This window comes from Panthera pardus, unplaced genomic scaffold, assembly GCF_024362965.1.
Source record: "Panthera pardus isolate Hobbes unplaced genomic scaffold, ASM2436296v1 HiC_scaffold_15, whole genome shotgun sequence".
NCBI lineage: Eukaryota > Metazoa > Chordata > Mammalia > Carnivora > Felidae > Panthera > Panthera pardus.
The window spans coordinates 12,537,611-12,679,999 of record NW_026526710.1 but is presented as its reverse complement, the minus strand read 5'-3'; the positions used below and the strand labels follow the sequence as shown (position 1 = coordinate 12,679,999).

At 47.0% G+C, this 142,389-nt stretch overlaps 2 protein-coding genes and 2 long non-coding RNA genes across 5 annotated transcripts in view; 3 read left to right on the top strand and 1 right to left on the bottom strand.

The window, feature by feature from the left end:
• SSH1 (slingshot protein phosphatase 1) overlaps window positions 1-39,137 on the top strand; it is a 62,213-nt gene extending 23,076 nt beyond the window's left edge. Inside the window, 14 exon segments of the mRNA XM_053902115.1 lie at window positions 6,133-6,236; window positions 10,607-10,671; window positions 11,119-11,240; window positions 15,825-15,893; window positions 16,992-17,057; window positions 19,858-20,052; window positions 21,326-21,419; window positions 22,583-22,711; window positions 25,694-25,740; window positions 27,144-27,290; window positions 28,861-29,061; window positions 31,289-31,856; window positions 34,634-35,350; window positions 35,352-39,137. Of these exon segments, the coding sequence (XP_053758090.1) occupies window positions 6,133-6,236; window positions 10,607-10,671; window positions 11,119-11,240; window positions 15,825-15,893; window positions 16,992-17,057; window positions 19,858-20,052; window positions 21,326-21,419; window positions 22,583-22,711; window positions 25,694-25,740; window positions 27,144-27,290; window positions 28,861-29,061; window positions 31,289-31,856; window positions 34,634-35,350; window positions 35,352-35,873 (3,046 nt within the window). The 3' untranslated portion in view covers window positions 35,874-39,137.
• On the bottom strand, window positions 32,237-34,724 carry LOC109277491 (uncharacterized). Its single transcript, XR_002085169.2, has 2 exons — window positions 34,613-34,724; window positions 32,237-33,326 (listed from the first exon to the last, which is right to left on the bottom strand). It is a non-coding gene; the product is annotated as an uncharacterized LOC109277491 (long non-coding RNA).
• A 1,033-nt stretch (window positions 39,138-40,170) lies between the features above and the next one.
• Window positions 40,171-43,428, top strand: LOC109277492 (uncharacterized). Its single transcript, XR_008422154.1, has 2 exons — window positions 40,171-42,479; window positions 42,598-43,428. It is a non-coding gene; the product is annotated as an uncharacterized LOC109277492 (long non-coding RNA).
• A 23,843-nt stretch (window positions 43,429-67,271) lies between these two features.
• On the top strand, window positions 67,272-141,682 carry CORO1C (coronin 1C). Of its 2 annotated transcripts, XM_019467218.2 has the most exons (11): window positions 67,407-67,537; window positions 94,538-94,737; window positions 114,698-114,820; window positions 129,061-129,190; window positions 132,180-132,361; window positions 133,541-133,660; window positions 134,718-134,822; window positions 136,768-136,913; window positions 139,115-139,172; window positions 139,275-139,520; window positions 140,701-141,682. In XM_019467218.2, exons 2-11 carry the CDS (start codon window positions 94,543-94,545, stop codon window positions 140,818-140,820), a joined length of 1,425 nt encoding a protein of 474 aa, XP_019322763.1. In that variant the 5' UTR covers window positions 67,407-67,537; window positions 94,538-94,542; the 3' UTR covers window positions 140,821-141,682. The 2 variants fall into 2 exon arrangements, with proteins under 2 accessions (XP_053758089.1, XP_019322763.1); XM_053902114.1 differs by lacking the exon at window positions 94,538-94,737 and having other exon boundaries at window positions 67,272-67,537.
• The last annotated feature ends 707 nt before the right edge of the window (window positions 141,683-142,389 follow it).

The following is a 142,389-nucleotide window of genomic DNA, read 5'->3' as shown; positions in this document are numbered from 1 at the left end:
TGGCTTTACGTCGTACTCCTCAGTCTGCGAATATTTGGCCATTTGAATGAATGAACAGAGCCCTGTAAGTGACCAGCAGAACAAACATACAGTAGAACAGGAATTAGAACCCTGAAATATGGATCGCCAGACCAGTGCATTTTCTGTTCTTTAACCCCCACGTGCCCCAGCATCACTAAGGGGGTTGGTTAAAAATGAGATTGTCCCCGGAGGCTGTACTTGAGGAGTTTGTCTGGCTACCTTCACTCGTCGTTTGAAAAAGGTGACGCGTGCCCTGCAGAGCTCTGGGAGCCACGCACACGTGGTGGCGCTCAGCCAATGACAGTACTATTGATAAGAAGCCTGCGCTGAAAGCCGCTTCTCGACCGGCGGGGCTGTGCTGCCCGCAGAGCTCCTTGTCCGGATTCCCATTCAGCCCACAAGGACCGGGCACTGTGTCCCACCCCACAGCCGGGCGATGGTGGGTGGCAGCAGGCAGGGTGATTGCAGTGGCCCCCCTTGGCCTTCTGCTTGCCCCCAGGCCCGGTAGGAGAGCTCTGGCCCTGAGTCTCCTCCTGGACCCCATTTCCCTGAATTATACCTTCTGTCCGTTTCCTTCGCACAAAGCTTTCACCTGCTGGGAAGAATTGCTACGGACCAGATCTTGACCTCTGTGATGTGTGCTTTAGCGGAACCAAAGCCGCCAGGGCAGAGGTGATATCAGGGTAATGGCTCTGATTCTCACTCAGAACTGGCGGGCGACCACGGGCACCACAGGACTTACGACTGTGGGCTTGGGGTCTAGTCCCAACTCGTAAAGATGTCATGCCCCTGGGCAGGCCGTAGTTTCCTCCACTGCAGCATAATTGTGTGTGTCCCACTTAATTCTCTCATGACGATTAATTTATCCTCTGGGAGCCAGGGGAAGCTTCCAGACAAGGCCTCCCCAGGAGTGTTCCAAAGCACCAGTTAGGGGCTCCCCTCTCCCCTCTTCGAACACCAGCAGGACCCCTGTCTTTGGGCGCTTATCCCCTTCTGCCCTGCAGTGTGGCTATTCGTGTCCTTAATTTATTTCACGGGCCAAAAGAAGTGCTAAACACACAGAGCCCGCTGGCTCCTGCGGGCGGGTTTCGGGTTTCGGGGTCCCGTGCCAGGCCCTTGGAGACCTGGACCTGCTTTACCTCTGCAGCCCTGCCCTGGGCACCGGGCCTGCGGTTCTCTGAGCAACGCCCGTGTGTGCACACGGGGTTCCCTCTACCTGGATGCTCCCCCCTCAGCCCTCTGTTTGCCTCCTCAGGCAGCAGTTAGCGTGACTGAAGAATTTTCAGAATGTAAGACGCCGTGACCACACGGACTGACTGTGGCGGCTGCCCACGGGTCACCGTTGGGTGAATGGGTGGCGATGTGACAGAAACAGGAGTCCCTCAGCCTGTCGATTTCAAGCAGAGGGGGGTCCTCACTGCTCTGGATTTGTTACTTGGCGGCCAGCTGTTTCCCCTCACAATTCCCAACACACACCCTGCGGCTTGTTCCTAAGGCCTACAAAAGCCGTAGGAGGAAAGTGATTACAGGAACTTCAGCTGTTTTGCGCTCTCTGAATGGCCCTCTTTCATCAGGATATGCAGGGACAAGGGCCTTTTTAAACCCAAATATCAGGGGAAGACAAGAGTCCCACAAGAGCCATCTGCCCCCTGGGTGGGAACATCATCCGGACGAGAACTCCTGCCCAAGGACTCCTGGCCCCTTCCTTCCCTCTCTCCTTTCTCTGGAGGGAGTGCGAGGCAGGAGCTGGAGGCAGTCGAAGATGTGAACCAGGCTATCATGAACCTTTTTTATTTCACTGACTTCTGCGTCTCCCTTCAGCGGGCTCACACCCTCCGCTCTTCAGAGGCTTCCAGCCCAAATTAGTACGTATCACCACCTGATCTCTTCCTACCACGTATCAGTTTCGGGGTGACACTGGCTGTTCATGCTGTGAGGGTTGGGGTTTTTCGAGGAGCATTGTTTGAGGCTTTTGTCTGTCCTTAGTGCCTTGGAGAAAACTAATCCTGCGTGTCCTTAGTGCCTTGGAGAAAACTAATCCTGCATCGTCTCCTGAAACAGGCAGTTAACCAGTGTTTGAGAACATATTTATTTGTACTCTGGGAGATAAAAGCATCGGGGTGGGGGGGTGGGCAGGGAGAGCCAGGGCTGAACTTGCTTTTAATCTCCCATCAGGATTTGTCTTAAAGTGATGGAGAACACTTCAGTTTTATTTGTCGCCGTCTGACCTCTCTGGAACTTCACTTATACTTTCTAGGACACTGGCATTTTGGGGGAGAGGATTGGTTTTTCTGTAGCTGTGATGGTGTTTTGTGGGTCTGCACTTACTCCGAGAACCCACTAAAGTAGGTGTGCCATCCCCCAAATGAAATTCTGTTCACTTTTTTTTTTTTTGAGAGAGAGGGGGCGGGGGAGGGACAGAAAGAGGGGGACAGAGGATCGGAAGCGGACCCTGTGCCGACAGCAGCGAGCCAGATGTGGGGCTCAAACTCGCAAGCTGTGAGATCATGACCCGAGCTGAAGTCAGACACTCAACCGACTGAGCCACCCAGGCGCCCCTCCAAAATGAATTTCTTTTTTTTCCTTGTTTTTTAAGTTTTTATTATTATTATTATTATTATTTATTTTTGAGAAAGAGAGAGCAAGCGAGGGAGGGGCAGAGAGAGGGAGACAGAATCCCAAGCAGGCTCTGCACGGTCAGTGCACAGCCCGATGTGGGGCTCGAACTCACGAACCGGGAAATCATGACCTGAGCTAGAACCCAGAGCCACCCAGGTCCCCCTCCAAAATGAGTTTCTTAAAGGACACCCCCAGTGCTGTGCCTTTAGGCTCACAAATCACTTCTGGGTATTAGAAGCCTGGCACAGAGAACCTGACATAGCCCTGGCAGTGGGAAATAGTGTTCTCATCAGCCACCCAGAGGGCACGTGAGGCTCAGGGCCTGGAGTGAGCTCAGAGCAAAAGACAGGAAACAGAGTCGCAGAGAATATCTGCATTTTGTTTCCATAAATCCTGTGACTGCCCATGCTCCACAGCCTCTCGGCCCCAGAAGTCATCTTCTGCGGTTACCCTCCTGCCGCCTCTGTCTACTGTCTCCCCAGTCGTCTCACAGGCCTGGGATAGATAATGTGCTTTGTGGACTTCCCCGCCGCTTTAAATCTTGCTCTTTACGGTAAATGCCTGCGCCTGATTGCCCTGAGGATGGAGGCAGTGTTCCAAGGGCCCCCATCCACACAGGCCCCTGACTTCATTCGGAGATGGGAGGCTGATTCTTTATCTGTCCCAGGTACACTGAAGAACCACCGGCCTTGTAAGCAATCACAATCACGGGATAAAACCAGCCTGTTCTTTTGCATTGTTCCCTTTTTTTTCCCCCAAAGGAAATGTAAGGGAATCCCAGGGGAATTTTTGCCCATGATTTCCAAGGCAAAGGTCACTGTTAATGGCTGGCTGTTTCCAGAGTGTTAAGGCTTATGGTCAGTATGGATATTTTTTTTCTTTTCCTTTTTTTTTTTTTTTTTAATTGATGAACAAAAAATGGTTGATGTTGCTTTGCTTTGTGAAGATTTTCCCTGGCTCCTTCCGTGAACCGATGGTTGTTTTGTAAGTTTCGTGGGCAGCCCTTTCAAGTTTTGATGAGAATAAGTAGTAAGTGATCTGTGTTGAAACAGATCTGTCTGAATAGTTCTGAAAATAAGGTTGGAAAATTTTCAAGGAGAGGGTGACAAGTTTTAGGAGTAGGGGAGTGTTGGGCCATTCCACAACCAGCCGAAGTAAGAGCTTGGGTTTGAAATTGGCCAGATAGGCACTGAAGAGCTTTTTGCCTCCCTTGGTGAGACTGAACTAAGGAAAGGATGCTCCTCGTTTCTTTCAGTATTTTTTTTTTTTAAGATTTTATTTTTAAATAATCTCTTTGCCTAGGGGTGCCTGGGTGGCTCGGTCTGTTAAGCGTCCGACTTCGGCTCAGGTCATGATCTCACGGTCTGTGAGTTTGAGCCCCGTGTCGGGCTCTGTGCTTACAGCTCAGAGCCTGGAGCCTGTTTCAGATTCTGTGTCTCCCTCTCTCTCTGCCCCTCCCCTGTTCACACACTGTCTCCCTCTGTCTCAAAAATAAATAAGCGTTAAAAAAATTTTTTTTAATTAAAAAAAATAATAATAATCTCTTTGCCTAACCTGGGGTTTGAACTTACAACCCCGAGATCAAGAGTCCCGTGCTCTACCTACTGAGTCAGCCAGGCATCCCCTTCTTTCAGTGTTTATAATCCTGGGCTCCCCAGCTCTTTTTTTTTTTTTTTTTTTTTTTTTTGGGACAGAGAGAGACAGAGCATGAACGGGGGAGGGGCAGAGAGAGAGGGAGACACAGAATCGGAAACAGGCTCCAGGCTCCGAGCCATCAGCCCAGAGCCTGACGCGGGGCTCAAACTCACGGACCGCGAGATCGTGACCTGGCTGAAGTCGGACGCTTAACCGACTGCGCCACCCAGGCGCCCCCTGGGCTCCCCAGCTCTTGAAACTGGCAGCACAGATATACAGCTGATAGAGTGGAAAGGGTAGCTTGGCAACACTCTTGAGGACAGTAAGTGGAGAGAAGTTACTCGGATGTAAAGGAACGGTATTATGAAATCTGCAAAACCGGTTGTCAGTTACTCCACGGCCCCACTCAGCCTTATCACTTGGTATTTGAGCAGTCGCTATTTTTAGCGTGAGAATTCAACCAGCAAAAGTCACAGATTTTATTGTGGACTTCATATTATGGAAGATCACTGTCTTCCTGATTCCAGGAGCCGCTGAGTTCCATGTGGTGAGTTTTCTTAGCACCTAGTATATTAGACCTAGTCGAATTTTTTATTCCAGGGTTTAGAACATTTAACTACTTCCATGAGACATCTGGGGTGAAGGTGATCTTGTTGTTTTTTTTCCTGTTTAGGAAAACGTTCCTAGATTTCTGTCAGGAATCGATCAGCTTTCTGTTAAGACACACACACACACACACACACACACACACACACACACAGTGCTGCTTTTTCTTAGAGTTTCCTTTTAAGTCATTTATATGTTAATTGTTGCTCAAGAGAGAATTAATGATTTTTACAGTTCCCTAAACTGAAATGTGATCTTTCACAAAATTAACAGAAATAAAGTGCTTTTCCATTGTAATGTGTGGTACGTGTCTTCTATTACTCTGAAAATCAAATAAAAAATAATCATTCAAAAACATTAATATTTGCTCATTACAGAAAATTCAGAGGATACTAAGAAATAAAAAGAAGGTAATCGTAGGTGATCCACCCTCCACCCCCCTCCCCACAAAAAAAACAGTTAATAATTTTGGTGTATTTTATGGGTAATTTTTAGCATTAATGGTATTTTTTAACAATTGGTAGTAACTAGTAGTTCATACAGTCTAAAGGTTTTTTTCTGATAGCCGCCAAATCGCAAAGATGAAATTTTAAAAATTCAAATTGTAACTTTTTGAGTTGTATGTTGAATGTAAGTGTTAGTGCTGGTTAAAATAGCAAAGACCAAGGATTCACTGCTGAGAGATTCATGGTGTGAATTGGAGGTTTTCTACAGCAGTAGGGACACAGTCACCCTGACTAAGTTAAATCACAGGTCACTAGGCACCCACTTGCAAACAAATGGTGAAAGTATAATTTCCTCTTCTTTATATTCAGTCAAGGGAGGGCACCAAGACCAGTGAAGTTGCCTTAAGTCAGGGAGTCACAAACAAAGATTGCACAGCAAGACCGGGAAAAATTCACAGAGGGAACTGCCCCCTCTCAATCAGAGTTGGTCTCTGTTTTTAGAAGATTTTGTGTTACGGGGAGCTGGTTCGCCGTATCCTGCAGGAAGGGGGCGCTCCGCCGTGCAAGAGCCCAAAGAACCTTGGGCCTTTTAGCAGAAGCATGATTTCATCACATAGACTCTCAGCAGCAGGCTTGTAGCCAAGGTTGGAAAGAGCGCCGTGTGAAATGGTCATAAAAGTGGTTTCGTCCCCTGTGCATCGTACACGCCGTTCGTCCACACGACAGCTTTTCCTCCGCTGCATGTCTTTGCCCATTTTCCTCTCTGAACTCTAGCCTGACTGTGCTCTGCTTTTATTCTTCCCAGCTTAAGTGAGAGCTTTTTCATGGTGAAAGGAGCGGCCCTCTTCTTACAACAGGGAAACAGCCCTCAAAGCCAGCGAAGTCTTCAGCATCCCCACAAGCATGCAGGTAAATTGAGGTTCTTACATTGGAACTTACTTTCTGTGCAATGGAGGAACCTTCCATCACGGTGGTGAGCCCTTGGCTGGCTTTCAAGGCCAGAGAAATAGCGGAACGCAGGCTTATGACGCCTGCTGCATGGGAGAAGCTCTTTTCTTGAGCGGGCAGGCCAGGCATGTTTTCCAGGTGGCTCTGGGAGCCAGTGACCCTTTGACCGTGCATTTCTACGGAAGCAGTAAGGCAGTCGTCAGCGTTCCATCTGGATGCAAAGATTTCCCACTCCCAGTTTATCAGTTAACTGCAGATTTCAAGTTGCAGTAGGACTTTTTAACAAGGGCACCAGTGCGTGTGATAGCCAGATGTTGTCCCCTTGGAAATAACCGCCTTGGGATGCTGTGTACCTACTTGAAGGACTCTGGTCATTTCCCCGAGCATTTGGAAAGCTTTCATTTGGAGGATTTCTTTATGAGTCTTTGGAAGGCACTGGGGGGTGAGAAGACTTTATTACTGAACAGTGGATTTGGTTTTTGAAAGTAGACAGGAAGTGATAAAGTGGGGATCAAACCCAGTATTCATTTAGGTGCAACAGCATACGAAAAAGAAACGCTTATATGGCAATAAGACCGGTTTTCTTAGGTGACTTAACTCTGAAACCGAAGGCGGTTTGAAAGAGGAATCAGAAACCTCCGCATACAAGTGAATCTTTGTGACGGGTCCACGGCCTCTTTGGGCGCTTCTCGGACGGGCAGCGCACGCCTCAATGCCATCTGCAAAGGCCTCGAAAGCAGCCAGCAGCTGCAGCCAGTTTTCTTGTCTCTGTGATCCTTTTGTCTCCGACCTCGAGTCCTCCAGCCTCATTTTGGATCCAAGTGCTTCAGTTCGAATTTCGTGTCTTACGGTTGACAGAAACAGCAAGGCCCAGTCAGTACTTTCCCCGAACGGATATGCGGAATCAAGATTTGAGTCTGTTTCAAGCTCAGAAAATAGTCGTCCTGCACAAGGAGGCAGAATGGTTTGGGGCAAGAATACGTGTCTTGGAGCCAGATAGACCTGGCTTCTGATCCCAGTTGTACAACTTACTGAGCAGTCACGGTCGACTCCTGACCCTCAGTTGCCTGATCTTTACAACGGGCCTCAAATACCGGTAACTCACACAGGATGGAATGTGAAATGTATGCGTGTAACATACTTCCCTCCCTGTGGGTGCTCTGTGTCTGGTAGCTGTGATTGTCACGACCGCGGTAGCAAGGACAGTCACCCTGCAAACAGAACCCTCTTTCTTGAACCTGCTCACGGTTCTGCCCTGTCGGGAATTTAACCGTTGTTCGTGTCTTAACACCTACAACAGAGCGAATGCTCCCGCTTTGTTCACTCTTCATATAAAATGTCTCCATCCTCTGATTCAAACAGTGTTTCCGTACTGTGTGCAAGCTTGGGGAAGGAGGTGCAAAGCCACATAAAAACCCCAAGTCCGGCTGGTTCCTGCATCTCTGGAGCGTACAGGAGAGTAGAAAGAAAGCCACAGGCTTGGTGGCTCTTCGCCCCCGAGGTCTGGAATGACCGATGTGCTCAGGAAGGCAGAGGGACCATGACTGTCTCAGTAAACGACCCTGGGGCAGGCACAGACTGGACTTGACGTTGATTCCTGTTTTTCTAGAATTACTGTCAAGTGCCCTGGAAGACCCACAATCCCATCAGCAATCACGCAGAGCGGAGTACAAATGATGGTTCATTTTGCCCGTGCAAAGGTCATTCCGGTCGTGTCAGCCGGTCCCCAGTCTGAGGCACTTGCGAGGGGCCTATACTTGAGGCTTATGTTCTCTGATCTTTTTGCAAGTGCTGAGTGAACACTTCAGCGTATAGAGACAGTGTGTGGAAGGCAGACCACGGCTGGGAGTTCTGTCGGTCAGCAAGTCCACATCTCCACAGGCAGGTCCCGCTGAAAGGAGCCTATCTATGTGGAAAATGCCCCTTTCATTTAGGCACACGTCAGACAAAGGGGCTTGTTTTTGCTTTCCTCTGTGTGCTGTGACTCAGAGCGGGTGGTGCTGGGGTGCAGGCGAGCCCAGAACCAGCTGAGGTGGTTGCGTGCCGTTGGGGCGCAGGGGCCACGCCAGGCAGGGGTGCTGTTGTAGAGGGAGGGGGATGAGGAGCACGTTGTCCTCTTGTAATGTGACCTGTCACCTGCCAGTCAACCCTTAGGAAAGCAGTGCCTGTGTGGGGTGTTTGACACAGTGCAGTCCTGTAACAGGGAGAGCAGACGAAGGGGGCAAGCTTCTAACGACCTGAGTCCTCCCTGAGGAAGGAAGTACGATTCGGACATCATATGTTTCAACCTGCCCTACAATGTGAAAGATGCTTCTGCCAAAGAAACGGATCCAGTGGGGGCGCCTGGGTGGCTCAGTTTGTTGAGCGTCCGGCTTCGGCTCAGGTCACGATCTCACCGTTTGTGAGTTCGAGCCCCGCGTCGGGCTCTGTGCTGACAGCTCAGAGCCTGGAGCCTGTTTCAGATTCTGTGTCTCCCTCTCTCTCTGCTCCTCCCCTGCTCATGCTCTGTCTCTCTCAAAAATAAAATAAAACGTTAAAAAAAAAATTAAAAAAAAAAAAAAAAAGAAACAAATCCAGTGTATTGATCCTTCTCGGATTCTGGTTGTGCCCTACAGGTTAATTTCTTTTTAAAGGTAACTCTGTTTCTCAGGATGTTGCACAAATCAGAATTAATACAGATCTGTGAGTTACTCGTCCTTTCTGGTAGATCAGCATCTTTGCAGATGAGCCTTTCCTTCAGAAAGAAACATTAACAGAAATGTACCAGCTGGGGAGAGAGCTGTGTCAGCGTCCCACTTACTACTCACTGATTATGAACCTCAGTTAGGGGCCCTGGGCCTGGAACACACGGCTTGTTTTCAGCTGTGTTGATCCTCTGTGTCTGTGGAGACTCTGCGGAGACTCCCCGGCTCTGAGGGTCTTCGCTGCCTCCGCTCCAGCCCGGAGGCACCACCTGGGCCCTGGGCTGCTCGGAGAAGCTGGAAACTCTGGATCACTGCCTTTATGAAGTAATAACGCTTTATTGGATTCAGTTGTAGAGTGAGTGATGCGTATACAAACTGCTGCGAAAACGGGTGCCAGCCTCAGGCCACAGGCAGCCGCTAGTAGCCTCCATAACCTTTAATAATGATCGCTGAAATCGCCTGGGTGATCATCACTGAGCCAGGGGGCGAAAACAACATTGAGTGTAATGATCAGAAGGAGGCCCAAGACCAGAGCCCAGATGTGCAAGCACTTGGCAGTGGAGACGAAGGCCTGGGCCCCCCACTCACTCACCTGCCATCCTCTGGTCCCCAGACTTCAGGGAGTAGGAGAATGACACAAAAGCCAGACGGCACAGGGACCAGACGGTGTGGTCGGGCACGGAGGTCTTGCTGTGGATGTTGATCATTGTGGTCGTCACGGGGGCGTAGCTCTGGGGCGCCCCGCGGACAGCCACCTCGTGCTCCTCCTTGAGCATCTCATAGGTTGGGGGGATGCCAGTGTGGGCACCAGGGAAGAAGGGCTGGGAACAGCTGTCAAGGACAGAACTTTTAGCAAGAGAAGAGACAGTGACAGTGCTCGTTGTCAATTCACGTTGTCTTTCTGGACACCCCACAAGTACCTGCTGTCTGTAGTCACCTGACTTGCTTCCTCTCCAGGTTGTAGAAGCAGTCTCTGTCTTATGGAAAACGCAGGAGAGTATTAAACAGGAAAAATGACCTCCAGACCTTTCTCTTTCACACCAACTCTTAGCAAATCCCCTGCCCCAGCCCTGTCTGTAGTTCCTGCTCCCTCATCCTGCACGGGAGCGTTTGTTTGAACTTGCTGACATCTTTCTTTCTTTCTCTTTCTCTCTTTATTTCAAGAGTAGGGGAGGGGCAGAGAGAAAGGGAGAGAGAATCCCAAGCAGACTCTGCACGGTCGGTGCTGAGCCCAAGTCGGGGCTCAAACCCACGAACCCTGAGATCATAACCTGAGCCAAAGTCAGACGCTTAACCGACTGAGCCACCCAGTCGCCCCTGAACTTGATAACATTTCCCCTCTAGGCTTGTCGGTATCTTTTTACATTTTGTATTTAAAAAGCCCATATTGCAAGCATTTTAGAATATAAAAGCAACTTCTAAAAACATGGCAGTCGGCTAGATCTCCCCACCCTCATCGAGCAACATTCGGGAATGGAGTAAGAGAAATTGAGCCTCTTAGTCTTTGGGACGGTTCCGTGTGGTGTAGGTGGAGGGATTTTGACTTCTCCGTCTTCTCCCAGGCCCTTAACATCATCAGCGTCTTGCAGGTTTCTGCCTAGAAGGTGGGCGGGCGGCCTTTTACAACTTTCTTTGTTGGGCCAACAGGTGACCTGCCCCAACATCTGCAAATAATGATCAACCTCCTGCGTTGTGAAGATCGGATCAAGCTGGTAAGAAGAGACGAGAGTGGCAAGTTTTAATTTTTAATCGTGCGATTTGGTAGGGAATTACTCACGAGCAGTGGGAGGCGGGGCATTTCTGTGTTGCAGCAAATTCTTCCCCCCATATTTCGCAAAAGCCCAAGCCAGGTTTGCTCACCATCACCCACACCGTCCAGCGAAAGGTTGTACCTTCGGGGTCAGTCTGTGCTGGGTTGAGATTTTCAGCCTCTGGACTTTATCTGTTCACCCATTTGAGCGACTTTGAGGGATTTCCTCCGAGCCAAGCACTGTCCCTCATGCATGGGTATGAACAAGACGTGAGGATTAAGAATCTCATCTCGATTCCTGAACTCACAGGGGGAAAGGTAGAACACAAAAGTCCTTGGTGTTGATTTGGTGACGGAAGGGGCCACCATCCGGAAAGGCAGGCCAGTGAGAGCATCTTTGCCTGTCTAGGCCGTGCGCTTGGAGAGCGCCTGGGCGGAGCGGGTCCGGTACATGGTGGTGGTAGACAGCAGCGGGCGCCAGGACACGGAGGAGAGCATCTTGCTGGGAGTCGACTTTTCCAGTAAGGAGAGGTGAGTCTGGTGGGTGCTGCTTCCCTCCTGCGGTGGGGGGACAAGGGCTGCTGCCGGAGAAAGGCGTCCGTGGTCCTGTATCCATGGAGATGATGGTGGGGTGTGTGATGGGCAGTGGGCGGTGGGGGTGACCAGGCACGTGGAACCGTAGACCACACCATTCAGCTCTTGTGTGCCGGGCACTGTGCTAGATCCAGCCTCCGCTCTCAGCTCTGGGTCTAAGGAACATTACACTGGGCTTAGAGGTTTACCACCGGCTACTATCCGGGTACTGTAGGAGAGAGCACCTTAGCCAGGAAGGCTTTCTGAAGGAGGTGGCAGCTGTGGTGAACACCCAGGGACAAGCAGGAGCCAGCCCAGTGAGGCAGGGAGGGTGCCCTCCAGAGGGTCCCATGTTGAAGTGCGGGAGTGAAAGGCGGCATATCGAGCACCTCACCCTGTATCACTATCCCGAGAGGAATCCCAAGTCCTTGTTGACGGGTCCTTGGTCAGAAGCTTGTAGAGAGGTTTGGAGTCTCCCAATACCCGGAGGCCAGGTTAGTCGTATCATCAGAGACCCTGTTATGCGTGTGTGATGAGTGTCAACGGCTCTTCTCGCATCTAGGATAAATGAGTATGTGTGAGATCGTTGTAGAACCTGGGTTTGTGAGAACTGGACTAAGATGGGTTCCCGCTATTCATTTTCAATCTTCTCACCCACCAAGGAAAGTGCTTGCGTTCTCCTGTGTATGAGGCAGTGGGCCAGATGCGTGAAGAAACAGCCGTACACAGTTCCCCACCCCAGCGAGTCGAGAAGTTTAGCGAGGAAGGAGCCATAACCAGAAAGCAGGGTGGTGGGCTCAGTGACAGAGCGATGCTTCGGGTGGGGGGGGCTGTGGAAACACAGGAGAGGGGTGGGGTCGGAGGGGGCAAGCCAGAGGCCTTCCGCGGCCTCCGATGGCGAACCAGGTCTTCAAGGGCAGGCGGGCAGCAGGGCCAGTTCAGGGGTCGGGGCGAAGCAGGGGCGCGTTTGAAGCGCGTTGAAGGCAGATTCGATGGGAGGAAGGGAAAAGCCACAGAAGCAGTGAACGGTGTGGCAGCTGTGCGGTCACATCTTGTTCCCTGAGAGAGCTGCCGTTAGAGTGACCAGGACCCTGTCGCTTGTTAATAAGTACACGAATGGAGACGGAGGGCGTTTTCTTCTATGACCTTCTTCCCGGTACGTGATAGCACTAGGAGAAAGTTCTGTGTGGCACACTTTGGGAGAGAAGTGTGAGCTGGCGTCTGTGGCCTTGGGCTGGTTGGGAAGTCTGGATCTGGAAGCAGGTGTAGCCTGATGGGTCTTAGGAGCTGAGCTGGGAGGAGCCCCCTTGAAGACCAGACGGCCCGGTACTTCTGAGCCCCAGACAGGTGCTCTCGGAAGCAGGCTGCGCTCTGTGTTGTGGGCCATTGTTGGCAAGGTGGTGAAGCAAAGAGACGTTTCGTGTCCAATGGTATTGTGGTTATTATTATTAGAGAGAGAGAGAGAGAGAGAGAGAGATGGGGAGAGAGGCAGAGAGAGAGGGAGACACAGCATCCAAAGCAGGCTCCAGGCTCTGAGCTGTCAGTGCAGAGCCCGACATGGGGCTCGAACTCACAACCTGTGAGATCGTGACCTGAGCCGAAGTCGGGCACTTAACCGACTGAGCCCCCCCGGCGCCCCGGTGTTGCAGTTACATTTACTCCTCCAGCGATGATAATGCCCGCCTTTCCGAGTTCCTTCCGGGGCTTCCCTCACCATGTGTCATCCATTCCAGTAACGCTCTCCGGCCCTGAGCCGGAACCTGCCTCCCTGTGTAATGTGCCCGTCATCCCTGCCCAGACCTCTGGAGTTGCCAGGTCTGCCCCTCCTGCCAGCCAGCTCTGTTGCTTCCGTGGGGGAGCACAGTGCAGTTGCCACAACACGTCCTCAGCGTCTCCTCGAACCGTTAAACTGCCCCGTGGGGTAGGTCGCCCCGATTCCTGTTTTACAAGTGAGGAATCCAGCTCATGAGGTTGGCGTGGTTACCCCAAGGCCATCCTCCTGGCGGGAGCAGGGCCTCAGAATTGGGACTTTTGCTGCAGACCTGCAGTGTAGACCCCACACTTCGATAGGCCGCAGCCCTCCTCCACACCCTGTTGTTGGTGAGTCGTTCATAGACTCAACCGCATCTGTATTTGTTAGCACTTGGCGTGTGCACAGCGCCCTGCCGGGTGCCGGAGCCACATCAGTGAGAGAGCCCCGGCCTCTGCTCTCCGACCACGCAGCCTGGAGGCCGTGACCGTAGCATTGGACACGTACGCACGCCCTTCCACGTCATCCTTGGCGGCTGGAGTAGACAGGCCTGCCCGAGGCCGGTGCGGGGGCCTCGCGGCCGGGGAGGTGGGTCGGGTGGCTGCAGAGGGTGAGCAGGCTGTCAGAGGGGGACGGGCACTGAGTGGGCCTTCCTGTGGTCGGGCCTGAGCAGCCGCCCCGCGCACGCCCAGGTGTGTGGAGGCGGGGCCTGGAAACTGGGCGTTTTTCTGCAGCTTCCACGCTGACAGAGCACCAGGCACTTTTACTCGATCCTGGCTTGAAAGCAAAGCCCTGGTCCTTACCGGAGCTTTTGGCCCTGCCGAAAGCATGATACGCCTGTTTTTTTTTTTAAATCCCTGACTTGAGATTATGCTTCCTTATTGTTTTAAAAAAACAAAAAAAGAGCGAGAGATGGGTGTTGCCCACAAGGGGCACCTACAGGGGGTTCCCGGGGGGTTGGTGCGGGTGCAGTGTTAGAGGGGAGAACACGTGGTAGTGACCGGCCCTGCCAGCTCCCGAGTGCTCTTTCAGAGCCATCCATGTGCCCCCTCGGGAGAGCGGAGCGGCCACCCGCAGGTTCCGTCATGCACGATGTTTTGTCTGGGACCCGGGGCACTTGGAGTGCCGTGGGGGCACCCGGCCATGCTGCCCTTGTTGGTCTCACGCAGTTCGTGAAGAACTTCCACGGTTCCCTTGAGTTCCTCCCGCACTGGCCCAGCTGGCTCCTCTGTTCCTGCTATGCCGGGCCCCGGGGACTTGACACCGCCTTCTCGGGCAGCTGCCCCCGCCCACTCTATCCTTCAAGGTCATTCTTCCTCTAAGACCCCACTTCCCGTGTATGCAAGTGCACAGGCCCTCCTTTGCTATAGAAATTTGACTGTCCGTCCCTGTAAGACTGGGAACTCACAGAATAGCAGATCGGGGCATGTTAAGGAATTTGCAGAGTTTTTACGGTCGTGTCACGGTCCCTGCTCGTGCTCTTGACTGTAGGGCAAGAGCCTGAGTGCAAGTGCTCCATGGACCTGGCCCCGCACACACAGCACTCACTAGGCTCTTCCCCGTCTCTGTGATTTGGAGAGGCCAGCTTAGATGCTGCCCTTGCTTCGACTCCAGGCCTGGCCACGTGCTCCCAGGGCCCCCTCTACCCTGGGCTTTCCGCATATCGGTTTGGGACTGCGAGGGGCCAGTCTGCACCAATACAGCCAAGTAGCTCCTGGGCTATCCGGGACTGGGCGTAAATTGTATTTTGCAGCTCTACAAAGGAAATATAATTAGCCGATCAAGTACAGGTAGGAGTGCAGGGCTGGGGCCTGAGAATTTGCCTAACACAAAAGGCTTAGTCTAATTTGACACGAAGGGCTGGAAACTGCCTTCCCCGAAGACAGAGAAGTAAAGGGTGGAAAAGGGGCCCACACGGTCCCCAGTGCTCCAGGGAAGAGGGGTCTCAGGGAGCTCAGAGCTCCCCGTCTGCAGTCACATGAGCATCATGTCACTCCCAGGCGGTGACTAAGTGGAGGCAGAGGCGAGCATTCTAGATCCCTGGAGGTCGTCGGAGTTGGCCTTGGCAGCAACGGCGGTCTGTCACGAGCAGACTCTTTTGTAAACGCCTGAAGAATTTTCATAATAATCCAAGGGGACCCTCTGATAAAGCCCTTTCTTTCCCTCTGTGTTTTTCAGTGGCGCCTGTCTCCAAAGTCATTAAGTGTCATTTCACTGGTAGGGTGAGCAAAACAAAAGCAGATTAAGCTAGGTTTTAAAGCGCAGCTGTACAAAGGTACAGAAACAGAGGCCCGGAAATGAGCTCCAGTAATGGTGTTGGCACCCTCCCCACCCCCGCCACCCTCGGACAGGAGGCCCGGCTGGCTGCCACCACTCGCCTGCGTCCCCTGGAGTGCGTGTGGCCTTGTGCCAGGAGTGTGCCAGCCACTGGCGGCCTCACCCCTGCGGCAGCATGGGCGTGAGGTCAACTGCTTGCTCTCTGTCTCCCTGAGAGCCACAGCTGAGACCTGGTGTTTGGTCAGAGTCCCCTGTGACCATCTCCAAGTAGAGGTCACTGGTGACCCCCTCTGGTGAGGGCCCGTCCCAGGCCCCGTCTTCTAGAATCCAGTGGCAAGCGGTCCGTACGCGGACGGCCCGAGAGCTTCTCCCAGATACACATACGGTAGCCAGACCCAGGTCAGGTGGTGGTTTCCCCCTGCCAGCTGGCCAGGCGGGGTGAAGACAGAGAGGGAAGACCATGCTTGGGCAGGTGGATCCTAACTCCAAGGCATCTGCTCTTTCCTCTCGAGTAGTAAAAGCTGTACCATCGGGATGGTTCTCCGGCTGTGGAGCGACACGAAAATCCACCTCGACGGAGATGGGTAAGGAGATCTCTTTAATTCTTCCACTGTGGACTTTGAAACACCAAGCTACTTTGGGCGTTGTTGGGTGATCATCCACAGGGTCACATGTGTGATGTGCTCATTACATCGGGAGAAACAGCATGCCCCTTAGTGAACCACACAAGGAAGGGGACGTTTTGGCGTTGCATAAGGGCATTTGGGTCACAAAGTAGCAACGGAAGGATATTTACAGGAGGTCCGCTGCGTGTGAAGTTCAAGAGCAGCAGGAAGCTGATATTCATACGTTTACCTTGATGTGTTAGATGAATACTCAGTACGTGCCCTCCAGGTGGAGCTGGTCTCTGTACGTTCGTAGTTGGAAAGGACACAGCAGGAACCTGTGGTCTGTGGGGGTGCCGGGAAAGACAGACAGACAGCTGGCAGGCGGAGCAGCATTTCAGGTGCCTCTCTGGGGGGCTGCAGAGGAGGAACCCTTCCATTTGGCCTGGGCAGGTAAACAAGAGACGAAGAGCCATCCGGGTCCCACATACATTTGCTTCCAAGGGAAATACGCGGGTTCTGCCGTGAGTGGAAAGGAGCGGAGTAGAAGTTTATCCCTCCACTGAGATTCCAACGGTAAAAGTTACCTTGCCTCATAGTTAGCATTCGGGGAGAAAAAGTAAAATGTGACTTTTTGGGGGGGGGCGGGGCAAAAGGTAGGATTATGGTTCTACTTTTTTTCCTTCTTAACATTTTGCCTTCCGTGAAGATATTTCCCATGCAATTGCAAAAGTAACGGACGGCACATGTGGGGCGGGAAGTAGCCGCGGTGGGCTGCTGGGATGGTGGCAGGAACGTGAACGAGGTGGCGTCAGATGGCATCGTTGCCCTTGCCAGGGTTTGTGTTTTTGACAGACCTCACGTAGCTGGGTTGGAAGCAAACGTTCGTCTTGTTTTTCTTTTTCTTCTTCTTTGTTCCTACTGTTGCCCTCATTGGATGCAGTGGGCTGGTAGTCCCTTATCAGGAAGCACAAGACGCACTTGTCCTCAGGGTGTCCGTACGAGCTGCCATCTCGCTGTGGGTGCAGGGTCCAGTATCTCACCACGGTTCCGTTCTTTTCTGTTTGTCTTTCTCAGTGGGTTCAGCGTCAGCACAGCGGGACGGATGCACGTCTTCAAGCCCGTGTCTGTCCAGGCCATGTGGTAAGTGTGGTTTTAGAGAATTACATCGCCTTTGAAATTTTTTTTCTTTTTTTTTAGCTGCCAGCATGAATCGAAAGACCCCCTTCGATTTTAAGGCTCATTTAGGTGTGTGCGTGCGTGTGTGTGTGTGTGGCACAAAATGTGCATAACATAAAATGCACCATTTTAAGCATGCAATTCAATGTACATCCATGATGTGCAAACATAACCATCCATTTCTGGAGCTTTTCCTTCATCCCAAACAGAAAGTCTGTGCCCATTAAACACTCATGCCCTCTCTCCCCAGGCCCTAGTACCCTCTATTCTACGTCCTGTCTCTATGACTCTGCCTATCCCAGGTCCCTCCTACAAGTGGAATCATACACTCTTTGTCCTTTTGTCTCTGGTTTATTTCACTTAAAATGTTGACAAGGTTCGTCCATACTGTAGAAAAAAAAAAAAAAAATTTTTTTTAAGGTCATTTATTTTAAGAGAGCAGGCACACGAGCAGGGAGGGCCAGAGAGAGAGGGAATCCTGAGCGGGCTCTGCGATGTCACCTCAGATCCCAACATCAGGGCTCGAACCCACGAACAGTGAGATGATGGCCTGAGCTGAAATCAAGAGTCAGATGCTCAACCAACTGAGCCACCCAGGTGCCCCCGTGTCCGAATCCTTTTTAAGGCTGAATATTATTCCCGTCTGTGGTTAGACACAATTTTTCTGTTTATCCTTTCATCTATTGATGGGCATTTGGGTTATTTCCACCTTTTGGCTACTGGCGAAGTATCTGTTTGAGTCCCTGCTTTCATTTCTTTTGAGTATGTGCCTAGAAGTGGGATTTCTAGATCACGTTAATGCTGTGTTTAACTTTTTAAGGAACCAAAACCGTTTTCCACAGCGACTGCACCATTTTGCATCCCCCCTGAGCCGTGCACGAGGGTCCCAGTTCCTCCACGTCCTCTCCAGTGCCCCGTTATTTTATTTTATTTTTTCATGATGGCCCGCTCAAGGGGTGTGAAGTGGTATCTCATTATGGCTCTGATTTATATTTGCCTAATTAATTACTACTGAGCATCTTTTCGTAGGCTTATTGGCCATTTGGGCATTCTTTGGAGAAATGTCTATTCAGGCCCTTTAGCCGGTTAGGAATGGGGTTGTCTTTTTGCCGTTCTGGCTGTCCAAATGTCATTCCAGCACAGATTAGCTTGTCCTTCGGGCCTGGCACACACTCGGTTTGTGCCATCCAGGGAACGGCACTCTGCCAGGCAGCGGGCATCTGGGAGGGCATACAACAGAACATAATTCCTGTCCTCGTGGGGTTTAAAGTCTATTGAGGGAGGTGGCCGTAGCACAGACAGAGTCCCGTGTTGTGCCAGGGAGTGCTGGGAGCGTTTTCTCACAGGGGCCTCTTCTGCCCTGGGACGCAGGGTGCAGGGCCTCGCGCACGCTCAGCCTGGAGCATGACGTAGCCGTGGGTAAAGTCTGCACCGGGTGAAACGGGTCGTGTCCAGCGCTTCTCCCAGCCCAGCACAGGCATCTGAGAGCCTTCCTCATGGGCGGGGGGGGGGGGGGGGGGGGGGGGGGCGGTTGTTGCACAAACCACTTGTGCAGCAGACTCAACAAACACACAGTGCCTGTCTCCAGTAATCTGGAAAAGACTCAGGAGAAAGCCGGTGGGGCCTGAGGAGAAGGGTTCTGCCCCAGTGTTTCAGGGTCATTACTTTTTTCCTCTGGGCCAGCAAGAGTTACCCAGAATTCTCCCATGGGCCACAAATCGATATGGTGCTTCGTTTTTACCTCGTCCCTTACTCTACGCCACCCCCGATTCAGGATCATTCTGGGGAAAATCACAAAATCCTAATTTTCTCCATGTCCTGGATATTCCTGGTGCCCCTGGATCGTTTCTTGTCTCTTTCTCTACAGGCAAGTACAAAATAGGCCCCCATGTTTTTCCAGAACTTAAGGAACAAAACTAAATGTAGCAAATGTGCGGCTCCAGCCCGTCTCCTCAGGCAGCCTGGAGACGGCACGGGCGTGTCTGGGAAGCGTGCCCCAGACGGCGGTGGCTTCTGTGCCATCTCCGAGGACTCTCGCTCCCCTCCGGGGCTTCCCGCTTCCACTCTTCGTCAATGCCCAACTCACCCCATCCACTGAGAAAGTTTCAGCCTCGATTTTCGTAAAAAGAGTTTTAGAAAAGGGACCAAGCTGACCGTTATTGTGTACGTTTTCCGTGTTGTTCCTTCCACCCCACTCCTTCCCGAACCCCATCTTCATTTCGTTCCTGTATTAACCTGAGTTTCCAGAACCTCATTCCCCCGAGAGACCTAAGCCTTGAAGCGATTATAACACTGATGGGAAAGGGTTCCACAGTACGTCGTTCGGAACGCGGTAAAAGGTCTCCGCTGTTAGCTAAAGACTCCTTCCTGCTCGGAGCCTCCTAGGCTTCGAGGTGGCTCCTAAATTCACGGTATCCCCACAGCCTCAGAAATAAATCTTCATTCTTGGGAGTTAATGGAGTGTGAAGGGCTCCGTGAGCCAGCCTGGGCGGGCGATAACAACATCTGTACTGTTGCCCTGCTGGGCACGATAAAGGATGTCCCATCCACTCTTGGGTTCAAAGCTTGTGTCACGGAGACGGGGCGTGTTAATCTGGAGGTTTCGGGCTGCCTTGTGTCCCCCCGGGAACCCGGTACACGGCAGGGTTGACTCCAGTAGGAAGTCTTTTAGGGATCGGCCCCTATCTCGGCCCCCAGTCAAGGGGAAGGCCCAGCACTCCTGTGCCTCCCCGGGGCCTGACCCTGTCCCCCCTCCTCACCCCAGGTCTGCCCTGCAGGTCCTTCACAAGGCCTGCGAAGTGGCACGGAGACACAACTACTTCCCCGGCGGCGTGGCTCTCATCTGGGCCACCTACTATGAGAGCTGCATCAGCTCCGATCAGAGCTGCATCAACGAGTGGAACGCCATGCAGGACCTGGAGTCCACGCGGCCCGACTCCCCGGCCCTGTTTGTGGACAAGTAAGTGCGGCGCTGCCTTGCCCACGCCGGCCGACCCGGAGTCTGCACGAGGTGACACCTGCCCTGCAGTCCGGCGACCGAGGGCCACCTCTCCCAGGACCAGCGTTCCGAGCGGGGGTCCCTAACCTGCTGCCCGTGGGTGGTCTTTGGCTCCGCGATGGTGTGACCACCCTCCCCCCCCTCCCCATTCAAATCAGAGACGGGTTCCAGCGTGAATGCATTTCTGGGGCACAGCTCCCTAACTCCTGTCAGCTTCTCAGAGGAACTTGCGGCCCACGTGCGTCACTGGCTCTTGGGCGGTGCCCTGGGGTCTGGCCTTTCCTCTTCAGGTGGCTCAAGACTCAATTTCCAAAGCCTTTCCCTGTGCTCCTAGGAGTATTATAGATCCATTGTCCTGGGATCCTAAAATACAACTGCACCATCACTGGCCAAGTGCAGTCTGCCTTAGAGGCCACGATCGAGTGGCCTATGTCACGTGGCCTCCAACAGAGCTCAGGTGGCCTGAGGCCACATACACTAAATGAGAAGTCTGGGTCCAGAAGGAAGTGGCCCTTCTGTCTTGGTTAGGACTGTCCTCCCCCTGAGTTGTATGTCCCTCTGGGACTGCATTAAGAGGGCCATGGACAGAGAGGTCAGCCTGAGTGAGGAGAGGACCGGAAGCCACATTCCATGAGGCCTCAGATTATGAGAGGTTTGGGGAGAACGTTAGTTGCCTTTGAATACATAAAGGGGCATCCTGTGGAAGAATTATCCTGGTCTGTGTAGAACCGGGGCTGATGGGTAGAAGTTACCGGGAAACGTGTAGACTCTCCACGTTAGAAGGCCATCACGGGAGCTGGACACAAGGGGAACTCTGGACTGTCTCTGGACACAGTGCTGTCGTCACGCCCAGATACATTCAAGCAGAGACAAAAGGGTCTGGTTGTTGGGGAGCGGGGTGGCGGGAGAGGGGGGCAGGACGCTACACTGGGGCTTCCAGCATCTGGCCTTGAGAGTGATTCTCTGCAGCCCTGAGCGAGGATCTGCTTTCCAGCCGTCGTTTGTGCCCTCCATCTGCTCACCGCTCTGTGGACTCCCACGGGAGTTCTAGACCCAGAGCCGGACTTCTCTGTCCCTTCCCCCCTCCCCCAAAACATGCACGGCGAGACGGTAGTTCTCTGAGTCCAGGCCATGTTCATGTTCTCGTTAGGCCCAGGAGCATCTGGGGTTCCTGTAAACGCTGACCTCAGGCCCCCTCTCGTTGTGCGTGTTACCGAATGTCCTTCCTTTCCAGGCCAACTGAAGGGGAGAGGACCGAGCGCCTCATCAAAGCCAAGCTCCGGAGCATCATGATGAGCCAGGATCTGGAAAACGTGACCTCAAAAGAAGTAAGAGAGCTCTTCCCTTTGCAGGCCAGAGCTCACGCAGTGTTCGTTTGTCCTGTTGCCCGAACCACAGCGGAGGCGGGTCCGGCACCTGCTCACTGGCTCTCAGAGGCTTTTCCCACGGAGCTTAGCGGAAAGAGCGCAGGCCTTCAAGTCCCATTCTAGTTTGAGTCCAGCCACGCTGCATACATACCAATTTCCTGGCCTCTCTGAACCTATAAGACCTTTGATGGTAATTCTATGAGACCCATAGGTTGCACTGAGAAAACATTTCCCTCTTAAGGCCTTCTCCTCTGCCTTGTGTTTTATTGAGATACAGCAGACTCTTGTTTCTTATCTCAGGATTACCAGTTACCAGCAAGTTACGAACCCTGGACTGCCTCCCATCTGCCTTTGAGTGTTTTCTTGGATCACTTTTTTCTTTTTCTCGGGTTGCTTTTTGTTCAAGGAATGCAATGAATTATAATAGTAGGTTAGGGGCACCTGGGTGGCTCAGTCAGTTAAGCGTCTGGCTTCAGCTCAGGTCATGATCCCCCAGTTCATGAGTTCGAGCCCCACATCGGGCTCTGCGCTGACAGTGCAGAGCCTGCTTCGGATCTTCTGTTCCTCTCTTTGCCCCTCCCTCGCTCTCTCCCTCAAAAATAAACATTAAAAAAATAATAATAATTGCTTAAACCAGGCAGATGGAAAGGGTTGAAGTGGCCATTTTTAAAAGGCACGCATCATCGTTTTATTAGTTAAGACACATAAAAAGTCACATCGTGATGCCTTCCGGAGCAAGATGAAACTGACTTTATGGGTTGACTGTGATATAGTTGATACTTAATTGTAAAAATGTGCCTTAAACTCAAAAAGAAGAGATCCCAGGGGAATCTGCTTCTTCGTATAAAATAATCAACTCTTCGCAGTCCGACTGACTTTGAGGCTGAGTAGCCTGCGTTCCCACCACCTGCCCGTGTGTGTGTGTGTGTGTGTGTGTGTGTGTGTGTGTGTGTGTGTGTGCTTACTCTGGGATCAAAACAAAACAACTCGCCAACAACCAAAGATCATTTCTGAAACCAAGCACAGTGTAAGTTGTGACTTTACTGCTTTGGAGGTGGACAACTGTGGTTTTGTTTTATTTTGTTTTCTAACAACACACTTTCCTACTCTTTTCCACTCCACAGATCCGTAATGAATTAGAGACGCAGATGAACTGTAACTTGAAAGAATTCAAGGAATTCATAGACAATGAGATGCTCCTTATCTTGGGACAGATGGACAAACCCTCCCTCATCTTCGACCATCTTTATCTCGTAAGAGGCACAGCACCCGGCAGGGTCTGGTTGGGGGAACATAAATCAACAAGACCTTGATTGTTTGGAGTTTGCAGCAAGGTCAGAGAAGGGGAGCAAACTTGAGTTACTGGCACCTCGGTTCTGACTCTTCTGGAAACTCCTGTCTCAGACCCCGTCACTCTGGCCTCCATGAGTTTGCACTCGAGCCAGATGTCCGAGGGGTGGTTCCCAGCTGAGCCATGGAGAGTTGTTTGAAGGCTCTCTGGCATAGTCCACTGACAGCAGTTTTCAGACTCTCTCCATCCTTGGTCTTCAGTCACTAACACAGAGGCCCCACCCAGTTCCCTCCAAACGGTGTGCGGGCTCAGAACCCCCAGTTACTAGAGGGAGCATGCTCGCCAAACCCCAGGATTATGCCTCGGCATCCTGAGACGTGAGAAACAGTAGGGAAAACAGACCAGACACCCAAAACCCAGCTTCCCCTCTCTGTCCGGAAGCCTGCTCCGTGCACCGCTCCCAGGCCCACCGAAGGAATGGGCGCGGGCGGGGTGGAATCTCCCTACCTCCGTCTCTTGCTCAGATTTTCTTAATGCCGTAAATCTCCATAGAAGGCAACTGGCGAGTTCCCAGAGCCTCTCAGAGAGACTATAGAGGAAGGCATGTTGCTAAAATTAGAGAAGCAATGCAGTGTGATGAAAATCAGACCACCAGGGCCAAGTTCCCACTCCCCAGCCTGAGTGGCTGTGTGACCGAGACCGAGTCTCTCTGGCTTCTCCCCTTCGTTCTGTACCAGGCGGGATCATTATGAGGATGAAGTAAAAGACGCATATAAAGCACCGAGTGCGGTTTCTGTAGGCGCTAAGAAATGGCACCCGTTGTCAGAGCAGAAGTCACTTCCTGGGAAAGTGGAGGTAGTTCATTGGCTGCTGAAGACATGACCGACTTTGCTTTCTGCCCACAAGAAGTTCTTAATAGTTCCCCAGACGCATGTGTCGTGATATATACTTAATATGTTAAGTACGGATGTATTTAGTGAATTCGTTTATATCAGTCGCTACGTATGTATATGTTTAACGTTCGTATTAAAACGTATGTGAATATGTGGATTTGAAGCCTGTATCTTGAAAGCTGTCAGGCAGCGCTGGGCTCTAATCTTCTCCCTGGGAAGCTGGTAGTTCTTCCTGGTGGAAAACAACAGAAGGCAGGCTGTCCCTCCACTAGGTGGTGATCACAACAAGAGGGTGCTCACACATTTAGTGGAGCTCTCTTTATTTTTTCGGTGCGGTTTGATGCTTTATGTCACTTTTTCCATGAGAGATACTAAAGGAATTTTTATATTTGAGCCTCTCCCTGCAGCACAGAAATCCAGCTAGCACCCACATGATGCCAGCTTCACTGGTCCCCCCGCAGCCCCTGCGTTCTGAGGGGCCTGCCTTCCTGGGAGAAGAAGCTTCTAGGGAGACTTGGGAGGGGGGGAGTGTCTTTTGCTATTTTGACTCCATGTTGTTTGCATTTCCTAAGAACGAAGTGATAGTTTCTTCTTTTGCTTTTCTTCCCTTTCTATGTTCCTCATACTCTCAGAAATGGAGGGTTTGTGTTTTAGTCTGCTCTACAAGGTATTAAATCAAAACATGTTATGGAAGGTAAGGAAATAAGAGAAACTCTGAAGAAGAAAATGAAAAGCATTCCCAATTTTACAAACCTGGATGTAGTCGCTATGAATGTTCCGGTATATTTATTTTCCCATTTGTGGTTTTTTTTTTTCTTTTTATGTCTATAGAACTTCTTAAAAGAGAGAAAAGGAAAGAATCATACTATTTGTATAGTTCCGTATCCTGTTTCTTGTTTTAAATTGTTGTCGTTCTGTGGCGTTTCCCTGTGTCACTGACTAACCACCATAAACTCTGATTTTTTTCAAGTGCCCTATCATATGGGTTCATCATCGTTTATTTTACTGATTTCTTCTTGTCAGACCTCTGAGTTGTTTTCCAGTGTTTGTCATTATAAATAACCATAACTATCCTTGTACGTAAATCTCTGTGCACATTCTGGGTGTTTCTGCAGGACAGCTTTTTATATGTGGAACTATGGGACCTTTTAAAAATACTTCCCAGGGGGGCGCCTGGGTGGCGCAGTCGGTTAAGCGTCCGACTTCAGCCAGGTCACGATCTCGCACTCCGTGAGTTCGAGCCCCGCGTCAGGCTCTGGGCTGATGGCTCAGAGTCTGGAGCCTGTTTCCGATTCTGTGTCTCCCTCTCTCTCTGCCCCTCCCCCGTTCATGCTCTGTCTCTCTCTGTCCCAAAAATAAATAAATGTTGAAAAAAAAAAATAAATTAAAAAAAATAAATAAATAAATAAAAAATAAAAATAAAAATACTTCCCAGGAAAGGTAGACCTACTCCTGCTTTCTTTTTTTTTGTTGTCGTTATTATTTTTTTAACGTTTCTTTATTTTTGAGAGAGAGCAAGAACGAGAACGAGCAGGGGAAGGGCAGAGAGAGAGGGAGACACAGAATCCGAAGCGGGCCCTGCATTGGCAGCCCAGAGCCCGATGCGGGGCTCGAACTCACGAGCCGTGAGATCATGACCTGAGCTGAAGTCGGGCGCTTAACCAGCTGAGCCACCCAGGTGCCCCAAACGACTCTTGCTTTCAATTAGCAGTGTGTGCAAGTGCCCTCTCCTGAGTGGGAGGTCGGAGGTCACTGCCTCTGGTGACAGGACCCTGCTGGGGACTTAGGAAAGGAAGTGGCAAGAGGGGGTGCAGGTGTTTCTGAACTTGCTCTTTCCCGAAGGCCAGAGGGCGTCACACTCAGGCTGATGACGCTGTGACTGCCTCGGGAAGCTGCTTCAATACCGGCCTGTTTCGGTTCTATCCGTTGTCGAAGGCCAGGGGCCCGCGCAAGGACCATCCCTGTCAGGGCTAGCCCACGCCGTGCATCCCATAAGCAGCTCTGAGGCTGACATGTGACACTCACGGGGGTTTGTGTGATCTGTCCCCCAGGGCTCTGAATGGAATGCGTCCAATCTGGAGGAGCTGCAGGGCTCAGGGTGAGTCTGCTCCCCTCGTCTTCCCTTGTCCTTCCAGGCAGCCTAGAAACCCTCAAGGTCGAGCCCTTATAACTGCAGGCACCCGTCTCCGAGCCACCTGCCATGGCTGGGCAGCTTTGCACGGCTAAACGGATGTGCTTCTGAATGCCACCTCCTGAATAATTCACGGGTTTTAGACTTTAACGGGGTTCCGTGTGATTGTGTGTGTCAGCAAGAGCGGTCCGCAGTCACACTCCAGTGGCATAGGACGGCGTGGGTGCTGACAAGGCCACGAGCCCCCTCACGTGCACCACTGCCCGCACGCCTGCTGGCGGTCCTGGTGGGGACCGCGCAGCAACCCTGATCCCAGGACCACTCCTGCTTCTACCGGACGTTCCACTCTGGGTCCTGGTGGGAATCTTGTGGCTAAAATGCTCAGTGTTGGCCAGAAACATACGCCTGTCTCAGTCTGAGAAATGCCCAACGGCAGGAATTTAAAAAAAAAAAAAAAATGTTTAAATCTAGATCTTCAAGAACAGATGTCTGGACATTTTTTTTTAAACAACACAGCCACAAAATCACCATTCTGTGGGTCTGACATGATGGCATTCTTGAATTACTGCATTTAAAAATGAAGACTAAACAAATCTTAAAATATATCTTTAGAACTACTGGTTAAGATGTGTTCTTGCGACAAAAAAATATTCTTCAAATGTACAGCAATACTATCTGTGCCTTCTCTTGCTGGGAACACATAAATGATTTTTAAAGGTATTTTCTTACAGCATTTATAAGTATTCTCTTACAAACCTATTGGAGGTATTTTCTAACTCCTGAAATTATTTTGGTCTTCCGGGAATAGAAGTATCACATTTAAAGAACTACAGAACCAGCATTTGAGGACCTTCTCAACAATTTATTTGTTTCTAGTCTGCCTTGTTTCAAGAAGGATTTAAGGCAGTTCTTAGGTACATGAATAATGGATGGATAGAGTCTGGTTTTTTTTTTTAGCTCTTTAAAAGTGGAGACTTTGTTTTTTTTAAAGCCTCAGTATATTCATAACAGTTAATGAATTTTGAAACTTCAAGAGCGTTTGAAAATGTATTTAAGTAATACACATGTCTGCTTTCCAGAATTCATATTGCTTAGCAATGCTTTGAACTTTCTTTTTCCTGAGTTTTTTATAAAGGAATATGGTTTTTTTTATTTTAAATATAATATGTTCTCATCACACAGAGGGCATTTAGAAAGCACACCAATGTGTGTTAATGACTATTAAGGAAAAACAAAAACCCCACCGTAAACACATATCCTTTATGCGCATGTATTTAATTTTTTCTTTGCTCAGTTTTTCTGCTACTTTGTTCTTTGTAGTTCCTCATTCTGATTCTCCAAATTTGTCCTTTATTTTTTTCTCATTACAGTGTTGACTACATTTTAAATGTCACTAGAGAAATAGATAATTTTTTCCCTGGCTTATTTGCATATCATAACATCCGAGTCTACGACGAGGAAACAACAGACCTTCTTGCCCACTGGAACGAGGCGTACCATTTTATAAACAAAGCGAAGTAAGTGGGTGGAGAAGCGAAAGAAGCTGGTCTGAGGAGGAAACTGGCAGACGCTGGGTGGGCACAAATTAATGGCAATCCCAGACACACCGCCGTCTCCCGGTTTGTGGAGCCTTTGATGTCTGGTGGACCTCTGGTTTTAAACCACAGGACCCGTAGCACCAAAGGGACACGGTCACTGATCTCAAGGTGGGGACCCCAGGGAGCCTTCGTTTCCCCCATCCTTGACCGTGACATGGGACCCCACTTTTGTCGTTGGTGTCAAAAGTAGTATCAGAAAAGGATCTGACACCAAGTGGACATTCTTGGGAGCTCTGCCTTTGGGGAGTCGCTCAGCCAAAGGAGGGAGGGGGGTGGGCCAGGTCATATGTGGACTCTGGGCACTTTTGGGGCTGCGTCTGCCAAGAAAGCTGCTCAGGCAGGTGCCCCAAGGTATGGCCCAGCTTGTGCACCTGTGTTCATGCAACTTTCCTATTCATGGAAAGGAGCAGACCATCAGAGGTCCCCATTGCCCCGTGCCTGTCACTGGTGTCCCCCATCTTTAGTCCTCCCCTTATTCTCTTATGGAACAACTCTGCCTCACTGAGAGAAAACCCTCTGTGATGCTATCGAGAGAAACCCTGTCTTCTGCTTTGCACCCCATCAGGGGCAAAGCTATGTAACACGTCCTTACCAAATCTCAGTTTGTTTGCATTTTTTGGTGGGGGTTAGATTTCAGACCAGCAGTGAAACAAAAAAAAAAAAAAAAAATGCACATAACGGGGATGAATTTGAAGCCCGGGGTCTAGGAAGCGAGCCTGGACCCACCGGACCGGCCAGCTGCTTCCAGTGTAAACAGGCAGGCTGGTGGGTCTACGTGCTGTGCAAATAAAGCTTCCAGGTGCCACCCTGCCAGCCCTTTCCATTCTCGAGGAGGTGAGGTGTCGAGAGACCCCATCCTCGGCTTTGCCATATCCATGAAATCAGCCCCGACCGGGCCAGTACGGCCTCCCTGCAAACCACCAGTCCGCCTGGGTTCTTCCCCCCCCCTTCTGAGTCCAGGGTGCTGCTGCCCTCGCTCTGGCTCCTGGACCCTCCCGTCTGATGCACATCTTGCTCTCCTGAGGGCCTTGCAGCCTTCAGTGCGCTGACCCCGTTTGTCTGCAGTCACCCGCTCCCTGTCTCCATCTGCTGTCACAGCTGTGTGGCTTTTGCAGATGTCCCTTCAGCTGCCCCTTGGCTTCCTGCAAAAGAGCCTCTGATCTCCTGGCCCATCCCAGCGATCCCACTTTGTCCCTGAAGGCGGCCCGGTTTGGGAGCTCTCCCTGCACAGCTTGGCAAGACAGGGACAGATTTATCTCGATTTCCCATTGTGTGCTAATTGATTTTGCAGCGAAGCTATTTCCTTTAGAGGGTGTGTGGCCATCTGCTGCACAAATATCAGGACATAAGGGGGGGGTCTGGGCACGGAGATAACTTCAGGGTTTATAAAACTCCACTGGGGAACACCTGAGAGAAGGAAATTGTTGAAATTTCTGGACTCTCTCCTCCACCCACCCCCACCCCCACCCCCGCCGCCCCACCCCTGCAGGAGGAACCATTCCAAGTGCCTGGTGCATTGCAAGATGGGTGTCAGCCGATCCGCTTCCACGGTCATAGCCTACGCGATGAAGGAGTTTGGCTGGCCTCTGGAAAAAGCGTACAACTACGTGAAGCAGAAGCGCAGCATTACACGCCCCAACGCGGGCTTTATGAGGCAGCTGTCTGAGTATGAAGGCATCTTGGACGCGAGGTGGGTGACCGCCTGCTGAGAAGGATCGAGGGGACGGAGCGGGCTCCGCAGCTAAAACCCTGCTTCTGGGGGGAGGGGGGGGGCGGTGCGGTGCCGGTCTGAGAAAACAACCATTGTTTGGGGTTTGATTAGTGGTTTCCAGGAGGGATCTGTTTGATTTTGTTGGCACACACAGAAAGCTGTTTTGCTGCCGGAGGGAACGGTGCACAGCTTCTAATCCAAGGCATGACGTCATGTGCAGCACAGGCACGTGGACGTCCCCGTTTCCTGAGCATCTGCTTCGCGCCGAGCCGCGTGCCAGGCTTCGCCACGGGGCGGTTCCCAGGGCTGCAGAGCAGATACTCCCGGTGCTGACCAGCTGGGCCCCTCAGGGCGAGCTCGCCCATCTCCCCAAGCCTCGAGCCGAGCCTCCTCGGTGTCCTCTTCTGAGTTTGGGATTAAAGCCTCCCTGATAGGGTTGTTCTGAGATTTGTGTGAACGGTGCACAGGTTCGCCCTTGCAGGTGCTTTGCCATAGCTGGCCCACGGTGACATTTGAAATCTCTAACCCCCGTCCAGAAAAGGTCTGCAGAGTACAGGTTACCCCCCATGTTGGGGGGGAGGGGGGGAGGGAGGAGGAACAGGTGCGTGAGGTTAGCTTGTCCCACGCGGGCGGGTGCGCGCAGAGGGGAGGGAGCACTCCCCAGGTCTGTGGGCTCCCGAGGCTCCTGTGTGGGGAGGCCCCATGAAGGCGGATCCCCGCTGGACTCTGGGACTCCCTTCTGTTCTGGCGGTTTGGAGCCTCCCTGGATTATTTCTGACTGGTATTGTGAGGAGGCCACAAGCTGAGTCCACTGGCTTCTTGGCCACGTGTGAGAAGGCAGGAGTGCTCCGGCAGGGTCGAACGGGGTCTGAGGACAGCCCTCGACGTCTCTGGAGTCCCTTTGCTGCCAACCAGGGAGCAGCTGGACAGATCCCCGGGCGGGGCCCAGGGACGACGAGGAGGGGTTTGGGGGGAGGAGGGGGAGGAGGCGAGGGAGGGAGAGAGGTGGGTGGTCCTGCTCTCTCCCTTGGCCCTTCAGTCGCTTGCTGCACCATCAGGAGTTTGCAGCCTCACCAGGGGTCTTCAGGCTGAGTTCACAGCCACAAGGCGTGCACTGCCGGACAGCAGGGCCTTAGTTCACGCTGTCCTCTTACGTTTGCTTCTCTCGCCGTAACCCGCATACCCGCATGCTGTTGGCTACTGTGGCCCTAAGGTGCGTGGAGGTGACTGACTTACCTTATTTCACATTAAACTTTTGTCTTCTCTTTTTGTTTTTCATCCTTACATTAAAAATGTGTTATAACGGGGGCACCTGGGTGGCTCTGTCAGTTAAGTGTCCAGCTCTTGATTTCGGCTCACGTCATGATCTCATGGGTTGTGAGCTCGAGTCCCACGTCGGGCTCTGCTTGGGATTTCTCTCTCCCTCCAGTGTCTCTGCCCCTCCCCTGCACTCACACATTCTCTCTCTCTCTCTCTCTCAAAGTAAACATTTAAAAAAAATGTGTTATAACAATACTACTACAGTTTTAGAAGACCTAGTTTTAAATGTTTATTTTTGAGAGAGAGAACGCACACACGCGAGTGGGGAAGGGGCGGAGGGCGGGGTCCAGAGGATCTGAGGCAGGCTCCACACTGTCAGCCGAGAGCCCAGTGCGGAGCTTGAACTCTTAAACCGCGAGATCGAGACCTGAGCCGAAACCAAGAGTCAGACGCTTAACCGACTGAGCCGCCCAGGGGCCCACATTTCTGACCTAAATGCATGTTTCCAGTTTTTTTCAGACGTGGCCCCAAGTTAGTGCACATTCCGTGTTTACACAGTCAGGTCAGCGTGAGATCTGTATGTGCTGTCTGTTGCTGTCCTCACTGCCTCCCTACGGTGTGGGGAGGAGAGGATTCCCATCCTCGTTGACAGATGGCGAGACGGAGATGAAACACGCAGTGGAGTGGCTGAGTTCACAGAATGACACGGGACCCCAAGACCGTGTTGACCCTCGGGGTCTACACTGCTTTCACGTTACCCCGCCGCAGAGTCCCCGTGTGACAACGCCAATTAAGGCTCCCGACGTGCGCCCCAGTGGCCGAGGGTCCTAGTGATACCTCTGTCGGCCTCGGGCTGTCCCTCACCGGCTCCCCCCGCAACCCCTCTTCCGGGGACCCTCCGGGCACTGGCCCCCTCTGACTTTCCTCTGCCCTTCCTCCCCCGCAGCAAACAACGACACAACAAGCTGTGGCGCCAGCAGGGCGACACCTGCCTCCAGCCGCCCACGGAGGACCCCACAGGGTCTGGGGACTTCTTGCCGGAGACCCTGGACGGCACCCCAGAGGCCCAGCTGCCCTGCCTGGACGACGCTGCCCAGCCTGGGTTCCCAGACAGCAGGGCCCCAGGAGGAGCCGCCCTCCCCTGCTGCTTCCGGCGACTCTCAGACCCCCTCCTGCATCCCCCCGGCAGCGAGACCCGCAGCGTGGTCCACCTGGAGGACCTGGAGAGGGACGCCCTCCTGGAGGAAGCAGCCGAGGCAACCGAGGCACACAGGCCGGCCGCACATCCCCAGGAAGCTTCCGGACCCTGCGAGAAGGAGGTGAAGAAGAAGCTGGAGTTCGGGAGCCCCAAGGCCCGGAGTGGCTGGTCGCCCCAGGTGGAGGAGATGGAAGGGGAGGAGGCCCCGGGAGCAGGGCGGTGGGGGCGGCCCCCGCCCCAGCTGGACCAAAGCCTGCTCAACCGGGAAAACCTGAACAACAACAACAGCAAGAGGAGCTGTCCGGAGGACTTCGAGGTGGGCGCTGGGCTGGCCCGTCCTGCCCCCCTGCCAGCGGGCGCTATCGGAGGGGAGGGGCAGGTGTGCCCAGGTCAGGGGTCTGCGGGGCGCTCAGTCACGGCTCGGCTCGGGCTGCGCCTCCGGCTCGACTTCCTTCTTTCCTTTCTTTTTTATTTACTTTGAGAGAGGTGCAGAGAGCAAGTCAGGGAAGAGTAGAGAGAGGATCTCAAACAGGCTCTGTGCTGTCATCGTGGGGCCCAGCACGGGGCTCCAGCTCACAAACTGTGAGGTCATGATCTGAGCGGAGATCGGGAGTCAGACGCTCAACTGACTAAGCCACCCAGACGCCCCTCGATTTCTTCCTTACATAAAGTGGAAAGCAAGACTTAGCACCCAGCTTCACGTTGATCAACACAAGACCATTCTTATTTCATACCCTCCCTCACTTCCCCACACTCTGAATTGTCTTGAAACAAATCCCAGATGTGTCGCTTCAGTGGAGACACGACCACAATATCACCTCTAAGAAACCGGTGGGAACTGTTCCATATCATCAAGGGTCTGGTCTTCCGACTACTGTTCGGATGCTCGACTCCAGCAGTCCCCTGTGGCTCTCCTGTGTGGTGGGTTTCTGCAGCAAGGTCTTGGCAAGCTGGCGCTCGCTCAGAAAATCATTAATTCCACCAGGCTTTTCCTTCCTCCGAGCGGCCCAGGGGCGGAGGATGGGTTGGTGGGGGGTGTCCCGTGCCGCCCACTCTCGGCGTCCCCCCTCACTCTGCGCTGGCTCGCCACGGCGAGAGCACTCGGGAAGCCGGCAGGTGCCAGCATCCCCCGTACAGAGGGTTTGCCTTGGCCACCTTTTAATACGAATGAAGTGGGGCCGACCCACCACCGACCTCCAAACGATAAAACATTCCAGACGCCATGTTCCTGACTCAGGAATTTCTCCCGCCACTCCCCCTTCCCTCAAAGAGCAAATACCCATAAAGAGAGAGGACATAAGACCTCTGCCCAGGACAGTAGTGCCTCCATCAGTCTCAGAGGGCATGGGGTGAGTCGCAGAATGGAGGAGACGAGCAGCTTGGGTAAGAAGGTACGTGAAGGACACGGCCTGCCTTCCCTGGCCAGAATTTGATTGAACGGGTGACGTGATCAAGGGAATAGGACCAAGACACAAGCATTCATTCATTTGTTCAACTCTTGTTTGTGAGCTATGGCTCCAGGTTGGTGAGGGTTCATCTGTAAGACTATGCCTTCACTCAGCGTCCTGGTCCGTTTTCACTAGAAGACAGTAGACCCTCTGAGGGCGGGGACCATGTCTTGTTTGCAGCCCCTGCGCCTGATACAGCTCATGATGTGTGACAGGTGCTCCCTAAGTAGGAGTTGGACGAGTGACTTCTCTCCCAGCCGGTTGCTCCTCGGGCTCCGAAAGGTGGTCTTAAATCTCCCACCATGGGATCATTTCACCACGTGTTAGAACGTTAGGTCCTGAAGGTTTTAGAAGAAAACTTTGGTCAGAGTTCCGGGTTGCGAGTTCAGGCTGTAGGTCGGGAGTGATCTGGTCTCACCGGTTGACCTGGAAGCCGGCCCCAGGAGTCCTGAGTAGGCTAGGATTCTGCGGGAGACCAGGCCCCCCTGCCTCCCCCACCGCACGCTCTCCATATGCTCCCCTGCAGCCTCGAGGAATCATGGCTGGGTTTCCTTAGGATTCCTCCAGGACTGGACTACCCCGTGACTTCTTAGCTTGGGGGACCTACGTCTGTGACACCGGATGGGATTAACCCTTGACGGTCAGGGCCAGTGGCAGGCCACAGGGAGAAACGTACAATATCAGCCCTTCGCCAAAAAGCCTTTGTTTCAGACCAGCTTGGGAATCTCACAGCTAAACCACTGTCGGGGTGAGGGTCGGCCTCCCCCACCGCAGCCCATAGGAGCAGCCCTATGGGCACATGAGGGAGGTGAGCAGGTGCCCCGCCCATCAGAAGGGCACACTGTGGAGGCACAGGTCACACTGACCTAGAGGCAGGTGGTTTTCCTTGGAAAACATCACAAATGTGTGCTCCCTTGGTACATAAAACCCACCTTAGGGGCGCCTGGGTGGCTCAGTCCCTTAAGCGTCTGACCTCGGCTCAGGTCCTGATCTCGTGGTTCGTGAGTTCGAGCCCCGTGTCAGGCTCTGCTCACAGTGCAGAGCCTGCTTCCGGTCCTCTGTCTCCCTCGCTCTCTGCCCCTCCCCCCAAATAAATAAACAAAAGAACCACCTCAGCCTGGCTCCCTCATCCGAGACTATGGGCACCCGTATTTGGGTGGGTAAGATTAAGAGGGTCTTTCCAAAGCCATTTTTGCCCTTTGCCACCTCACTGTGAAGACCACAGTCCACAGCTACATGGTGGTTCTTTGGAGCCGTGCTGTATTCATGCTAGAAGGGCAGAGCCCCGTTTGCAGGCCACATACTCCCCAAGCACAGATTTGTTCCTAGAGGGAAAGGACGGGGGAGGCATCCACGTGAGATGGCAGAGGTGGGGTTGAGCAGGCCTTGCTCCTGACCACCCTGCTGGCTGTGTGGCCGGAGATTTCCCCGGGATCGTGGGCACATAGCTTCTGGAAAGTTTGGTTCGGCATCCCTAACCGCCACTGTTCGTGGCCCAGGGGGTTCAGAGAGGCCTCTGTTCCTGCACTGACTGAAGTGGGGGCTCCCTCTCCAGTGCCTGCCCCAGCCCCACCCCACGCCTTCCTCGTGTTCTGTGGCCACTGGCCCGTTACCGTATACTCACCACATTCTCGTCTCCTTTCAGCACGATGCTATATTCGGGATCCTTAACAAGGTGAAGCCTTCCTACAAATCCTGTGCCGACTGTATGTACCCTACAGCCAGCGGGGCTCCTGAGGCCTTCAGGGAGCGGGGCGAGAACCCCGGTGCCCCCGCCATCTGCACCCAGCCGACCTTCCTGCCCCACCTCACATCTTCCCCTGTGGCCTACACGTCCAGCAGGGCCCGAGCTTTAGAGAGACTGGCCTCTGGCCCAAGCGAAAGTCCCCCTTTCCTACCACCAGCAGGCTCGAGGAGGTCAGACGGTGGTGGCTTTGGGGCCGAAGCTGCCCCAGAGCCACCAGCTAGCCTTTCGGAACCTTCCAGAGAAACCCAAAGAGCCCTGCCAAAGTCCCTCCTTTTGAAGAACTCTCACTGTGATAAGAACCCTCCAAGCATGGAAGTGGCGAAGGATGAATCCCCACCCAAGAAAGATCCGAAGCCAGCCAAGGACCTGCGGCTTCTGTTCAGCAAAGAAGCTGAGAAACCAACCACCAACAGCTACTTGATGCAGCACCAGGAATCCATCATTCAGCTGCAGAAGGCGGGCTTGGTCCGGAAGCACACCAAAGAACTGGAGAGGTTAAAGGGCACGCCCGCAGACCCGGCTTCTCCCTCCAGGGACGGCACGACCAGCAGGCTGGAGGCCAGCATCCCCGAGGAGAACCCCGCTCCGCCGGGGCCCCTGCCGCTGCCCTCGCCTCTCTGGGAGTGACGAGAAGTCAGAGGCCCTCCCCGCTCCACTCGAAGGAGCCCCACTCAAGAGTCCCACCCCCTTCCTCTGCCGCCTGGATCACACCAGTCATTTCTCGAAAGACTTCCTGAAGACGATCTGCTACACCCCCACCTCCTCCTCCATGAGCTCCAACCTGACCCGGAGCTCCAGCAGCGACAGCATCCACAGCGTCCGAGGCAAGCCCGGGCTCGTGAAGCAGCGGACGCAGGAGATCGAGACCCGTCTCCGGCTGGCGGGCCTCACTGTCTCGTCCCCGCTGAAACGCTCACACTCTCTGGCCAAGCTCGGAAGTCTCAACTTCTCGACGGAGGACCTGTCCGGTGAGGCGGACGCGTCCACCCTCGCCGATTCCCGGGACGCTAAGTTGGGCGAGCCTTCCTTCTTGTGTGAGCCCCGGGCAAACCCAAGGAACCCAGCTGCAACCTCTCTGCCATCAGGGAAACCCGCTTCAGAAAACTTGAGAAGCCCCTTGTGGATGAGCAGGAGCTGACCCGCCTCTCGCTGCATTTGGACGGACACCATCACGTGATCCCTCCGTGCGTTTCACCGGGGGTTTTGGTCAGCCCCTTGTATCTTGATTTCTCCTAAACAGTGGACGCTCGGACTTTCCCCCTCTTGCCACAGAGAGGAGGGGAAGAGACAAAAAATAACGTAGCACAAGAAGAAAGGGGGAAGAAGCCAGCTGTGTGGCCCTGGAGAGCCAGAAGCCGTCGGCCAGTAGATACAAAACCCTGATCCCCAAGTCCTGTGGTTTCAGGAAGAATCCGGTTTTAAAAAAGCATATACGGATGTGCAGACACATCGCAAGTACTCCCTTGGCACCGTGCGAAAGAACGGGAGCCGAGATGGCTCCGTCGCCACGCGCACGTCCCTAGCTCATTCAGGCCCTCGCGGGGAAACCCTTGGATGGCAATATTAAGTCCTACCTCTGTTCTTGCTGTGCTTTTTGTTTTTAAGATACAATAGTGACCCAGGCTCGTTCCAGGGAATGATGCTGTGTCAGAAAAGGTTTTTTCCAAAAGAGAATTTTTTTCTTTGGTCCCCACCAAAAAAAAAAAAAACACCCCAAAAAGCGTTAAGACTTTTAAGTCGACCGCACCAAGCGCCGCTAGGTAAAGTTAACAGGAAGTCGTCCAGTGCCGTTGTTGAACCAACTCTATGGCGCGTGGAGATCATCCGTACGGTTGACTTCTGTGTCCTGGTTGTGTTGTTACCGCTGAGTGATGCGCGTCTGGCCAGCGCCGGGGCGAGGGGCGGGGGGGCGGGAACGTACGTGACGTCCTTGGTCGTTGCCAATGGCAAAGTTTAAAGTGCCCCCAACCTGGGGAGGAGGACCCACGACGCACTGCGGGTCCCTCATCCGCTGCTGGACCCGGTGCGGTTGTGTTGAGGCTTTGGAAGTGATTGAGCGTCTGGTGGGGACGGTGGTGCCGCCACTTGGATCGATTGTCCTGCTTGGATCGATCGAACCTGCCCTCGGGTTCCTTGGGTCACAGGAGCGTGTTTGGGGAGGCAGAGGGGGTCTCCCTCCTGGGGAACGACTCTGCAGCAGCTCCTCAGAGAAACGAGATGATGGAAAAGCTTCCCAGATGTTTACAGCTGCCCCTTCCTTAGGTGAGGACACTGCTTCCTGTTTCTCTCTGGCTCTTCCTCGCGGTGAGGCCAGAGCGGAGGAGAGGTCTGTCGTCCCGGCCTGGGCTCCAGGTAGCCCCCTTTCAGAATCCAGTGAGCTGCACACGTCATGCTGTCACTGGCTCCGGGCTGGGGGGGAGGGGGGGGTGGCGGTGGGGGAGGGGCTCCGCAGGTGTTGTGCGGAGCCCCTGTTAAAATATTTTGGAGAGTGAGAAAAGAGGCTCGGTGGGTAAGGCAGAAAGGTTTCATCCAAGGAGGCAGAAAACTGGTGTACGGACCCATGGGCCAAGAACATTTTTAAGAGGTCACAAAAAAATAACAATACGCAACAGGTGCCAGGTAGCCAGCGAAGCTTAAGATACTCACCCTCGAGCCCTTTATAAAGTTTGCGGACCCTGGGCTTTATTCGACACCTCGGGGCTCCAGAACAAAACTGGCGAATCTGAAGGCCCTCCCTGCCTCTTGGACACCTCAGGCCAAACACTTGCCTTCTCCCGACCCAGACCTTGCCAGCCCCCCCCCCCCCCGCCCCGCGCGGCTCTCACGCAGGGTAGGGTCGCTGTGTAGGTGCGAGGGCACTGCTGGCCGAAGCTTTCCCGGAGTATAGCTGGCTCTCCGCTGGCGGCCAGATTGGTTCAGTGAAACTACAAGCCTCCCAGGCCCAGCCAAGCTCCGAAAGTGGGCGAAGGAGTCGCCCTCTTACGTTTTACATTGGTCAGACCTGGGCCCCCCGAGAGCACTCCGGGAAGGATCTTCAGGAACAAGGGTGATCCACATTCCAACTAGTGGGTAGAGTCTGTGCAAAAATGCTCTCTCCAGGAACTTTTCCTCTCTGGCATTCTTTTTTATTTTTATTTTTTATTATTTTTTTTCTAACATTACGTTACTTTATAGGAATTTATTTTCCCACCTGTCAATCCAAACCACCTTAAAAGGTGATTATCTGCTTCTTCCTGAAAACCCTTTTGGGTACCCTGCCCCCCCCCCCCACTCCCGCCACCGCCCTGGCCAAAAGAAACATATTCTCAAAAAACATACCAAGTTCAGTACGTTTTGCCAAATTAAATTTCATGTGGTGGCTCAATTTTTGTGTCAAAATAATCCTTTAGATTTGACGCTGACAGGCTTGGGTTGCTCTTTTAAGACCAGGTCTGTGTGTGAGAACCGGATGTTTTTAATTTTCAAAGTGTAGGAGGAGGATTAGGAATTTGAATGAGTCTTTGGCTTCCGGTTGCCCATTTGTCTTCAGAAGCATGGCTCGCCTTTCAGCGTCTACACAGACCAGGGCCCAGGTCCCCATTATCAGAGCAAAATGAAGCCCTCTTGATTTAATGGCTACCACTCTGGCCTGGAGGAAAGGATCAAAGCTTTTCTCCCAGACCCAGAGGAGCAAGAATACCCCGCCAGGCTTGGGGGCACCCTGGCAAAGACAGGCTCACGCTGGCCCCCGGAAGAGGAATTTAGTGCCACACGACATTCCATGTCTTGACAGATGCCCCGTCTCGTCTTCCTTGCTGATGGCGAGAATTCTGAACATGGGTGGCACAAGTTAGAGGCAGGGTCTTTGCTGTGAAAGTCGTTGGTTTTGGTGACCACCCTCTTCGGAGAACGCCCTTGCTGAAACAGAAAGCAGAAGTTTTCTAAGTCAGCTTGATAATCTCCCTGAGCCTTGACCCGCTTTTCACGTACTGTCTCGCCTCTCTCTCTTTTGCTTTAATTCCTGTGGCATGCCAGAAGTTAGACTCAGCTTCCCCAGATGTTCATCTTGCATTGATTCGGGGCAGGGAGGGTCTTCTTGTGAAGCTTTAAGTATTCGGGGGAAACTGGTCACGGAGAGAGAAACCACAGGACCCCCTGGTCATGATCTGACAATGCCGATTTCAGTTTCTTGGCCGGGTAGCTACTGCAGGGCCTTGGAGCGATGTCCATCACCGCGTGAACTTGAGAACAAAGTTGCCCGCTCTTGGCATTCCCTGCTGCTTTGATCTCACAGTGTGGGGACCCATGCCGAGCTCTGGGTGCCCAACAGCACGCTCCTGGGTAGTGGGTAGCGGTACCCTGTCCGTCATGCATGAGATCGCTCACTAGCTGCTCACAGATGGCTGCACTGTGCCAGCCTCTTCTGTTCCACCCCACACCTCTCGCCAAAAACCATTCCAGCCCCTTCTAGAGCCTTTTCCCTCCCGGATAAGCCCAGAGGATGCCACAGAATTAACCTCCTCAGGACAGCCCTGGACTTAGGCACCCCTGTCTCTCCACACCGGCCAGATCCCAGAAGGTTCATGACTCGCCCTGCTCCCCTGGGACCATTTCTCCCCAGTGAGAAGAAATGCTACATCGTCAAGGTCATAGAAGTAACCTTACCCAAGGTGTCCGAAGAGAGACGTGCCCTCCGTTGACAGGAAATGCCCGGTGCTGGCATACATTTCACCCAGCGCTCCTCCGGCTTGCCACCTGGCGGGGCTTCCCGCAGACACAGCGAGGACAGGAGCACTAGGCAGGCTAAGGAGTTTGTGACACAGCATGGTGCAGGTTCACCTGCTCTGCTCCCACCCCGCAGGTTCTTGCCGATGCTGCATGCCAAACCCAGGTAGTTGATCGACCCCCACGCTCAGCTACTTGGTCTTACTGTGTGCGTTCCGTCACCGAATCCCCGTGTGTAGGAGTTCACGCCGCATCGACAGATCTACAGCTTGAATCACATCATCCTGTGGGCCACTTCTGTCCCACCCACATCCATGCCGTGTCCCCCGAGTCCGAAGCGGACCACCTTGACCCATCGGGAGTGGGGCTGTGCAGCGGTCCCCACAGCAGACCTGGACGTGACCACCTTTTGTCTTGCAGCCGGTGCCCTGGCCTCAGTCAGTCTCTTAAATAGGAGTCTTTATAACCAGCCCTCCAGCCCTCCGCGGTCCTTTGTGTTGGCCATGCCACACAAGAAGGTGGCTGCTTCCTCCCCCCTCTTCCGACACTGTAATTGTTGTTTTACAATTGAGTGCCTTAATAATAGTTTACGAATACTGTGTATTTATGGGAAACTGTTAAGCTCTCACCTGTGACTGGACCTTCGCCTTGTCGGTGGTGGTTGGCGTGCGGGCCGGAGCTCGCCCTGCCCCACGCATGTGCTCATCTGCTGCGCGGTCGTGCGTGGGGGTGGGGGGACTTACAGGTGTCCAAGAGCATCAGGGGTTCCTGCAGGCAAGGCAGGCGCTGGCTCACGCCGCGCCCCACAGTTGCAAGGAAAGCACGGAATTTGGCTTGCTAGCCAGCTGGGGGGTGGCATCCCGCCCCGTCACACGATTGTACTGTCTCATAGAGATCTCTTACCACCGAGGCCACCCTGTCTCCCCCCGTGCCGGTGTCCTGAGCTCTCTGCAACAAAACGCAGGTGCAGGCACCACCCCCTGCAAAATCAGGAACTCTACAAGATAAGTTCTTTGGTTTTCAGAAGCTGCCAGTGGGTTCCAGCGTGTTGCGTTACGGTATCGATGATTTTTTTTTTATTATATTGTTTTTCTTCTTGTTTTTTTACATATATATTTAAAAGGCAGTATCTTTTGTACTGTGAATTTGCAGTAGAAGATGCATAACGCACTTTTTCTTCTGTTGGTGCGTACTGTAATAGTTCGTGTGCTTCTCGTGATGAGAATAAACTTTTTCTTTATACGTGTTTGATGACCTATGAACTTGTGCAGAAGGAAACTGCTTCTTCAATCCTTGCCTAGACAGTCAGACATAGCTGCGTCATCCCGACAGCCGGTCTTTACTGAGCACCTACTGTGCGCTAAGCCCTGTACGAAAAACCCAGACACGTTAGACCGAAGAAAGAACCAAGGGCAGAAATGTGAGCTCCTCCAGGAATTGTCTGGTTTTCCTTCTGGTTTTGTCAGTGAGGAAGAACAGGCCCACTTGCGGGTGGTCATGGGACTTGTTCGCTGGCTGGTGTCTCTTCTTGCACAAGCAGAAGACAGCTAACTGGCGTGTGCTCCTCAGACCCACCTAAGCTATGCCAGCCACACGTCACGGGGGAGGGGACTGTGGAGGCTAATTATCGCTAGTGACCGAGGCAGGAATCCCAGGGAACTTCAGTTGCTACACACAACAGAGGCTTATCTCACGCCCAGGTCACAATCCATGGCAGGTCAGGACCTTTGGGTGGCTCTCCAGCCTTGGTGACTCACGAAGCTGAGCTACTTGGCATTTTAAACCCTGTGCTATCTCGGTGTTCTTTGCTTCTGGCTGTGCAGTCGGGGGAAAGAGCATGGGGACGCTCATTCTTCACGGCCTTTGGACGCAATACATCACACGTCCAGACCGCCGGGAGGTGTGCGGGCACACGTGCTTGGTGGGCAGCACCGTCTGCCACAGGGACCTTGGCGCGACCACTGAATTCCAGTGCCTGTGGATCCACGAAATACTTTGTTGAGTTCACCCCGGCTTGCTGGGTCTGTCACCTGGACTCCCAGAAGACAGATGGATAAACCGGAATGCAAGCTGATTACTTTAGAACAAGAATTATTAGCCGTCAAGCAGGTCAGATTACTCTCCCTTGCCAATTAGCACATTGAGTCCTCTAGGCGAATCTACATTTGAAGCCAAACTATGGTCAGGAATTGCTTCTTGAGTAGGAAATCAAAGCAGAAGGTCTGGGGAGGTGGTTCTCAGGGGCCACGCCAGGAAGCTGCGGGGCAGTCCTTTCTGTAAGATGTTTTTGAAATCAAACCACCAAGGGTCATGGTTCAGGACAGTCTTCGTTGGCAAGGCTGGAGACACCTCATAAATTCTCTTCAGGCTCCAAATATGAATCAGAGCCCAGGGATCGGGCCCAGCACTCTGTATGTTCCCGATGGATTCCCTGGGAATTCTAAAGACCAAGTTCAAACACCATCAAAATAAGAATGTGACACAGTGGAGCAGGCTTCCACTTAGCTGGTTACAATCACATTCCATGCATGCTTTCTAGAGACAACACCCACATCCCTCTAACAGAATGCGGGGGTGTTGCCAAAACCCACCAGATACTCATTTACCCAGGGCCCTGGCAGAATGTTCCTACAATTGGCTGACTTTACCCCGATTTCACCCCCAAGAGTAACAGTCCTGAGGTGGAGTGAGAGCCCAGATCACGCCTCCAGCCGGGGGGGTAGTTTTGCACACGAGGACGCTCCTGCCTGTTTGTGTTTACGCCCAGAGAAGCCCCTCTTGGCGAGATGCTTGGAGGGGGCTCCAGAAGGCAGAGCTTGGAGAACGGCATTTCGGAAGGCAGTGGGAGGGGAAGCCCTTCCTAAAGACGTCTCCTGCCCAGGAAAGACCAGCCACGCACCCTGCGCCCCAGCGGTAGGGAGCAGATTCTACTGGTCCTTCTGTGTACCCAGCACTTCACGGAAGGAGTCCCACTGAGTCCTTCAGACAGCCCTGTTGATGTTACCCACAGTTTACGCGTGAAGAGACGGGCCTGCAGAGTGTAAGTGATTTGCCCGTGGCCACATGTGGAAAGCGGTGAAGCCAGTCAGTACTGCTTCTTCCCCACCTAAAACCTTGCCAAGAAGCAAGCTGAAGCTGCATTCTTCATCTCCCTATAGGTGTCAGCAAGAAAGCACAGGAGTCAGAAATGAAGCCTCCCTCCCGCCCCTGGGAAATCTGACCTACGTCCAGCTCCAAAGGCTATTTGGACAACATAAGGTGTGTGTCTCTTGCCCAAGTCGTAGCCACCATTTTTGGGTTTTTTTTTTTTTTTTTTTTTTTTTTGCCTTTAAAGGGAAACTGCTCGTGCATCCTGAAGTATATCTATAAAGGGTCCCATTTCAGCTTGAAAGTCCTCTTGTTGTACACGGTTCCAGCAGATAAAATGTTGGTGTTGGCACAAGCAGCCTCCCGGCACAGAAAAGGATGCAGGGGACCCCGGTGCTAAGAGACACGTTCTCCTGCAGGTGGTATGTTGGAGGTGGTGAGCTCCCTCTAGTTTTGAAATCGGATATCAATGGGTTAAGAACAATGTTACCTACCTCACGGAGCCGGTGATTTGAGAATTAGCCGATAATGTACGGAACCCCCTTTTGCCTGGCACGCCATCCACGCCGAATCGACGGTGGCCGTTATTGTTGGTACTGGGCAGGAGGGACGGAGGGGAGGGAGGCAGGAAGGAAGTAACGTACACCGGGCACCTACTACTGACAAGCGGTGGTCCGCACAGCAGACATGAGCCCGTTTTACAAATGAGGGTTGGAAGCTCAGAGGGTTAGGGAGTATGGGTCAGAGCCCCACAGCCAGAAAGGGACAGAGGTCCAGGGTGTCTGACTCCAAATTCATCTACTTTCTACCCCACCACCCTCTCCCCAAAGATAATAGCCCACCATGTACTTAGTGCAATGCTCAGCATAGCAGGTGCTCAATAAATACCTCATGATTGTGAACGAGTGAGCAAATGAATGAAACACGCTGTGACAGTGAACCCTAGTTTCATTCACCAAGGCCTAGAAAGTTTGGGGACACCCATGCCTGCCTAAACCAAGTTCCTCCGGGGCAAGGGCAGTGTCTGTCACCTCCTGGACCCCAGCAAGGGCTTGGCACATTTGACTGAAACTTAGGTCAATACGGGGCATTAGCTGTGACTCTAAGAATCCTGAGTTGTTCAGAGTCCAAAAGAATCTGAAAGGTCACCCAAGCCGGGTCCCTTTATCACATCCATCCATTCTTGCATTCTTCCCCCATTCTCAGCTCCCCTGCCATGTGTCATGCCCTGGGGACAAAGAGGAGGCCATCTGTTTCATCCCTGGGGGGTCCTGACAGAAAACCCTCTTGCAAAAGACAAGAAGGAAATATACCACCTGCTAACGGAAATGGAGTTGGACAGGTAGGATTCAAGGTTTATGTTTTTTCCTCCTTTTACCTATTTTCCAACATCTGTGCAGCAAGCAGGGTTGTGTTACTTTTATTAAAAAAAGGGGGGGGGGGGCGCCTGGCTGGCTCAGTCAGAAAGCATGTGACTCTTGATCTCAGGGTTGCGAATTGGAGCCCCATGTGGGGGTACAGAGATTACTTAAATAAAAACTTTTACAAAAATAAATAAAATTAAAAAGGGAAACATAAAGAGCTAATGAAAGGATGCTTTTGTGTTGAGCTACGATTCGCAGGACAAGCTCCCAGGCTCCTGGTTCCAGGGGACTGGGCTAGGCATTTTGCAGGGGAAGGTCTTTGGGCCCCTCTGATGAGGTAGCACGGCCGGGAAGGGACAGGGAGATCCCGGATGGCAGTGCCTCACTACCCTGGTCTGTGAGCTTCTCCAGGCTGCTCAGGCCCACCCTCTGAGCATCTGGCGTGGCAGGGCAGCGTCCAGGGCTGGCTTCGTGGTCGGCGGCACAGGACTCTGCAAGTAACCAGGGCATCGCGATTGGCCTAAGTCTCCGCTATCACTCTTCTGAAATCCCCGTAATTCCTCGACAAAGGCCAGGCCTTTCCATTTTGCGTTGGGCCCTGCAAATCATGTAGCCAGCCCCGGCAGGATCCCCCTTCCAACCAAGGGCTTCGGAACAAGGCAGGCCGGGGTCCCAGTACGAGCTCCCTGACTCACCTATTCTGTGACCTGGAGCAAGTGACTTCACCTCCCTGGGACTCAAGTTCTTAAGACGAAGAACAAAAATAACCTCATAGTGATGTGATAAAAGGTGAGCACAAAGTACGTGCCCCCGAATCGTACTGTTACTTGTTACATAAAGTACTTACCACGGGCCCCGACACAGAGTAATCCTCCAGCGGGGAGGACGCTGGTCTCCGGCCAGACGCCCACAGATCAGACGCCGCTGATGGACGGCTCTCCTCCCCACCCTGCCTCCTGTGCACGGCTCTGGAGGGCAGAGCGGGTAGGTACTCGGCTGGGATGCGCGCACATACGCTCCCCCTCCCCCGCCCTGACCCCTCGGAGGACCCTGCCTCTGCCTCTCTCCAGATACGAACACCGTCCGTCCCCCCACCCCGACCCGGACCCGCGTGGTTCTTCACAACAAGCCTCCGGGGAAGGGAACGGCGTGGGCGGCCCGTGAGCGTGGGCTGGTCCCTGCCGCGATCCAGAGGTACATCCTGTTCTGGCGTTGCCATGGCACAGCCGAACATCTGCCACAACAAACGGCTGTGGCCGGCGGCTGGCAGTGGGGCCGGGGCCGGGCAAGGGAGGCTGGGGCTGAGAGCGCGCGAGACCGAGCAGGACTCGAGCCGGACAGCGATCTGGGAAACCTCCCCGGCACCCCCGCCACCTCCCCGCGACACGTGCACGCGCACGCGCACGCATGCGCACACTGTGTCTAGGAGGCTTCCAGGGACTCGGCCCCGTAGGGAAGAAGAATTCCCGATTCCCAATTTTTCTCCTGGAGATCCTGGGAGAAGATCGCCGGCCAGCGCGAAGCCTTAGCAGGGCTTCCCTTCCTCTCCTCACCCCCCCGCCCCCCCCCCCCCCCCGACTGCCCCGAATTCTCATCCTGGTCTAGCTCGCTCACAGCCGGGCTCCCAGATCTGCCCTAGGCCCCATCCCGCTCCTAAAATGGAATTTGCTTTCCTGGTTGTTATTGTTGTTTTTCCTGATTAGAAAGTAAAACACAGTCATTGTATCAAAATCACATGATGTCCACAGCGACAATAGCTGCGCTCCTGGTGCATGAGCCAGCGGCTGAGCCACATACCTCTCATTAAAAATACGCATGCATAAAAGGCCCGTGGTACTTGCTATACATGCATTTGTCAAAAAAACACAAAACAACAACAACAACAAAAACCTGTTAAAATCTGATCCCGTACGTCCAGCTGGGAATGCAGGTATTAACACATTTTCTACAGGAAGAAAACAGAGGCTCAGGTAGGTGACCTGCCTGAGGTCACTAGTGAGTGTCTGATCTGGATTTGAATCCAGGTTATACCAACATTAGAGAGCTTTAAGCCCAGAATCTTCCACTACCCCCCACCACCCCCACCCTTTGCTGCTTCTCTTAGTTTCTTGAACACCTCGTCAGGTCCACTCCTTTTTTCAGGCCACACGCCCCCAGTGCTGACCTCATTCCTGCTGGAAGCCCCAGAGGTCCAGCTGAGGTCATGGTTCTGGCCCTAGACTTATGAAGGCCACACCCTGTCTGAGGCCTTTGGGCCCTCCCCCCTCCTCGTTTGCCTGTGTTCCTGCCCTCCAAGAGTTTTAGCACTCTCCCTGGGCCTGCCCAGGGCCCAGACTTCAGTGGTACCACACCTCTTCCCTCTGCCCACTTTCTCTGCCCTGCAGTGGCAGCTAAGTTGAGATCATAATGTTAGTTATAACAGGTGACAAGTCTCGAGCCATACCAGACAAGGTGACTTTGTCATCACCATTGTTCAGGTGAAGAGACTCAGAAGTTGAATGATTTACCCGGGTAGCCCAGCCAGAAGGGAGACAGACTTCCAGAACCACCTCTTCCAGGAAGCCATCCCTAACAGCAGCCGGCCCTCCACTCCCCACCCCCCACTCCCTACCCCCACCCAAATCTGGAAGAGAGAAGTATTTAGTCGGAGTACCCCACTGGCCTGTACAAGACTGTGAGCCCCTTAGGTTGGGTGCTGAGTCAGGTTTATTGTGGCTCACCCTGGGCCTGACATAATAGGCACTCAATAACTATTTGTTCGATGAACGGATAAATAAATAAATGACGAATGATGGGGCTGATCTCTTCCCCTCTGGGGCCATTAGAGGTTTGGGGGAGGCAGGTAGATCTCGTTGAATCTTTCCTCTGCTGCTTCCTGGCCGTGTGACGTTGGCCCAATTACCTAACCTCTCTGAGCCTCCATTTTCCTCTCTGTAAAATAGGGTGACAGTCTGCGGGGAGGGGTGGAGATGACCTACAACTGACTGCACGTGGTAGGTGTTCAGTAAACAACACTGCAGAGAGATAATTCAGGTTCAAAGTCAGGCAGTGAGGGTTCCAAATCTGAGATCCAATACCAACTGGCCGTGTGGCCTCGGGCAACTCACTGTCCTTCTCAGGCCTCGTTTTCCAGATCTGTCACTCGGGGATAATAACAGCACCAATCAGTTGGTGTGGTTGGGATTCAATGAGCGTCCACATAGTAAGTCCCCCATAAACATGGGCTTCCGTGATTTGGGGTGAGTTCTCCCACTTTTTCTACTCTACCCCAGGGCCTTGCTCCATACCAGGCACATGGTGGGCGCTGAGATTGCTGAAGGAACTGAATCTCATTTCTGTGGCTGTTTGGCTGTGGGCCCAGAGAGCCGAAGCGGTTCCCAGAACGCCCTCCCCACCCGGAGCCGGCTCTCGGGTGTTTTTCCACTTCACTTCCCGACTAAATGGGGACGGAGCCAAGGCCCTGTCTCAGCCTTTGTGCTGAGCCCAGTGGAGGTGGGATGGCAGCTCCTCCCGGCTAGCCTCTCCCTGCAGAGGCTGGAAAGGAGGTAGGGAAGGTTGGAGTGGCAGTGGAAGCCCCTCCAGAGTTAGGCCTGCACCCCAAGAGGTCGAAGCTAGTCAAACAGGAGAGCAGGGTTCAAGCCGAGCACCACTACTCCTAGCTGTGTGCCTGTGGACATGTCACCCCACCTCTCTGAGACTCACTTCCTGGACACTGGACTGTCAGTAACACTAGTGCCCTCAAAGGATTGTTGGGAAGCAGGTGAAGGGTGAAGCATACAGTAAGTGCTCTATAAATGTACCTGTGGAGCATTCAGTAAGTTCTCTATAAAGGCACTCGCAGATGGGACCACAGTTTTTACAGGATAGCTCCTGTCTCCAAAGACGGGGAAACTGAGGCCCAGAGAGGGCCAGTGACTTGTCCAAGGTCACAGAGCGTGTATCTTGCTGGGTCCAGCTGTAGCCTTAGCCATTCTCCCTGCTCAGCCCCAAAACAATCAGCAGGGCCTGGCTTCTGGGTAGACAAGGCAGGGGTCTCCCTAAGGCTGAGAGAGTGGGTGGGAGGGGTTGGAAGAGAGCAGTACAAAGAGCCCCTTTGCTGAGGTCCTTGTTTTCTCATAGGGAGGTGAAGGGGAAGCACAAGGTCAGCAGCCTCTGGGCTTGGGGTGTTGTTAGAAGCTCCCAAAGTGCAAAAAGGAAGGGTCCCTGTCACTCATGTCCCCACCCCGTGGGTCCAGAAGCCTCCCAGGGGTGGCAACAGGGTGTCCGGATGGTTTCTGCAGCCCCAGGAGGCAGGGAGGGGGGTCTCTCTGGGCCAGGTGGGGGACTATGGGCGGCGCTGCCTTCTACAGCCCCGCCCACAGGATGCTCCCCTGCCCGCCTGCCCGGTCCCCTCCCAGGGACCCCAGGGACCACTCTCTTCCTCCTTCTACCTGGCCCACAATACACAGTCTGGAGGAGACCACGCGTGGTCTGGAGCCTCCTGAGTCCTCCCGCCTCCAGTGCAAGCATCCCAGCTGCGGGCCCTGCGTGCCTGCGGGCCTCCGGGTGCACCGTGTCTAGTGGGGTGAGGGGCGTGGCTGAAGGCCAAGGCAAAGAGCGGGTGCACTGAATACAATCAGGTCCCACAGGCAGGGTTGAGACAGGCTTGGCGGTCTACACCAGATCACCCAGCTCACCTCAGCATCCCTGTGGGCCTGGCTGTGTCTTGTTTATCCCCGCTGGAGAGACAAGGAATTGAAATGGTAGTGATTCAGCCTCTCCTAATCTCACAAAGGCTCCCTCCGGGCCAGCAGGACCTGGTCTCACCTGCAGGCATCCAATTCCTCTCGGCTCTGACTCCGAGGCTCCATTCTTCACACTTCTCCTCCTTTGGGGATTAAAAAAAAAAAAAAAAAAAAAAAGACAAAACAAACGAAGGAACAAAAACCAACCATGAAGTGATTTTAAAAAAAAGAAAACAAAACCCCCACAGTTCTCAAGTGTAAGTAATTTAGGCAGAGAAAAGGCGCAAGGGGCGCTGGTCACGTTCCCCGCTGGTCTTTCCAAATTTACAGCCCAAGTATCTTGCCGTCATCCCATTCCCAAATGCGGTACCTTGTGAATCTGCGGTAGTGTGATCCTGACAGCCATTTACTATGCTTTTCTCGTGTGCCGTATACCTTGCTAAGCGTTTAAATGGGATCTCATGGGGCACCTGGGTGGCTCAGTCGGTTCAGCGTCCGACTTCAGCTCAGGTCACGATCTCGCGGTCCGTGAGTTCGAGCCCCGTGAGTTCGAGCCCCGCGTCAGGCTCTGGGCTGACGGCTCAGAGCCTGGAGCCAGCTTCCCATTCTGTGTCTCCCTCTCTCTCTGCCCCTCCCCCGTTCATGCTCTGTCTCTCTCTGTCTCAAAAATAAATAAACGTTAAGAAAATAAAAAATTTAAATAAATAAATGGGATCTCGTTCAACCTCGCGGCAACCCTGAGAAGTAGGCCCCACAATGCTCTCCTTTTTGCGGTGAGGAAACGGAGGCACAGAGAGGCAGGGGGACCTGCCCGAGGCCACACAGCGTGTCCTCGGCAGAGATGGAAACCAAAAAGGGGTCTGCTCACTGCCAAAGCCTCATCTGCCAAACTGCTTCGATGGCGCTAACATGATAACAGGAAGCCTTGCTCGTTTTCTCCATCTCCTCTGGCTTGCCGACTGAGGCGGTGGAAGGGTTAGCATCCAAGTCTCTCACCCCATCGGCGTCTTCTCCCTGAGGGATGTGACTGTCCCAGGCCCTGGGAAAGGACTTGGTTTCAGCTGCAGGGGGCCGCCGCAATCTGGCAACAAGAAAAAACTCTTTGCATCTTTTAAAAGCTTGAGTCCTGGGAGCCTCAGGGAAAGAGGGACAGATGGGGCCATAGATTTCTTCCAGAAATGGTCTCATTTTCTTTGCAGTCCCTGGATGGCTAATGTATTGAGGGTCAAGAAGAATGACTGGTCATCTCTCACTGAGCTGGTGGAGGGCAAGGGGGCAGGGGACAAACGTCTGTTTCTAATTAGCAAGAAATGGTAATATCTCTGCGGCCCTTCCTTATCCTGGGTGCTCCAGAAGATTCTCAGTGTCCCAATCAGTGTAGGTGGATGAGAACCAGTCCCTGACGCCTAGCTGGACCATTTACTACCCAGAATCAAACCCTGTAGGCAGCCGCTAAACCTCCGGTTTGAAACTAGCCTGGTGAAAGGCGTATCTCAGCCACGCGGGCACTCAGTCACCAAAATGCTCAGCGTCAATTTTCTGGGAGTGTCTGTGGAGAGAGCAGCCCAGCAGGAAGGATTTATACGTGAAGAGCCAGCTCCCTTCCCTCGTCGGTTCCACATTTGGGCGCCCTGAGCCACAATCTGCTACGTATCCTACGCAATCCGACGCCCACCCACAGAAACAACCAGGGCTCAGAGCCTGATGGTGTCCTGATGATGTCTTCCCGGTTCTTTCTCTCGGCACGTGCACACAGATCATCGTGACTCCATTGTGTGGCTTCTCAGAAGAAGGACGCATAGGTCGTTTCCAATTTCTTACCGTTGAACGACGTTGTGGTGAACACCTTTATGCCTAATGCATTTGTAGCACCTGCCTTCCCTCCTTAGACCCGATTCTCAGAAACGGTAGCCTATCTCCAACGGGGGCCCCAGCAATCCACGCTTGCTCATGGTCACGTCTTTAGGAAGCCGACTTCCATATCGAATCAGGGCTGGCCTGCATAGGCATAAATGACAGTGTGTGACTTTCAAAGCTCAGTCATAAACGGCATTGCAGCCTCTGCCGTGGGCTCTTGAATCTCTCAGTCTGGGGAAGCCGGCCGCCATGTCATGAGGACCCTCAAACAGCCAGGGAAGATGCCCACCTGACGAGAAACTGAGGCCTCCCGCCAACGGCCGCACCAGCTTGTTAGCCATGTGGGCGAACCAACTTGGAAGCAGGGGTGGGGTCTCAGTGAAGACTTCCACGGACCGCGGTCCCGACTTTCATCTGCCTGCAACCTTCTAAGGAGCCCTCCCCCAGAGCCACACCGCGAGGCGGCTCCCAAGCTGTCAACCCGCAAGAGATGATAAATGATTTTGTGTTGAGCTAATACATTTTGGGTGATTTGTGTGACAGCTGCGGATAATTCATAGACGGGGCTGAAGACCAGACCACTTTCGAGACTCCTCATGGAGTCGGGAGTCGTTCTTTCTTTCCTTTTCATTCTGCCAGATTGTCAGCTCTTACCCTGACTTGCAGCTAACTGGTCGGATGATCTCAAGCGGCTTCCTGATAGGACTTCCCATCGGTTCTGGGGATGCAGAGCTTTGGAAAGCCCCATATGTGAGCAACAGCCCTCCGCGCGCTGTTCCCACCTGAAGATTGATTTTGCATTTGTGGCCGTGTGCACTTCAGGGAGAGATGTTCCCGGCTTGTGTCTGTGCCCGGTTAAGCCATCTAATAGCCCAAGCCAGGCAGCAGAGAAAGCCAATCCTGTTATAAGTTAACTGCCCCCTTTCTTTCTCTGGATTCTCAAAAGCTTTTTAAGGAGCGTAAGCGAAAACATCTGGCGCACGGAAGACTATGTCATCAGAGGCCATGCAACCAGCATGAGGGTTATGGTGAGGAAGCCAAGCTTCCACTTGCTTGGCTCACGTCCTCCAAAGATCTCCCACTCGCTGCACGGACCCAGGGAAGCTGCATGGGTGCTTGGAGAGACCCTGAGGGTTCCATTCATTTAATCATTAATATGTTCAGTGAATATTTATTTAGCACCCCAGACACTGTTGAGAACATTCTAAGGAGCGGAAATAATGGTCTTTGTGCTTGACGTCATTCAGAGAGACCGAAAATGGAGTAGAAAGTCCATAGATGTTGTTGTTGATACTCGGTTCAAGTCCCAACTATTCCGTCTAGCTGTGTGACCCTGGACGGGTTTCTATACCTCTCTGGGCCTCAGTTTCCTCTTCTAAAAGGAAAAGATAACAACAGAATCTATTCGCAATGTTTTGAGGATGAAAGGAGATACGCACGTGACACGATTAGTACTGGACCTAGAACGATGGCATGTGTTTAACTACTGTAGAGTGTATTATTCTCAGTAGTGAAACGTCCCACCGTGCTTCGGATAAGCCCGCATCACAAATAAGACAGACCTATATTTGAATCCCAAGTGTGTGCATCACATGTCTTCTCCACTCTGAGTCTGTCTTTCTTTCTTTCCTTCTTTCTTTCTTTTAACATTTATTCATTTTTGAGAGACACAGAGAGACAGAGGGAGAGCAGGGAAGGGGCAGAGAGAGAGGGAGACACAGAATGGGAAGCGGGCTCCAGGCTCTGAGCCATCAGCCCAGAGCCGGATGTGGGGCTCGAACTCGCGGACCGTGAGATCGATCGTGACCTGAGCCGAAGTCGGACACTCAACCGACTGAGCCACCCAGGCGCCTCTATGTGGTAGATATTTCTATTAGCAAAGAAGATGGTTAGAAAAACAAACCATTGTGGGGCTCCTGGGTGGGTCAGTCGGTTAAGCGTCTGACTCTTGGTTTCGGCTCAGGCCGTGATCTCACGGTTTGAGTTTGAGCCCCGCATCGAGCTCTGTGCTAACGGCGTCAAGGCTGCTTGAGATTCTCTCTTCTCTCTCTGCCCCTCCCCCAGTCCCCTGCTTGTGCTCACGTTCTCTCAAAATAAATAAATAAACTTAAAAAAAAAAAAAGTAAAGAAAGAAAAACAAACCATTGCAATGCAGTGTGATCAATGCAAAGGTCTTTACAGGGGTGTGGATTTCTGAGGAACCGGCCTGCAATCCATTTGTGTAATAGAACCTTAAAGAGAACCTGAAAGAGCAAGTTCTCCTTTGACTTCGGGGCAGGAACTCTGGCTGCAGAGGTGGGACTCTGTGTGATGGGCAGGTGATCCCGGAAGTTCCAGGAGCAGTGGAGCTGTGATGAAGGGTCTGGTCTGTCGGACCAGAGTCCAGACTTCCGCTCCACCATTGACTTAGCCAAGTGAAATTAATCAATGCAGTCCCCTCTCGGAGCCTCAGTGTCCTCATCTGTAAAATACCGTCAATGATGACAGCTGGTCTGCACTGACTGCCAGCGATGTGTCAGACCTTGTTTTAAGTACTTTACCTTCATTTTAACTCTCTGAGTCTTCACATCAGCCCCGCGAAGTAGGTGCGATGATCATATCCCCATCTTACAGATGGGCAAGGTGTGGCACAGGGAAGTTAGGTCACTCTCTAGTCAGTGGCTGAGACAGGTTTTAATTTTTTTTTTAATGTTTGTTTATTTGAGAGAGAGAGAGAGAGAGAGAGACAGAGCGCAAGCTGGGGAGGGACAGAGAAAGAGGGAGACACAGAATCCGAAGCAGGCTCCAGGCTCTGAGCTGTCAGCACAGAGCCCGATGTGGGGCTTGAACTCAAAAACTGCTAGATCATGACCTGAGCCGAAGTCAGACACTTAACCGACTGAGCCACCCAGGTGCCCCAGGAGACAGGGTTTTTTTTTTTTGTTTTCTGTTTTATTTTTTTTATGTTTGTTTATTTTTGAGGGGAGCGGGGCAGGAGGGGCAGAAAAGCAGGCTCCAGGCTCTGAGCTGTCAGCACAGAGCCCAACATGGGGCTGGAACCCACGAACCACAAGATCATGACCTGAGCCGAAGTTGGATGCTTAACAGACTGAGAGCCACCAGGCCCCCTGAGATGGGTTTTAAACCCAGGCAGTCAGGGTCCTTGGCCAGTGGCCCTGCTTTAGGGACTTGGAGGTGGCAGAAGGGGCCTCACTGCATGGTGTAGGAGGAGAGTGAGCCTTGGCTCCATGGCCTTGGGCAAGCTTCCGTGAGCTTCCATTTCCTTGTCTAGAAAATGGGAGGATAAGGGCTTTGTATCAGTTACCTACTGCTGTGTAACAAACCACTCCAAAGTGTTAGCGGCTTGAAGCAACATGCATTATTTCGCTCATGACTGGGGGGCTAACTTGGCTGTGGGTTTGCTCTTGCAGCTGTGGCCGGATGGAAGGTTGATCATGGCTGGATGGTCTAGGATGTCCTCACTCGTATGTCTGGAGGTTGGTGGCTGCTGGCTGGGGTGACGGGATGTGTCTGGGTCATGCGACTGTCGTCATCCAGCAGGCTAACTTCGTCTTCCTGGGCTTTTCACGTGGTGGCTGGGATCCAAGTAGAGCAAGAGAGGGTAAGCTCCCCACACAAACAGTTCACAGGTCTTTGCATGTGTCATGTTTGTTCACGTCCCATTGGCCAAAGCCAGTCCCAAGGTCAAGGCCTGAGTCAGCGTGGAGAGCGACTCCACAGGGCATGGCTAGGGGAAGGAGGAGAGTTGATAATCATTTTTACAATCTCACCTCAGCCTCCCTGGCGGGGATATTGGGAAGAACAAATGAGAAATGATACGGTTCTCAGTAGTAATGAACTTAACAGAAATCACTTATTGGCGTCCAGTAGGGGCTCAAAACAAGCTGAGTGAATAATCCTCACTTTCCAGGTGAGGGAACTGTTGTTCAAAGACATGGATAACTTGCCTAGCGTCACACAGCTAATTCTTGAAACAGCTGGACTCTGAACCCAGGGCTGCCTGATTCCAAAGCTCACGTTCATAGCCATCCCTCCTGCTGTTTTCCCAGCACACGTATTTCAGTTCAAATATGAATAGGGACCAAGAGAAGCCCCTCTCTGGGTTACAAACCCGGTTTCTCCTGCCCTGCCTTGAAGGTCTGGCCTCATCTGAAAGAAGCCAGCCGACTACTGCTTGTTGTCTGTAGTAGTCTGGGACTGGGGGTGCAGTTGAGTCTGGCGCAAAGCAGAAACCGGAGAGCATTTGCTGGAATAAAAGATATTGCCACGTCTTCCCATCCTAAGAACTTGTGAATGCATGCAGACCCAGAGACAGAGAGAGAGAGAGAGAGAGAGAGCCACTTCGGTCCCCACATTGCAAACAATACCTTCCTGCCACCAAGTTTTGGTGTACAAAGCATCTGTGTCTTAGAGGGGTGTTCTCCCGTTGGAACTCTCCTCTGGGAAAAGCCATTTTCTCACCTCTCCAGAAAAGGAGGTGGCACTTCCTTGGGGAGAGAACAGATGATCTTATTATACCCAGCTTTTCTGCTGGGAAAGGCAACGGCTGGTGGGGGCTATGGTCAAAACCTGTAAAGGAAAAAGGGAACATATTCCAAACCACCGGAGAGGAGCTCATGTGCCCACCCCCACCCCCCACCCCCCACCCCCACCCCCCCACCCCCCCCCCCCCCCCCGGCAAGGGTCCAAGCCTGGTGTGATTTATCCTGGTGTGTTCAGGCATTTCTGACTCTCCAGGAGAGCATCATGTCTCTGAGGTCCCAAGTGTAGCCCCGAAGCTGGAGACTAGGAACACGTGGGCCCGTTCAACTGGTTTCTTTGCTTTTGCTTATCTCGGAAAGTTTCCGTCATAAACAAACAAGGGTAACTCAGCAATTTGGAAAGACAGGCTGGGGAGGGGAGAATGCAGACTCTGAAGTCAGAGACATGCAAGATGGAGCCATATCATTTCAAGTTGCTTCCCCTCCTGAAGCCTCAGTTTCCTCTTCTATAAAATGGGCATGGCAATAGGCCCTTTCTCCTAGGATTGCTGTGATGATTGAATGAGATCTTTCCTGTGAAACCCCTGGCCCAGTAAGACTTAGTAAAGCTCCGTATGTCTGAGCCCCGGTCTCTCAGCCTGGCTACCGATGACATCTGAGACCTAATACTTCTTTTGTCGTCGGTGAGATGGAGGCCGCCTCGTACATTGTTTCTAGCAGCATCCCTGGCCTCTACTCCCTAGATGCCGGTTGCACTGTCCGAGTCATGACAACCAAAAATGCCTCCAGACATTGTCCAATGTCCCCTTGGCGGCAGACATGGGAAGTATGATTGCCCTCAGTTGAGGAAGCATTGGTCTAAGCCTTTATCGTTGTTATTAATTAACAAATTAACAATAATCTCCTTTTCACGTGAGGCTGAGGCATCTGACTTGTGAGGGGAGCAAAAGCCAAGTTAGACTTTGGAAGCTGTTGCTCACACTGCTGTAGGTGGTACAGGCAATTGGAAAGCTGATGATCTCAACGAGATTTACTTACCTGGGTGAGCGAGTAGTCTTTGTACCGAGGTTCGTATCTGAATTCTGAAACATCTTCACAGGTGCCTGGGGGTCTTGACAGGACACCTTGAATTTATAGAATTCCTTCACCCTCTTCAAAGAGGGGACATGTCAAAATTTCCAACCATCGAATGCCCCTTGCAGAAAAGTGAGAAAACACAGAACAGGAAATAGGAAAAGGAAACTCACTCGTAACTCGAATCCTGTCACTCAGAGATAATTTGTATTATTGTGTGCGTGTGTGTTTATAGAAATGGGACATAGAAATGGGCAACCAATCTTCTTCCACTAAATTCTTTTCTATTTCCTGCTTAAAAACCCGTGGCTCCCAGTGGACTGAGAAGAGCCAGGCTTCACAAGGGGGAAAGGCTGAAGCCATAGTCCATAGTTTGTGGCAAACCCGTCCTTTGCAGGTGTTACTTGGGCATGTGGTTGGATTCCAGGAAGTCACATTTGCCTCTAGGATGAGGCACAGACACTTTTGGCCGCTGTTCATTCTTTCCAGGGCCTGACCTCAGTCTGTCTTTCTGGCCACATCCCTCACCTATAGTGTTCGGTCGGATTACTACACTGGAATGCGTTTGCCCATCCACTCTTCTTGTTTTCATCCAGGGTTGTTTCCATACCAAACAGCAGCAAATGTCCTTACGCACTGCAACTGACCCTCGTTATTGTGGACTCTGTACTTGCAAATTCAACTACTTGTTACGATTTATTTGCAGCCCCTGCTTTTGTAGTCATTCGGGGGCACGTGCACACAGCAGAGAAAATGTTACTCATCCCAGCTGAGATGGAAGGAGGCAATGCTCTGCCTTATTTTAGCTCTCCTAATGTAAAAAAAAAAAGGGTTCTTTCACCGTATATTTAGCATTTGTGTGCATTTGGGCCATGATTGGCTATTTAAAATGGCCCCCAACTGTAGTGCTAATGTGTGGTCTGAGATTGGGAAGTGCAAGGAGGCGGGCGATGTGCCTTAGGGAGAAAATGCATGCGTTAGATAAGCTTTGTTCAGGCCTGAGTTATAGTGCTATTGGCTGTAAGTTCAATGTTAATGAATCAACTATATAAATATACATTAATTAACAACGTATATATTAAACAAGGTGTCTTATTATCTTTTTAAATTATATATATATATATATATTTGTAATGTTTATTTATTATTTTTGAGACAGAGAGAGAGAGATGGAACACAAGTAGGGGAGGGGCAGAGAGAGGGAGAAGCAGGCTCCAGGCTCTGAGCTGTCAGCGTAGAGCCCGCCGAGGGGCTCAAACTCATGGACCACGAGATTGTGACCTGAGCTGAAGTCAGACGCTTAACTGACTGAGCCGCGGAATAAGCCCCATTTTGTTATTACCATTTTTTAAAGTCATCTCTATGCCCAGTGTGGAGCTTGAATTTACAACTCTGAGATCAGGAGTCACATGCTCTACCAACCGAGTCAGCCAGGTGTCCCTAAAAAAAGGTGTCTTTAAACAGAAACACACATAAAACAAGGTTATATAGTCACTGGTTGATGAAATTGTTGTGACCGGAAGCCTGTTGGAACCGAGCCCTATATTTCCCCTAGGTGCAAGGATCTGATATTCGATGTTTGTGGTGACTTCATTATAGAATAGAACAACAGTGAAAAATGAGAATTAACTGTATCTTTGCGTGTAACCATGATTATTGCCTCAGGATAAATTTCTGAGAATGGAATTATGAGCTAACATAGAATAGCCCTTCTGAGTTCTTTTGAGGTTGTATCAGTCACCTCCTATTATGTAACAAACCTCAGTTTCCTCTGTAAAATGGAGATTTACAAAAAAACACATTATTTTCCATCAGCTTAGACTGTAGATTCCTTGAGTTAGAATCTGGCAAATTGGTAACACTGGGCCTGGTGAGCAGTGAGTACCAGTTCTGTTATAATATTTATTTGTAGTAAGTATCTGTGGCAGGTGCTCTAACAAACAGAATCTCAGGTCAGCATCATTTTTCCCCATTGAAGAGATAAAAGGACCTGAGATGTCGAGAAGGTGGCATGGTTCACCCAAAATCACAGAACCAGGACCAGTGGCAGGGCCAATCATGACACCAGGGTTTCTACCATCAGCTCAGTCCATCAGAGCCATCAGGCATGGACTCAGCGCCCAGCATGTGCTGGGCCCTGGGCCAAGTGCGCGAAATGCGTTTTCTTGTGGATGTTCCCACGTCGCGAGGTGGTGTCAGACGAGGCTGAGTAGGGGGTGGAGTAGGGACTTTCATCCCCACTGGGTAGACATGAAGACTTCGCCCATTGGTGTCAGTGGAGACCACAGGAGAAGTCTGGATTTCCACCCCACTGAGGAAATGATGTGTTCATCTCTCTCCTCCAGGGTGGTATCAGAGGAAGCATAATAGAGAGTCAGGACTTTACCACTGTCTGATACAGCCCTAAGTGTATGTAGAGGGAATCTTTAAGACAGTTATATGATAAACAAAGGAGACATAAAGGGAAATGAGTTTGCTAGACTTGACTTGAACTGGTGAAATGACACCAGTAGACTGTGAACATGATATAGGCTTAGCCTATCTATAATGTAATACTTAGAGCCACCACTCAAAAAGCTATACAAAGAGATACACTCAAAACCACTAGAGATAAATCGAAGTGGAATTCTAAAAAATGTTCAAGGAACCCACGAGAAAGCAGGAAACAGAGAACAAGACAAATGAAAAGTAGAACAAGCATAAATCACAAAACAATACGTCAGATCAAGCTTTAACAAATCAACAATTACTTTAAATGTAAAGGGTCTAAATACACTAATTAAAAGATAGAGATTGGGAGAGTGGATCAAAACGCACTTCAAATATGTCACTATAAGCAGGTTGAAAGTACAACGATGGAAAAAAAAGATATATTATGGAAGCATTAATCAAAAGAATTCAAGAGTGGCCATGTTAATATTAGATAAAGTGTATTTCGGAGCAAAGAAAACTACCAGGCAGAGAGGAACATTTATAATGATAAAAAGGCAATCCACCAAGAAGACCTAGTAATCCTACATGTGTATACAGCAAACATCAGAGCTGCAGAATATATGAAGCAAAAAACAAAACTGAAAGGAGAAATGGACAAATCCATTCTTGTAGTTTAATATTTCAACACTCCTTTTTCAACAACTGAAAGAACAACTTGACAAAAAAATTGGTATTTTTTGGTCAATAGCAAAGACGCTATTAACCAACAGGATCTGATTGACATTTGTAGAACACTCTGTTGAACAACAGCATACACATTCTTTTCAAGTACCCGCTGAACATATACCAACATAGGCTATATCCTGGGCCATTCAAAAGGAACTTCAACAAATTTAAAATAATTAAAGAAATCGTACAATGTGTTCTCTGACCATGAGGAAATCAAATTAGAAAAGAATAGCAGAGACATAACAGGATAATCTCCAAACACTTTGAAACTAAACAACACACTTATAAATAATTCATGAGTCAAAGAGGCAGTCTCCAGGGACATTTAAACATACATTGAACTGAATGAAAACAACAATGCAAACATCAAAATGTGTGTCACACAAGCTAAAGCAGTACTGAGAAAGAATTATATAGTATTATATATTATATAGTATTAGCTAAAGTCTCACAGCAGTAATCTAAGCTCCCACATCAAGCACCTAGAACAGGAAGTGCAAAATAAATCCAAAGCAAGAAGAAGGAAGGAAATAATAAAGGGCACAAATCAATTAAACTGAAAATAGAAAGACAATAGTGAAAATCAACGAAACAAAGAGCAGTTCTTTGGAAGAATAGGTAAAAGTGACAAATCTCTAAGAATGATCAAGAAAACAAGACAAAAAGAAGTCACAACTAACCAGTATCAGGATGAAACAGGAACTATCACTACAAACCCTGCGGACATCAAAAGATAAGAACATTCTACAAACAACTCTATACACATACATCTGACCACTTAAAGGAAATGGGCCAATACCTTAAAAAGCACAAACTATCTTAAGTCACTCAGTAGGGAACAATTTGAAGAACAATATAGCTATTAAGGAAGGTGAATTTGCAATTTAACAGCTCCCCCTCAGAAAAAGTCTCTAGATCCATATGGTTTCACTAGAAAAGCCTAGCAAACATTTAAAGAATTAATAGCAATCTACACAATCTCTTTCAGAAAATAGAAGAGAAGGAAACACATCCCACCTCATTTAATTAAGGCAGTGTTATTCTGATATCAAAATCAGGCAGAGAGTACCAAAAAAAACTATAGACCCATATCCCTCATTAGTTTAGAAACAAACATACTTAAAAATGCATTAGCAAAGAGAATTCAGCAACATATAAAAAGAATTATACACCATGACCAAGTGGAATTTATTCCAGGCTTATAAGGCTGGCTCAATATTCAAAAATCAACCAGTCTAACTTCCCTTATTAATAGGCTAAACCAAAAAAAATCATATGGTCATATCATTTGATGTAGAAAAATATTTGACAATATTCAACAGCTATTCATGATTAAAACTCTTTTAAAAATAAGAATAAAGGGGAAACTTTCACAACTTGATAAAGAGTATAGCTAACCTCATAGTTAATGATGAAAGACTGAATGCTTCCCCCCTAAAGTCAAGAAAAAGGCATGGATGTTTGCTCTCACTATTTACTCAACATAGTACTGGAGGTTCTAGCCAGTGCAATAAGGCAAGAAAAGGCATACAGATCAGAAAGGAAGAAACAAAACTATCCCTATTTATGCATAACATGATTGTCTACATAGAAAATCCCAAGAAATCTAAAAAATACCTCCTGGAACTAATCAGTGAGTTCAAGAAGTTTGCAAGAGGCGTGCCTGGGTGGCTCGGTTGAGCATCTGACTCTTGATCTCAGGCCAGGTCATGATCCCAGGGTCGTGGGATTGAGCCCTGCATTGGGCTCTGCGTGGAACCTACTTAAGATGCTCTCTCTCTTTCCCTCTGCCCCTCCCCCCACTCACAGCCCCCCCCCCCAAACATAAGAAAAATAAATTTTTAAAAATTAAAAAGAGAAGGTTGCAGGATGCAAGTTAAACATACAAACAAATTAATTATATTTCAATATACTTCCGAGGAACTCACAGACACTGAAATTTAAAAATACAATGCTATTTACAATTAAAAAAAAATTACTTAGGTGTGAATCTCACAAAACATGTATAGGGCTTATCTACTGAAGCAGACAACACAATGAAAGAAATCAAATAAGCAGACCTATGATGTTACGGATTAGAAAACAGCACAATAAAGCTACTGTCACTTCTCCCCAAACTGATATACAGGTTTAACACAATTCCTATAAAACCTCAGGAAGACGTTTTTGCAGATATAAACAAGATTATTCTAAAATTTATGTGGAAAAGCAATGAAGTTAGAATAACTAAAACATTTCTTAAAAAGGGAAAAAAGTGGACAGAAACAGTGTACCCAATCTCATGATTTATTATATAACTTCAATAATCATGACTGTGTGTTAATGGCAGAAGATAGATAAATAGATCAATGCAAGAAATAGAGAACCCATAAATAGGCCCACATAAATATGCCCGATGGATATCTGACAAAGGTGCAAAATTAAAAGTCAATGGAGGAAAGATAGCAATTCCAAAAAATGATACTAGAGCAATTGTACAATTGTTGGCCAAAAAAAAAAAAAAAAAAAAAAAAAATTAACCTCAGGGCCCTGGGTGGTTCAGTTGGTTAAGCAGGTTAAGCATCAGACTCTTGATTTCAGCTCAGGTCATGATCTTGCAGTCTCGAGATCAAGCCCCACATTGGGCTCTGCACTGACAGTGCAGAGGCTGCTTGGGATTCTTTCTCTCCCTGTCTCTTTGCCCCTCCCCTGTGTCCTCTACCTCTTTCTCTCTCTCTCTCTCTCTCTCTCTCTCTCTCTCTCTCTCTCTCAATAAACATTAACACACACACCCCCAAATTAACCTCAACCTAAGTCTCAAACTTTATACAAAAATTAATTCAACAAAGGGACTCCTGGTTGACTCAGTTGAAAGAGCATGTGATTCTTCATCTTGGGGCTGTGAGTTCCAACCCCACGTTGGGTATAGAGATTACTAAAAAAAAAAAAAAAAAAAAAAAAAAAAAAAAAAAAAGATAAACTTAAACAATAGTGCAATATGGATCACAGACTTCTTAGATTTAATACCAAAAGCATAATCTAAAAAAGAAAAATTGATGTGCCTGGTGGCTCAGTCGGTTAAGCATCTGACTCTTGATTTCAACTCAGGTCATGATCTCATGGTTGTTAGATCGAGCCCCACCTTGGGCTCCAAGCTAAGCAAGGAGCTTGCTTAAGATTCTCTCTCTCCCTCTTCCTCTGCCTCTCCCCTGCTCACATTCTCTCTGTCTCTCTCAAAATAAATAAATAAATAACTATTTTTTTTAAAGGAAAACCGACAAACTGAATAAAATTAAAAACATTCTCTTTGTGAGAGACTACATTAAGAGGATGAAAAACCACTACATAATAGGAGATACTTTTGGAAACCACATAGCCGACAGAGGACTAGTACGTAGAATATATAAAGAACTCTCAAACTCAAAAATCAAAATGACAAATGGTTCAATAAAAAAAAATGGGCAGAAGACATGAAGAGATGACAAATAACCATAGGAAAAGATTTCAACATGTTTAGCCATCAGAGAAATGCAAATTAAAACCACAATAAGATATCACTATTTACCTATCAGAATGGCTAAAAAATAATAATGACAACACCAAATGCTGGTGAAGATGCAGAGAAACTGGATCACTTATGACTCACTGGTTGATAGGGATGTAAATGGTACAGTGACACCGGCGAATAGTTTGGCAGTTTCTTAAAATACTAAACATACAATTACCATATGACCTAACCATTGTACTATGGGGAAATTATTTGTTAATAGAAAAATGGAAATGTATGTTCACACATAAATCTGTACGTGAATGTTTATAATGTTTATAGCAGCTTTTAAAATATATATATAATAAACCACTCCGGACTGGAAACAACTCTTCAAGGGCTGAATAGTTAAACTGTAGTACATCCATGCCATGGAATACCATTCAGCAATAATAAAGAACAAACTATTCACACATGCAACAACCTGGGTACATCTCTAGAAATTTAAACTGAGTGAAAAAAAGCCAATCCCATGGGGCGCCTGGGTGGCTTGGTCGATTGAGTGTCCGACTTTGGCTCAGGTCACGATCTCACAGTTCGTGAGTTTGAGTCCCACTCATGCTCTCTCTCTAAAAAATAAAAAAAAACCCAAACATTAAAAAAAAAGCCAATCCCCAAAAGTTGCATTCTATGTCATTTTGTTTGTCATTCTTGAAATGGCAGAATTTGAGAAATTGAGAACAGATGAGTGGTTGCCAGGAGTTAAGGGGGGTTGGGTAGGAGGGAAGTGGGTGTGGCTCTGAACAGGCAACAAGATTTTGTGGTTTTGGAAATGTTCTGTATCTTGACTGTATCAATGTCAACATCTGGGTTGTTATATTGTACTATCATTTTGCAAAATGTTACCATCGGGGGAACCAAGATAAAGGGTTCATATGATCTCTTTGTATTCTTTCTTACACCTGCATGCGAATCTACGATGATCTCAAAATGAAAAAATTAATTAAAGGGCACCTGGGTGGTTCAGCATCTGATTCTTAGTTTTGGCTCAGGTCATGATCTCACGGTTCCTAGGACAGAGCCCTGCCTTGGGCTGACAGTTCAGAGCCTGCTTGGGATTCTCTCTCTCCCTCTCTCTCTCCCCCTCCCCCACTCACGCTCTTTCTCTCTCAAAATAAATAAACATTTTAAAAATTTTTAATTAAAAAAAAAAAGGCAATCCTTCTGTGGCTGCTCAATCATTTCCAACTCCTCGTTTGCAGAAAGAAGGAGTCAAAGCGGTGAGGATCAAGATTTATCAATGTGGTGTGAATTTTAATATTCTCTGAGCTTTGTCCTCTTCTGTCACTCAATTAGGGGTTTTGCCTGCTGAGATTCCTCCAGGGGTTTTCAGTCTCATTTATTTAATATTATTATTATTTGTTAATGCTTCCACAGGGCTAATTCACTCAGCTTCCAGGTTGCCCTGGCAACCCAAGACGAATGTCCCCATTGGGTACAAAGAGAAACCAGAAAAACGATGCGCTAAGGAGCCTCCAAATGTAGGTTTTACAATCCTTTCTTCTTCATACGTGAGCTGGCCCCTGTGTCATGTAGGATTTGGAATCACGGCTTATTTTTCCTGATCATTAAGTTCCCTTTCATCTAGCATGTGTCTCAGGTCACTTTAGAGATCACTGGCTTTGAGAACTGGAGAAGACTCTAAAATCCAGCATCTCGGGCAGCTGGGTGGCTCAGTGGGTTAAGCGACTGACTCTTGATTGCGGCTCAGGTCACGATCTCACAGTTGGTGGGATTGAGGCCGGTGTTGGGCGCAGAGCTTCCTTGAGATTCTCTCTCTGCTTTTCTCTCTCTCTCTCTCTCTCTCTCTCTGCCCCTCCCCCACTCTCAAAGTACATAAATAAACATTAAAAAATAAAATAAAATCCAGCATCTCACCTGGATCCGGGTCCCTTCATGTAAGGGCCGGCTTGGGCAGAGCCAAGATTTCCTTCAGGCTCACAAAGGGACTGCTATGGTTTCTAGAACAGGGATGGGGCAGTTTTCTCCCAGGAAAGGGTTATGCAATTTTCCTGCTGTTTCTGGGAGTAGGAACTCTCACCTGACCACATTCAGGGCAGGTGTGGGGTGGGGTGGTAAAGTGACCTTGCTTCTGGCCTTGTTTCTTGTGCAAAAATCACCTCTCCCAACCCAGCGATAAAACCAGGAACTGAAACAGTCACCTGGAAGGGGAAGGTCTGGAGATCTTTCTTTCTCATTGTATTCCATGGTTGTTCTATGGTGTTATCATCTGGGGGGAATTGGTGTCCTGGGAGATTTTACTTCTAATCTAATCATTTAAAGACCCGGGATAAGTGAATCAACAAGTTTTAAACAACTGCTGTATGACAGGCAACTGTACTGGATGCTTTGCCATACCTTAATGCATTGAATCTGAACTCCTGAAATCTTCAAATCCCCTCCCTGAAGTAAGCATTTGGATGCGCCCCACTGAATAAAGAGAGTAAGACTCAGAGAAGGAAAATGACTCGCCCAAGGTCACACAACTGGTGAGTAGAGGAGTTTGAACGTAAGGCCAAGTCTGTCAGGATCTAAAGTCCCTGTTTTCTCTGTTCCTTCATGCAGCCATAGAGGCAGTTGAGTGTAAGGGCTAACTGGCAAAGGGTGCAAATTCTGCCTTTAGGGGGACGTGCGTTCTATCATTAACTCTGCCTGGCTCAAGCTGTGTGATCTGGGGCAATTCATTTAACTTTTTTTAAAGTTTATTAGTTTATTTTAGGGGGGGGGGCAAGGGAGGGGCAGAGAGAGAGAATTCCAAGCAGGCTCTGCACTGTCAGCACAGAGCCCGACGTGGGGTTCGAACTCAGGAACCGTGACATCATGACCTGAGCTGAAATCAAGAGTCGGTTGCTCAAATGACTGACCCATCCAGGCCCCCCACTTCTTATTTTCTTCACCTCTATTGATGAGGATTAAGAATTGTTTTTTGTAGCCATAGGATTGTTGGGGGGGGGGGGGATTTCAGGGGATTTTGTGCTCAAAGCACTCAGATAGTCCCTGGCACATAGAAGCGATGGAAAATGTTGGCGATAATCTGTTCCCAAAGAGTAAGCCAGCTTGTTTCCTGGTTCCTTCTCAGAGCACTGCATCAACCTTCATTTTCCCCAAGCCACTCAGAGCTCTGCTGCTATCAGTGCCCTTGCTTCATTAAAAATAGGAATCCTAATAATAGCCAAGCGTTTTTGTGCATCACCAAATGCCTGGCATTGCACTAGGTGCTCTGCTATCATCATCTCTCATTTAGACGAAGTAAGTGGCCAAGTCTTGCTGCGGAAGGGATGCTCAGTCCCTCCTGTTAGTGGCTGCTTGAAGGCAAAATGAAACTCACCCCTCCACTTTGTTGAGGCACAGCAGTAGCAGCAACAGGTACCATTTAGGTGAAGGGCTCATCACAAGTTAGGCGCCCTACCTAATGTATTACTAAGCTCAAGGAATCCTTCCAGGGAGTGACTTCTACAGTCCCTACTTTACTGCTAAAGAAACTGAGGCCTAGAGAGGATAAGTAAGTTGCTGTTCTAGCTCTTTTGGTTCAAGGTGGACCATGATTTACATAATACACATTTCTGAGGCCAATGCCTAAAATGAAAAATCCCTCCCTGCGAATTGCAAAGATGCCTTGCTTTGTTGATTCACTTCCTCGGGTCCAGTTTCCCCAAATCTTGGTATTTCAGAGCTTGGTATTTCAGAATGGGACTCTATTAACAGGACAGCTTCACGCGAAAGATCAGGAAATTTTGGCCTGAAGAGGCGAAGGGAACTGACCTAGGACACATCGTCTGAACAGCAGCCAAGATGAGACTCGAATCCACTGCCCTTTGGCCTGGCTGGCCCAGTTATTAAGCAAACGGGTGAGGGGCTTTGGCCAGGAAAAAGAAGGGAAGGACCTTGTATCTTTTATTTCCTCATCTGCAAAATGGGGTCAAGATGGGACCTCCTTGAGTAGTGGTGTGGCCCAGTCCAGGGACAGCCACCCTGTGCTAGGAATGCGACAATGGAAAGTGCAGGGCGGGCCTGAGCGCTGGCAGTCCCCAGAAGTGGAAGTGGGAGGGGGCGATGGCGGCAAGGACAGAACTTCGGAAGCCGGAGGCGCGAGTTCGAGAATTCGGGGCGGGGCTTAGAGGTTTACGGGTTTAGATAGGCAGTGGGCGGGGCCCGTGGGATGCTGAGACTAGGGTGGCTGGCCCGTGGGTGGGGCTTTCTAGAAGCGGGGCGCGGTTTCGCGGGGCCGCTGGGCCAGTTCGGCGGCTACGAGAGGGTAGGCGGGCTTAGGGAGCCCGGGGGCCGGCTAAGGGTTTGGTTAGGGCAGTGGGCGGGGCTCAGAGGAGCTGACGTTCCGGTTTGGAGAAGCTCTGGGAACCTTTGAGGAGCTGGAAGATGTGGCCCCGCAGAGCCAAGCGGGTCAGTGGGCGGAGCTCTAAGAATGCGGCTCCCCGTTTTGAGGAGCAGTGGGCGTGGCCCTCCGGCTAGTTGACTAGTGGGCGGTGCGTGTGCTCCGGCACCACCTTCCCCCGCAGCCCACCCGCATCCCTCGGCGCGACCAGAGGGGGCGCTAAGGAGAGTGGGGCGTGGAACGAGGGGTGGGAAGTGGGCTTCCCCTCCCGGAAGTGGGCGTGGCGCTCGGCAGCCTGAGGACCCTCTGGTTGGGCGCGGCGCGGCGCGGGGGCGGGGCCTGCGTGCGGCGGCGGTGGCGGCGGTGGCTGCCCGCGCCCCTCCCCCGCGAGGCGCTCAGTGCCAGGCGGGAGGCGGCAGCGGTTGGAGGCTACGCCGGGCTTTGCAGCGGGGACTTCGGCGGCGGCGGCGGCGCCTCAGGCACTTCGGCCCTGGTGAGCAGCGCGCGCCGGGCGGGGCCGCTCGGGAGCGAGCCGGCGGGCCGACCGGCCCTCTCAGCATGTGCCGGCGCCGGCTGACAGGAGCCGGCGGGGCGTGGAGCAGGGCCCGGTGGAGGGGAGTGGGCTGTGGTGGGCGCGCGGGGCGCGGATCCTTGGGCCGGGGCTCCCCCGGCCGGTGTGTCTCGGGTTGCAGCCGGGCTGCTGGCCGAGGTTCGGGACCGAACCCCTTGGCCTGGGGAGAGAGCACTGGGATCCCTTTGGGAGGCGGCTGCCCAGGGGAGGCTTTCAGGGCTCCAGACCCCTCCCGGCCCGGTGAGGAGCCGCGGGCTGAGTGGGGACGGGGCTGCCCGAGGAAGGATTTGAGGGGCTGGGGACTCGCCTGGCTGGGTGGGGCCTGGGGTGGGGAGGGGCTGCTCGGGGCCAGGGCGCCCAGCCGGGGGGCCCCCGGGCCTGGGGGCGGGGTTTGAGCCGCCCTGGGGAGCCAGTGGGTGGGGGGTTGGCCGGGGCCGGGCTCACGTGGGGCCGGGGCAAGCTGGGGCCCTGCGTGGGAGGGGTAGAGGGCGGCGGTCTGGCCCGAGGACTGCTGGCTGTGGGTGCGAGGCCAGCGCCGGGCCCTGAAGCTCTAGCTCGGGGGTCGGGAAGGGCGGGGCACGGCTGGAGCTGGAGTAACGTGGGTGGGGGGCGGCTTGGGAAGCGGACGAGCCGGGCGGTGGGAGCGGCGGGCTGGGAGGGCTGGGACTGGCGGGGGGTGGGGGGTGTTGGTCTCGAGGAAGAACGGAGCTGGCACGCTGCTTGCAGGGTCGGGGGCCAGGAGCGTCTGAGTGAACTGGGTGATTCCGAGATGTGCTCCCCCAATAGCGGAGCAGCTGGCGAGGGACGCAGTCAAAAGGAGCGAGGTGCAGGTGGGGCTCCGCTGCGCCTAAATGACTGGGGATGAGGTCAGATGTTGAGGGTGGAAATGCAGGAACCCAGCTCTCCCGCCTGTCCACACGGGCGCGTACACACCAGCTCTCCGTCTCCCAAATGCTTTGAATGTGTTGGGGGAAGTGGCAGGCTGCAAGGGAGCGCCGAGAAGAAAGGGGCTTCCTCTTGGAGGGAGGCGCTGGCCCTGCGGTCCTTTTTTGGGAGCGTTCAAAGGTTTTTTTTTCTTTTTTTTTTTTTTTGATCGCTGGAAAAGGAAACGTAGGCTTTACGGCATCATGGTTTAGAATCACATCCTATATTTGGCCTTAATGTAGGCTGCCCTTGTTTTGTGGTGTCCAGAGTACTTCCTCTACATGTTGGAAACGTGGGATTCAGTGTGAGAAGCAAATTGCAAGTTGTTCGTCTCCCCCAGGATAGGAAGATACAAAGGCCTTTCTTTCCTGTAAGACATTTAAACAATTGAATATAGTGCGAGGTTTTAAACTGGTGCTGGGTGGTGAATGTGTTTAGTTTCGGTAATAGTTATCACAAAATATTAGGCCCTCTTACCGCAGCCTTCCTGCCTGGGATTACGTTCTAAAACAGTACTTGTAGGGCTCTTAGTCACTCCATATAATAATGCATTTCATTGTCCTTATCTGGCAGAACTCTCTCCTGACACCAGGGCCTGCTAGAATAGACAAAAACATGATTAAGTATAAGCAGTTGCTTTGTACCGTCTGTTCATTTGTGAAGGCAAATAGATATCTGTTTATATATCTTCACTTTCTGCATTCTCTGTAAAACTGAAGAAATGGGAAAAATCTGTTTTGGACTTGATTCTGTGTATTTCAGAAAACTAACTTTAGGAAACTAATTTTCTTTTCGGAGTGGAGGTACATTTCAGAGACACGGTGTTTGGGTGTGAAGTCTACTAGTAACCCTGGGGTCTGAGAGGTTGCATAAATATGTGGAGGCAGGGAATGAAATAAAACTGGGAATTGTGTTGTAAGTTAGGCCTGATGTTCAGTGTTTTGTGATAGGTGATAGTCTTGTGTACTGAGGATTGAACAAAGATTGGTATGAAAGTCGGGTACACACCTTTTTGACAAATCCAGAAGGTGCCTTTTCCGTATTTGTTTTTTATTATTTGTGGAAGGTACATTAAAGCCCGATGAATTTCTTTTTAATTTTTTAAAAATTTTTAAACTTTTTTTTTTAACGTTTATTTATTTTTGAGACAGAGACAGAGCAGGAATGGGGGAGGGTCAGAGAGAGAGGGAGACACAGAATCTGAAGCAGGCTCCAGGCTCTGAGCTGTCAGCACAGAGTCCGACGCAGGGCTCGAACTCACGGACCGTGAGATCATGACCTGAGCTGAAGTCGGACACTTAACCGACGGAGCCACCCAGGCGCCCCAAGCCTGATGAATTTTAATAGACACATACCGGTGGGCTATCACTGCACATAGTATTGAATGTGCATGGTCATCTGTTACTTTGCAGATTGTGCTAATCAGCATTTATGTCTATTAATTTATATATGGTTTAGAATTAGGTTCAGGGTGACAAATAGTAGTTTTTAAACACTTTATTTTTTTTGATTTACATTTTACGCTTAATGCACCTGTCACTTTTGGGATCCACTTCAACCATGAGGAGGAGAGTCACTCCAGTGCCTGTGAAATGGAATGTTCAAAAGGATAAATGATAAGTTCTCAGTTATGTGACTGGGAATGTGGAGATTCAGTTCTTTATAATGGCAGATTGTTTCTTAATGCTTTGATTTGTCACAGACTCGTACTTTAGAAACAGATATTGTTACCTGGGCTGTTTTACCTTTGACTTTTTCAGAGGTGAAACAATAAGAAATTACGGTGCCTCTTGCATATTCAGGGTACAAATACATGTTCGTTTTTCATTTGGTGACTTCCCTATGTTATCCTGTTTCTGAGTTAAAAAAAACTGTTTTCTGACACTTCTCTGTCTTTTTCAACTTAAGATGCCTTTTCTGTATTAAAACATGGAAATCGTCATGAATATTTCAGTATGACCTAGTACCCAGAATCTTAAGTAATAGAATCTCTCTGGGTTTTCTTTGCCCTAGTTTGGATCCTTTAAAATGAGTGAGCAAGATTCTATACTCCTTTTTGAGAGCTTGTTTGTATTTTAATAGTGCATAACAGGATCTTTTTTGTTTTATAACTGCTTTTTGAGGTAGAATTCGCATACTGTACGATTCACCTGTCTAAAGTGTACAGTTCAGTGGTTTTTATTATATTCACCCACACTTTTAGAACCTATCCATCAGTCCAGAAAGAAACTCCAGACTTATTAGTGGTCTTCCAGCCCCCCCATTCTCATCCCTCCCCTGCCCTACGCAACCGCTAGCCTACTTTCTGTCACTATGAATTTGCCTGTTTTGGACATTTCATGTAAATTTCATATAAATCATTCAATACTGGTCTTTTGTGTCTGTCTTTTTAAATCATAATGTTCTCAACATTTGTGTTGTAGCCTGTATCAGTACTTTATTCTTTTCTTAATGGTCGAATAATATTCTGTTGTATGGATATACCGTGTTTTGTTGATCCATTCATCCGTTGATGCACATTTGGGTGTTTTCCCCTGTTTGGTCATTATGAATAATACCGTCGTATGAACATTCCTGTACAAGTTTCTGTGTGGACATGTTTTCATTTCTCTTGAGAATTGCTGGGTCATACTGGTTACTCTGTGTTGAACTATGAGAGGAACTGCCAGACGCTGTTTTCCAAAGCAGCTGCATCATTTTACAATTCCACCAGCAGTGTATAAAGGTTTCAGTTTCTCCACATCCTTGTCACATTAGCTGTTCTCTTACTTTTTGACTCTAGCCGTCCTAGCGGGTGTGAAGCAGTATCTCATCGTAGTTTTGATTTGCATTTTCTGATGGCTAAGGATGTCCTGCATCTCCTGAAGTCATCAGCAGACAATTGTATATTTTCTTTGGAGAAATCTCTGTTCAGATGTTTTTCTTATTTTTAAATTGGGTCCTGTTTTTATTGTTATGAGTTATTTATATATTTTAGATTATATAGTGCCTTATCAGATGTATGATGAGCAAGATGTTTCTCCAATTCTGTGAGTTGCATTTTCACTTTCCTTGATAGTGTCCTCTGAAGCACAAAATTTTGGTAACATTCAATTTATGCATAATTGAGTCAGAATTGATAATGGAGTTAAAAATTGTTTAGATCCCAAATCACCTCGTCATCAGTATCTTGGTTATATAAATTAAAAGCCAAATGTGAAAGAGTTAGGGAAAGATTCAAATTAGTTCTAGATCAGAAAGGGTTCATCAGGAACATGTCATTCCCCTGCGGAAATCCTCTAGTGGCTTCCTACGTCCTCGTCTGTGGTTAAAGTTCAGGCTTCTTCGTGGGGTTGTGGATCAAGGTGTCTCCGATTTCAGCCTGCCTCGTCTCTCATTACTCTCCTACCTGTGTTTTCATCGTTGCTGCCACTTCCCCAAACATCCCGGCCTTCGGATCTTCTCGTGATGAGCTCATTACTGCGCACCCCCCATTCCTTCCATCTGCTGGGTCCCGGTTGTCCTTTGGGAGCCTCCTTCCTCATCCCTGCAGGCAGACGTCGTCCTTGTCTTCGTGCCTCCTCCATCCATCACTACTGTCTGCTGCTACAAGGAGCTGGGCTTGAACTCGAGCTTCCTGTCTGGGAGGCGCCTTCCATAGAAGGCAGGATGTGAGAGAGAAGTTCGCTTGCAAGGCGGACCGGGTTCCCTTGCTCACCGCTTGGTCTCGAGCGCCTGTTGGGTTGTTTGCTGAATGAAGGGTGATTGAAGTTAATCGGAAAGATCTTGAGGTCAGTGCACGTCTCGGATTATTATACACGTCTTTGTGGCCTGGGCTGAAGTAACGCGGAGTGATTCCCCTCTGCCTTTCTGGCACCCAAGTCCAGCCGTTGCCAAAAAATTGCTCAGACGTAAAACCAAGCGTTTGAAGCATTTGTCCAAGGGCGGAACATCCTCGCGGGTTCTCTCCCCTTGATGACCAGCGGTGACTGGTGCACAGCCTTCTCAGTAGGACAGATGGCCAGGGAACATTTTTAGTTTGGTAGGATTTACCACGCCAAATGGAGGCCAGCCCTGCTGGTGTGGAGTCGGTCAGTACTGGAACCACCTCTGTGTATACCTGATAACGGGTGTAAACTGGGTTTTCAGGGCACACGCTTTCTTGCTTTTCATTCTTTTTTCCCCTGCTCTCTTCTCTCAGAGCATCTGACTCAGGTAGTAGTCTTTAGTTATATTTTGTGTTCTTATGTTCATTTTTAATACTTTCATTGAAAATACTCCACTTAGCATCTTAAGAATTAGGAGAAACCAGGGGCGCCTGGGTGGCTCAGTCGGTTAAGCATCCGACTTTGGCTCAGGTCACGATCTCAGGGTTTGTGAGTTCGAGCCCCGCGTCAGGCTCTCTGCTGTCAGCACAGAGCCTGCTTTGCATCCTCTGTCTCCCTCTCTCTCTCTCTCTCTGCCCACCACCCCCTCAAAAATAAATAAACATTAAAAAAAAATTAGGAGAAACCAGTCGGCTTTTGGGGGAACGTTTCTTTTGTGTGCGTGTTCTATTGAAGTGGTTGGCTTATGGTAAGGGAGTAAAGAAAAGAAAAATTTCTTCGTCTCACTGGGCTCTCATCTCTCCCTTATATAGTTGAGCTGCCACAGAGTTTTGTATACAAAGAAACTGAGGAATTGAAAGGTGCAGGCCTTTAGAGCTGGACCGAGCTGGGTTTCACCCTTGGCTCCACTTTTGAATAGCTGTGACTGCCAATCCCTTCACCTCCCTGGGCCTGTTTCTCTTCTGTGGTGTGGAGATGCTGATGGTGCCTTGTTGGGTCATCGAGTAGACAGTGAATAAGTTTGTGTTCCCTCCGTCTTCACTCTTCGTGTCTGTTAATGAATGGAACTGGGGAGAATCAAGTAGAGTAAGTTTAATACATTTCATTTCTGATACTAAGCTATTAATGTATGAATTCCTACTCCCACCTCAGCATTTTAGACTTCAAATCAAAGTTGAATTCCTGAAGAGGGAAAAAAAGTCTAATTTTAGGGTAGGAAGGTAATATTAAAGATAAGGCAGGTTTGGTTTTGTTTTTGCCTTCTGTCTGAATTGGAAGTGTCTATTAGACAAGCTTCTCTTACTCAGGCCTCCCTTGTATTCAGTCTCTGTCTATTTTGAGGAAGGTGGTTTAGTTCCTGGAAAAAACTGATCTTTTTAGGGTTTGGAAGGAGACCGTGCTGCGGTGCTTGAGATAGATGGTCCTCTGGTTATGATGTGAATGGCAGCATTGTGATAAACTGTAACATTCTGTGTGGGAAAAGAGCCTCAGTAGTTTCATGGGATGCTAAATGGGGCCTGTCATTTGAATCTCACATTAATAACGAAAAGAGTTCCTCCTGTTTGCCACAGTAAAGAGAAATTAAATCAGATCAATACAAAGGTCAGGGTGAGAGAAACTGAGATACAGAGGGAGGTAGGAAGGCTTATATTTGGTATGGCTAAAGATAATACTTTCACAATATATGTCCTCCCCCTTTAGGGTCATGAAATCGTCTTACATTTACTTTTTAAAAATGATAAAAACGGATCATACATAGACCAGTATCTTACCACCTTTTTAAGAATATATCATTTTGGGGGCATTTGGGAGATTATTTCTCAAGTCCAGAGGCCCTTATTCTGGACTGCACATGAGGATCAGCTGTAGACCTTTATGAATACAGCTGCCTGGGCTTGTCCTCCCTGGTGACTCTGAATCACAGCCAGAGTGGAAAGTACCTTACTGGTCTATTCCACATCTTACAGATGAGGGGATTGTGGTCAGGAGCATGAGCGATATGCCCATAATCAGGCAGTTAACGGTCCCTTCCCACCTCCCCCAGCTGTCTTCCACCTCTTTCCATGTGTAGTGTGAATTCATTTTTAGAGTTGGTGGTGTTGATTTATAGTGTTGTGTGAAAAAAAAAATTTTTTTTTTAGACGCTGTGAACCTGGTGTGCCTTCTCTTTTTAGTCCTTGACTGAATGCACCAGTTCCCTCTTGACTTTCCACCACGGTCTCTTGCCAGATCTACTCACAGAGGTTTTACTTCTCCAGTTTATCACCACTGTCAGTGTTTGTACCAATGTTTGTGTGTTTTCTCATGTCTTTAGATTGCACACGAAGCTTGGTCCAGATTTTTCAGGTTTTTTAAGATGCGTTTTCGGGGAACTTAAAAATACACTGAATCTCTTGGATAAGCCTTTGTTAGATTTGATTTTCCTAGTTTTAGTGTAAAAAAATCCCTTTTTACTTCTTCAATCTTCTAATCTGACCATTAGTAAGCAGTAGTTGTAAGTATCGCAAAAGTTTCAAAGGCCAATTAACATTGCAGAGATGCCTTTGCTTTGTGTCTTGCCAGAATAATCGGCACTACTAGGCCACGTGTAGATGAAGATGCTAATTTGGAGAGGGGCAACACGCACCCGGTACTGGAACTACACGGATTGTAACAGGCAGCGTGAAAACTCTTCGGGATTAGCGGTTGACCACAGCTTCACAGTGCGGTCATTCTGTCTCCACAGAACCGAGACATTCTGGGAATCTGGGCACCTGGCAGTTTGGTGCAAGAGCCTTTTTTGCCCCATTGTGGAATCAGATGTGTGTCCCCATATTCTGACAACTGCTGAGGTCTTTATCCTGAATGAACAAAGCTGTCATTTTTCAGTTTCATGAAAGGCCATAAACACACGTGGGAAAATAGCGTAGGGGGAGTGAAGCCTTTGAGAGGGTATTTTCCACTCTGGATGTTTTAGGGGTTCTTGAAAATAATTCACGAGCACCCCCTCCTTAGCACAAATGTTTAATCACTATTGTTTGCTTACTGCACATGAAAGATACTTAAATTCCTTTTCATTATGGTCAGGCATTCTTTTCTGGTTAAAGATTCTAATTCCTTCCATTCTTAGGAACTTAAAGAATTGAGGCTGACTTATTAATATAAAAACTCAAATGCTGCCTGAGTGGTCACTGAGACACACATGTAAACTTGAGTTATCATCTCCCTTAAGCAGAAGGGTTTATTGGGAAACTCATCACTTTACAAGCTAGATGGCGAATTAATTTTGCGGTCAGTGGTGTCTTTAGCTTAACTTTGTCATCCTAGTTTTTCTTGGCAAGCCAGAGTGCAGCCTCAGCCAACAAGTGCTGGCCGTAGCTCTTTGGGGTGGTATTTAATGAGATGCTTGTTGTCTGTTTTAGAAATAGAGTAACCTTAGACTTCCTTATTTGAGCCACTGCTTACAGTGCTACTATAGGAAAAGGTAAGTTGGAAGGTTTTTTGTTTTTGTTTTTTTTAATACCTTGAGTCTTTCAGTTTGTTCTTATGCAGTGCAGAGATATCTTGCATGCACTGGGCTGAATTACATTGTCAAGTGGAACAAATAATGCGTATTACCTGCAAAGGATAGTTGTGAACCATGCGGTTTTCTAAAACCGTGGAGAGCCCAGCTGCAGTTTCTGTTTTGTAGGTGCTGTATACATTCAGTCCTCAACCCAGAACTGGGTTGTGTTCCAAAGTTGAACTCAGTTATTTGGAACTCAGATGGCATGGCATTTTTGGTATGGAGTCAGTATTATAAGTGGTGGTAAGTTTCCAGCCTAGACTGAAGAATTCTGTTTAATTCATAGCACAGGGTTTTCAACTCTTTCTGTTTTTTGTTTTTTAAGTTTAATTATTAGAGAGAGAGAGAGAGACAGAAAGAGAGGGAGAGAGAGAGAATCCCAGGCAGGCTCCACACTGTCAACGCAGAGCCCGATGTGGGGCTCAGACTCACGAACCATGAGATCATGACCTGAGCCAAAATCAAGAGTCAGATGCTTTAACTGACTGAGCCACCCAGACGCCCCAGGGTTTTAAACTCTTAATGGTGATAGTGGAATCCTAGATCGTGGGAGCTGGGAGTCATGTGAAAAAGAAGGAAGGAGCCATGTTCTTCCCCCACCAGCCTGTGTTGACATCTAGTGGCCTCTTGCCCCAGCAGTCCTCTGTGTGCTTCATCCATCTTTCTTAATTTGAAACTTCTTCTCCCCTGTTTAAGCTGATCTCCTTTAAGTAGTAGTAAAGCAAATGATTCAAATGCATTTTCACTAATGTGTTCCCAGGTGGCCACGGTTACAACTAGACTACCACTGTTGATCAGTGCCAGGGTGACGAAGGGCTTTCATTATATTATTATTCTCACATCCCTCAACCCTTTCCGAGGTACAGTATTAATATTTTTAAAAAGGAGATTCCTTGTGATAAATCATCTCTCTGAAATTGTGGCATTCAGTCAGCGTAACAAGGTTTGGAGGGGAAAGTTGAACTGATGCATGTGGGATCAGGCATGGCCCGTGTAGAGGCTGGCCCCGGTACCTGCAATCAGGAAGAAGCCCTGCCCGCTTTTGAAAGGTTCTTCCTGTTACCTCTAAAACAGTTAATCTGGTAAGTTTTGTGTTTTTTTGGCTTTTCGTGCCCCCCCCCCCCCCTTCCCAAAATACTCGTGATCCCTTTTTTTTTGTTTTTTCCATTTGGAACCACTCTTGAAAGGGTCTTAGGTTTTAGTACTGACTTGGTTGCTTTGACCTTTAAAAAGGGGATCAGGGCAGGGTAATGGCTATAAATTGGGTTGGCTTATACTGGCTAGAGCTAGGCATTGATCTCTCTATATTTCCATTTCCTTGTAAACTTTTTAAAAGTAGTCTCTATGCTTAATGTGCAGCTCGAACTCACAAGCCCGAGATCAGGAGTTGCATGCTTTACTGACAGAGCCAGCCAGGCACCCCTTGAGTGTATAATTCTTAATACTGAATTCTGTGTGGGGACTGAGCTCCCCGAGAGTTGAGAGGGCAAGATATTGGAGGGTCAGTATCTATGGGACACAGGGTTGAGGTCCTGCCCGAGGGTGTGCAAAATAGCACTTGGCTGATTTGGAACAGGTGTAAGAGAGGAGGAATAGTGTAAGGTAGATAGAGAAGATGGCCTGGATTGTGGGAAGTCATAATAGAGTATACTTTTATACAGCACATTTAGGTAAAATGTAAATAGAGTTTAGATGGAGAGTTACAAAGGTAGATGAAAATATAATTTGTGGGTGTCACTAATGTTAATGATTTCTATACTACTGTGAATTACATTTTGGGTTAAATGGATATAAATTTAACAATAAATATCTGGAGGCACCTGGATGGCTCAGTTGGTTAGGCGTCCGACTTCAGCTCAGGTCATGATCTCACAGGCTGTGAGTTCGAGCCCCATGTCAGGCTCTGTGCTGACAGCTCAGAGCCTGGAGCCTGCTTCGGATTCTGTGTCTCCCTGTCTCTCTGCCCCTCCCCTGCTTGTGCTCTGTCTCTCTGTGTCTCAAAAAATAAGTAAAAACATAAAAAAATAAATAAGTAAAAATAAATATCCGTGTGGAATTATTAATTTTCAGTTTGTGAAAGTGAACACTGATACCACCATATTCCATGTTCCTTGAAGGCAGAGAACGTCTTACATTTTCTGTGCCTCCATTTCTCAGGATGTTGCCTGAGACACAGTAGGTGCTCAATAAATGTTAGTTGAATAATTGAGTTTCAGTTTTATGTGCTACACTTGTGATAGAGATTTTCAGTCTTCCTTCCCATTTTACTAGAAGATGAAAGTAATGAAGGAGATGTTTTCTTTTGCTTTATTTAATGTTTATTTTTGAGAGGGAGAGTGAGCACAAGTGGAGGAGGGACAAGGAGAGAGGGGGAAAGAGGATCTGAAGTGAGCTCTGCGCTGACAGCAGCGTGCCTGACGTGGAGCCCCAACTCACAAACCCAAGATCATGACCTGAGCCAAAGTCAGACGTTCAACCCACCAAGCCACCCAGGCGTCCTGATGGGGATGTTTTCTATGGTGTAGAAGGATTGCTGATTGTAAACATTTGTTTATTAAATTATCTTATGATAATCTAACCCTATAATTTTTATTATAAATACTGTAAGCAGTACGTGGTGTATATGTACACATTTAATTATTGAAACATGTTTTATTTGTAAAGCACATTTTGGAGTTATTTATTTAAAGCATGAATTCTGATGAAAAAGAAGAGTTACATTACCTATGGGAACACCATTGCAAATTTACCCTAGTTCTTGAATAAGTTGAAAATATTGGTAGCATGGGGTTTTTAGGTCTTTGTTTTGTAGTTTGGTTAGCAACTTTGACTTTAGAAACAATTGAAGTAACACCAGAGTGGAAGTATGCTTTCATTTTGTGAGTTTTTGCCAAAATACATATGAGAAGAACCATTATTTGTATCAAGATGAAGATTTAAAGTTAAGGTAGCCATGGAAAAAAACCGAGTTTGTCTTTCCTGTCGTTCTTTTCTTAAGTTTCTTAACCTTCAACACGTTGACTGACTGTCGAGTGCCCACGGTGGCCCCTGAGGGGCCTCCAGGCCAGCCCCAGAGAAATCACCTGATGCATCTAAGCTCATTTCAGTGGCTCCTGGAGCTCCAAGGTTTTAATACGTTTGGAATCATTTGACTTGAGAAATTGACAAGAAATGGCCAAATTAAAATAGGGCAAATTGTATACCACTCCAACTGTTGAATCATTTGGGGGTTCATTGGTGCAGTATTACAATTTCAAAAACTGTAGGTTTTGGTTTATATCATATTAGTGATGAGCGATCACAAAAAACATTGTAATTGTGATAAGAGATCATAAGAATTGTTTCGTAGGGACCCCTGGCTGGCTCAGTCAGTAGAGCATGGGACTCTTGTTCTCGTGGTCATGAGTTCAAGCCCCACAGTGGTCATAGAGCCTTAAAAGAAAAAAAAAGATTCGTTTTGTGATTGTTTTTGTGTGTGGTATATGTGTGTATTTCTGGCAGTTTTTAGAGGTTACTAAATTATAAATGTAGTTTTTCTGCTTGTCTGTTTGCTATAAATGCAGTCTTTTAAGAGAGTATTAGGGATGGGAAGCCCCTTGATCTTTCTGCTAGTTTCCTAATCACAGTGCTTTAAAGAGGATTCTTCGTACTTTCTTTTAAGGCATATAAAATTTGTCTTTTAGTTATAGTCTAATTTAACATAAAAAATGGACTGTGATTTTCTTTTCAAGTCTTCATACAGTTTGGAAGGAAGGTAGATCTTGGCGGGGAGGGGTTGTGTTAGTTTTGTTAACCAAGGCTACTAAAAGCTATGGAATATTCACTCCCAAAATACTTAGCTGAACTATTTCTTCCCCAAAGAGGGCCTTATTTGTTTTTCTCACTTCCCTGGAGGTTTTTTCATTTTGTTGGTGAAATGGGATGTATGATGTTTTTTCCTGAAGAATTGGGACCTTCGGAAGGTAGTGGGTGGTGGCAAAGTAGTTATTTGTAGTAACTATATTTTCCCCAGTGGATTTTCAGTCTTTAGTTTCTTGTATTGTGTTGTAGATACTGATATTCTGTGGGAGTCTTTGCCCCTGCTCCTTTTGAAGAGAGGTGTGCTGATAAGGAAGTAATTTGTAATTTTTTAAAGTTTATTTATTTTGACAGAGGGGGCAGGGGAAGGGGAGAGAGAGAAGGAGACAAGAGAATCCCAAGCAGGCTCCTCACTGTCAGCACCGAGACTGATGTGGGGCTCGAACCCACAAACCACAAGATCATGACCGGAGCCGAAATCAAAAGTCAGACGCTTAACCAACTGAGCCACCCAGGTACCCCAGTAGTTTGTATTTTTTTACCAAAAAGGGTCAGACAAAATGTTTTGCCCTGAGGTGTAGTAAGATTTTAAGAGGTATACTTTCCTATTTCTATAGGATGTCTGAACATTCTGGAGACAGGGAGATTTAGGTTTAAAGAGTATTAGTTGTTAGTTTAATTTTGAGATTGTGTGCTCAGTAGGTTTACCTTCGAGCTCTGGGCACGTCTGTGGATGGAGTACCTTAATTTTAAACCCATGAATCCAGTCATCAGTCTGAAAAGGTACAATAAGTGATTGAAATTTTTTCTCTATTTTTTTTTTCTCTTTTCAAATACACTACTTGTAAAGAGAAGGCTCTTTGGAGTTACTGGTAAGAGGTGGTTCTTTGCCCTGGTTGTTGACTCCTTCTGCCCTTCTGTGTGCACTGCATCCCAGTATTTGCCACAGCAGCACATTAATGTCAGTGGGAATATTTGATTACGATGTGTCCTCCTCCAGCAGATTGTGAGCTGCATGAGAGCTCGGGCCAGGCCTCCTTCCTCGCTCACCACCGCGTCTGCCATGTCTGTCAGGATGCCAAGCACATGACCAAAGCTCAATAAATATTTGTGGAATAAATGAACGATGAATGACTAGAACTAAAGACCTGCTCAGCATTCACAGTTGAGGGTACGCGTTGTACGCATACCCCTGTGAGTTGTAAAAACTAATTGAGTTCTCAGTGAATTGTGTGCCTTTTATTGGGGGCGTGTGGACTGGATCCCAGTGAAACAAGTGTTTCGTATTGACTTGTAGGCTTCAGGTTAAAATAGGACCATAGAATAATAACTTACTTTACTTGTCCATTTTATAGATGAAGAAACCAGCAACTGTAGGACCAGAAATGACTTAGTGGTTAAGTGACTGTGTCAGGATAAACGCGCATCTTGCATCTAAGCCACAGTTTTCCTACTCGACTTCACTGTTCCCTTGAAACATTCGTCAGGTGTGTATGTTTAGTCACAGCCCAGGGTATAGGGCATTCAAAAGGGAAGACTGAAATTCTTCAGGGGGAGGTGATGACTTTGTTTTTGACATTGTTAGTTTCTCCTGTGACTCTAGCCTTTTGAGGGTCTTCATAAAAATGCCTTTAAAAAACCCTCAAAAGATCTGGGAGTCCGGTAATTTCATTTCCTGGTACAAGCATATTGGCAAAGAATTATTAACATTTCATTCCAAGAGTAACACCATCTGACGAAGTGGTGGAAACAGACTTAGTGAGTTTGAACAGTCATCCACAGTGTGCTTTTTAGCGGTTGTTAATAAGAGAAGTAGGTCATTGGTATAGAAAGTATTTGGAAACACATTCATCATTAATTTTTAAGTGGGATTGCTGGGTCAGTCACGTCTGTAAAAGTTCTGTAGTTGATACGAGGACTCTTGGGATTAATTTGGCTCTTTGATGAGAAGAGGCAGAGTTCAGCTTCTGAGACTAGTCTCTTGGGGTGCAGCCCCCGAGTCGGATCCACAGTGTTCTCTGGGCAGGTAGAGCCTCTGTGATGGAGATTTCTTACACAATTCTTTTTCAAAGCTCCGGGGATGGGTAGAGGTGGTTGTGTTTCTGAAGATTTGGCGATAAGCAGCAAATTGGAAGAATGTGAGGGATAGGAAACATGTCATGCTTGCATATTATTGTAGGAAAAATCTGCTCTTATTCTGATAGTGCAATAAAAAAATATATTTCTGTCATTGAAGAGTGAGAGATGACCTCTAAAACCTCACAATCTCATGTTTTAGTAACTGTAAAATTTCTGTCACGTATGTCATTATTGTTATATTTTAAGCGAGTTATAGGCCCTGTTAGGGCATCTTTTAGTTGATAAAGGGTCTCTTTAATACAAATGTGAGAGAATTTGAAGATTTTCTTATTTTTTGCATTTAGGATCTTTATATGTTGCTATTTTGCTGTTCATATGCTGATTCTCTCTTTTTTTATTTTTATTTTTTAATGTTTATTTACTTTTGAGAGAGACACAGAGTGTGAGTAGGGGAGGAGCAGAGAAAGAGGGAGACACAGAATCCGAAGCAGGCTCCAGGCTCCGAGCTGTCAGCACAGAACCCCACGTGGGGCTTGAACTCATGAGCTGTGAGATCATGGCCTGAGCCGAAGTCGGACGCCCAACCGACTGAGCCACCCAGGAGCCCCCATATGCTGATTTCATTACTTTTATTAAATTTTGGCTTTAGGAGGTGTAGTTGACATAAAATCATAAGATATTTGAAATGTGTATTGTGGTGATTTGATTTATGTTCTGTAGCTCATTTCATATCTTGTCCGACTTCATTTTTAGCAGTCATTTTCATAGTTTCCCGTTCTAGTCCATCCAAATCATCAGTGAGCCTTTAAGTCACCATCCGTTGTCCTCAGCTTTTCTCTGTAACAAGTTCTTAAATTGGTACAAAATTGCAAAATGTAAAAGTAAGAATTGTTTTCTTAGAAAGCTTTAAAAAATATAAACCGATTCATTATTCCTCACCTTTCAGAAATTGTCCTTGATATATAGATTTCTGGCTTTTTATGCATGTCCTTTCGTGCTGTTCTCTTGGACAATTGAGTACATAGTCCTCTGGCATTAAGCCTAAGGGTTTTCAGTCAGAAGTAAAGATTTGCCTCCTTTGGCATACTTAATGCTCTCTTTGGTTTCTCTGTATTTGGATGTTTACAGCCAGTTTCTATATTTTATAAAATGTGAGCAAAATGTAATTTCATATTTAAAAATTGCACAAACAGGCCTAGTGGAACCCTGAACTGCGAGGCAACACCCCAGTGAGAGCGCTGAGTGGCATTACAGGCTGACGTGGGAAAGCCAAATTGTATGTATGAGGGGGAGTTTATCATTGAAAAAGTATGAAAGTTCAGGGGACGGAAAGTTGAACTGCCTTGTACTTTGTGGTGCAAGGTCATTGTGTCTCTCCAGAAGTCTTTTATCTTTGGACAAGTCACATAATGTTTCCGCACGGAAAATGAAGGGCCTGGAAGCGATGAGCTTTGGAACCTTTTCCACTCCGGGCTTCTGTGAGGACTGAGCCTGGATGCTTCTTGGTGGATCTTACTTGTGGGGTGTTTTTTATTTGTTTGTTTGTTTGTTTTGGTTGTTGTTGTTGTTCCTGGAAACATTTAAAAACTAAAATGATAATGGGTTATTGAATCAAAACAAAGTGCCTTTATAATTGATGCCTGATTACTTGGCATTTTGCCTATGACCTGGATGGATAACGATGATGGGATAGAACTATTTGGGAGGCTGTAATGAGGATGAATTTTCCTGCTTTGTTCTTGCTGTTCTCCATGTCATGACAGATTGAACCAACATCAAGGCTGTTCCATGCTTGCAGTCAGTTGTCATAAATGGTCGGCAGTTTTTCTAGAAAAAAACCATTCTTTTCCAGCACCTCATTGTCATTAGTGGAGTCCAGATCTCTTTTAGCCATAGCTGCTGTGTGTGAGGTCTGTTGTGCTTTGTAAGAAATGTTGCATGTGGTCTTAGAATTTCTTCCTTGTTAAAACAGCTTCTATTAAAGGACGCAAATTACATATATTTTTTTCTTGGAGCGTGTCACATATGAATCTGTTAATTAAGGGACTGGATGCAATGAAAATTATTTGTTGGATGAATTCGAATGTCACTGGTAGATTTTGTTTAAGAAAATTCAAAAGAGCTGAGCCATCTCCTATCCAGAATTGATGAATGTTGAATTTTTATATTTAATCAGAGCACCTCCCATATTTGCTTTGGGTGTCTGCTCTCTTTAAATGTGTATTTTACGTAGGCTTACATATTCCATTTCCAGCTTCTTAAAAGCAATTTTAACTGTTGGTATTGCCATTTAAATAGCTGGTTTTCAGACATTTGTTTCCTCATCCGCTGTCTCACTTGGCATTTTCTATTAAATAATGCATCCTATTTCTCCCACATTAAAAAGTGCCTGCCATAAAAGCAACAACTTAGAGGGAACATGTTCTTTCCCTGTTGGGACATTCTGGAGTCTTCCTGTGGTTGCTGCTGGCTAGAGAACATTTTGTGAGCCCTTGAGTAATTGATGCTCTGGAACAGTCTCAGCAAATGTGCTGGGCAGGATTTTGCTACTAGTAGGGGTTTTCCTGTATGTGTTCCTAGCAGGATGTGTTTCCTTTTATATGAACCATAGAAATACATCTGCTGGAATCTTTAAACAGATAACTTCTCAATAAACAGGAAAATGTCAAAATTGTGGTCATTTTTTTATGAGATTGATGGAAGTAGACAGAGAATAGAGAAAATGTAGTAACATTTACTCAGGTGTTTTGAGTGTATTTTATTTGGTACCATTACAGTATAAACACCCTGTCTTGTCTACATTTTTTCCTCCTCACATCCAACACATTTCTTGTATGACCTATGAAATAAATTTTCTATGTATAACCTGGCAGCACCGTAAGACTTCTTACACTCTCCCCGAGGTTGGGGATTATCAACTGACCGTAAGATGGAAGTTTTATTCTGAGAGTGATTTTTAGCAAACTTTCCTCTGACAACTTATCTGGGGTGCCTGGCTGGCTCATTTGGTAGAGCATGTGACTCTTGATCTTGGAATTGTGAGTTCACACCCCACATTGGGTATAGAGATTACGTAAAAATAAAATCTTTAAAAAATAAAATAAGTCCTTAACCCATAGAGATAGACCTTATTTTTAACAGCTTGTTCTTGGTTAAGATGATCACCCAACATGTGAAGAAAATTTTAATTGTTTTTTTGTTTCCGTAGATGAACTGTTAGGTATTGTGAGTGTCAGTAGTCAGCTTTTAGATTTTTATTTGAAGCAAAAACAGAAGTATATTATCTACTGTTTAGAAATCTTTGTGGAAATATAAATTTGTGCAGCCATTATGGAAAGAAAATGGAATGTAAATCTGTGCATCCATTACGGAGGTTCCTCAAAAAATTAAAAGTAGAATTACCTTATGGCCTGGCAATTCCACTCCTGGGTATTTATCTATCCAAAGGAAATGAAATCTTTATCTTGAAAAGGTATATATGCACTCCCACGTTCATTGTAGCATTATTTACAATAGCCAAGATTTGGAAACAATCTAAGTGTGCAATCAATAGATGAATCGATAAAGAAAATGTGGTACGTGTGTATGTATTGCATATGTATAGATATAAATGTATATGTATGTATATAGAATATATATGTTAGAATATTATTCAGCCATAAAAAAGAAGGAAATTATACCATCCGTGGCAACATGGATGGATCTAGAGGGCATTATGCTAAGTGAAATAAGTCAGGCAAAGACAAGTACTGCATGATATCACTTAACGTTTTTTAAAAAAGCCAAAGGAGAACTCATAGAAACAGAACAGTGATTGCCAGAAGTGGGGGGAGTGAGGTGGATGAAATGTGTGAAGGCGATCAAAAGGTACAGACTTTGAATGTTCAGATACATAAGTCTTGGAGCTGTAATTTACAGCATGGCGACCACAGAAAAGGTAAAGAACTTTAAAAAAATAAATTTATTATGATAGTCTCTGGACAGTGAAGACCTAACTCTTAATCCTTTTTTCTGGCGTTCAGTATTACCTGGGGATTTGGGCAGAGGAGATGACTGCCCATGTTTCTAAAGTAGAGTTTCAGCTAAACCCCAGAGAGGACATTTCATAGTTGAGCCTATGCTCTCAACCTGTTCTCACATTATCTTTCAAGGACCTCAGTTTTTTTTATAATGAAAACCATTTTAGGATAGTCCCAGTCTTATTAGAAATATGGGTAGAATGATAAACTTTCATATTATAAAGCCTTAGATAAGGTTTGTAATTTTACACTTGGTGGAAATTAAAAACCACGTTGCTTTTTCTCACATCTAAAGTCAATTTATTTTGAAATTTGTGAACAATTCTTTGATTTGCTTAATGAATGACTTATTGCTACATCTTCTCCACTGCTGTGACAGTCCTACAATTGTAAAGAGCCCTACGCATTTTTAAGAATTTGTACTCGAGAGACCTAATGAACAGGTGACTTCTCCAGAGGTCAACTCCGACAAGACATTTAAAATTATACCTAGTATTTCTTTGGACTTTGTGTCTGTTGTATTAGTTCAGGATTTTTCATTTACTCTTTTTACTATAATTGAGCATTAGATTTCTTTATAAAGTATCTTAGTATTGGGGGACACTTCAGTTCTATAATTTGGGACAAGATTATTTAATAAAAGAACTAAGATTGGATGATACATTTCAATTTGGAAATTTATGGCTGAGCACGTAAAAAAAAAAGAACAGTCAAACACTAATGCCATTTCATAATGCAAGCAGCTTCTCTCGAGAGGAGGGTTTTTCTGTTTGAGATAGATCATATTTTTTCCTTTAAGGGGAAAATTGAAGTGTAGTAAATACCATGCTGAGGTAGGAGAACATAAATTTTGTGAAGGGTCCTTGATAACTGATGCTAGTTCTCTTATGTGAAAATTATACTCTTGGCCCATAATCAGTAGGGAATTGATTTGGATCTTTTCTCTTCAGGTAGAGAAACCTATTAGGGAGTTCTTAAATAATAATTGCTGACATTCATTGGATAGTGCTTACTATGCTTCAGATTCTGTACTAGGTACTTTGCAGACATTTTAAAAAACCGGTTTGTTGAAATATACTGTTGACCCTTGAACAACATGGAGGTTAGGGAAACTGACCCCCTGTGCAGTCAAAACTCACAGTAACTTTCGGGGCATCCAGGTGGCTCAGTCTGTTAAGCGTCCGACTCTTGATTTCAGCTCAGGTCATGATCTCACAGTTCGTGAGATCGAGCCCCGCATTGGGCTCTGTGAGCCTGCTTGGGATTCTCTCTTTCCCTTTCCCTCTACCCCCCCCCCCCACTCATATTTTCTCTCCCCCCCCCAATAAATAAACTTAAAAATCTGTACATGACTTTTGACTCCCCCAAAACTTTACTACTAACAGCCTACTGTTGACTGAGAGCTGTACCGATAACATATACAGTGGATTAGCACATATTTTGTATTACATGTATTATATACTGTATTCTTATAATAGAGTAAGCTAGAGAAAAGAAAGTGTTAAGAAAAATTTAAGGAAGAGAAAATACATTTACGGTCCTGTACAGTGTTTATTGAAAAACATCTGCAAGTGGACCTGTGCAGTTTGAACCCATGTTGTTCAGGGGTCACCTGTAATTCACATACCGTACAGTTCACCCATTTAGAGCATACAGCTCAGTGGTTTTTAGTAAACATATTTACAAATATGTGCAACTATCACCACAGTCAATTTCAGAACATTTTCATCGCCTCAGAATGAAACCCTATACTTGTTAACTGTAACCTTTTATTCTCCTGTTGTCAGGCCCCCCCCCCCCCCCCCCATTCCCCAGCAACCACTGATTTACTTTCTATAGCTGTAAATTTGCCTATTCTGGACTTTCATGTGAATGGAATCATAATATGTAGACTTTTATGATTGGCCTTTTTTACTCAGCATAATATTTTCAAGGTTCATCCAAGTTGTAGCATGTATTACTACTTCATTCCTTTTTATTGCCAAATAATATTTCATTGTATGAGTATATCACATTTTGTTTTCCCATTCGTCTGATGGATATGCAACCAGTGGGTGGTTTCCACCCTTTGGCTGTTGTGAAATAAGCTGCTAAGAACATTCATGTACAAATATTTGTTTGAATACTTCTTTTTAATTCTTTGGGGTGTATTTCTAGGAGTGGATTTCTGGGTCATATGGTCACTGTTTAATCATTTCAAGAACTGCCAGACTGCTTTCCAGAACAACAGCACCATCTTATATTCCTGCTAGCAGTGTATGCGTGTTCTGACTTCTCTGCATCCTTGTCAACATCAACACTTCATCCTTGTCAAGTTATTCTCTGACGTTTTGATTCTAGCCATCTTAGTGGGCATGAAGTGGTATTTCTTTGTGGTTTTGATTTACGTTTCGCCAGTGACTAATGATGTCCAGCATCTTTTCATGTGCTTATTGGACATTTGTGTACCTTCTTTGGAAAAATATCTATTCAAGTTATTTGCCCCCTTTTAAATTGGATTATGTGTCTTACTGAACTGTAGGAATTCTTTATATATTCTAGATACAGAGGCCTTATCAGATACATGATTTGCAAAAATCTCCCATTCTGATGGGTTGTCTCTTTCCTTTCTTGATGGTATCTTTTGAAGCCAAAGGTTTTTAATTTTCATAAGATCCAGTTTATCTACTTTTTATTTTGTTGCTTGTACTTTTGGTGGTGTCATGTCTAAGAATCCCTTGTCAGATCCAAGGTCATGAAGATTTACTTCTATGTTTCTTTCTAAGAGTTTCATAGTTTTAATTCTCTTATGGGTTATATCTTTACCCATTTTGAGTTAGTTATTTTATATAGTGTGGGTTAGGGTCAGGCTTCTTTTGTATGTGGCTATCCAGTGGTCCCAGCACCTTTTGTTAAAAAGGCAATTTTTCCCCCCATTGAATGGTTTTGGCACTCTCGTTGAAAATCATTTGACCAAAGATGTATGAATTTATTTCTAGACTTTGAATTTTGTTCCATTGATCTGTATGTTCATCCTTGTCTTGATTTTCATTGCTTTGTAGTAAGTTTTGCAATAAAAAAATATCGATCTTCCTAATTTCGTTCTTTTTCTTCAAGGTGGTTTTGTTTTTGGGGGGTTTCCTTTGCAGTTCCATATAAATTTTGGAATCTGTTTATTAATTTCTATGAAGTCAGCTAAGATTCTGAAAGGGATTGCTGTAAACTTGTAGATCAGTTTGGGGAGTATTGCTGTCTTTTTTTTTTTTTTTTTTTTTTAAGGACGCTCCATACCCACTGTGGGGCTTGAAATAACAACCCTGAGATCCAGTGTCACATGCTCTACCAGTTGAGCCAGCCAGGTGCCCCGGAATATTGCTATCTTAATGTTAAGCCTTCTGATCCATCAACACTGGATATCTTTCCATTTAATTGTGGTCTTCTTTAATTTCTTTCAGCAGTGTCTTCTTGTAGTTTTCAGTGTACATGTCTGTCTTTCACCTTCTTGGTTGGGTTTATTCCCAAGTTTTGTATTCTTTCTGATACTACTGTGAATGGAATTGTGTTCTTAATTTCATTTTCAGATGGTTTATCAAGAGTTATATAGGGGCGCCTGGGTGGCTCAGTCGGTTAAGCGGCCAACTTCGGCTCAAGTCATGATCTCGCCGTCCGTGAGTTCGAGCCCCGCGTCGGGCTCTGTGCTGACAGCTCAGAGCCTGGAGCCTATTTCAGATTCTGTGTCTCCCTCTCTCTGATCCTCCCCGTTCATGCTCTGTCTCTCTCTGTCTCAAAAATAAATAAACGTTAAAAAAAAAATTAAAAAAAAAAGAGTTGTATAGAAATACAATTGATTTTTGTGTATTGATCTCTTATCCTGCAACCTTGCTGAACTTATTAATTCTCATAGTTTTTTAGTGGATTTCTTAGGGTTGTAAGATCATGTCATCTATGTTCAGAGATAGTTTGACTTCTTCCTTTTCAGTTTGAATGCCTTTTCTTTCTTTTTCTTGTCTAATTGCCCTGGCTAGAACCTGTAGCACATTGCTGAATAAAAATGGCAAGAGCAGACATCCTTATCTGCTTCTCGATCTTGGAGATCAAGAGAGAAAGCCTCTTTCATCATTGAGTATTGTGCTAGCTGTGGGGTTTCTGTTTTGTTTTAATCGGTTTGAGGAAGTTTCCTTGTATTCCTAGTTTCTTGAGTGTTTTTATCATGAAAGTGTTGGATTTTGTCAAGTACTTGATCTGCGTGAGACGATTGTACAAGTTTTGTTTTTATTCGATTGATATATGTTACCCTAGTTGATTTTCAGATGTTGACCTGACTTTGCACTCCTGGGACAAGTCCCACTTGGTCATGGTGTATAATCCTTTTTATAGGTTGCTAGATTTGGTCTGCTAGTATTTTGGTGAGGATTTTTGTGTCTCTATTCATAAGACATATTGGTGTAGTTTTCTTGTGATGTCTTTGATTTTGGTATTAGAGTACTACCGGCCTCTTAAAATTAGTTTGGAAGTGTTTCCTCCTCTTCTGTTATTTGGAAGAATTTGTGAAGAATTGGTGTTAATTCTTTAGATGTTTGATAGGCTTTGGCGGTGAAACCATCTATCTGGACCTGGGTTTGTCAGATGTTGTTTTTAACTCTTACAAGTACCAATTCCTTCTTTGTATAGAAGAGGAAGCTGAAGCTCAGAAAGGCAAATTAAGTAATTTGCTAGTAAGTGGGAAAACTGGGATCTTAATCCAAATTACTTTATGTCAAGTTCTAGGATGATAACAATAGCTGACATTTATTGCGTAATTAGTTAGGTGTCTCTAACCTAACCGTACGAGGTGCTTTAACGTGTTAATCTTCTGCTACAATCCCAACACCAAGTGCCCATTTAGTAGTAACTTCAGTTTTATGTATCTCATACCCATTTTCACGTAGAGAATCTGACACCTAAGGAGATTCAGTGACTTGCCCTACTGAACCTGGGCCAGAAAGTAAATGGTACAGCTGTGCTTCTCACTCACAGGGCTGTCTGACTCTGGGGCCTGCCGTCGTAATTGCTTTCCCCTGTTGTGTGCAGCAAAAGCAGCTGTGCCACATGTGGACAGCTGAGCCCAGATCAGGTCCGACCTCGGATGTGAATGGGTGCGCACCACCCTCCAAGTTCCACTTGAACACGCGGGGCTCAGTCAGCACTGCGCCGTGAAGCGCGGTCTTCTCTCACTGCTCTGCTATGTAGCCAGCGCTCCGCTCCGTTCTGACTTCACGCGGTTAGGCTGAAAATAAATTGTCACTACGTGTAGTACAGAAATGACTTTTAAGGGTATTTTAGTATGTCAGTCACCCAGCAGAGTCGCATAATATTTTTCAACGAGGACATCCAGAGCACTTTACGTGCTTATATAATATTCATATTGTTAGTGAGATTAGATGGTATCTAGCCTATTTGAGTAAAGACGAAAAGCGGGTCTCTCTTTTTTAAGTGAAAGGCCTTGAGGAAGGCCTCAAATGTCCATTCACATTTCAAAGGAGGCACAGAAACTGACCTGATGCCTTGTGTGGGTGGCGGGGCTGGTTGGGTGGTGGAACTCACGGAGGGAGGTTAGATTTGGTCTCCTGCCGAGCAGAGTGGGTGGCGTCTGGGCCTGGGAGTCCCCGGAACAAGGGCTGGAGGCTCCACTCCGCAGAACCAGGTTGTCGGTCGTGCCGCTCACACCTGTGCTCACACCGGTGCTGGGCGTCGTCGTGTCCAGGGCCCGCGGCCTGGCTTCTGCCGAGGCTGGTGTGGGGCCATCCCCTGGAAGTGCAGCGCTGGAGGAGGGTGTCTAGCTGCTCTTAATTTGAGACTTTCAGGCAACTTTTTCCGCAGCCAGCCGTATCCCACATCCCTATCTTTAGAGGCGTACAAGTTTTCTTCTGAGTGCTCTGCGTTTTCACAGTGGGCCTTGGCGGGCATCGTTTTGGTGAGATTCTCCCCCTGAGGCACTCAGCTGAGTAGAGAACATTCATACTTAAGTCCGTTACACATGCATGATAGCTTTCTGTCTTCCTAGATTTCATTGTCACATTTTTTTTTTTAAGATTTTTTTTTTTTTTAGGGGCTCCTGGGTGGCTCAGTGGGTTAAGTGTCTGACTGCTGATTTCAGCTCAGGTCATGGTCTCATGGTTCATGGGACTGAGCCCTGTGTCAGGCTCTGTGCTGACATCGTAGAGCCTGCTTGGGATTCTCTCTCTCCCTCTGTCTCTCTCTGCTCCTCCCCCCATACACATGCTCTCTCTCTCAAAATAAATAAATGAACTTTAAAAAAATAATTTTTAACGTTTATTTATTTTTCTGGCAGAAAGAGAGCACGAACGGGGGAGGGGCAGAGAGAGAAGGAGACAGAACATGAAGCAGGCTCCAGGCTCCGAGCTGTCAGCACAGAGCCCGACGTGGGGCTCGAACTCATAGATCACAAGATCATGACCTGAGCCGAAGTCGGCCGCTTAACCGACTGAGCCACCCAGGCGCCCTAAGATTTATTTTTTTTAAGTAATCTCTATACCCACCATGGGGCTCGAATTTTCACAACCCTGAGATCAAGAGTCGCACGCTCCACCGACTGAGCCAGATAGGTGCCTCCACGTTTGCTTTTTTGTAGGCTTTCCAGTGTCCTTTTTCTTGCCTTTGGTGTTTACACCTACTTTTATTCCTTTACAGCATTTTATTAGGATTTCAGGAAGGAGTGGAGATAAATGCGATTTGTATTTCTTTTGTAAATTACCTCTTCATGTCCTTTGTAAATTTTCTGTTGGGGTTTTCATGTTCTGAATTTGTAAAAACTTTATATGTATATGAACGAAACCTCTTTGACATATGGTAACGGTACAGTCCTTTCTTTTCTGTAAACTTACTTTCGAAACACTTGCTGGAAGATCGTGGGGAAGATTCCAGCTTTTGCTAACTTATACAGATGGTTGTATAGGGAAGTGGATCCTGAGACCAGCTGACTGTACCTTGACTTTTGTATGGATGTGATTTTCTTGTGGTTTTCACCACCTCATAGAAGCTGTCTTATCTATTCACGCTTGAGAACTACTCATACTGTTTCACAAATGACAGACTCTGGCCAAGTGGAAGTGAATAAGTTGCCATCTCCTCTACCAAATACTCTAAATATATGGTCCTGGTCGTCAGCTGGAAAGGTCTGGGAACAGCTGGGCTGAGGAACACGGGTGCTCAGCTGCCTGCCAAGCGTTTGTTGCCTCAGCCCAGCCACATGCCCTGGGCTTGGAAAGAGTCCACTTTTGCACATGCCTTGGAAGGGTAGAAGGAGTCTCTGGCAAATATAAATGATCTCCCTCTGCGTTTAGCAGTGGGCCCAGAGCCATGAGGAAGGGAGTCGTCAGAGGGAAGGAATTAGCAACAGCCCACCATGTGTCCCATTTGGCACGAGTGGACAGGTGTTAACCTTCCTCTGTGCATAGCAGTCAGGAGTACTGGTTTTCAGCTGACTTGTCAGGTTTGACCATGTTCCATTTCCTCTTATGTTTTCTCCAGGCTCCTTCTATCCTAGCCAATAGGAACAGAATGTCTTGCATTAGCAAGACAGGAAAATTATATTGGGTGCAGTCTAGGAAACTTTGATCAGGTGAGGCCTGGTGATAAAGCAGCTTTCAGTGCACATGTCTCTGGGACACCTGATGGAATTTGGAGTCCATCAGTCACTTTGGAAGTGACCCTTGAGGAAGCCCAGAAACACCAGCTCAGTGTCACTTCCCCTTTCCCAGGTCCCCTGGTTACTTGGGAAATGGCTGTGGTGAAATGGCTATGGTGAAATGACGTGAAAACCCAACCTGGTTTCATTTCCCCTCCCTGAATTATTCTTTTCCTCTGATTCCTACTGCCATGATCATCCCAGATCTTTCTCAGGCCTGGTTCACTGCCACGGTTCAGCCAGCACCTTGCTTGTAGCTTCTTCTCGTCTACTATGCTACTGCCATCCTAAATGCACTTTCATTACACTACTTTATATTTAAACCTTTGCTTCTCTTTTCTAAGACCTGGCTTTTGACCCGTCTGCTGTGTTAGTCACAGTCCTGTTGGCACTTGGCACCAGGAGTTCTGTTGTAAGTTGCTCTGATTATTATTCCTACGTTGGAAGGCTCTTGAAGACCAGGACGGTTGCTTACGTCTCTTGAATTTGCCACCACACATAGCTGGTCTTGTGGAAACACTCGTAAGCAGGCACGGTTCTCAGCGGAGTGCTGATGTCTGGGGAAAATGCTCAAAATCTGAAAAATTACCTTGGCAGACTGAGGAAAAAGCCACAGCGTCCTAACTTTTGGGGGGTTTTCTTTAGCTTCAAATTCACCACGTAACTTCACTCTGGAGTTTCCTTTTCTATAAATGGGGAGGGTTGGAGTGAATTATCTTTCAATTCCCACCCAACCCTGAAAGGCTAATTTTCCTTCGTTCTTTGCCTTGATCTTTGTCCTGAAATTAAAACTGATGAGCTGTTTCTGGATCTTGAATTAGGAATTTTTCATTTCTTTGTAGTTCTTTCCCTGACGCATTTTGCAGTTTTCTCTGGGTATGTGCTGCTGAAGGAAATTCGGATTTGCCATTTGGCTACTTTTTAGGAGAGCAGACAAAATGCCGTATCATTCTGATTTCTTTCTTTCTTTCTTTCGTTCGTTCGTTCGTTCGTTTTTTTTTTTTTTTCCCCTCGGAGTTTCTCGTTTGTAAAAATAAAGCTTTCAGGTAGGTGCATGATTTTAACATAATTTTTGCTCTTCTACAGACACAATGAGGCGAGTGGTACGACAGAGCAAGTTTCGGCATGTATTTGGACAAGCGGTGAAAAATGACCAGTGTTACGATGACATCCGGGTTTCTCGAGTGACCTGGGATAGTTCCTTTTGCGCTGTCAATCCCCGATTTGTTGCCATAATCATAGAAGCGAGTGGGGGCGGGGCGTTCCTTGTGCTCCCTCTGCACAAGGTAAGTAATCTGATTTTCCATTCTCTGAGACACCCTCTGGTAATCTCGATTTATTCTGTCATAGATTGACTTTGGGGATTGATAGTTCACTAAGACTTGTGTGCTTGCGGAGACCATTAGGCTCCGATGTAATTGACACTCGGTTCCACACACTTTACTGATCTCATCAGTTTTTTCTAACAGAATCATTAAACAGAATGGTGAACTCTGTTCTGGGTGTGGCTGCTGTGGATAAGAGATTATAATGATGCTGTGAGCATGGGCAGGCACAGGCATCTTATGATTTTGTTAATAATCCTCTTCTCACAGGAGTTTTTCTCAAAAATGCAGTTTTTAAGAGGAGCAGAAATTTGTAAGTTAATCTTCCTCCTCCTCCTCCTCCTCCTCCTCCTCCTCCTCCTCCTCCTCCTCCTCCTCCTCCTCCGGTGTAGTGAGTGATCGGTTTTGAGACTTTTTGGTCTTTTGAATGATAAGTGGAATGAGAACTTAAGAAAATGTCCCCAAACAGTGCAGGTTTCAAGTCTGGACAAGACTGAGTTTTAGCATAGAATCTAAGCAGTGCAAATAAGCGGTAGAAATAAAGGGTCTTTACTGAAAGCTGTTCTGTGTGACCTTCAACCTTAGCCCACTTCCCGGTCTCCTGACTTTCTCCTTCCAGAGAGCCTTCTCCAGTAGGGGGAGAAGGTAGGAGATTTGGGAATTTCTGACTGTTCTTGAATATTACAGACGAAACTCGGTACTACTTTAACAGGAAATCACAGCATTGCAGATCAGGAGGGAGGGGGTGCTGAGAGAGAGAGAGAGCTTGCAAAGCATCCTTTTGTAGTTGGCTTCTAGGAGGAAAATAAGTTTGGTGAGTCCTGAGCTCTAGTGATAAGGGCTCAGTACTGGTGAGGACGCAGGTGTTGGGTCACGTTACAGCTGTTTCCACTCTGCTGAGAACATTGGTTCCCCCTGACTCTCAGCCATGCATATTAGGGGTACATCTCATAATGGACCGTGTGATTCTGAAAGTGGTTACAGTAAAGTGAATTGCCGTCAAAGTATCATTTCCCATTACATTTTGGTGTTTTTTCATTGGGAAAACTCTCACTGGGAAAACTTCCAATTCTCCTGTACTTTATTTTCTCTCAGATGCTCATGACTGACTCATTTTAACACCTGATTTTTACTTCAGTGGCCCGATGGATGCGATAGTCCACAATGGGACCGTCTCACTACAGAAATAGGAGAGGGATGCGTTTTGGAAACAAATTTGTTAAGTGTTTTCCAAATGTACCTTCCTTATTGGCAGAGCTGGTGATTATATTTTAAAGGAGAATCTTTTCATTAAGTTGAAATTTAATTTTCTACTTGAATACTTTTCTTTCTGTGGAGAAAATGGCTGTTTTGTGGCAAATAATACATTACAGTATTATAACTGCTTACCCGATTCTAGAGTGGGAGTTTGAATTTACGGTCAGTCGCGTGTGGTGGGTTTGACAGTGGCCAGATGAGAGGACACCTCAGCTTGTCAGCCGAGATCCAGCAGTACCAGACCACCGCCATCTGTTTGGGAGTTTGCGTTTTTATTCCCCCTTTTATAGACTGAGGGATACGTTTGGGTTGGTTTTTTTCCTTCAAAGAAATGGAAGAAGCTAATTGAGAAGCCCGAAATAACTTTTGAATGGCTAATCTTTGTCTGAGTTGAGACAGTTCTCTTCAAGTTCTGCACCCACAAAAGGCTCTGTGAATCCATCTTGTACAAACCATGGGAAACTTTGAGCTTCATTAATACCACTTAAGGGAGACCTGCCTGTGGTTCCTAAGCTAACTAGATCTTAGGATTTGGTTCTCACTTGCATTGGTATTTTGTTCCTTTCCCAGTTTTGTAGGAATTAAGATAAAATAAGTTACCGTGTTTGGAAGAAGTGTTAGTTTTTGGAGGAGCCTCAAGGGTCTTTTTCCCAGACAAATATACGGTCTGGGTGGCTCTGCTCCTCAAAGATTAATTTGTTTTGGAGGAGGTGACAGCCTGGCCATTGGAAATGAGGTCAGTACTTGGGAGTTACTGACTTTTGTAATCGATGGGTTCACATGTACCATGTGGGATTTTTGTGTCCTAAAGTGTCTGTATTTAGCCCTTAGAGTCGCTGTGGCATAGAGGGAGAGCGCGGGTCTGGGGATTGGGGAGCCGGGTGGTTCAGTCCCGGCTCTACCGCAGACTTGTACTGGGACACGGATATGTCACTGTCCTTCCTGCAGTTTCAGTGTCTTGACAACTTTGAGATAGTTTTATAACGAGGTGCTGCTTTTGTTTAAAGCAAACAAAACCCAAATTCTCACATATAATACGAAATGATACCCGAAATCAAGATTGCAGGCAACGATGCTCTGGGTGTGTGCTGGGCTCCAGTGCGTGCTGATAGTCTGGAATCACTCTAAACGTGAACTGTAGGAGACGGGCATGGTTTTTAATGACCATCTCAGAGACTTCTAGTAATGTCCATCCCTCCCCTTCTTTCTGGCTATAGACAGGCAGGTTGGTTTTGGTGATGCTTTGGGGCTCTCTGTGCACGTTAATATTGAATATGCACGTATCGATCTTCAGATGTATTGTGACTCTTTCGGGAAGGCTCCTGTTAAAAAACACGGCCTTCCATGAATTTCTCTTCAAAGCCGGTTAGTGTCAGCAGTAAATAGGGCTTATTATTGCTACTTCGTGAGGCTTGTGGTTAGATTCTGGGAAAATCCTGATCTCTGTCTTGCGGGACTTAAAAAAATGGAAAGAGTAGCGGAGACAGATACAGTAAAACACATACATAAGCAAGAGGCAAACTTAGGAATGAATGTATATTTATTTTAAGCGTATGGTTTCTGAGGTTTTTGTTAAGAAGGTTGTATTAGGGAGAGTGGGATCGTAGGAGGTCACTGCTAGAGGACTACAGAAAGTACTCAGCCCTGAGGTGGAGTGATTTCGATTAGCACGCATGGTTCGGGATCTCTTGTGTAATGTTCCTCTCAAGCTGTGGCATGCCGTGCTGTCATGACTTGCAAGGTGTGGCTTAATACATTTTCTTAGGATTTGGTCTTTCAGGGGATGAATAATAGCAGTCTTGCAGAACAGAAGTTGGCTTTGTGGTTTTGACCGTAGGGATGCCCCCCCCGCTCGGTTACACAAGCTGCCTTGTATCAAGAGCATACGGGTTTCAGCTCCCCGTGTGCTGTATCACGTGGGCATGAACGAGCCTCTGCTGTTGTGGGGCAGCCGCACTGGTGATGCGGGATGGGGCATTCCCATCCCTGTCGTGAGCTGTGGTGGCTCAAAACGCCGGTGTTTGTGGGACGGTACGTGTGCGTGCGTGTGCACCTACACGCTGACACTTCAGATCACAGTGAATCTAAATCCTGACTTAAAACAAGGGTGGGGGGGAGCTGTTAGAGTAATATGCTCTTGATCTCTTAACGTTCACTTAAGTGGAGGATGCAAATTGGAGGGCTCCTGTCTCCCCTAATTGCTTTCTCCCTTCCTCCCTGGGCCCTTCCGACTTGGGGTTTTTGGGGTGGTGGCTAATTTCATCCTTCCGGTAATTGCCTCTGAGGAAGTTGAGCTCTGGGCCATGGTGGGCTGGGTGTGGGGCCAGGCCTCTGTTAACCTTTTGGGTCACTGTCTCCTCTCCTGGTTCTCTGGAATAGCTGTGCGGTACCTTCTTACGCACAGTGATGTTTCTCCCGTTTGTTGTAGGAACTGTGTGTGGGGATATTTGCGACATTGCTTTATTTATGTCTCTGAGCTATCTTTTCAACTCCTTTTGTAGTCTTTATCAACTAGGGTTGTGTGAAAGAATTCAGTCCAACAGAAAATAATTTCAGTAAATATTTTCTTGGTTCTCTCAAGGATGGGACATGCTATGCCTTCTAGATGCATACGAGAGAAATTAATTCGTCACATACACGTGTTGCCTTAGAGCATCAGGACTTAGTTTTCTCACAGAGCCTGGGTTGACAAGGGTTGCTTTAGAGTGTTTTTCTTTCATAACGATTGAGGAAGAAATCTTGATTCATTTCGGTCAGTATCCTAAGTACCTCTTCTCACTGTCTAGTATGCAACTCAAGTGTTCTCTCGGACTCAGAGTCAGGGGAAGGTCTCCTCTGGGTTCCCTTAGCTGCTTGTCTGTGCCACTGGTACCACAGCCTGCACCGTCACATTGGACTTGAATTATTTTCTTAGCCACCTCACAGATAAGGGGAGGATGCTTATAATTACAGCCTCTTGATCTCTTTGACAGTCACTTGGATGGAGGATGCAAACTGGATGGCTGTTCGTACAGTAGCCCTTGGTAGAGGTTCTCCAGAATCTGGCCTTAATCCATTGTGGTGGACCTACAGGATGTCCTCCAGTCATTCTGCCCTCGTATTCGCGGTGTCCTGTGGCCTCCCCCACCAACTCCCCCCCCCACACACACACAGTAAATAGGGCTGAACGTGTAACCACTGGGATATGGTAGAATTGATGGCATGTGACTTCTGAGACTAGGTCATGAAAACTTACTGGCTTCCACTTTGTCCCTTTGGGAAGCACCATGTTTCGAGGACACGTAAACAGTTCTCTGGAGGGGTCATGGGACCTCCTACCTGTAGTCCGCACCAGCTGACCAACCATGTGAGTGAGTGGTCTTGGAAGTGGATCGTGCAGCCCTGACATACTGACTCATGAGAACTCTGAACCAGAACCACTCACATAAGGTGCTTTGGGACTCCTAACCCTCAAAGTATGAGAGAATAAATGTTGACTGTTTTCAATAGCTAGGTTTCAGGGTAACTTACTAAGCAGTGGTTGATAACTAATACATGTATTCTTCAAATATAGCGGAGCACTTGACTCATAATGTTAGGTCACACAATGTGTGAATAAATGAGTTACTAGTAGCGACCTAAAAGGCCTTTTGGTAGTTTTAGGCACTCTTTCCACACATTTATGTAGATACGTAGATAGATTCAGGTATATAACATTCTCAAATAAATCTTAAATGAATAATTGAGGGATTCTGTACAGTGTCAAGAGAAGATTATATGGCAAGATTTGGTTATCCTGTGTTCCACGATACTATCATATAACCTAAAAAATGTGTTGGAACGTCATAGTCACTGTCCTCTGTGTAACTTCAAATTATGTTATTGGTTTTGGGGAAGAGTCAGGAATGTTAATATTGATGGTGGGACTGAAGGTGATTTTTATTTTTTACTTTATAATGACCTGTATTTTTTCAAAATATTTTACAATGAACTTATTACAGGTAAAGGTTATTTCTAAAAGTATTACCAGTAATATTATCAGAACATGTATGAAGAGTTCATTGTTCTTTAAGCTTGAGTGAAGTCTAAAGCGGTACCTTTTTTTTTGCTTTTTTAAAGGCTCTTTTTATTTATTTTTAAAAAATGCTTATTTTATTTATTATTTTTTTTTACATATGAAATTTATTGTCAAATTGGTTTCCATACAACACCCAGTGCTCATCCCAACAGGTGCCCTTCTCAATACCCATCACCCACCCTCCCCTCCCTCCCACCCCCATCAACCCTCAGTTTGTTTTCAGTTTTTAAGAGTCTCTTTAAAGCAGTACCTTAAAAAAAATCATATTTATTCGTCCACCTACTCATACTCAGTCCTTAGACATTTGAGTACCTGCTCAACGCCAGGACCTTTGCTGGGCTCTTGCTCTTAAAAAGCTTTGGTAACGGTTGACCTTGATCTCTCCGGTGGGGAGCTTTGTGTGCACATAAAGTTGTCTGACACAGTGATGAGAGATGAGTTCCAGCTGAGGCTCCTAAATCAAGGAAGACATCACAGAGAAGGTTCTACTGGAATTCAGGTTTCTCCTGTGTGTAGGAGCCAGGGATGAAACAGAAGAGGAGCCCAGCCAATTCGCTAAACTGATGAGTTTGAAGAGGTGCTCTGTTCCCAGAAGGACAGAGAATGAGGTGGGAGCCACATTCTCCCTCAGACTCCTGGGTCTTGGGGAGTGGAGGTGGGTGTTTGGTGAAACTGGAGAAATGGGATGTTCCATCAGAGGGATTAAGAGGAGGTGACAGGTAGCTTTTTGGCAGAAACACCAATTCTTTCATTCTCTTTGTCTGTCACTTCCAGTGTGAATAGTGCAAAATTGGTGTTTTCCTTAATCATCATATGGACACGAACCAGAAAATAAGCAGCACCGTTCTCCATTTTAGGATTGTCATAACTGGATCAACACAGCATCGTTCCTGTTTCTTCTTCAGCAGACGGCAGTGACGTCATGTCATATTCATAAAAATGAGACTCGGGTGTGACATCAGAATGTGCTTGGAGGGTCTCCTTCATACATGGTGTCTTAGTTTTTGCACTGGTTAGGGTGGCTTTCATCCCTGTGTTCTGCAGTTGCAGAAATCAAAACTCAGATTGAGTGAGTGCCCAGAGCTATGGGGTCTTTCGTGGATTAGAACCTGGGTCTCTGAGTCTTTATTTGATTCGTACATGTGTATCGTGTATATTTTTGATGAACATTTTCCCCCACTGAGTGCGAAAGATTTTTTTGTTTTTGTTTTGATATAGAAACTGTGGTCTAATTGATACTTAATCCTTTGCATTCTTTCTCTGGGGTTAGAAGGCTTAATAACAAAACGCTTGCTCGTCAGGGCTTTGGTTCTGTCAGTTCAGAGAATTGTCTTAGGGTTTGGAAAATACTGGGTCTGTACCATGCCTCGAGGACACGGCCGCAGCGATGAGATCTCGCAGCACTTCACATTACTGAGGGTGTCCTTTAAGCGCCAGGCACCGTGCTGATAAGTGCCTTCTTTCACGGGCTAGTTCCAAAGGGACGCCAGTCTCCTGATGGTGCTTTTCTCCATGACCCCCAGTCACTGCCAGCACCTGCTGGATTTGCGTGGGCTGCGTCTCCCCCTTACTGTACACGGCTGACAGGCAATTTCCATTCCCACAAATAACAGTGATCCGTTTTGGACAAGGGTAGCGACGCCAGTAGCCCTTTGTACAGATGTGGACGTTTGGCACATGGTAGCTTTGGTGTCACGGGCAGGGGATAATTTTATTCAGTGCTAGTATCCTGATGTGTCATGGGATGCCCATTCACGCCTCCTGAAATAGACGCTGTCTGATGCCTGAGCACCTCAAAACTGTCGATTGTATGGGCCTTGAAAGGCTGGGAGGCAGGGGTGGGGGGAGGAGGATGCAGGGGAAGGGCACCAGGTGCAGAACAATGACTTCCAAATTATGTCACGAGCCGCCAGCCACACGAGCACTGTACGGCCTCATTACCACATGAAGTGCCACAGAAGGGCCCTTTCATTTTCTCCCAGTGACTGTTTGCCACAGTCTTGCTATAGGGGCTCGTGGCGGGGGGATACACTGCTCACCCCCAGTTAACAACGGAGCACAGAATCCTGGCAGAAGGAACCTCACAATGTACCCCGGGGCTATTTTTGATTACAGTGAGTGGCTGTGACTCAGAGTGTGCCCTGGCAGATGACGGCTTCCACCCTCCCCTCCCCATCCTCCTCCCCTGGAGATGAGCAGGCAGCCTGTCCTTTGTACGTTTCCTTGGCCGCCTTCTCCTGCCGCTGCAGTTCACTGATCTGTCCACAGCAGCCGGCCCGCAGGCCTGACAGGGCTCTGACAGTGGTTTTTACCATATATGGCCATCAGAGCTCTGGGGCTGTCAGCCGGCCAGGATAATTTCCTTCCTTTGCTTTGATTGGCTGCTTGGTGGCTCACAGAATGGTGGGATCTGGGAGTGTGTGGTGAAGGGAAGCCACTGAGTCAAGTGCAAAGAACCTTTAACTCTTTGCTGGTTTTTTGGAGCGTGGATCTGGGCTGAGCACACGGGCCAGTGCTGCCTGCAGAAGCCCTCGGTGTCCAAACGTTATAACCTAAGTCTGGGGAAGCGGCAAAGAAAAGGTTTCTGAACTCAGATCACTCTGAAATAGACCCAGGGTTTAGTGGACAAACATCTGCAGTCCTGATTTGTCCAGAAGCCTCCTTATAACCATGTGCAGCAAATTTCCTGCTGCCGAGTTGAATATCTGTGTTCGTTAGGGGTGGGACCTGAGTTGAGTCCAGGGGAGGCTGAGCTGGGAGGGGTGAGTGATGGAGCACGTGTTGGCTCTCTTAGAGGAACGGTGACTTGGGTTTCTTTTCTGGCTGAGCTTTGTAAGTCATGAGTAAATGATACAGTCTGCTGAATTGGGTCTGTCCTCCTGTCCTGCGTGTTTATAACTGCTGCAAGGTGTGAACTGCCTCTGCCATGGAACCCAAGGCATTTACCTTAAAAAAAAACCCCAAAAAACAACTTCCGCTATTTTTCTGGTTTTCATCCCTACTTACTTCAGGGAGGGTGGATTTTTATTCTGAAGCTTGTATGTAAACCCGTGCAGAGCTGGGATTGAAAGGGGTGGTAGCTCTGGAACGCTTCGTCATTCACAGAGGGTCCTGGGGGAGACCCCTCCAGTGTCATTTGCTTAGTACAAGCAACCGATTACTCTGCTTCCTGGTTTGATACTGAATGGTTGAATTTCCTCGATTTGCAGTTATATCAATAGTTATTTTGCTTTTCAGCTTCTGCTTTCAAGCTGAATTTTATTTTGACTAGATTCCACCTCATCTGGGGTTCCTAGTTTTTTGTTTGTTCTCAGACCAGAAGTGTTTGGAATTACGTGTCTGTAGTGATGAAGTTTTCACTTTACAGATTTTTTGTTAGGAAATACAGTGTCTATTCCCGATTACATATTTGGGTGCAGTTGAGTAAGGAGACGTTCCCTTCCACTGTTTCTGCTTTCTGATAGTGAAATCAATAGTTTTACAGTAACTTCCCTCAGATTCTTAATGAGGACTTTTAAAATGGTCTATGCAGTATTAGACCCAGGTTTTAAAGAGGGCCCGTGATCACCAAAATAATCTGTTTGGCATTTTCTCTCGTACCCGTGAAGACTGTTGTTTTTCGCTCACAGGCAGGTGAGGCCTCTGCAGAAGCGCCCTGCCTCTCCCTGGCAGCTCGAGTGTCTGGCTTACTTTCCAGGACTGGGTAACCCAATCTGTGTGTTTTATTCCAGGGCACCTCCGCTTACCCTCAAGGTTGGTGTTTTTGGTTCTCTTAAAGTAAAACCTCCTCCGAATGTACTACTCCTGGGTCAGGAGCTATCCCTCTTGGCGACCAGCTTGTCCACAAGTCAGATATCGTGTGCCTCAGTCTTTCCAGTCTGCCGTGGAAGTCCCTGTCTCATCACCTGTGCCTCTCCCCAGCTATCTTCGTGTGAAGCAGCAGGGCCTGAAGAGATTTCAGCAGAGCGTGTATCTACGTAAAGAATACCGATACCAGAGAAAGGTAGTTGAAAAACCAGAAAGCCCACTTTAATAGACATCCTTTTTGGACTCCTTTGAACTCCACACGGTGTATATGGAGCCCTTCTGCCTGGCGGAAAACTTTTCCTTAGCTCCTGAGCATTTGCTTGACTTCCCGTCCTCCTTACGGAGTTGGGGAGTTCTCAGTGTGACCCTCCAAGGCCAGCAAGGAGTTACGGTCAGTGCCTTACAAAAAAGATCCTCAAATGTATGGACGGAATGACAAAGTTATTGAACTTTGGGCATATAAAGTGATTTTGATTAACATTTTTTCCTAAAATAAAAACTTACGTGAAGATAAAGTAGGGACAGACAGTTTGCAAAATCTTTATCTCTTGTTCCTTGATTCAGGATACGGTAGGGGTTGTGTTAGACCCTTACATCCGAGGGTAGAATAGCCCGTCTGGATAATAAGCACAGATTATAATGATGGGTCATGAAGCGGCTGGATAAGATGACTGTAGGTCCGAAGCTGGAAAGGCACTGGGAAGCTGCCGTGCCGGACCAGCCAAGAGGGATGGTGTGGACTGTTCTCAGAAGCCAACACCCTGGAACAGTGTGGGTGTCCGCGTCGCTGAAATGCCAGGACGTCAGCTGGAAAGACGTCGTATGCGGAAGGAGCGTCTTACGGGGGAATGCTTGATTTGACTGATAAAATTAACGTGTCACTTTTTTTTAATTTTTTTTTATTTTTTTAACGTTTATTTATTTTTGAGATAGAGACAGAGCATGAACGGGGGAGGGTCAGAGAGAGAGAGGGAGACACAGAATCTGAAATAGGCTCCAGGCTCTGAGCTGTCAGCACAGAGCCCGACGCGGGGGGCTCGAACTCACGGACCCGTGAGATCATGACCTGAGCCGAAGTCGGACGCCTAACCGACTGAGCCACCCAGGCGCCCCAACGTGTCACTTTTTAACACCGTGGGAGTTTATTAACTTTTTGGAAACCTGTGTTATCATGAGAATGAGCCTGCTGGGCAAAGTGCTGGGTAGCTGTACCGAATGGTAACATTTTGAAAGAGCCATCCATTAGATGCTCCCAGAGCGAGCAAGCTAATGTGTGGATTGAAAATGGTTATCATGTAAGGGGTCGTTGTTACATCAAGAAACAGTCATTCTGAATGATCTTTTATAGAATGCAGAGGTCATGTTGGCAGCTTCCTACTGTTGACTTTGGAGTTTGGGAGGGTGAAAATGTCTGCTGGTTCATCTGAGATATACCATTAGCTCCTTTTATTTATTTATTTATTTATTTATTTATTTATTTATTTATTTATTATTTATTATTTATGAACTAGAGAGAGAGCAGGGAAGGGACAGAGAGAGACAGAAGATCTGAAGCAGTCTCTGCGCTGTCAGCACAGAGCCCTACGTGGGGCTCAAACTCACAAACTGTGAGATCATGACCTGACCCAAAGTCGGACACTTCATGGACTGAGCCACCATTAGCTCCTTTAAAGACACATCCCAGAGTGGAGCTCCTTTATAGGAACAAGTATGCAAGAGGACTACTGTACACATTTTTCCGTAGATATTTAGAGCGTTTTGGTTGCTCGGTACTGCTCTCAGCACGTAGGATGAGTTCACTTCTTAAGTATGGATTCCTTTGTGTGTGTATGTTTTAAAGTTTTTATGTATTTCTTTTGAGAGAGAGGGGCAGAGCGAGAGAGAGAGACCCCAAGCAGGCTCCGTGCTGTCAGTGCAGAGCCCAACATGCACAGCTCAGTCCCACGAACTGTGAGATCATAACCTGAGCTGAAATCGTTGGATTCTTAACTGACCCGAGGCAGCCAAGTGCCCCAGTAGGGGTTCCTTTTTGACATGAGGTGTGAGAAGTAAGGTGCACTGGTAGATGGAGGTGGGACAGTTACGGTTTCCCATTGAAATGGATGGGAAATGTCTTGAACAACCGGGACTACCATGTCATAAGAGTTACACTGTATTTTGTATACCTCAGGAGGAATGTGTTTGCAAAGTTATTTACAATCACAAGTGTTCCTTCTTAGAGCAGTTAGAGAATACATTTACTGGTGCTTAAATTTTGATTTCACTTTCCCCTCTCCAAACATGCCTGTTGGAGGAAAGTGTTGCCTAACTTTGGGTTTAGTTGAAGCATCAGTTTTCCAGGAGCTCTTTTCAGTTTTGTGGCTGCTTTGAAATTTTTGAGAACTTTCCCCAAACCCAGAGTAAATGATAATGCTGGTGTCTAGGTGGTTTTCTGCCACGATGCGGATTGGTGGCTGGAACATGTCAAAGCCATCAGCCTCAGCTCGGGCCAGCCACATGGAAATTGTGCTGTCACACCTCTGCCTTGTGCCAGCTGTACACGCACTTTGGAGGCTGAATTTTCCCTGGGGCTCATGTTGCTGGGCCCCTGGCAGGCCAAAGGATCTTTCAGATAATGATAGTGCATGACTCGGTGCCCTGACCTAGTCCACTGGTATTCCCCAAGTGTGTGAACGAGGCTCGGGGCCGGAGCCTTTGGTAACCTGGGTCATTTTTTGCCCCTTGAGTTGACTTGCTGGCAATTCCCACCACTTGGAGTTTTAGCTAGAGAGGTGTACATAGAGTTCTCCCATGGCAAGTGGCTGGGACTAGGAAGTAATCAATAAATTTGTACACATTATTTAAAGCAGGGAGTCTAAAGAGTGACAGACTATTATTCTCAGCTAAACTTTCAATTCCATGCTAGAAAAGTGGGAATATTCTAGATGATGCAGCTGAGGTGTGACACATCCTTAATGAGACAGTGACCTGATTTGTTAGTAAATGAAATTATTCTCTATAGGAGCCTTGGAAAATTGATAGGTAGTTCTTAAAATAAACCACCATTTAGTTAAAAAAAAGGGGGGGGGGCTGGCATTAAATTCTTGTAACTCTTCTTTTCAGCCTCTGCATTTATTTACATTTGCTGCTTAGAAGCTCAGGTGAGCCATGTTGCCAGCCTGACTTACAGTGGGTGTCTCTTCTGAATGGCCCCCCACACGCCAGCAATTAGACATGGATGCCTCGGTTCGTTGACCGGATGATGAATGAGGATGCGTCATGGGTAGGAATGAGAAATACATTCTCATTAAATGCTAGTGCAAAATGTTTCTCAGAACGGTGCGTCCACATCTTTACCATATACGGCCACTGTTGTGTGGTTTCTTTCAGTTTCCTTGTACCGAGCTCTCAGCAGTCTATAAGTGCCCAGCTCTGCCCTTTTAATAACATACACTCATAGGGTAAAATATGCTGTGCTTTTCTCTTAATTGATTTTATTATGGGTAAGAAGATACTCAAGTGTAAGCCCTTGAAATCGTGATCGCTGACCCTTGATTGATTTACATACATCCTGTATGTAAAACGATTAGGGCACATTTATTTTTTTCAAAATTTTTTCTTCTTTTTAGAAAGAGAGCGCAGGCTCCATGCCCAGCAAGTAGTCAAAGTGGGGCTCAAGCTGAGCCCCTGAGATCATGACCTGAGCCGAAATCAAGAGCTGGACACTGCACCAACTGAGCCATCCAGGTGCCCCAAGTGTGCCACTAAGATGCCAGTTCTTCTCACACTTTCTTCCTTTTTTGTTCCTTTATCACTATCAGACATTTAGTCGATGGCCTTTTTGTTCTGCTGCAATATGATGCTACTTTCCCTGTTTTATTTGTTGTAAGGATTTGTGATGATGTTTACAACCAGAGGAAACAGCTGGTGGCAGGGTATCATTTTTATGAGCTCTATTTCTGATGACCAGCTGCCAATAGCTTTAACATTACTGTTGTGCCTTTTTCACAACCCGTGGCCTAGTGGGAATTTTCTTGCCCTGTGGAAATCTAGTACGGCTGGATCGTCACTGATGCTTTCGGTCTGTGCTGCTTCACTCCATTTCTTTATTTAGAAAATGGGGACAGTACAGATGCTATATCATGAAGCAGCTTGGTGAGAACGAAGACAGAAAGGTCTTCGTACGGTTCCTACCATGTAACATAAGCATTCTGAAAGGGTTCGCAAGTTTTCTTCTTCTTTGGCTTTGATGGGAAGGAGGGCAGTTGGTAGCGGTTGCCCTTTCAATGGGATTCAAGTTCCTGCGAAAACATTCGGCTCTTTAGTACTTTGATGCCCTGGACTTGTCAGCACTGAGCTGAGAGTGGAAGAGAGGCTTACTGCTCACTGTTCTCAAATGTCTGACTTGACTGAACGGTATCTTTAAGCCACGATTGTGTAATTTTAACCTAAAAAAAAAAAAAAAAAGGCATTTAGTAAGTTTCACAGTATAATTAAGAACAACTTGTATTAGAGAAAATTATTTGATGTCCTTGGAAGCTCAGAGTTTATTTAGTAACTGTACTTTGCCATCAAAGAGGCCAGACGTGGTTTGCTGGGCAGAGCCTAAGAATGCAAAGATAAAACAATTCAGATACAAAAACTTTTTTCCCTTGGGAGTAAAGTGTTTTTCTTTTTTTAATTATTTTTTAAGATAGGAAACAAAATACTAGGACACTCATGTACTCACCCACAAGATTAAACAGATGTTAATATTTTACCATGTTTGTTTCCTACCTCCCATTTTTTAAAAAACAATAAAGCATAACAGATGTAACTAAAATACCATTCCCCTTTTTTCCTCTTCTCCTTCACCAGAGGTAATCATTTCCTCAAAGTTGGTATGTATTCTATTTGTGTACTTTTACTACATGTGTATGTATCTGTACATAGACTGATTTTTGTGTGTGTTAAACTTTTGTGTGAGTGATACTTATTTCCATACCAAGGACAGTTAAATTGCTTCTGCTTTTTTCACCATTCCCAGTGATGCCGCGGTTAATATCCTTTCTGTGCAAATACGGGGACCTTTCTTGCCCACAGACCACCTCAAATGGTATTGCTCAGGGGTGGGCAGCTTCACCTCTACCTGTGTCCAGATTGCTCTCAAAAAGAATCAGAGCAGGAGCCTTCAGTGAACGGTCGCTTGGAATTCCTCTTTCCTGACATCCTTGCCAACACTTGTAATTAGGCTTCTAAATTGTTGCCAGTTTTAATAGGTATAAGATGTTACCATAGCATTTTAATTTCTAGTTCGCTGAGTGAGACCAAGTATCTTTTCATACATCTGTATGGGCTTTTCCTTCTCTGTGAATTCAGTGCTCCTGTGCTCCTGTCGTTTGCCATCATTCTGTCAGGTTGTTTGTTGACTTTGTTGGATATGGATGTTGCATATGTATCTTCTCTGTCTGCAGCTTGTCTGCACTCTGCTTGTTTTTTTGTTGTTCATGAGGGGAGTTTGCAACAGTGTTTGTCATGTAGGCTTCAGTTTCTCTTTGTCATACCGTCCTTTGTTATCAGGGTGGCACAGTCCTTAAGTGAGGGGTTGAGCGGTACTGCTCTTTTCTGTTCTCTGGAGAGTTTTGTCTGAGCCGATCTCTTCCTTGAGTGTTTGGTAAAGCTCTCCTGTAAAACCACGTGGGCCTAGTGGCCTTTGGTATTATGTGATTAGATTTATGGGGAGGTAGGTAGTATGTGGACTTTTGTTACTGGTCTTTTGTGGCTATGGGTCTATTCAGGTTTTTTATTTATTGACAATTTTTTGATGTTTTTTTTCTAGGAGATTGCTTCTTTCATCTGGTGTTTTAAAATTTATTATCAGATGTTATTCCTAGTATTTTCATATTATGTGAATTTACACCATATTTGTAAGTTATGTCCCTTGTTAAATTCCTGGTATTTGTGCTTTCTCTTCTTTCTTAATCTATCCTATTGTGTTGATGTGGCTTATTATTTATTTTCTTTCTTGTTAATTTCTTTTCATAATTTTACATTCTTTGGGTGTGCTCTATATAAAAATACGGCAACCTTTTCATGTGCTTATTATCAGCTCCTTAATTTTCAGACTTTCTGTATATGTGCATTTAAAGCTAATTGATTTACCGTTAAGATCTGTTTTAGCCCTCTCCCACAAGTTATGAAACGTCATGTGTTTATTGATCAGTTTTAACATTTCTATTGGCCATTATGACTTTCTATGTGAATTATTTAGTAAATTTAAAAAATTTTCAGATGCCTTAGGGATTTTTGGTTCATATTTTTTCTATTAATTTTTAATTGAATTGCATTGTACTCTGAACATGCACTATGAGGTATTGATTTCTTGGTATTTTGTGAGATTTGCTTTGTGGTATCCTAATTGGTCATTTAAAAACGATCATGTTTAATGTGTGTTTGAAACAAATGTTTATTTTTAAATATTGGCTCCAAGGCTAGATATATCCATTAGATAAATCTTGTTACTTTTTTTCCCCCAGTGTTTATTTGGTTTTGAGAGAGAGAGAGAGACACACACACAGAATCCGAAGCAGGCTCCAGGCTCCGAGCTGTCAGCACAGAGCCCAACGCAGGGCTCTAACCCATGAACCGTGAGATCGTGACCTGAGCTAAAGTTAGAGGCTTAACCAACTGAGCCACCCAGGAGTCCCAAAGCCTGTGACTTTTGTTAAAGTCTTCTATATTCATACTAATTTTTGTCTGTTTGCTTGAGAGTGAGTCTTTGTTAAAATCTCTTAAGATTATGGCTTTGTCATTTTCTCTTCATAGTTCTCTCAGCTTCTGCTATAAATATTTTGAGTTTGTGCAGTTAGAGGAATTAGACTTCCTAGTGCCTTTAGCATCCCAGTGAATTGTTTCAAAATTATACAGTGACATTAATCTTTAATAGTGCATTCTACCTTAAAGTCTGTCCTTGCTCAGCTATTTGGCATATATTTTTACGGCCTTCCCCTGCTTTAATTACTTTTTAGTTTTCTTGTTTTTTGTTTGTTTTAGAGAGAGAGAGCATGAGCGGGGGAGAGGGGCGGATGGGGGAGGAGAGAATCCCAAGCAGGCTCCATGCGCAGTGCAGAGCCTGACTTGGGGCTCGGTCCCACAACCCTGGGAATCATGTCTGAGCCACCCAGGCACCCCTGCCTTTTTATTTTTTAACTTAGTTCCTTTATTACTTTTAAAATATGTCTTGTAGCTGGTTGTAATCAAATCTGAAACATGCTGTCTTTTAGCTGGTGGGTTCAATATGTTGATACTACAATTACATATTATGTATATCACAGTGTTACTGTAAAATGAACACCTGCGAGTCCACCGCCACCTGCATGAGAAATAGAATATTACAGGGAGTAGTAGCTTACGGGCTGGGTCACTCACACGGTTTTTGTGAGGATGCAGTACAGAAAATAGGGAAAACAACCTGGCTAGAGGCCTCAGCAGCAGTTGCTTCTTTAAGGAGAGATGGGATCAGGGATATGACAGAGTGGATTCCAGCAGTTGCTGAATTTGGGGTGACGTTTATTGAGCCCTGCAAATGCTGGGAAAGTACTTTACCTGGATTATCTTCAATTTGTCTTCACATCAGCTCATATAGAAGGAATCACGACATTCTCAGTTTACAGATGAGGAGATGAGGTGGAGAGGTGAAGTCATTTTGGCCAGGGCATCAGAGCTGGAACCTGACAGAGTCGTGACGCCAGCCCAGGCAGTCTGCTTCTCAGCCATCTGTGCTTTGCTGCCTGTAAATGACCCGTGTGGCCCTCCTTATAACACCCAGGTTCTGTGTTCGTTGGCACTTTCTTTTAGGATTCCTTTTCTGCCGATGCAATTCCACAGGTCCAAACTGGGTTTAATTCGATTTACAAGAGAAAACGAGCATGTGAAAAAACCTAGGCTTTAGGTCTGTGGACAGGGCCATCTTCACACCTCAATTTAGAATTCTTCTTTTCTCGGCAGAGAACCTTTCTGTGCCTGGGTGGCTCAGTCGGTTAAGCATCTGGCTCATGGTACGTGAGATCATGCACTGCGTCAGGCTCTGTGCCGACAGCGTGTAGCCTGCTTGAGATTCTCTCTCCCTCTCTGTCTCTCTGCCCCTCCCCCCACACTCTTGAACTGTCCTTCTCTCTAAAAATAAATAAGCTTAAAAGAGAAGAAAGAAAACCTCCCCGAAGACTGTGATCCCCACAGGCCTGGCTGAATGCCCTTCTTCTGTGTTCCTGCCACCTGTGCTTGTCCTGTGGCGCATGTCTTCTGCTGCACCGTATTTGGTGGTTGACACGGCCTCTACGTCCCGCCAGGACAGGGCTGCCGTGTTTACTTCTCTGTCTCTCATACTCAGCACAGCGTCTGGGCCCCATGAGAGTTCATAAGTGACACGTGTTTGTCCTTCTTAATGATAGACTAAATTAATGTATTAAACTAGAGGAACTAGTAATAAAAGTAGTTTTATATTGTGTATTTACTATATTCCAGTCACCATACAGGCTTACCTCATTTTTTTTTTCCAATATATGAAATTTATTGTCAAATTGGTTTCCATACAACACCCAGTGCTCATCCCAAAAGGTGCCCTCCTCAATACCCATCCCCCACCCTCCCTTCCCTCCCACCCCCCCATCAACCCTCAGTTTGTTCTCAGTTTTTAACAGTCTCTTATGCTTTGGCTCTCTCCCACTCTAACCTCTTTTTTTTTTTTTTTTTTTTTTTTCCTTCCCCTCCCCCATGGGTTTCTGTTAAGTTTCTCAGGATCCACATAAGAGTGAAACCATATGGTATCTGTCTTTCTCTGTATGGCTTATTTCACTTAGCATCACACTCTCCAGTTCCATCCACGTTGCTACAAAAGGCCATATTTCATTCTTTCTCATTGCCACGTAGTATTCCATTGTGTATATAAACCACAAACAGGCTTACCTCATTTATTGCACTTCACAGATACTCTTTTTTCCCAAACCAGGTTTGTGGCGATCCCCCATCGAGGAAGTCTGTCGATGCCATTTTCCCAACAGCATTTGCTCACTTTGTGCCTCTATTACATTTTGTTCGTTCTTGGAATATTTCAGACTTTTTCGTTGCTGTTACATTTATGGTTTATATGTGATCAGTGATCATGACTCAGTGAAAGCTCACATGATGGCTAGCATTCTTCAGCAATAAAGTACTCCCTAATTAAGGTTTATGCATTGTGTTTTTTTAGACATCATGCTGTCGCACAGTTAATAGACTACAGTATGGTATAAATACAACTTTTGTGTACACAGTAAAATTGAAAACTTCATTTGACTCACTTTAATTGCACTGATATGTACCAGAGCCTGCCATATCTCTGAGGTATATCTGAAATTAAATTTTTTACATACCATATACAGATAATTGTAATACCAAGTTATGATTTACCTAAAAACTTTATTTCATTTAATCCTACGGTAATCCTGGGAGATGAGTATTATTGTCACTCCTTTCACAGATGATGGGCTGAAGCTCAGATTACGTGACTTGCCTAAGGCCACCCACTGTTTGAACAGTAGAGTCTGGATTTGAACCCATATCTGTCTGACTCTCAGTACTGTGGTCTTTGTGTTTAGCATAATTGCTTCTCGGGACATTTCCACAGTTGAGTCACAGTGGAGAAATCACAGAATTCCTTGATCTTGAAAATTTTCTGGGAAGCCTTGCCCCAGTGTTGTACTGACTTGTCTTAACAGGAGAATAACACAACAACAAAATAGGTTCAGTTTTGCTTGGCCATGATTCCTCGTTGTACGCTCGCTTTTAGAGCATACAGGACCTCGGCATGGATTGCACCAACGTGTTTAAAAAAGGAAATAGCTTTTGTGTACCTGTTACAATAGCATTTGTCTTGGTCAACACAAAATTGGCTTGATAAGCCAGATTGACTTGTTAGATTCAGATGTGTCACGTGAGTATATCGTGATGGTTACTTATGATCAGCATTGAAAAATGTTTTTTTAATGTTTGTTTACGTTGAGAGAGAGAGAGAGCATCCACGAGTGAGGGAGGGGCAGAGAGAGAATCCCAGGCAGACTCCACGCTGTGCATGGAGCCTGATGTGGGGCTTGATTGCACCAACCATGAGATCATGACCTGAGCCGAAATCAAGAGTTGGACACTTGACCAACTGAACCACCCGGGCACCCCTGAATATTGTATTCTCAACGAGACGTGGACTAGATAATGGGTGAGATCTAAGCTAGTGTTAATGAGTTGGTCTGGCTGACTCTTCTGTTGACCAAAGACAGTAAAGAGACTGAGACAGTCTTATACAGATTGAGCCCCTAAGCATTAGCTAAAGCTTTTCTTTTTATTACCCTAACTTTGTGTGCTCACAGTGCCATTCATTTCCAGAACTAGTGATTTGTATATTTAAGGGTATTAGCTAATTTTACTAAGAGTTGTATTTAACATTTTGAGTAACACCAAGTTTTGTGTTTTTTTTTTTTTTTTTTAACAGTAAAAACACACCTATAATTTACAAATTGTGTTTTGGTGAAAAGATTTAGCATTCTCGTTCACTATGTCTGCTAATGCAGTTGATTAAATAAAAATCTTTGTGGTTCTAGAAATTTGGATCCTTGTAATTTGGTGGCATGTCCTTGGCAGTAGCTATTTCTGGACATAAAACTTGACAGTTCTTACTAGTTGACATTGACCGTGATACATAGATACTTGAGAGTTTGGGGTGGAGGTAATAAAGGAAAAATGGTTCTGAGCAAACCTACAAACTCTGTGGTGTTGGTGTTACACAGTACGTTTGTTTCTCTCTTCTTTCAGACTGGTCGAATTGACAAATCCTACCCTACAGTATGTGGCCACACGGGACCGGTGCTCGACATAGACTGGTGCCCACACAACGATCAGGTCATTGCCAGCGGTTCAGAGGACTGCACGGTTATGGTAAGCTCCCAGGGGATGGCATGCACACAGGCCAGTGAGACCTACCTACGACTTTCAAAACGCATGTGTGTGCAGAGGCTTGAAAAGCAGAAAGTCATAGCAGTTTTGATTGTCCATTGGATTATACCATGATTTAGTGAGATGAAAGGACAACTATAGCCAAGCCTTTTATAAGCCCTTCTATCAAAGAGGTTGTACTGTATTGTTTTTCTTCTTCTTTTGTATGAGCGTGCATGTGGACGTGCTTATTGGCTGTTGTCACGTCTGCTCCATGGGAAGATTTTGAGGACAGTAAAATGACCTTCCAGTAATTCTGTGAATGCCATTGGACCACATAACTCCTCTCCCTCCCCCCAAAGGAAAGAAACTACCAACATGAACGGAATCTTTATAGTGAAATAAGATGCCAAAGGTTATACATGTAAAATGGGATATATCGCATATATTGGGAAATTGAAAAGTTTTGCAATAAGTAAAGTGCTTATTTTCAAGCTAACGTCAGAAGGTGTGTTCTGTCTAGTTTGACCCTGGTTAAGAAATTCCTTCTTATTCAGGTAGACAAACAATATGAAAGAATTTTAAAGTAAGTTCTTTACATTCCCCCATTTAGATTCCAGAAGCAGATTATGTGTGAAACCAGGCTTTGGGATGCTTTTTAATGTCAAGCGTCTTGTTCTTGATTATGTTCTTCTTAGCCTTGAAATGTAATTGTGGGTTTGGATCAGTTTTTAATCCTAGCCCCAGATATGTTGAAAGGTTAACATAGGCACAGATGGGGAGAAATGCATTAAGAGCTGAGCTAAGTGAAGGCCGTGCCTGCGTCAGTTACAGGCGCTCTCACGCATGTCAGGTGCAGAGCTTGGAGACCACTCTTCTTTCCTTCCCTCTTCATTTTCTGTGGACTGAGCCAGACTTAGAAACCGTGTGTGGAAGGCTTTATTAATTAAAATTATTTGACATAAACAAATTAATTCCTGAACTGTGTCATTTAAACATTTACTCATTTTTCCTCATGGACTTTTGGCTGAGGAGAGCTCCTCCTGTGATTTCATAATTTTGGCAGCCAAATCATATTAAGGAAATATGTTAAAAGGAACTGTTCTGCTTAGTGTGCCTTGCTAAATTGATCATTTTCATGGCTGCAGACACATTTTACTAAAGAAAAGGAACATTGTTTAGACCCTTGATGCCCAAATCTTAAACTGAGAGTATTAACTTCTCTTGAAGAAGCAAGTTTGATTCATCTGAAAAATAAAACAAACAAAAAACACTTTTTATTATAAAACACGCTAAATAAACAGGTAAGGGAGTTCAGTTAAGTGAATCCCGTATAACCTCTGCCCAGGTCAGGAAATAGAACTTTGCCAGCCTTCTCAGACTCTCCCTGTGCCCCTTCCCTGTCATAAACACCCCCCCCCACCTCCCTCCCTCCAAAAGTATCCGCTACTCCCCCTCGTCATTCTCCATGGTTTTAATCACCCAAACGTGTATTTCTAGACACTATAGCTCAGTCTTGCCACTTTAAAGAACTTGGTACATCTTTTGCAACCTCTTGGCTCCTCTTCCATCGTTTTCTTGTCCTTGACAATAAATCTGATGAAGAAGCCCCTCCTTTGACCTGCATCTTTCAACTTAGTTTCTGATGATTGCACATGCATGGTGCATTTCAACATATTCCTCTGTCCTCTAAATTCCCTATAAATTGGCAGCTGGATCCTGAAGTGTGATCACGTTCAGGCTCGATCCCCTTGGCAAGATGATAGCTAGTGTTATGTTGTTTGATCAAGAGGCCCGTGATACCAGGATGATTCGTGCAGCCATTGATGTTCAGCACCCAGATCCAGCAGATCCTTAGGGGTCGCAAAATGGTGATCTTAAATTGTGTTACTTTGTTTTCAATTTTTAGCAGGTAAAAATTGTAAGGGGATGCCTTCTCTTATCTACTATTTGGCCAGTAGTACTGTTCATATAGGAAAGTAGGACAGATGCTTGAATCTCTCCTTTTGTTTACTCAGTTTTCAAGATAATGAATTGGTTCTCTCTCTTTCTCAGAAGACGACCAGTTAGGGTTTTTCCCCCTTTCATGTCATTTTGAATTCATGGATTGGAACATCTTTCGTGGGTTTTGATTCATTACAATTCTTATCTCAAAGCCCAGGTCATCCACTCTCTGTTAATAGGAACTTGTTCAAGGTTCCTGAGTCCTTTGACATACCCTGGTTGTTTTTGATAGCTTCCCTGGTATTTGGTATGGTAAGGCGCTCCGTGCTCATCTTGGACATCTCTTCACCTAACTTCATATCAGTCATTTCTCTCCGAAGCTCTGGTTTCTTTCTTTTTTTTTTTTTTTTAATTTTTAATGTTTATTTTTGAGAGAGAGAGAGAGAGAGACAGACAGACAGACATAGCATGAGCGGGGGAGGAGCAGAGAGAGAGAGGGAGACACAGATCCGAAGCAGGCTCCAGGCTCCGAGCTGTAAGCACAGAGCCCGATGCGGGTCTGGAACCCACGAACCGGGAGATCATGACCTGAGCCGAAGTCGGATGCTTAACCTACTGAACCACCCAGGTGCCCTGCTCTGATTTCTTTGAATGGAAAATAGAATTTCTAGATCACATTCTGGGTGCTAGGAATGGTCATTGTTACCATGGTGATCACTTTTTAAAGACTTGGCAGTAAATGGGGCTAGAATATACATATATATTTAAAGATAAGATACCACGTGACCTCACTTTAATATTCCCTGTTAAAATTCTGGACTATATAGTTTTAATCTAACCTTCACTATTGCATCTCTACCTTCTTGCATACTGAGAATCCGGGGTCTGAAGGGCTCAGGGGTGAATTAGACTGCCCTGATCTGTCCCATGTCTCATGCTTTATTACTATTACATACAACAGATTCAAAGCAAAAATACTGTTGTGACCACCATAAATCAGTTTATGATTACTGAAAATGGTTTCCACAACTTTTTTTTTTAATGTTTATTTATTTTGAGAGAGAGAAAGAGAGAAAATCCTCCAAGTGGGGGAGGGGCAGAGAGAGAGGGAGAGAGAGAATTCCAAGCAGGAGCCCCGGAAAGCTACAACTTTTTAATCTGCGCTATTTCTGTTCTCCCTCTTTAAAAATGATGTACTGGTGGGGGCGCCTGGGCGGCTCAGTCGGTTAAACGTCCAGCTTTGGCCCAGGTCATCATCTCACGGTTTGTGGGTTCGAGCCCCGCATCAGGCTCTGTGCTGACAGCTCAGAGCCTGGAGCCTGCTTCGGGTTCTGCGTCTCCCTCTCTCTCTGCCCCTCCCCTGCTCACACTCTGTCTCTCAAAAATAAATAAACATTAAATTTGTTTTTAAAAAAATGATGTACTGATGTACTCTGGGGGTGTTGGGGTGGCTTAGTTGGTTGAGTGTCCTTTGGCTCAGGCCATGATCTCATGGTTGTGGGACTGAGCTCCACAAGAGGCTCTGCTGAGCATGGAACCTGCTTAAGATTCTCCCCCTCCCCCTCCCCCTCCCCCTCCCCCTCCCCCTCCCCCTCCCCCTCTCCCTCTCCCTCTCCCTCTCCTTCTCCTTCTCCTTCTCCCTCTCCTTCTCCTTCTCTCCCAGCTTGCACGAACTCCACTCTTGCTGTCTCTAAAATAAAAATAAATAAATAAAAATAAAATGAGGTGCTCTGTAATTCCAAGATCACATAGCCATTATATTTAACAGCCTCTCCTTAGTTCTGTGAGTATCCGTATTTAGTGCTCTCCATAGGTCCTTATGTCGACCTCTTTCTAGTCACTTAGACCATCTGAAGCTCCTTCCCAGGTAGATTCTAGACCTCAGTACACTAGAACCCAACCAGAGAGTGCTCGCCTCTGGACAGGCCCCACACTGAGGAGAAATTCCCAAGAATGGAATCAAAAGGCTCATGGGAACAATATTTTCTAAGTTCTTCTACATAGATAATAGCTGGTCTGTGATCTTTACAATTTTGAAGGTGAGTTTTTCTGGATATAAAATTTTTGGTTCACAGTCCTTACTCAAGTATGTAAATATATTATTATTATTTTTTTTTTTTTGTCATAAAGTGTTGTTGTCAAAAGAAATCAGATAATCTAATTCTTTCTTCCTTGTAAACCATATATTCTTTTTGCCTAGATGTTCATAAGATTTTTTTTTTCTTAGAACATAGTGATCTATGGGGCTGGCTGGCTCAGTTAGTTAAGCAAGCACGCGATTTCAGCTCAGGTCGTAATCTCACGGTTCGTGGGTTCGAGCCCCGCGTCGGGCTCTGTGCTGACAGCTCAGAGCCTGAAGCCTGCCTCGGATTCTGTGTCTCCTCTCTCTGCCCTTCCCCTGCTGATGCTCTGCTCTCTCTCAAAAATAAATAAACATTAAAAAAAACCTTTTTTAATATAATAGTAATCTTGCTAGAATATTGTTGGTCATTCTGAGTTGGCATTCCGTGGTTTGTGGTATGTTTTTGGGTTTGGTTTGGTTTGGCTTTGTTTTTGTTTTTTTTTTTTTTTTAATTTTTTTTTTCAACGTTTTTTATTTATTTTTGGGACAGAGAGAGACAGAGCATGAACGGGGGAGGGGCAGAGAGAGAGGGAGACACAGAATCGGAAACAGGCTCCAGGCTCCGAGCCATCAGCCCAGAGCCCGACGCGGGGCTCGAACTCACGGACCGCGAGATCGTGACCTGGCTGAAGTCGGACGCTTAACCGACTGCGCCACCCAGGCGCCCTGGTTTGGCTTTGTTTTTAAAGAGAGAGCTGGAGCATGTGCCCACGAACTGGGGGCGGGGGGAGGTAGGGTGGTGAGAGGGGAGGAGAGAGAGAGAAGAAAATCCCAAGCAGGCTTCACACCCAGTGTGGAGCCTGACTTGAGGCCCAGTCCCATGATCCTGGGATTATGACCTGAGCCAAAATCAAGAGTTGGATGCTCAACTGACTGTGAGCCACCCAGGCGCCCTATGGTACGTTCTTTCAGTATAAGGTTTCAGGTCTTCTTCCCCCTCCCAGGAATGTTTTCTTCAATTACAGTCTTTGTATTTGTTCTGTTTTCTTGCCTTGGTTTTCTTCTTCAGGGACTCCTGTTAATCCATATGCTTTGTCTTCTTTACCTGTCTCCAGTATTGTTTAGTTTTTCTCCCAACCTTATTTCTAATTTTGAAAAAATTTTTCTACCTTACTTTTGAGTTTTTCAAGTTCTGATTTATGTGTCCTGGATTTTATTTTGTTTTGAAATAGTATGTGATGGTTTTTACCTCTTTTTGAGCATACCTTCTTAGCATTCTTTCTTTAATTTTTTTTTTTTTAATTTTTAATGTTTATTTATTTTTGAGAGGCAGAACATGCGCAGGGGAGGGGCAGAGAGAGAGGGAGACACAGAATTTGAAGCAGGCTCCAGGCTCTGAGTTGTCAGCACAGATCCCAGCCAGGCTCGAAATCACAAACTGTGAGATGATGACCTGAGCCGAAGTCGGCCACTCAACTGACTGAGCCACCCTGGTGCCTCCTTTCTTAGCATTCTTTTATTGTTTATAGGAATGCTATTCTATGCCTTATTCTCTTTGTTTCTTATAGTAATTTGGGGGGCCTTGGCTTTTTTTTCCTTTTAAATTTCTTTTGTTTATTTTTGAGAGAGAGAGAGAGAGAAAACGTGAGGAGGGGAGGGGCAGAGAAAGAGGGAGACAGAATCCGAAGCAGGCTCCAGGCTCTGAGCTATCAGCACAGAGCCTGATGCAGGGCTCAAACCCACGAACGGCGAGATCATGACCTGAGCCAAAGTCGGACGCTTAACCGACTGAGCCACCCAGGTGCCCCTTCTTATTTCCATGTGCATTTAGAGTCATTCGGAGGTGGCTTAGTGCACAGAGCCAACCTAACTTCACAGAGCTCCCCACCGTCTGTCCTTTCCAGGGGGCGTTCAGAATCATGGTGGCTTGCTTTCTTAGATTTCCTAGCCTGCCTTTCTTTGTTTTTGCTCATTCCTTTGCCCCTCTGACTTCTGTCTTTCTCAGATTTGTTTCCATTCCTTGAAATTTCTCACTGTGGGGCCTGTCTCGGAAAGGAGCCCTTTCTGGTTGACCTGTGGAGTACGGGGTCCGAAGTCTAGATTGCTCCAGCCCCTTCAGACCTTTGTATTCAGGTCCCCGTCCTCACCAGCTATTGGAGAGGACAAAAACCTTCCCAGTTTCCATTGCTAGTGCCATAGGGGCCTACTGGTGTCAGGTCTGTGAAGCACCCCATTGCTGCCCCATGACTTTTCCACACAGAGACCGATAGATAATACACAGGTCACGTGGTTATTGGTGGTTTCCTCCTCCCACTTGCATTTGGGGATTATCACCTAGTTCTGGGTTTTTGTTTTGTTATCTGCTTGCTCTGTGTTTTTATGGAGAGATTTGGGAAGATCCCAAAACTGTGCTTGCCGCTAACACCACCATCCTTCCAGAATTTTCTTTGTTGTCCTTTTATTGGTATTGCCAGACTAAACATTTTGTAAATTGAGTCATGCTTTGAGGTAAATCCTCCCCCTAGTTTATTTTTTTAAGCTCTTAAGGATGGCACTGATATTTTAATCGTTTAAGGTCCCCCAAATTTGTTTTTATTATTGGGGCAATTACAAGAAGCTTTTGTAGCTTAGCAGTTGAAATGAAATTTTGAAGAAATAGTTGATTGTCTCCTACCCCACCTCTTAATACCTCATTTTCCACTTTGCTCTCCTAAAGGTAAAAGAACACTGTATGATAGATCAGACAGTTTCAGACAAAACCATTTTTAAATTTTATGTTTACTTTATATTTTAAGCAATCTCTGTGCCCAACATGGAGCTCGGACTCAACAACCTGAAATCAAGAGTCGCATACTTACTGATTGAGCCAGCCAAGCACTCCGACACCATTTTTTTTTTTTTTTTTTTTTTTAAACAGAAAAGCTTTCTTTAGTTTCCCAAGCCTAGGCTGTTGGTGGTAACCCAGAGCTACAAATAGTAGATAGTGTAACAAAGCCTCATTATAGCAGGGGAAGAATACTGAGAAAAGCTCAAGATGGAGAATTGGGAGCATGTGTATAGGCCACTTAAATGCTCTCAGCCTCAGTTGCCTTACACGTAAAATAACAACAATAACAACAGCAACGAGGAAGCTATGAATACATAGTGAGTTACTATTTTTTACAGTGTAGCTATAGCAGATTCATAGCAATGAGAATATCTTTAGTAAATATTCAGTAAAAAAAAAAAAAGTACAGTAGAACCAACTTTGTCAAATGAACTATAAAAGAATTAGGTTAATTTTTAAAACTGCTTTTTGTATTGGGGCTTCTGGGTGGCTCAGTCGGTTAAGCATCTGACTTCAGCTCAGGTCATGATGTCACAGTTTGTGGATTTGGGCCCCGCATCGGGCTCTGCGCTGACAGCTCAGAGCCTGGAGCCTGTTTCGGATTCTGTGTCTCCCTTTCTCTGTGCCCCTCCCCTGATCACACTCTGTCTCTCTCTCAAAAAATAAACATTAAAAAATATTTAGAACCTCCCCCCCCCCCCCCCCCCCCCGCTTTTTGTATTAATAGTCTAATTCCACTGAGCAGTTAGGCACTGATTTGTTAATGTGGCAAAAGCATTGATTCAATGACAATGATGTCCCTTTGATCGCAGGTTTAGGAAAAGGAATGCCAGGCTGATGGCACATTCCTTCATGTTTTACAGATGGCTTCTTTAAGCAGCCCCAAAAGCGAATTATATTGGCATAGTTTACCTTTCTTGTACTACTTTTTGAAGCTGTGTTTTATACCGGCAAAAAGGAATTCTACAAATCCTCCTCCCAGAAATTAGACTGTGCTCCTAGGTTTTCCAGACTTTTCATACCGTGAGTTCTTTTCTCCAACAGTGTGTTCTCACGGAGAGTTTTAAAGATTGTGGCTGCTAAGTATTTTACTTGGGAAGACTTTAGCTCTAAGAAAATATTACTGCTTTACATAGCACAAAGAGCAGCCAAGTTAAGTTTAGTGAATGATCTCGATTCAGTGCTGTTGCTTATCTGCAGGGTAGTAATCAAACACAAATGCAAAAAATGGCTGATTCACACAGTGGGTTGCATAATTGTTTTTTCCAGAGTCAGGGAGAGGGAAAGATCTTGCGGAGTATTTGTCTTATTTGTGTCTAGCCCATCCCAAATGAAGTTTAAGTGGACATTTTTCCCTTCTCCCAAATCAATTTTACACTTGGGTGGAAATCAACAAAGATAAACTCCCTGTTTTATACATTGTTGCTTCTGTTATAAATTTTCCTAATAGTTTTTGCCTTGAAATAAAAATGGAAGCAATATTGTAGTTGGTGATGAGAGTGAATTCCTCAAGATTTCTGACCCCTTGGTCATTCGGCAGATGGCATCTGGGCCATTTGCTAGTGGGTATTGTATCCTGCGCAGATCAGAGCCCAGCTCTCAGTTCTTGATTTTGCCAAAACTAATGTTGTTCTTAACGTCATGGTTCACTGAGGCACATCCTGACTCCTTACATGCTGCCCCGTGGGTATTGGATAGGCAGCCTCTGTCGGGGATCCTGCAACGGCTGTAGAATCTGCGAGCCTCCTCCCGTCTCCTCTCATCTCTTTTCTTCATTTTCTCTTTGGAATTGGTTTCCTTCGCATTTAAAAATATAGCCTTTTGGGGGGATAGCCCTTTTTATGGCTGTAGCCCTAGTGCCTAGACCAGTAGCAAGTTCAGAATGGGTGATTGAAATAGGGAAGAGGTGTCTGGAAACACTTCCCGTAACGTTTAAATTTTGCACTGTTTGAGATTTAACAAAACCATCAAACAAATTGCACTTTAAAATTACTCCTTGAGAGAAACCCACGTTTCATTTTCATCACTTTTTTCTTTTTGTTTTTCTTTTTTTTTTTTTTTTTTAAGATTTTAAATAATCTCTACACTCAACGTGGGGCTTGAGCCCACAGCCCTGAGATCGAGTCGTAGGCTCCACTGATTGAGTCAGCCAGGCACCCCGTTCATCCCTTTTTTCTTATTGGAACTGTTCTCTTGAGCTGTCCTTTTTCCATTTTCAAATTCCACATGTTGAAAAGGATTCCAGTGATACATTAGTTCCTGAACATGACTTAAAAGTTGTTGTTTTTTTTTTTTTCCAGAACCACAATGGGTTTTTACTGATTGATTCACTTTTCATGTGGAAGCCCTTGGGACTGATTATGGGTTTTTTCCCCCCCAGAACGAAACATTGCCATAGCAATGTCCAGTCCAAATAGAAAATCTCAGGAATCCACAGTATGATTTGAAAAACAAAACAAAGCAAAAAAATCAAGTGGAGGAAAGAGATAGCTTGTCCCTGCCGTGCTGAAATGCTCAGTCTGGGCACAGCAGAGAGAGGGTGGTTGACTCCTGTTTTCCTCTCTGCTCACTGACGTGTTTTTGAAAAAGCTGATTGGTTTTGGAGTACTAGCTTTAGCCACGGTAACAGATGCTAATAGACCCGCATAGAGATCAGAGCTGTTCTCATTTGTGCTAATTGGCCTAGGCACGTATTAGAGCTTTCGCACATAATACCTTGGATGTAAATTAGAAAGTGCTGAATTAATTTGAAGACAAGGTTCTTGAAGGAAATCCTGATGTTCACACCCTGAAAATATATGCAGGGGTCATAGTAACAGCAAGAAAAATAACCACGGACATACAATAAGCATTTTTTTGGTCAAGCCCTGTTTCATAAGCCCTTATGTGCAATGATTATATTTAATCATTATAACAGCACAGTAAGGCAAGAGTATGTCCCATTTTAAAGCTTAGGAAACACCAGTCCAGGCAGTAACTGGTCTGTCGAAGGTCACCCTTTTTGCGCTGTTTCACATTAGGGGAATGCTTTGGGTACGCAAGGTGGTTTAGCTCGTTTGATGCTTCCAGTAACGCCCGTAAGCGGATCCTGGCCCCGTATCAAGCAAGGAAATTGAAGCTTCCGGGAGTGAAACCCCTTCTTAATGCTAACACAGCCAGTTAGCGTCCCAGCTGTGACAGGAGCCGGGCCGGCGTCCTTTCTCCGCACCAGCCCGCGTCCCACATTACACACAAGAAGACTAAACATGTACCGAGCGGCCTTCGCTTTGTTGTCCCTGCCCTGCCGCTGGTGAGACCTCTTCGGTCCGGACTGGAGGGCCACTGCTTGGAAGCTGCGGACAACCCTAAAAAGGGCAGAGAGCCGTGTAAGGACAGCCTGTGAGTAGGGCTAGTGGGCACCAGCCAGGGGGGCGTGCTCGCTCCATGTGGAAAAGCTCACGGGTCTCCAGCTCTTTCCCGCAGCCCACAGTGCGCGACCCACCAGCGGAGGCAGCGGTTCCGTCGTCTCCAGCCACTGTCTCCTCCCGCTGTGAATCCTCATGCCTGTGTTACCCCTCCCTTCTTCCCTCTAAGTCCTGGCCACTACGAGAGGTCATTCCCTCAGAGGGCCTTCCTGAACGTCCCAGCCGGGGAGAGCAAGGAAGCAACCTCACGACGCCCGCGTTTTCGCTCAGCACGTGGCTTACGGCAGCGGAGCGCCGCTTCCGTACACCGTGCGGTTTCCTGGTGCACAAGACGAGGGCCAGCAGCGGCTGACGCTCGCGAAGAGCCTGCCTCACGACAGGCGTCGCTCTAAACACTTCAGTTTCATGGCCCCGACGAAAGCAGATTCATTGTTATTCCCATTTTAGAGGTGAGGAAAACTTAAGGCCCAGCAAGTGTAGGTGCAGGTCTCCAAGGTTATGCAGGTGATACCGGGCAGAATCAGGAATTGAACAGTCTGTTCTAGGTCTGGGGCCCACGTTCTTAAGCATCGCATTGTTCTGTCTCTGCGTTTGGGGGGCACAGGTGGTATGCCAGGCACTGTTCCAGGGCTTATGAACTCATTTCATCCTCACAGCAGCCCTAGAAAGTTTGCCCAGGACCATCGGTGTAAGTGGCCCAGGCAGGGTTTGGACCAGGGTCTGTTTGGCTCTGGAGCCCATGCTCCAAGCCCCCACATCACACCAGTTATGTTTGATTTTTGGTCTCCTAGAAGTCTCTGCTTTCTGTTAGACTGTACACCCCTTGAGAGCAGGGCCCGTGCGTGCTCACCCTTTTTCCCCCTTGCCTGGTAATGAGCCTGCCTCATAGTGGCTACTCAAGAGATGTGTTGTGTGAACGAGCGACCAAGGTGGTAAAGTGGGTTAGGAACCATTGAATCTTCTAAAGGTGAAATTAAAAAAGGAATAGTTTCCTTATTTTACAAATTATATAAGTGTTTTGCCTCATCATTAAAATTCCCTTGCCATCCAAGGAAAACCTGAATGAGGGAGAAGCTAGAGACAGGAGAGGGTAAAGTCCCATCGTGGGCCCCGCTTCCACCTTCATGTTTAAGATTGGAAATGCTGGCTCTAAACAAAGCCTTCCGTCACTCCATGCCCCATTCGGGATTTAGAGAACACGCTATTTAATTGTGGTCAGAGCGGGGTACGGAGGTGTCGCAGACCTTGCAAGAAAACCAGCAGCCCGTGGTTGGGGTGCCATCTGGAGACGGCAGGTGGTATTGCCACTCTTCCAGTTCTAAGCCCGGGTCGGAATTCATCTTGGAGAATGCATTTCCTGTTGAGTCACTAAAGTCCCATTTCGTAATTGTTTCTCTGACTTCATGCTTTGATCAAATCAGCAGTTGTTTTCTGTTCCTTATGTTAAACAACAACAACAACAAAACACAAGACCTGCTCTACATTCAGATAGCTAAGTTCAATTTGGAGCTGTTTTACCAATCATAAACCTTTGATTATAAAGTAATGTGTATGGGATGAAAGCAACCTATAGTGCTGGGGGTGTTCAGCAGATACCCACATTCTCCGGGGGAGGGGGCCATGGCTCAGGTCTGTTTGGTGGAGAAGAGGGGCAAGGTAGGTTTTCCTTCTGCTTTCTGTGCTCGTTCACACCTGCACTGTTGACAATTTGCTGAATGGTGAGGGTTCAGGGGAAATTAGGTGACATCCTCAACTCAGGCCCTCAAAAGGCCAGGTTTATTTTGCCGTGATTGGTGTAAGGGGTTGTAGTTAGCCTGGGCAGAATTTAGCCGTAAGAATGAACGATCACTTAATTCATGCCTTTTTCCCATTCTTCAGGATGGCAAACTTTTTCTTCTAATTTTTTGCAGGACAGCAGAACTGAGCTGAACCTTAAACACCCATCTAATCCAGATCTTTGCCTTCCACTAAGCAGTTGAAAACAGACATTGTTTGTCTCCTCCTTAAAAATCCCCAACAAAGGAAAATTCTGTTTCTCACTTGTTCCACTGTTGAGCATGATTTTTCACTGGCAAGTTCTAAATTTTTCGTGAACTAGTTCCTTAAAATGTTTTTTGGTGGTAAATTTACTTATTTGAATACATTAATACTTATTTAATACATTTTAATTTTTTAATATATTTTAAATATACAGACAATTTAAAATATATTAACATATTTAATGTGTTTTACTCTCTGTATGTAAAAAGATAATTACTTTAAACTTGAACCTTTTCACAAACTTAAGTGTTACTTAATGTCTGGTCTTCTACAGGATTCTTGGTGCTATTCGGCTTAGTTGTTACTCGGTTCTTCCTTCATAGAGGGTTTCTCTTAATCTTTTAAAACTCATGTCTTCCTCTGTCGTAGTGTCTTATTATCCCTTCCGTCTGATGTTCTTCCCATCCCCGACCCCCTCTACCAGGCAGGCACATCCCCATTTAAGATATGGTGAATATCCTGTGTGGCTTCACCAGTCAGAAGCATTTTTTAAACTGCTTCATTGAGCTACAGCTCACATACAGTTCACCCATCTAAAGTGTACAATTCGGTGGTCTCGATTTATTCACAGATACGTACAACCATCCCCAGAGACCATTTGCGAATGTTTTTCATCACCCCAGAAGGAAACCGTGTACCCATTCACTATCACTGTCCCGAAGCCCCCAGCGCTAAGCAGCCACTAATCAACTTTCTGTCTCTGTGTATTTTTCTGTCCCAGACATTTCATATACACAAAATCCTACGATATGTGGACCTAGTTTTTTTTTTACTTTGCGTAATATTTTCGAGCTTCATCCATATTGTAGCATGAATCAGTACTTAATTCCTTTTTGGGGACAAGTAATACTCCATTGTATATAGATCTATCATATTTTGTTTATCCATTTCTCAGTTGCCGGGCATTTGGGCTGTTTCCACATTTTGGCCTTTATGAGTAATGATGCTGTGAACATTCACATACGAGTTTTTGTGTAGACACATATTTTCATTGCTCTTGGGTTACCTTAGGAGTGATGTTGCTAAGCCATATAAACTCTCGTGTTTAATCACTTGAGAGCTGTCAGACTCGTTTCCAAAGCGGCTGCACCATTTTGTATCCCACCAGCAGTGTGTGGGGGCCCTGACTGTCCCACATCCTCGTCGGCACTCGGTATCTGCCTTTTGATTACAGCCGCCCGTGGGCGTGAACTGATGCTTTATTGTGGTTTAGATTTGCGTTTCCCTAATGACTAAATAATACTGAGCGTGTTTTCATGTGCCTTAAAACTAGTTGTATATCTTTCTTGAAGAAATGTCCAGATTCTTTGCCCATTTTAAAAATTGGGTTATTTTACTTTTATTGTTGATTTGTAAGAGTTCTTTATAGCTTTTCTTTCCATGTCCTTTGAAACACAAAGCTTTAAATTTCCATGAGGCCAAATTTATCTTTTGTTTCTTTGTAAGGTTTTTCTGTAGTAGATGTTACAGAACTATTACGTGTATTTTTATTTTCCAAACGTAAAACTAGAGAAATCATGATGTTTTAAACGCTGCACCATCCCAAGAGCTCTGGTGGGTGGCGTCTCTCCCCTCAAAACCCGTGGGCTCCACGAGGGCTCATCACCCCAGTGCTGCCTCTCATGGGGGCCTCGGTCGTTGTCCCTTTTTCTCTTAAGTATTTCTATATGCTTCTAGTCAGAGAGTTTTGAATTTAACAGAGAATTTAGAATAAAATGTCAACTACTGTTAAATAAAAGTGGGGACGCAGCATTTTGGAGGCCTGATGGATGTTCTGATCTTTAATATCGTACTCCATTTTAAAAACAGCTGCATAGAGTCGACGTGCGGTATTCCGCCTTTCATCCAAAGACCAGTCAGTGTGTGTTCTGTTTATGCAGAGCGCGTCTGCAAACCGGATGGTCAAGGAAGGGTGATCGTGAAAGGTCCTACCTCACGTGGATCCTCTCGCTTCCTTTCCCAACAGGTGTGGCAGATCCCAGAAAATGGACTCACCCTTTCCCTGACCGAACCTGTGGTGATTTTAGAGGGCCACTCGAAGAGAGTTGGCATCGTGGCCTGGCACCCGACTGCCCGCAACGTCCTTCTTAGCGCAGGTGGGAGCCGAGCAGTTGGGGAGGGGGCAGTAGCCAGTGCATTTTGATGTGTGCTCCACAGCTTTGAAGCAGCTCATTAGGAATCCATGCTGAGGTGCTGAGATGCGGCGGTTCTCTAGCTTGCCTGCACACCTGTGTGCGTGTGCGTGTGCGTGTGTGTGTGTGTGTGTGTGTGTGTGTGTGTGAAGGCTGCATTGGCAGTCTGACTCAAGACTTCTTGCTTAGAGAAATGAACAGATACGTGCTTACCTATAAATCCAGCAGATGCACGGCTCCTGCTGGGGCCCTTCATGGACCACAGTTTTAGTTATTCTTGATAGAGCAGGAGGATCCCTGGTGGGAGCCCTGGGTGCCAGCTCTGATGTTGTTGCCAACTTCGGGGTGGTCCTGTGAGGTAAATATCCTCCTTCCTTTAAAAAGATACTTTCATTTTTCTCCTTATTCAAGTAGTACATGTATGTTATAGAAAATATACAGAAACGAAAGGAGAAAATAAAAATCAGTTGTAATCCTGCCACCCGCCCAGAGGGAACATCATTACCATGTCTGTGTTTCACTCCACAAGGTACTTTTTTGCACATACCTGAGTGATGTCTCCCACAAAGATAGGTTCAGACACTTTACTTGTGACTTGCTTTTTGCACTTAGTGGTACACTGTAGTCCTCTCCATGTGCCATTGAATGTTCTTCCTCTGATATATTTTTTTAAATGTTTATTTATTTATTTTGAGAAAGGGCAAGTATCAGTGGGGGAGGGACAGAAAAGGGAGAGAGAGAGAGAATCCCTAGCAGGCGCAGAAGTGGACGTGGGGCTTGATCTCACAAACCGTGAGATCCTGATCCAAACCAAAATCAAGAGTCCAGCGCTCAGCTGACTGAGCTACCCAGGCTCCCCCTTTCCTATCATATTTTTAACGACCTCAGTGATAGTCCATTGTTTAGACATCTTCATTTATGTAATCAGTCCCCTATTTCTGGACATGGAGGTTTTGGCTTGTGTTTTTACGCTGCTGGACGGCACTACAGTGAACCCCCGAACCAAGATCTAGCGTTCTTGGTTTGCCACTTGAGTAGTTTCCACGTTTTACCCTGCAGGAATCTCTCTGTCTCCAGTTTGAGATTTTGTCTTTTATAGAAGCCATACAAAGGTCACAAGGGAGCGTCATGGGATGATGGAAAAGTTCTATATTTTGATTGTGATGGTGGCCACACATATGAATATATACACTTGTCAATATTTAGCACACGTATACTAAAAATGGGGGCGTTGGATTGTATGTAAATCATGCTTTCATAAAATTGACTTACAAAAAAAGAAATACTAATGTGAATGGTAGAATTTTTAAAATCTTTCCCCTCACCAGTACAAAGGAAGGGGGCAGTTGAGTTTTTAACTGGGAATAGAGGGTGTTTATAATATAATAAATTTAAAAACTTAATACCACATGTACCTGTTGAAACCAAGGACTCCTTTTCAAAACAGATGCTACTTAGAATTCTCTCCTTTTTTAAGTCACAAGTGACTATACGTGGGAACTCTCCTCATATTCAACTCAGTCCAGTAAGGAGAGAAAACAGTTGTAAAGAGGGAAGCCAGTCATGGAAAATTTCCTGCCGCCCTTCTCATTGAGGTCAAATATAGGGTACTGTCAGCAGACTCTCCCCATTCTGCCTTTTACAAGCAGAGGAGAATGGCTAATTGCTGTGTTGTGCATATTTTAAGACTACGTGATCTATCCATGGTGGCTGAAGTTACCTGTTGGCCTGTGGTGTGCAAGACAGAGGAGAGTCAAGTCTCATCCTAGGGTTTAGCTCCAGCTTTACTGTCGTACAAGTTTGTTTACAGTCTTCTACTTCTGGCCCTTAGACAGCTTGGGTGCCTGGATATCAGTGGCTAATTTTTCTGAAGTGCTTGTAAAATTGGCCTATTGGCAAGAATTTACCTTCAGGATATCCATCCCTTATTTACTTCATCCTTGAACTAATGTCCTGGAAGCAACAAATGGTGCCACTTATTACAGGGTCCTTGGGGCAGATGCTTGAAGGAAGGTGGAATTGAGGAACAGAGGGGTGTGGCTGAGCCAGCATTGTGGCCTCTTTGGGGATCAGCTTCCAAATCCACATGCCTACTTGATTACGGTTTGGGCTTCTCAGATCAGCCCCGCCTTGACCTATTTTTCTCCCCTTTTAAAGATGAGGATATGTTGTGAGCACGTGGTTGGGTCATCCTTTAATGTGAGGCCATGTTTTACAGCATCGTTGATTTGAATAACGTGCTGTGTCACATTTTTGTTGAGTGCTCTAGACAGTCATTTAAACTCTTCGTTTTTATTTCCTCCGGAAAAGAAATAAGTCGTATTCATTCTGATGTTGGTTTTACTAGAAAAGGAAACACACGATCACTCGGGGTCCATCAGCCCGTTAGCTCTTAAAAAACATAGGATTCTGTTTTCTTAGAGTTCTTTGTTTGGTTGTTACTTTTTGTGTGTTTCGTATGAAACCAAATGGAGCAAACGATGTTTTTCCTTTAATACATTTCTTTTATATGCATGTGTTTTTTGTCACTTTGGTTTTTAATTAGCGGCCAATAAAGTAGGGCCTCCCGGGGCGCCTGGGCAGCTCAGTCGGTTGAGCGTCTGACTTTGGCTCAGGTCATGATCTCGAGGTCTGTGAGTTCAGGCCCCGCATCGGGCTCTGTGCTGACAGCTCAGAGCCTGGAGCCTCCTTCAGATTCTGTGTCTCCTTCTCTCTCTGCCCCCACTCCCCACCACTCTCTGGCTGTCTCTCTCTCTCTCTCTCTCTCTCTCTCTCTCTCTCTCACTCACTCAAAAATAAACATTAAAAAAAATAAAAGTAAAATAAGGTAGGGCCTCCCCGCGATCAGCATCTTCCTGTGTCTGTGTCTCCCTGCTGTATTCCTAGTTTTCACAAGCGCGCTGCTGTATGGGTGTTTCTCATCTCTGAGGAGCATGGTTTTGTTTGCTTTCAGGCTGTGACAATGCCATCATCATCTGGAATGTGGGGACGGGGGAAGCCCTCATAAACCTGGACGATATGCACTCGGACATGATTTACAATGTAAGCTGGAACCGGAACGGCAGTCTGATCTGCACAGCTTCCAAAGACAAGAAAGTGAGAGTGATCGATCCTAGGAAGCAAGAGATTGTTGCCGTGAGTATGCGAAGGGCAGAGCCGCCCGTGTTTGTCGCACTTGGGCGAGGGCGAGCTTTGCTTGTTAAGGCAGGCGGCAGAGGCCTCGCGTCCGCTCCGTGGAGCCTAACTGCAGACGCCGGACCGTGAATCCGCACAGGCTTGTACAGGCTTCTTCCTCCCGGTCACACTTCAGAGTTGTGTATCCCACAATTTACACAAGCCGTACCTCTCCCTTGGTGACCATTTCCCACAAAGAAACAAAGTTTTTATTGGTTCACTAGAATCCTTAAGAATTTACCAGTCTAGATCAGCTAACCCAGATAGTTCACTGCGTTTCTGGCTTAGCACTGAGTATTGATTGCTTCGTTGATCCCCGCCCCTTCCTGCAACCGTTGTCAGACCACCTTACAGAGATGCCACGGGTATCTTATCAGCTTGTGTCTTAGTTTCTTCCACCCAGACTAGGCCTCAACAAGTCACCTGTCATGACAGAAGACTTTGGGACTTGAGCTGGGGTTGAAGCTGTAGGTGCTGGACCCCAGAATGTCCTGCATCTCCCCTTCTCTGGGATGTGCTGGTCCTTTGGCAGTATTACTTCTTAAGTTGGGTGACAGCCACAGCTCGTATTTGTCGAGCACTGGGGACCTGCCTGGCCCTGTGCAAAGTGCTTTCTCCACTAGAACCTTTCAGGGCTCACTACTAGTGCACTCTCAAGGAACAAATGAATAAAGGAAGGGGTTCACTGAACTAGACTTCGCTGTGTCCTGCGAAATTGGTGGAAACCATAGGGTATATCCAGTCTTCGGGTTATCCCCTGGAGAAACAGACATCTGGTAGAGTCCTTTCATGTGTTTTCTTTTTGCAGCATGGACTTGGGTTGGCAGCAGGGCATGGTGGAAAGAGTGAGGCTTTTGAGTCAACTCCTGGCAGTCTGCTTGCTCACTAGCTGAGGGACCTTGGCCAACTTACATAGTGTCTCTTTGTTTCCTCATTTTGGGAGGAGCAGTGGTTAATTCTCTCTCTCTCTCTCTCTCTCTCTCTCTCTCTCTCACACACACACACACACACACCTGGCAAACACCTGGCAATCAGGATGAATGGCATGGCGGCATGGGTTGGATTCCGTGTATAAGCCCCCACTCCACCTTTCTTTCTCGCAGTTTGAATATAATGTGCCTCTTGCTCTTTGCCTCCCAGGAGAAGGAGAAAGCACACGAAGGAGCAAGACCCATGAGAGCCATCTTTCTGGCTGACGGGAATGTCTTCACCACTGGTTTCAGCCGCATGAGTGAGCGGCAGCTGGCTCTCTGGAATCCGGTATGCCCCTTCCCAGCCTTCCCACTGGCTTATTACACTGAGCTTTCTCTTTCTGAGCAGGTCTTTGGAGGGGGGTAAGTAGATTATAGGATTCTTAGTGTAGTTTTCTGAACTCCTGTCTGCCTTAAATTGGATGTGACATGCTCATCCTCACTAGAGACTTATTGCTAAACGTATTACTAAAATGCATTCTTGACACTCCAAAGTAGTCTGTGTTGGCTGTATTTTTTACAAAGAATGCACGAAGAAACGGTGTTTTGGACTTGGGAACCAAGTTCTGAGCTTTATTTTATAAAGAATATGACCGAATGTTGAAATCAGAATAGTCATGCTTAGGAAAACATTAATAGCATAAGTGAAAAATAAACTGTATATATGGTACAATCTCAGTGTGCGTGTGTGTGTGTAAGGAAGCAGACCAAAATGGCAATTGTTTCTGCCACCCACTGGATTGTGGGATTGTGGGATTGTGGAATATGGGATGATTATTACAGTGTTTCTGTAACTTTAAAGAGCACGTATTTATGTTAAGAAAAAAAAATGTTAAAACATTTTTCATGTTTATTTTTGAGAGAAAGTGTGAGTGGGGGAGGGGCAGAGAAAGAGAGAGAGCGAGACAGACAGACAGACAGAATCCGAAGCAGGCCTCCAAGCTCTGAGCTGTCAGCACAGAGCCCGATGCGGGGCTTGAACCCACAAACCACGAGATCATGACCTGAGCCGAAGTTGGACGCTCAACCTACTGAGCCACCCATGTGCCCCAGAAAAATTTCTTTTAAAACAGAAAATAGTCACAAAAGAGAACTGTCTCATCTTTGTCATGGAATCACAGATGTGTGCGTTGATTAGGTTGTCAAATGGGCACAATTTTCAGTGGGTTGGATACCATTTAGTATCCCTTTGGTATTTACATGTATGAATATTATATATGTGCATCGTTCAGACTTGCATTATTCTAGGAAATGGCTCACTTAATAAAATAATGATTCATCTTGTAAAAATATGGGTGAATATACAAGTATATAGATAGATACAGATCTTTGTATTTTTTTCCCAGAAAAATATGCAGGAACCAATCGCTCTTCATGAAATGGACACTAGCAATGGGGTGTTGCTGCCCTTCTATGACCCTGACACCAGTATCATTTACTTATGTGGAAAGGTAAACAGTCATTTTAATGTTTTATATTCAGTTTAATCTTGTAAGAGGAGAAGTTTATCCTTCAGAGATTTAGTTGCTGGGCAATGCGTTGTATCATATTAATAGTCTAATTTAGATGATTTGTGTATGTGTCTTAAACTAAAATAAGGACGGATGTGTGTCTTGGTGTGTTTTAGGTCTTGAGCCTAGACCCTTTGAGCCTGTCATTTGCGTGGTGATAGCACACCATGTTTAGGACTCCTGAGTACGCATCCCTGAGGACAGCAGGGATGGGGCTCGGGTGTTGGGGTGAACACTGGCAGGAATGTCTTCGCTTGGGGACTCTAGTGAGAGAAAGAGGACACCCCGGTGTCTCTTCACCTCTGGTGCTGTGTGGTTGAGGATTGTAGATCCTCTCTAATGGTATCAGGAACAAGTAGCCAGTTTGCCGCATCTGATGCTGAAGTCCATTGGGTAGCCCTAGAGTGGCATTTAGGTGTTTATTTCCACGTGCCATGGACCTGTAAAGAGAATAGCGCTTTTTGGATAGGAGCTTTTAAAGGCCTCAGAGACTCTCCAGGGGGTTCTTGTTCCTGGAGTTCAGCTTCAGGGCCCTGGGCTTGAAAGTATGTGGCCCGACTAAAGTGTCAGGAGGTGACAGTTGTTATAGGAAGACCCCACACTAAAATCAAAAAGCGTACCTCCTGCCTTATGATGTCCACCTAACTACAGTGTTTGCTAGCTTTATTATTATTATTATTATTATTATTTTTTTTTTAGTGGGCAGTAACCTTAATGTTCCTTAGTCTTCTGTAGATTCAATTTTTCTTAGACTTTCTGTAGCTGAAATAAATGAATTAACAAAATTGAAGCTGTTGCTGTATTTCCCCCAAACCTGTGTAGATAGCCCCTTGCTGAGTAAAGCCAGACATGTTTCGGTTCTCATAGTTGACTGAGCGCTGCTTCACATTGTCCTACATCAGCTGCTTCGAACCCGGGATCTTGTCTGTTTCCTTGAGAGTCATTTTCAGATGTTCACAGCTGCCATAGACTGCATCAAAACCAGTAACGGGAGCGATTACCCAGATGTTAGCAACGCTAGGTGGAAAGTTATTTTCAGTACACAGAAAGTCTGTGTTTAGCTTGTTTACCATCACTTTAGATATTTACGTTATCGAAACAAGTGGAAATCATGAGAACCGAGACACTTGGAAGGGCACGATCGCATATACACACACGTTTCCCCTCCAGCAGGCAGCATTGCCTTTGCCGCTCAAGGTGGCGTAACTGTGGGACAGCTAGTTCTGCTTAGAGACACTGGCGTACGCTTCCGACCTCCAAAACCACCTGACCTTTCTAAGAAAAATTATCCTGGAATTTGATACATTGCAACAAGACAACGCTGTCTTCTGAAGTTAAGGAATACTCATGTTTTAGTGAGTTTCTTCATTATGAATGAAGAATTATTATGAACTGTGAATTAATTATTAATTAAGGATGATTAAAAACTCTTTGTTCTTAACATTTCATTCTTCTACAAATCTTACTTTTTATTATTGCTTGACTATCCGGGGTTGGCGCCCTCAGGTCTGCAAAGGACACCGTTCTGTGCCAGTCTTCGCCCTCTCCGTGGTCCCCCTAGACTTTGTCTTTTGAAGTTGAATTGCGATGCAGTTGCTGGGCCGGAGGCGTTCACATTTTTGCCCTGACTGACTTGGCGTCCGGGCTCAGTGGAGAGCCTCCAGTAGGAGGCGGAGGAGACCATTTAAAAGACATGCTAGCATTTGATGAGTGAGGGCTTTGCCAGGAAGGGCACCCATCAGATCCTCTCCCTCTGGAGAGGAAGCGAAGGTTGGCCACTGAGGCCAAGTCCCAGTCAGTGCTGGGTTGACAGGGGAGAGAGACACCACCTCATCCAGCTGCTTCAGGTAACGTTCAATGCGAAGTTTTCTCTGATTTCTTGTAGGGTGACAGCAGTATCCGCTATTTTGAGATCACAGATGAATCCCCGTATGTCCACTACCTCAACACATTCAGCAGCAAGGAGCCTCAGAGAGGGATGGGCTACATGCCCAAGAGGGGACTTGACGTTAACAAATGTGAGATCGCCAGGTAAAGAGCCGGTACCGGAAGATACGCAGGTTGTTTGTGCCCCGCGTGTTACACCAGAGCGATACAGCTGCCGGTAATGCCCTAGGGCCGCAGTCTCGTCTCCCCTCCGTTGCACTGCGGAATTGGTTTCTCATTTCCTGTCCACACTGAGAAACAGAGTTTTAGAGCAGGAAAGAACTTGCAAAATCGTGTCATGGAACCGTGCTTCAGACTGTGTGGCCCGAAGCACCAGTGACGTGGCTCAGCCAAGGCGCACTGCACACGTACTGACCTAGCGAAGCCTCCATCTCTCGTCTTCAGGCCGAGGCTGTGGCCAGTGTCCGCTAGGAGGCAAGCGGGGGCGAGCCTGCCCCTGAGATGGACCGAATAGATGGTTTTCCTGCCCGCCGTGGGGACAAACATGTTCCAAACTGGATCGTGGACCTCACGGACCCTAGATTAGAGAAGGCAGAGACCAGTAGCTGGGTGTTGGGTTAGCTTGATTTAGGAAATGCAACTATGTTATAGAATTGCTGCCTGTCTATACTACTAGGGATTTTAAAAAAATTTTGTGTTGCATAATGCCAGTGGTCTTCCCAAAGGGTAGGCTTTTTTCTCCTCCTAGTCAACAGGAGATACTCTGTGAGACTCACGAATGACTGGCCATTTAAAAACTTTTTTCTTAAGCTTTATTTATTTATTTTGGATAGAGAGGGGTAGGGGGAGATAGAAGGCCAACGCACGGGAGCAGGGGAAGGGCAGAGAGAGAGGGAGACAGAGAATCCCAAGCAGGCTCCGTGCTGTCAGCACAGAACCTGACGCAGGGCTCGAACCCACAAACCGTGAGATCATGCCCCGAGCCGAAACCGAGTCGGACGCTCAACCGACTGAGCCACCCGGGTGCCCCATGAATAACTGACCGTTTTGAGCAACAGGATGACTAGCGCCACGCTATTGGGCCGGTGACCGTACCGCACATTTGTACCACACTACATTTCTATGGACATCTGCCTACCTCTGTTGTTTTGGTCATACAGTTAAATAATGAGCACATCTTTTAAGTTAATTACTCTAAGTTTCATTTTTAAATATACTTAATTCTCTGTAGCTGGAGTAGTGAAAGAAAGATAATTCAAAATTATAGTTTAAACCAAACTCATCAAAATGTGGTTCAAAATAGATTGAATCCAAACTTGAGAGTGCTTCTGGTACTTGGGAAAGCATTTATTTTACTGTCATCTAAAAGTCAAAAACCTGTAAGCATAATCATTCAGGATACCTCCTACTTATTAAATGTTTACTGAGCATTCATTAATACATTGAGTACTTGAGCTGGACATCAAACCCAGGCCAGTTTGGTTGGTTTTTGTTTTTGTTTTTGTTTTTTACCACTCTGCTGACTGCAGAGGTTTCGTGCTTTATGTTCCTAGTCTTTCCACATTTTGGATAATTTCAAATTTTTCTTGAGTGTCAAATATGATGCGGTTTGCATAGATGCCAAAATTGTAATCCTAGGATTATCTTCTTTTCCTTTTTTTTTTTTTAAATTTTGTTTTTAACGTTTATTCATCTTTGAGAGAGAGAGAGACAGAACATGAGTGGGGGAGGGATAGAGACAGGGAGACACAGAATCCGAAGCAGGCTCCAGGCTCCAAGCTGTCAGCACAGAGCCTGACGTGGGGCTTGAACTTACCAACTGCGAGATCATGACCTGAGCCGAAGTCATACGCTCAACCAACTGAGCCACCCAGGCGCCTATCTTCTTTTCCTTTTTAAAAATCCTATTTTTGCCAACAAATGTTCAGCCACTTCTAGTTGGCAGAAGACCTGGCATCCAAATCGTGGATGCTAATCTCATGTCAGGTGTTTGTTCTCTCCTGTCTGTTGACTTGGTCATTGTTCCAGAAGAGAATCATCGGCGGTGGTGGCGTTTCCACCACGGCTGCTCAGCCCTGAAGATGGGGGTTTGACTGTCCCAGCAGCATAGACCTCAACTCCTGGTTCCTGTTTCTAGTCCACCATTTCCTAGCATAGCTCCTCTTGGCTTCTGTTTTCTCATCTGGAAAACGGGAACACAGATTGTACCTGCTCCCCCAGGGTGGATCGGCCGCGGTGCTAGGCAGAGCATGTCGTATCCCATACAGGAGAGTAATTGTTATGAAGCCTGTGACTTGGCCTCTTATTTCACTTAATACAACTTTGCCTTTATTTCCCCCTTGAAGATTCTTCAAACTTCATGAGAGAAAGTGTGAGCCTATTATCATGACGGTTCCAAGGAAAGTAAGTGCCCAGTTTCTTAGGCAAATTTGTGTTTCAAAGACTTTCACATGTCAGGTCTTTCTTCTTCTTTAACCGAGGGTTTTCCCAAACTGTCTCTTGTAGTCGGACCTTTTCCAGGATGACCTGTATCCTGACACAGCAGGGCCCGAAGCGGCGCTGGAGGCAGAGGAGTGGTTTGAGGGGAAGAATGCAGATCCAGTCCTCATCTCCTTAAAGCATGGATACATTCCTGGCAAAAACCGGGATCTCAAAGTGGTCAAGAAGAACATTCTGGATAGCAAGCCCACTGCAAATAAGAAGTGTGACCTGATCAACATCCCCAAGAAAACCCCGGACACAGCCAGTGTGGTAAGGACCCCCTGAGGTTGAGGGGTGCGGTGCGCTTGGCTGGCTCAGGGCTTTCTTTCAGTGAATGAAAACATGACTATTTCTAAGAACCTCCTTGGCCACATAACATTTTTGAGTTTGGCTCCATTAGCTATTTTTGGGGTTTTTGTTTTCGTTTTTTTGTAATGACCAGGAGAGAAGTCAGTCTATGACCATTTTTAAGAGAGTGCACAGGAGCTGCTTGGGTGTTTTCGTAAGTGTGTCTCCCCAGACCGTTCACGTCCATCTTTGATTGGGGTGGAAATGAAGCAAGAGAGCGTGGGGCCACAGATGCCGAGAAGAGGGGGTCCTGGGAGGGGAAGAGAGTGGTGCGAGGTCCAGATGTTGCTGAGTGTTCCAGAGACACAGGCGTGTGGCGACGAGTGCAACTTAGCGAAGATGATCTTGGACCTCTTGGCAAGAACCATCTGAGTGGAGCGGTGGGAGCCGAAGCCTGACATTGGGGGCCCGCACGGCCACTGGGGATGCTGCTGCCAGGAGAGCAGGGTCTAGCCAGGGAGGAGGCGGCAAGGGAACTTGGCGGGCGTGGAACAGGATCCCAGGGGCCAGAGGGAGGTCGGTGAACTGTCAGTGAGAAGGTATAAGTGGAACGAAGAGGCCAAGCGCCCGGAGGAGCTGGCACTTTGGCCATAACTAGGGAAGCCACGTCAGATGCCGTGGACTGCAGGGTTTCCAACAGGGTCCATTCCACGTGGGAGAGGCTGAGGCCTCTTTAGAAGAGTTAGCAAGCAGGGCAAGGGCTTTAGCTCCTAAGAAGGGCCCTCCCCGGGTGATGGCAGGGGCTCGGCAGCCTCCAGAAGGTCACATAGACATTACTCCTGATGGTATCGCACCGGGTGGCCAGGCTGTGGCGCAGCCGTGAAGGGACCGGTCCCTTCCCACAGTTTCTGTCCTTGAGACTGAGTCCGGGTAAGTGCACGGGCATGAGGAGCAGCGCTGCGGGACTGTGGCTCTGCTGTGGGGCGGCAGGTGGGCTGACCAGCAGCCGGGACTCTCCTATGGCCCAACTTGGTGGCGGTGCCTGGCCACATCCAAAGGGGAAAATGAGACTGCGCAACCTATACATTCTCAACTGTGGTGAACTTCGTTGAGTGCATTTTAGTCAACCTCTTACCCTCTCCCCCCTTTTTGGTTTTCTTAGCAAAATGAAGCCAAGCTGGATGAGATTTTAAAAGAGATCAAATCTATAAAAGATACAATCTGCAATCAAGACGAGCGCATTTCCAAGTTAGAACAGCAGATGGCGAAGATCGCCGCCTGAAGGTCCACCCCCCACCCCCAAAATGGGAGCAGGAACTCTTCGTGGTAGCCGGTTGTGGGCGTGGTCCCAGGGAGGGCGGAAGGGAGGCACTGCCATTTGGGGACCTTCCGTGTCAGCGGCCCGTTTCAACCAGCCACGGGCCGCATTCCAGTCAGAACTCAATTCGTCTCCCAAATTTGCAGAAACAAAATGTGATTTAAAAGCTGAGCTTTTTATCAGAAAGCTTTTTTGATGTTTTAAGTGTTACGTGACTTGTCGAACTTTTAAAAGACAAAAGTGCTACTTTTAAAATCCCAGATATTCTGAATTTTAGAAAACCGACCAATTCTGATTCAGTGTTGTGCCCAAGTACCTTTTTTCTTTTTTTTTTTATAAACAGGGACCAATGCCACATTGCTTTTTATATTTCTTTTTTTTTTTTTAACGTTGCCAAAACCAAAAGTAGCTCCCCCGCCCGCCGCCCTTGTATTTTGCTACTTTGCAGTATTTGTGTGTGGTTTTTTTTTTTTCCTCCTTAATTTGAAAGGGACAGCACTGTGTATGTTTATAAACTAAATGAAGATAAGATATTATTTTGTATACACGTTCATCCGAGAACAATCAGAGCAGTAGCCTCATGGTGCTGGCTCGTTTGCAGCACAAAACCCGGTCATCCTCATGACTGTACAGAAGGAAGACTTGAAAAATCACGTGGGTTCACGTCACCACCCCTCTCCTTTCACGGAGTCTTCTGATCAAAAAAGCTCCTATTGTATCGTCTCTTTTCTTTCCTTTCTCTTTTCTAGAAACTGGGTGGTTGTACCAGAATGGAATTTCAGTTCTTGGTTATCCTGTGCTTCAGATGATTATAATCTAACCTAAACTAGCGTGTGTTTCCGCAGTTTTGTTATACACGTAGAATCTATTGCATTGATCACTTTAAACGTCATAGTTCAGGTTTCGGTCAATACTTGACAAGGGTGCCCGGGACAGGAGGCCACAGAAGCCACTGTGGAGTGCTCCTTCTTGCCCATTTCAGCAGCCTGTCTTGCTCCTGAGTGCGGTAGGGGACTGTAGGCCGAGCAAACCTGCAGGGGGGAGTGTGCCCCCACGGGACCCTCTGCTCTCCCAGCACATCGCATGCCGACCCTGTGCTGTGCTGGAGGCAGAAATGGCTCTCTCTGCACCCCAGAGCCCCTGCCCTCCCCTCTGTGTCACAGATGCAGCCACCTCTCTCAGGGCTCCCCCAGACAGTCCTTCTGTTTTTCCTGCCTCGGCCCTCTCCACAGTCAGCTGAGATGAAGGCCAGAGGGTGCTATTGACTATTGAGACTGAGAACAGTCTAGAATGAAGCAAGACCAGGAGCACGGGCCTCTGCTGTAGCTTTAATGTGTACGAACTTGTCCCTTTGCACCCTCCACACAAACCGGCCTGCTCTGCCCCTCCAGCTCACACAGAGGCTGTGTCAAAGCGCAGAGGTTCCCCCGGATTCAGGCGCCAGCGACTGAGCTCTGAATACCTGTTCCATTCCTAGGTTAGCTAGAACTTCTCCATTTCCATGTTCTCATTTTGCATGCTTGAGGAACAAGA

Bases quoted from the DNA above. Each gene is read 5' to 3' on its own strand.
- CORO1C (XM_019467218.2), top strand. From the start codon at position 94,543: ATGAGGCGAGTGGTACGACAGAGCAAGTTTCGGCATGTATTTGGACAA. The intron at 94,738-114,697 runs GTAAGTAATCTG...CTCTTCTTTCAG, and splicing joins TTGTGCTCCCTCTGCACAAG to ACTGGTCGAATTGACAAATC. The intron at 129,191-132,179 runs GTGGGAGCCGAG...GTTTGCTTTCAG, and splicing joins CAACGTCCTTCTTAGCGCAG to GCTGTGACAATGCCATCATC.